This window comes from Nelumbo nucifera, chromosome 4 (genome assembly GCF_055504915.1).
Source record: "Nelumbo nucifera cultivar China Antique chromosome 4, China Antique-T2T, whole genome shotgun sequence".
In the NCBI taxonomy this organism is placed as follows: Eukaryota; Viridiplantae; Streptophyta; class Magnoliopsida; order Proteales; family Nelumbonaceae; genus Nelumbo; species Nelumbo nucifera.
In genome coordinates, this window is record NC_142652.1 from 91,449,707 (window position 1) to 91,593,885 (window position 144,179).

At 39.1% G+C, this 144,179-nt stretch overlaps 6 protein-coding genes across 12 annotated transcripts; 2 read left to right on the forward strand and 4 right to left on the reverse strand.

The window, feature by feature from the left end:
• Positions 1-3,541: 3,541 nt before the first annotated feature.
• LOC104611415 (nucleotide-sensitive chloride conductance regulator (ICln) family protein) lies at positions 3,542-12,143 on the reverse strand. 3 transcript variants are annotated; one of them, XM_010278445.3, is made up of 8 exons: positions 11,814-12,143; positions 11,603-11,726; positions 10,863-10,977; positions 10,595-10,654; positions 10,366-10,431; positions 10,176-10,273; positions 4,472-4,582; positions 3,542-3,984 (listed from the first exon to the last, which is right to left on the reverse strand). In XM_010278445.3, exons 1-7 carry the CDS (start codon positions 11,978-11,980, stop codon positions 4,514-4,516), a joined length of 699 nt encoding a protein of 232 aa, XP_010276747.1. In that variant the 5' UTR covers positions 11,981-12,143; the 3' UTR covers positions 3,542-3,984; positions 4,472-4,513. The 3 variants fall into 3 exon arrangements, with proteins under 3 accessions (XP_010276747.1, XP_010276755.1, XP_010276739.1); XM_010278453.3 differs by having other exon boundaries at positions 3,542-3,987; XM_010278437.3 differs by having other exon boundaries at positions 3,542-3,990.
• An 8,807-nt stretch (positions 12,144-20,950) lies between these two features.
• On the reverse strand, positions 20,951-23,547 carry LOC104611406 (small ribosomal subunit protein uS15). The gene is made up of 5 exons (XM_010278430.3): positions 23,392-23,547; positions 23,218-23,290; positions 22,992-23,130; positions 22,695-22,881; positions 20,951-21,226 (listed from the first exon to the last, which is right to left on the reverse strand). Exons 1-5 carry the CDS (start codon positions 23,412-23,414, stop codon positions 21,193-21,195), a joined length of 456 nt encoding a protein of 151 aa, XP_010276732.1. The 5' UTR covers positions 23,415-23,547; the 3' UTR covers positions 20,951-21,192.
• Positions 23,548-28,218: 4,671 nt separating this feature from the next.
• On the reverse strand, positions 28,219-85,201 carry LOC104611396 (alpha/beta-Hydrolases superfamily protein). 5 transcript variants are annotated; one of them, XM_010278422.3, is made up of 8 exons: positions 84,843-85,201; positions 84,033-84,158; positions 54,182-54,280; positions 51,581-51,723; positions 32,594-32,702; positions 32,095-32,202; positions 28,947-29,087; positions 28,219-28,862 (listed from the first exon to the last, which is right to left on the reverse strand). In XM_010278422.3, the coding sequence occupies exons 1-8, from the start codon at positions 84,912-84,914 to the stop codon at positions 28,476-28,478; spliced, it is 1,185 nt and encodes a 394-aa protein (XP_010276724.1). In that variant the 5' UTR covers positions 84,915-85,201; the 3' UTR covers positions 28,219-28,475. The 5 variants fall into 5 exon arrangements, 2 of the variants coding, with proteins under 2 accessions (XP_010276724.1, XP_088759115.1); XM_088902989.1 differs by lacking the exon at positions 54,182-54,280 and having other exon boundaries at positions 84,843-85,115; XR_016085438.1 differs by lacking the exons at positions 28,219-28,862; positions 28,947-29,087; positions 51,581-51,723; ... (1 more) ...; positions 84,033-84,158; positions 84,843-85,201 and adding an exon at positions 48,261-51,534 and having other exon boundaries at positions 32,180-32,202.
• A 23,820-nt stretch (positions 85,202-109,021) lies between these two features.
• LOC104611387 (putative calcium-binding protein CML13) lies at positions 109,022-109,903 on the reverse strand. Its single transcript, XM_010278410.3, has one exon. The coding sequence runs from the start codon at positions 109,756-109,758 to the stop codon at positions 109,315-109,317; it is 444 nt and encodes a 147-aa protein (XP_010276712.1). The 5' UTR covers positions 109,759-109,903; the 3' UTR covers positions 109,022-109,314.
• Positions 109,904-116,592: 6,689 nt separating this feature from the next.
• LOC104586642 (uncharacterized) lies at positions 116,593-117,174 on the forward strand. The gene has a single exon (XM_010243937.1). It carries the CDS (start codon positions 116,593-116,595, stop codon positions 117,172-117,174), a length of 582 nt encoding a protein of 193 aa, XP_010242239.1.
• A 21,820-nt stretch (positions 117,175-138,994) lies between these two features.
• On the forward strand, positions 138,995-142,525 carry LOC104611381 (LRR receptor kinase SERK2). Its single transcript, XM_010278399.3, has 4 exons — positions 138,995-139,588; positions 140,098-140,358; positions 140,473-141,345; positions 141,800-142,525. Exons 1-4 carry the CDS (start codon positions 139,156-139,158, stop codon positions 142,279-142,281), a joined length of 2,049 nt encoding a protein of 682 aa, XP_010276701.1. The 5' UTR covers positions 138,995-139,155; the 3' UTR covers positions 142,282-142,525.
• The last annotated feature ends 1,654 nt before the right edge of the window (positions 142,526-144,179 follow it).

The window sequence follows — 144,179 nt, forward strand, 5'->3', positions numbered from 1 at the left end:
TTTACCATTTTTTCTGGAGACCAAATCTACTCTTCACACCAACCTCATAGGCACATCCTACCATGTGTGGGGAACATCTTCCGTACTTATGTGTTATTATTTACAAAAAATATTCTCAATCCAATGTGTATGTGAGGTCGTTGGGAGGCACCCTTGCAGATCCCAATTAGCACATCACATGTTAAAGAGAAAAATCCTTTTGTGGTGCTATGATGATGCAAGAAGCTATCCTCACGAACTTGACCTTCGTTTCCTAGCTAGCCAATCAACAATGCAATTTCCATCTTTGGGAGTATGGTTGTGGGAGATCCTTGCCTCCAGGTTGTGAGCTATTTATTTGTTTGCAGTCTTTCAACAAGTAAAAGTCACATCCAAAGACACTTTAGCCCTTCACTGAAGAAATTTGATGACTACCAACGAGTCACCTTTTATAATATTAATAGACGAGTAGCCTGTCTATGGGCCGGCCTTAAAGGCAGCTCTCATTTCAGCCATAGTACGTAATTGGTGTATATCCTATCTTCCCATCTTAGCCATCATGACCTCCCCTTTATGGTTTCTCATGATGCAACTATAAGCGCAATTACCATCTTCATTTGCAGATGCATTGAAGTTGATATTTATTGAGCCATGGTTCCAGGGGTTCCATCGAATCCGAAATCCATTTCGTATCATGATATACTAAGAGGAGATTGGGGGGAATGGTTAGCCTTAATATAATCTATAATCTTTGGAGTAGAACCCAACTCTTGTATCAATTTCTTGAGGGAGAAAGAATTGTTCTTTAGGTTATGTTTGGTTATAATGCAAATAAATTTGAACTGATATAAAATCATGACAGTGCAAATGATTTGAGTGTAAATTCTGACCTTTTTTTTGTTTTAAATTTTAATTTATTTTGTTTAATTGAAGTATAAATAAAATAAATTAAGATAAGGAGCAGAATAAAAAAATTCCCAAATACAATTAAACATCAATTTGCATTTGTACTAGTGCAAATAAATTTGCACTGCAACCAAATACAGCCTTGGAAATTTTTTCTTTCCTGTTTTTCAATAGGAACCAGAATAGTGTAGCCACTCTTTCTAAAATTCATTGGATCTTTTTGTGTAGTTCCGGGTCAGCCCAAAGTTGACCAATATCTTGATCCAGTAGGCACTAGCATCCAAACTTGGGTTACAACTCGTGGTTTTGCTAGGATCTATATCATCCATTTGACCACAAAAAGGGCACTTTGGGCCGATGTTTAGCCCTCTTTTGACAAGGTTTTTAAAATCGAATCGAATAATGAATCGGTCAAGGGTTTGGTTCCTGGGTCAAACGTTCCAACCGTTTGAACCGAATGGATGACTTGTCTAAAAAAATATAAAACAGTCAGAACCATAGAACAGTTTGAATGATTCAACCACCTGGGTCAGCGGTTTGCTGACCAAATCAATGTTTTTTGGCAAAATAATGGTTCTAAGGTAAAATGGAACCAGTCACCCTGGTTTTTCTAGCCAACTGTTTGGTCCAATCTGATTTTGAAAACCATGTTTTTCCTCATCAAAATCTTATTTTGGATGAGAAGCCACAAGAATATTTTTATCTTCTCAGCACAAAGGATGTTTTGAGCACAACTTATTAGTTTGGCCATTGTTTGGTTCAATGTTTTATTTTTCCTCAAGAAGTTATAAACTGTTTTTACCATGAGGGCTCCACTTGGACAGGAACCCCATACCATCGAATGATCCTTATCACCTAAAGGCATGAGGATTGCTTTGATTTTGTCAATACAATCACTAGCTACTATAGCAATTAACTTCATTTGATCTCATGTTTGTATGTGATCCAGGTTTAAAAGTTTTGGCATCCAAAACACGTTCTAAATGATTATGAGCAATACAAGCAGAAATACAACATTCATCATTGATACCAGAAGCAAGGTTCAAAATATCGATATGCCCGATACACAGGTAGGGGCATATCAGGCGAACCGACACTGTTTTTTGTTGTTTTTTTTTCACAATCGGTTCAGGGGGGCCGATTTAGGGCTCCTCCACACCCTGAACCGGTCAGACCCCCAATACACCCACTGTAAGGGCATATCAGAAGGGTCCCGGAACGATACGTATTGGCCGATACGTGTCGATACTTTAAACCTTAACGAAAAGCATCAAAATTAATTTTTATACTGCCCGGGGCAGGAGAATTCCATATGAGGTTTCCAATTCTTTACTAAGAGTCCTATGGATGGGTCTTTGCAATTTTCCATGTCTATAAATTCTCACTTTAAGATTTAGATTTACTTGATCCCAATCCTTATCATTAAAAATTTCTTTTAGAGGATTGGAATCTACCCAATTGTCCTACCAAAAATTTCAAGTTGCCCCGTTTCGTATTCTCCACCCAATCCTTTTCTTAAGGATGATCTTTTTCCATTGTTAATTTTTTCCAAGCCTAAGAGCTTGATTTTGGGGCTTTGTAGTTAAGGAAATCCTCATCTTTCATATATATTTGTTTTTTCTTATTACTTTGACGCAAAGGTTGTTATTATCCATTATGATTTTCTAACCTAGTTTTATTAGCTTGGTTTACTTGGGTTAGTTTCCTGATTCCTAACCCACCAAGTTTCTTGTCTATGTAAACTGCATCCGAGTTGGTGAAGGCAAATGCCCTATTATTTTGTTTTACCCCTAGAGAAACTGTCTTTGGAGTTTGTTTATTTCCTTTGTTAACTTCTTAGGAATTCCGAACATGCTCATTTCATATTGAGCTAGATTTGCAACCACGATTTAAGAAGGGTTATTTTTCCTACTAACAAGAGGGTTTTACTCTTCTAGCTAAAGCCAAGTCTTTTTTTGCTACTCTATTTTATTAAGGGGGCACCTAAATACTTTTCCTCCTTGTTTGTCCTTGGTATCCCTACCATCCTGGCCAAAATTCTTTGGAATCTATTTGGCACATTCTGACCCAAAGGTTGAAAAATTCTTTTATTAAGTGACCCAGGCAATAATATAAAACCGGGTCGAGTTCATTCATTGGTTTTTCAATTAAACTAGCTGATTAACCAGTTTTGGTTGATTTTTATGAACTCCTATTTTTGGGTGTGATCAAACCGGTTAACGTGGGTCACGATTCAACCAGTCCAACTAGCTGATCCGGTCCAGTTTTCCAAACACTATGATATGAAAGTACAAAAAGCATGACATGTTTGGTTTGAGTGTTTTACATTTTTACTATTATACTTTTCAAAGTACAAAAAACATTAAAGACACGAAGTAGGTTTTTGATATTTCATGCTTTTGCCACATGCCTATATTCTATATATATATATATGATTACACGTGACAGTAGTGTCACCGCTATGTGATTGTTATATGATTGTGCATTCAAACCATTTATAATTACCAAGTGACTTTCAAGTAATAACTTAATATCAATGCATATCAGTTTTCCATTTGAATCCCCACCATTCCAATACGCTAAATACTAAGAATGAAGACATGTGACCATTTTGAGAATTATACCTTTACTAAAGTCTAAAGATGCCTTGGCTCAATTTTTAACGTTGAAAAAAATTTAAATCTAAGAGTATCACCCCTTTAAATAGCATAATAATCAATTTTTGTGCATCACACGTACCCATACTTTGAACCTTGATTGGGATTTAGAGATGCATTTACACGAGATCTGATAGTAATATGTAGGGAATTTGCAACTCGGAAGAACATGACTCCCCCTGAATGCAAAGAAGCTGCCACTATTGATGATGATCATCTCTTAATGGAGGTGAACTAATAACGTGCATTGAACATTGAAATTTGTGTTACGCCTATCAATCAATAAAGAATGGTCTTATAAATGGTCTGCAATCATATACTTGCGAGTTGCGACAGGTGAAGGAATGCTTTTGCTAATAAACCAGACCATTTGCCACCAACTGAGGGGTAGCTTAGTTGGTGCACCGGATGAATTGTCCCAGCGATGGTGCAGTTTCGAATCCTGCTACTATAAAAAAAAAATTAAAAAAAAAAACAGACCATTTGCCATAAGCGTAACTTTGAACATGCTGGAGAATGTACAGAAATTTACTGTGTAAACAGTGCACATGCAGTATGGAACAACATCCAATTAGTAATCACGTGGTTAAATGATGAGGTTCATGACTCTCCAGATGGTATCTCAGTTCAAATAATTCAGCAAATTCACTTGTCACATACACCATCTTAAAACACTTACATTGAGTACATGACTACTCATGCCTTTAAATTTTCATCTTACAAGTCTTTGTTAAAAGAACTGAGAGTTTTGACTTTTAACATCCTAATTTAAATTAGTATTTACTTGGAGCAGATATGGTGATTCATGTTGCCTAAAGATACATCAAAACTCTAGAAATGGAAAAAGTGAAGGGGTGAGGGGCAAAACAAGACAAGGTACTCACCAAAAAAGAAAACAGTAATGAAAAAACCTAAAAAGGAAGGCAAACCTGAGGCATTAGTGATGAGAAACTGAGAAGACAGAAAATTTACTAGTGACCACCATTTGTGTCGCGATCCATTTCCTCTGCATCCTCAAAACGTTGATCATTAATCTGAAGCTGAAATAATTAAGAAAACCCATCAAAGAATGTCCACATATATTCTCCATGCAGTCACAAGAACCATATCAAGCATTGTATTGACTAATGGATAGTGGCAAATTTCAATACCATAACATTAAATAGTACTAAGGGTTGGGTGTCACAGGTACTTGATGCATTTATATTAACAAAAGGATAAACGAGAATAAAAAGAAGACACCAAGCATCATATTGACTATTGAGTAGGGGCAAATTCAATGCTGTAACCTAAAAGAGCACAAAAGGGTTGAATATGATAGGTACTTAAAGCGTTTAACAGAAGGATAAACAAAAAGAAAAGGGAGCATCAGAAAATAAACCAAATCCACAAGATCCTTGCAAATGACTCTCCTGATGTATGGATGATGCAGCAAATCTGACCAGCATACGCAGATTATTTGGGATTGGGACATGACAACTATTATACCAAAAGGGCTATGTTTAACCAATCACAACTGCTTCACGCATAACAGACAATAACCTTCTGTCTTCACTTCTTGTGGCAAATTAGGCATCGGTACATAACAAGGAGAGGAAAAAGTAATCTATTTTTTCAAAGTGGAGGAAAGAATTGTCCAGCCAAAAATCAATGATCATGAAGAGGATAAGATTGACAAAACAGGCTGATCCCTTCAAGTCAACCACTCAAGAATCAAGACAGCTCATGTGTGCACAAAGTTGGGTTTCATTTGTGGACAGGATAGGTCAACATCTTAAAGCAAGGTCATTTCAATTCAACAAAACCTTGCCCTAACAATATTAGGTAAGCTGCAGTAATCCTAATCCATACTATCATGGTGATGTAGTATGGGATTCGGACCAACTGAGTAAACATTTACAAAGTTGGTTTTCGAAGACCTATTTTAGTACATATAGGAGGAAAGTAGTATTTGATGTGGGAGATTATGTTTGGGCCATTTTAACAGAGGAATGCCTACCGGTTGGGCAACATGAAAAGCTGGCACCAAGGAAGGTTGGACCATACGAGATAGTTGAAGTTATCAATGAGAATGCTTACAAACTAAAGCTACCTAGCCATATACGTACCCATGATGTTTTCAATGTCAAACACTTGGTACCATATGTTGGTGATCAGTTAGATGATTATTTGAATCCAAGGACAAATTCCCCCCAACCCGGGGAGGATGATGTGTACAGGAGAAGGCCAATAAGTTCTATGCAAGTTGGGACCACTCCAAGACACATAAGAAGCTTGGATGACGTCACTAATCCAACCAAGTAATCAATTACCAAGTTAGCGCCAACGCAAAACTTTTCTTCTGGTTCGAATTTACCAAGTTAGCACCAGCATGGAATTTCCATCTTAGTTCAAATTTACCAAGATAGCGCCAGCACAAAATTTCCATCTTAGTTCGAATTTACCAAGATAGCGCCAGCACAGAATTTCTATTTTACTTCGAATTTACCAAGCTAGTGTTAACACAGGACTTCTATTCTAGTTCATAATTACCAAATTAGTATTAGATCATATTTTCGAATGTTTGTTCAATTAGGATTTTCTTTTTGAAGAGTTTTAGTAGGATTCTATTATGGAGTATTTTCATAGATTAGGAAGCTTTCTTGTAGGAGCCATAAGGGTGTATGCCTATATAAAGAATAGCTAGGGGAAGGCTAAGATAGTTTTTGATATTGAATTTTCTCTTAATTATTCAGTGAAGAATTATTTTTCCTAGTAGTTCAACTTCTACTCTTTTCTTTGAAGTTTTTCTCAATGTGTTTTGTTTCCGTACTGCGCCACATGGGCCATATCCTCCCCCAGAGTTACGAGCTCTCAGATTATTTGACATTAACTCAACCTGTCTTTCACCCTTCCCTGACTCTTATTGAACCACCATCAGTTTGCAACAGAATGCTTCTTACTGGTGAAGGTGGTTTTCCATGCATTGGAACCATCAACTTGCATTAGATCATTTCTTCTTACTGGTACAGTAGGTGGTTCTCCATGCACATGAACCATCAACTTGCATCAGATCATTAGTTCTACTAGTGCAGTAGGTGGTTTCCCATGCACATGAACCATCAACTTGCATCAGATCACTTATCACTACAGCAACTACTCCTAATTTCCCACAAATGCACTCATTTCTAATCCTACCGTCTGTAGTTTACCTTTCATCCATCTCAACACCCTTATCTCTGCTATGCTTGATTCGTTGCATGTTGCCTCTTCATTGCTCAGCACTTCACTCCATTTAACATTGTAGGCTTTATATCTATCTTGTAACATTTTCCTTTCAATCCTAACTAATTCATCACTTCAATATTCACCCATAAATTCTAAACATGGTTTTCCTATTTCTAAAAGAACTTCGAACTACCAAAAAATTAGCCTATGAAAATCATAATGAAAGTGTTAAAGAAACTTCTACAAGAACAAACCTTGCAATAAAATAAAACCACATCAGTAAATTAGCAATAACAACTTTGCATGATCTCTAGTTAAATATAATATAACTAATTCAAATCATAAGAACAAGTCCTAAAAATAAAGCCACAAGAAAATCGAGTCAAGTGATAGATACAAGAGCTTCCCTAAACTAAATAATTCTTCAAAAAGACTCCTGATCTAACTAAATTTGCACACTATCAGTAAAAACAACATTCTTGTTGCTGAAAAAAACAACATTTAATCATAAGAGGAGAACACAGAATCCATGTCAGACCACAGAACTACCATAAGATCATCTTCAAAATAATAACAATGACGCCAACTATAATTAAAAAAAATTAATGAACTTCCTAGGGCTTCCCTCAGGCCCATGCATCCTGTGAAGTTCCCCATTGAAATGCCCTCTGATATATGAACCAACTCAACCTAAAACAAGGTCCAGTTGGGACATTGAAACAAGGCCCATGCCAGGGATCATGGTTCAGGAAATCTTTGTTAGGACTGAAATTATTTAAGGTGAACCTAGCCCAACTGCCCAAATTGCAACCCATAATTTCAAAAGATAACCGCATCACCAGGCTTGCATATATGCACCAGATATTAATTCTAGAACCTACGCAAAAATTGCTATTTGATTATAGGAGATATGCACCTTGCAAGTCTTCCCAAAGATGATAAGAGATCACCATAATCACAATCTAAGCCTGTCCTAACAATATGGGGTCAGCCAAATGAATCTTGTTGCACCATTCTGTTCTGTTCAGTGGCATATCCAATGTTAAATTATGAGCACTTAAATCATTTCTTATTACTTGAACCCATGTCCTTTTTTGGTCTGCCCCTAGCCCTTCTAGACCTTTCAACTTGCAACAGATTGCTTCTTCTTAGGGGTGCCATATGGTCTTCCATGCACGTTTAGTCTACTTTCAGTCATTTTATTGCCTATTGGATCTACTCCTAGGTTCCTTCAAATGACTTCATTTCTGACCCCATCCTTTCGACTTTTTCCATTAATCCATCTCAGCATACACATTTCTACCACACTCATTATTTGGACATGTTGTTTCTTGACTACCCAACACTTTGATCCATACAACATTGCTGGCCTTACGATTGTTTTTTTTTTTGTTTTTATGAATGAATCTGGCCTCACAATTGTTTTATAGAAATTTCTTTTTGCCCAAGTAGTATTTGCACATCAAATAAGACTCCGGATGATAGGAGTTTCAAGATTGGATGTTTCATCCATTTGGGCACACATATAAGGTTCAAAATGGAAGCATAATTTAATTGTCAGGTGTTTAAATATATTCCCATGGTTAACTCTCAGCAAAATGCTGGAGTTGCTGGTTTCCAAAAGGAACCCAATGCTCAAAATAATTAAAAGTTCTAGAACTCCCCTAACCTACAAATCTGACAGTCCAGCAAACATTCTTGGAAATAAGTTGCTTCAACTCAGCTCCAAACATGGCCGTCCCTAGGAACCTTTTACTAAACAAAATAGCATAGTAGTCCCGAAGGATACAGGAACTGATAGAATCAAAGTAAAAGAATATCAGAAGACTAAGAGATCATCAGCTCAGGAGTCTTCAAGCACAAGAAACAAATAAAGGGCATCAGTGCTGAAGCCAGAATAGCACCATGTAAATGATATCAAAATTAGCAACAAATTCTTTCCTCTCAAGATAACTAGATCTCAATTTTCATGTTACGGTCATCTGCAAAAGCAAAATACTGGAAACTTCATGTTAGGAGAGTTTGTATTACAGCCAGTTCGATGTAGGACCAGCCTCAGTTTTGCATGTCCAAGATTGGTATGCATATCCTAACTTCCAAAACCCTAGAATCTCTTTTCTTGCCTGCTCTGTCCCTTGTTCTTGAATCTTGACATTTGACTCCGAAAGATGGGGAAATAGCACAAGGGTGGAGTAAGATAATCGAATCTCTGTTTGGAGATAGAAATGGCAGCTGGCATCCCAAACAGGTTACAACTTTGTATCACTGCTTGGTTTGGAAGTGAATACAAAAGACATATAATTATTTCATCAAGGGGATTGCATACAAGGTAGGTAGGCAGTGAGTCCAGAATCCACTACTGGTTGGATGACTGGTTGATAATAGGTCTCTGATGAAACTTTTCTGAAACCTATATGCAATTGTAGAAAACATGATTCTGCAAAAAAAAATACATGAATAAGATATGGAACCAATTGTTGGAGTCAATGACTACTTTGTTGGGAGATAGGAGAGATCAGGTATGTTTTCAGTGAAATCTTTTTTTAAGGCAGCTGACAGCCTGACACCATTAATCAACAATATATTCCATAAAAAAACAAACTGTTTAGGAACCCTTGGTGCCATCTAAAATTGCCTTCATGACATGGACTATGGTTTTGGGGAAGTGTCTACCCTAGGACAAAATGATAACTATAGGTATGGAAATTCCTACATCCAGCTGCAGATTTTGTAATTGTGGAGTTGAATTGGTGGACCTTTTTTTGTTCATTGCCCAGTCAGTTCAAAGAACTGGGGCTATCTCTTGAATTCTTTCAATCACTCAGTAAGAATTGAGTTGTCCTAATAACAGTTCAAGAGGCTTTAAAAGGTTGGTTTGTAAGATTTTTAAAAGGGACAAGACTGCATTCAATTCCCGCAGCAGTAACATGAGCATTAATGTCCATATCTCAAGTTATCAAAAAATAGCAAGTGATGGGATGAACTAGAACCTTAGCAGCTATAGGAAAAGGAACGGCTCCTATTATGCTGATTAGAGTCCTAGTACCAGTATGACTACTGTCTTCACTGGTTTAGAAGTCTCAAGTATGCAATGGAAAAAGACAAATAAAGGCAAATTTCAACCTTCACGGGAGGAGTAAGGATTAGCTGAATGCAATAGCTGTTCAGCAGGCTGTGGAACCAATGCTATATTTCCACAAAAGTAATAAAATACATGGGACCCACAACCAATTAATTTCTCACTGTGGGCCCTATGTACTTTTTCACTGGTGTGGGGCATTACCATTGGTTCCACAGCCCACTGAACAGCTATCGCGTTCATACAGGTTCATACAGAATGCCATGACAGGTTCACACAGAATCCTGATAAAACTAGAAACAAATGATACAACAGAATATAACAACTAAGAAACACAGAAGCCATACCTCAAGCACTGTACGGGCTAGGTCATGATTGCCATTTGAGTATCCTATGGGGTTAGCAGGATTTTCAGAGAGTAGACATTCAGAATCATCCACTCCATCTGGAAAGGCCAGCATATGTAGATATTACTTGTCAATACTAACTGCTGAGAGATAAGATAAACTTTCAGGAGTGTTTCCTAACTGGACTAACCTGTGGCTGCATTATCATCTTCCATTTGATCAGCACTAAAAATCCAGTTGTGTTCTTCCTCTATCTCTGGAGAAATGATAGATAAGGGTAAAATATCTTAAGAGTGATATCGAAATGAAGAACGGAGAATGTCAGGGAGAAGAGCGGTTGAAGAATTAAGAGAGGTAGCAATGTTGCCTCCTAGCAATCAGCAAAGTATTATAGGGTATAGAAGAAGATTAGTATTCACCTTCATTAGGATCAGGATTTAGCTCCGCACACTCACAGAATATATTGAAGAGGGAATCCACTAAGACACAATAAAGCCAATAAAAGATAATTAGTAATCAGTCCCCAACATTGGCCAAGTAAAATATCTGCAGAAAGAAAAGAAACATCTGAACAAGATAAAAGCATATTAATCATTTCATTTATTTATTTTTGGATAAGTACATTAAGCATTTTATATTGTGAAGGCTAGAACAGAAGAAAACTATAGACATAAGAACGAAGAATACATTGGCTGGGATCAGATGGAACAAGCCTCATCTCAGTGATCTTGGATAAATCAAGGGTATTGCATTCTGAATCTGATCCTTCTGAGTCTTCATCATCGTCATCTTCCGTTTCAATCTTCATAGAGAATGATGGTATCAATTACTTTATACGCCAATAGAAGGAAGAATTATCTGAAGAAATAGTTCCATAAAACAGAGCTTCTGATGAACCATGCATTTCCTGCTTAGATTACTATCTTCTTCACAATCTAAATCTAACCAATAAGAAAATCAACAAATAGCAACAATAACAACAATAACAACAAAACAACAACAACAACAACAACAATAATAATAATAATAATAATCTATCCTAAATTATGGAAAGCATGGGAATAAATGAGGATGACATTTCTTTTCTTTATTGGTATTCCAAATAAAGTTTTTCCTGATTCTTGATTCTGCCATTCAACTGCAAGTAGTACGTCAGTATGTGTCCTCTCCCTGCTAATTTTTCTGTTTAATGATCATTTTGGGGGTAGAAGTTTGAGGATCAACACAATGATAAGTAACACAATTGCGTTCAGGGAATAAACATTACAAGTGTCAAGCCAAAACTCAAAGCTTTCTTACTTGAGCACAAGATAATCAATTTTAATCTTAAACCTCTAAACCAAACCAGGACCTGAAAGTTGAGCAAGCTAAACCAATTGAAAAGCATCGCCAATACAAAATGATTTAGACGTGGGGGAAGGGGTTACCTGAGTATAGATACAAGGAGAGGGATACGCTTCCGGATCCCTGGATACAGCGTGCAGTGACACCGACAAGAAATTGACGGCGTAACCTCGCTCCTTTTCTACGTCGCTCAACCACACTACTTGCCTGCAAAACCCACCAAAGAAAGCACTCTCAAAACACGCTGTGAGTGAGAATGAGAGAAACAGAGAGATGTGAGAGCTAGTAACCAACTTGGTGGTGATGTACAAGGTTCCGACAGACTCAGGAGCTCGGTTGCCGAGAACGATGGCAACTCCCGGTTGAACATGCATCAATTCTTCACCGTTGTCAGCATCCAGAATTGGTTCTCCTGCACCCTCTCCGATTCTCTCAGTGAATCTTCGTAGCCCCATGACCATCTCTAGTAACCCTAATTCCTCGTCTACTGAATTTGCTTGCTTGTGCCTTGTGCCTTACCACTGTTTAGTTTCCTTTGTTTCGTTACGGCGCCAAAACCAAATGATTTTTTGCCTTTCACTTGTGACTTGTGCATACGGCGGAGAAACTTGCGTCGGTCGTGCGCGCGTGGTGTGTGCCCTCGTGGCTCGTGCTTTTAAACATGTGCAAACCGGGCCGGCTCTGGTCGAGTTGAGACAAATCCTTATTCAACCCGAATTTACCCAAACCCGATGGCATATGGTTAGGCTCGGGTATTGGTAAAACGCCCTTCATTACTTCTCGTACTGTTGGATCAATTGATTAAAGCCATGCTTGGGAGTGCTTATTTGAATAAGCATTTATTTGGGACGGAGTATATTAATAAGTATTAATCTGCATTTGGGAAATAAGTTCAAATAAATCTTTATTTTTTGAAATTAAATCAATTATTCAAGAAAGCTTATTTTTAAGTGATTATTTCTTTTGTGGCCCATTTTGATCTGCCACATCATTTTCAAAATATCTATAATACACCTGTTTGAAATAAGTGTTTTTCGCCAAAATGAACGCTTATAAGATAAATACTTATTTATCAAATATACACTCCCAAATTTAGCTTTTTGGTTTGTTTTGGCATTAATATGCATAGAAGGACCAAATTACGGTGATTTGGGAGTGCTCCCACTACCTAAAAAAAATGTCGCATTTGAATTTAACATGAATTCAACTATGATGTGGAAAAGGTGTGATACCAAAAAACACTAATAACCAATTGGTATGTAAGCTGATTCGAGTAAAGGTGTGGATTCAATTCCTGCTATCACCTATTTTGGGAAGGGAGTTATTACTTATTAGTCTGGTGTTGGGTTATTGGTGAATATTTTTTAGGGAAAATTTCTGGTTAGTATTCTGTACTTTGGATATAGTGTCACTTTGGTCCCTAAACTTTAAAATGTGGCAATTCAGTGTCCAAGCTTTCAAAATGTGTCGATCCGGTACCTGTCATTAAGCAGTTGTTAAACAGCCATTATGTTGCATTTGAGACAAATGCCTTTTGAGTGTCATTTAATTTTCTTTATCAAACATGCAAATGTTGACAAAAAATGAACATTCCCAAATCCTTGCCTCCTCTATTCAAGAAAGTTGAGGTCATGTCTCGGTGGGCATTTTGGTGACCTCAACTTTCTTGAATAGAAGAGGCAAATATTTGGGACTGTTCATTTTTTTGTCAATGTTTTGACGGTTGATAAAGAAAATTAAATAACACTCAAATGGCATTTGTGTCTTTTTCAAATGCCACTTAATGCTTGGTTAACAACTGGTTAATGGTAGGTATTGGATTAACACATTTTGAAAGTTCCGGTACTGAATTGTCGCGTTTTAAAGTTCATGAAGTAAAATAGCATTAAGTCCAAAGTACAGGGTACTAATCAGAAAATTTCCCTATCTTTTTTATGTATGTATGTTCAAATTAGATAGGTTTTGAAACATGAGGGAAAAAATATGATTTTAGAGTCAAGGTATGATTCACACATTATCAAAATGAAATTTATTTGCCCCCTTTTTGTTTTCTAAGTGGAATGCGAGATAGTAGACTAGTAGTCACCTAAGAAACCAGGACATTGGATTTGGTACTCACAAAATTGTGCTTACACCATTCTCATAGCCATTTCCAGCCATGCATTGAAAACATCTCCATCACAACCCATTTCAGTTGTGCATTGGGAACATCTCCCCATGAATAAAAAGATACAAATATGGAGATGTTCACAATGCATAGCTGAATAAAGGCTATGAGAATAGTGTGAGCACAATTTTTGTGAGGACTGAATCTGCCCTCTGAAACCATATTTGTTTCTCATGAAACGCTCTTCACACTAATCTTATAGCCCATCACAGCTATGTATTGGGAACATCTCCCATGAATGACAATATAAAGTACAGGAGATGTTCCCAATGCAGAGACCGGATCTGCTCCTCACGGAGGGCGCCTCACACGCACATCCTACCATGTATTGGGAACATCTCCCGTATTTTTAAGTTATTATTTACGGGAGATGTTCCCAATGCATGGTGGATGTGCATGTGAGGTGCCCAAGTCTAAGGAGCAGATCCTGTCTCCCCAATGCATGGCTAATCCTCACCTATCTACAATATATTCTAAAATGAAGTTATCAACTTCAAACTCCTTATATATTGCTTTTTAATCTTTTTAGAATTTCATGACTTTTTAGAATTTTTAAAGTTAAAAATAAAATCTATTTCTATATTACCATTAAAAGTGTAGATGATAGTGTAGAATTTTTGTTTAACTAAAATACCCCAATTTTTATTTTAGTATATTCTTTCATTGAGTTTATATTAATTAATCATATAAAAAATAAGTGTAACAAAGTATAATTATTTTTATTAGAAATAAAATACAATTTTAAAACCAACCAAAAAAGGAGGAGTTCTTTTCTTATTTGGCGACGAGTCAACAATTCAACCTTTTGGGTTAAAATGTGTCAATCCTTGATGTCATAATTAAAAGATAATAAAAATTAAAAAAAATGAAAGCACACGAAAGTTTAAAAAAATACAAAAAATGTAAAAACATCTGGGCAGTTATCTAATATCCTATATTCATCATATCAAACAAAAAAAGTGTGATGTATAAAAATAATTTTAATAGACATAAAAATATAAAAATAATTATATAAAATTTTAGAAACATATTATTTACTATCATCATTATCATCACCATAAAAAATTATCACGTGCAAAAGCACGCATGCACTTCCTAGTATTAAATATGGGGTTATTTAAGTTCATCCGCACCTAAATTCATTTAATAAATTGAATGTAACATTGGCATCATTTTAACATCAGCCATGTCTGAGACAAAAATGGTGTTTTAGGGTAACCTAGTGTCATTTCCCCATGAAATAAAGACATAAGAATGGAGATATTCCAAATGCAAGGCTGTAAAGGCTGTTCAAACGGGCGTTGCACTGACCAAAGCCCAACTCTTGTAAGATTTGTCTTGATTTTTACTTTCAGTAAATTTGTTTAGAACAACCTCGCATAGGTTAGGATTTACTTTTTTTAATAGTTTCTAAGTTAACTGTATCCATTGGGATCTGTTGGCATCAATAATGCATGTTAACAAGCTGGTAGCATGCATTCAAAATATCCCCATGATTGATAATATATTTGTATATAGGAGATGTTTGATGTTTTCGAATGTACGACTGGATTTCATGCTGCTAGTGTGTCAACACACTTTTTGCTGTGATTAAAGCCCCCTTCAGTGATGCTATGAATTGCAACCAGTGATCATAAGAAATGTCAAAAGGAGTCTAGCTTTATATTGACGTTGTTGAAGTTTGATTTATAGGTAATAGATACAATTTGCTACAAAGAGAGATTATGGTTGAACTAAACAAGTTTTCATTTGTTTTTGAAATTGCCGCATAAATGGAAAAAAAATAACGAAAACATGCTCTTGGAAGTTGGAACTGTATATACTTTTTGTCAAGGTTCAAAAAATCATTACGTATCGGCCCCTTCCCGATATGCCCCTACAGGGGTTGTATTGGGTCAGGGCTTGGTTTAGAGGGTAGCCAGCACTTAAGCCAACCCCTCTAAACCGGTATTGAAAAAGAAAAATAAAACTTATAAAAAGGCCAATAAAGGGTAATACACCCTAGCGGCGTATCGCCCTGTATCGATACTTTGAACCTTGCTTAAACCAACTCCTCTGAACTGGTATTGAAAAATGAAATAAATAAAAATTAAAAAAGGGCCAATACAAGCCAATACACCCTAGCAACGTATCACCCTGTATCGATACTTTGAACCTTGCTTTTTATTATGAGAAGCAAAAACAAGTTGATTTTGTTTCATAAAACAATTTGTGCTCTTGAAACCATCAAAATAATGGTTTTTAAGTCAAAGACAAATGGAAAAGATATTGTGTCATTAATGAAATATTGTATGATTTAAAACAAAACATATTTTTCAAACTAGAAATTCAAGAGAAACTATTTTATGTTGGTTTTAGAATCAAAGAAACATATTTACAATGAATGACATGTTTTTATTTTAAGAAACTGTTTGTTTTCAAACCTGATGGTTTTAATTGTTTTTAGAACTCACAACAAGTAAAATAATTCACATTTGAAAGACACCCCATAGCAAGCTAAAATGAAAAACAACCTTTCATGGCGATTTTCTTGAAGGCTAATCGTAAAACAAATGTTTGGATGACTAAAGAAAGTAGGGTGGAACCCAGGTACCCACAACTTTTTTTTTTGAAATGTCAAACATATAAAAAATAAAAATAAGAAAATTTGCATGTATATGCAAAATGGATGAATGAGTGTAAAACCCATTAACCCGTAATCTGCTACTTTTAACAGAGCTTGCTTTTCTTTCTCAAATTGAATCCTTTTAATCATGGTTCAAAGTATTGATATGATACGCCCCGTATTGGGCGTATCGTATCATATCATTTGAAAAAGATACGGTCCAAAACGCCTATTTCCGGGTGTTTCGGACCCCCAACTTTTTTTAATAATAAAAAACATCTTATAAGCTTCCCAAAAAAACAAACTTTGAAAAAAAAAACTAAAAAAAAGTGTGTATCAGTTGTTTCTAAGTACCGATACAATATGGCCGAAATACGTATCGTATCGATACTTTGAACCTTGCTTTTAATAAAATAAATACTAAAGTTAACGATTGGAGTTGCAAACTGAATCCTTTTGAAATTCAATAAATGTTTTTATTTTTAAGATACATATCTTAGGAAATGCATGGATACAGTGGAATGATTTTAATACATTAAAACATCAGAGAAAAACTACTATGGACTATATACTATAAAAACCACTGGAGTACATGAAACACATGGAAAATATTGAAAGATTAGTCATTGGATAGGATCAAAAGAACATGATCTGTATAACATATATACTGATATTCTTTAATGAATAATAACACTGCTGCTACAAAAAGTTTCATCATTGTATCTTCTACTAATGAATTTGTGACAACAGTTAAAACAAAGGATTTTTTTTTTATGAACAAGAGGTGCTACACAAGCCAGGGGTAGTACGTCCCCAAACATTCCATAAGCAAATTAAATCAAGCTCCTTAGGAAGACTACAAGGGTTAAAGAAATCGACCTACTAGACGAAGATATAGCTTTATTTGCAATCTAATCAGCCGCTTGATTTGCCTCCCTATACATGTGCTTGTAAGCAATACCACGCTCCAACTTGCCCCCAAATCAAATTATCTTCTCTAGGGCTTAAGGGAATAAAAATCACTTTGATTTTATTCCAAATATTTGGAGGGACACAATTTCTAATTTGGGATTCCTTCCACACACCTCTATCTTTATCGATGAAATCACAAACCATCTCATTGTCACTGAAGTGATGCTCAGGGGTTAAGGTCTCAGCTAGAGAATTCTCTTCAATCCGATTATCATTTCAAAATTTAATAGATTTGTCATTACCAACTTCCCATCTAAGGCCTTTCCTTAAAAGGTCCCTAGCATAGAGGATGCCTCTTCGAGCCCACAACACTTTTTTCCTCTTTCTTGCCTCTAAAAAATTCTCCTTGTTGAGGTATTTACCCTTCACCACTTTAGCCCACAAATTATCCTCCTCCTTGAGAATCTTCCATCACAGTTTTGCTAGGTTCGCTTCATTAATCCATTTAAGATTCCTTAGCCCCATACCCCCCAACTCTTTGGGGTGCAAACTTTCTTCCAATTCATAAGGTGGACGGGCTTTTTACCTCTATCTTTGTTCCATAAGAAATTCCTTTGAGCTTTGTCAATTTCCTCCAAAGTATTGTTGAAAAATTTAAACGATCTCATAATAAATTGAGGCATCGAAGAGGTGATTGAGCTAATAAGAGTTAGCCTTCCGGCTATGGACAAGGTGTTTTTCTTCCATCTCGAATGTCTTTTTAACACTCTTTCCACAACATATTGGAAAGTTCTCTTTGTTACCCTTGAGTTAATAATTGGGTCTCCTAGATAGAAGTTCGCATTAGAATGAATTAGAATCTTAGGTTGTCTTTGTTACCCTTGTATTGGCTTCCCTACCTTTTCCTTCAAATCAAACATAGCCTAAAGGATCCGAGTCATAATTTTCTAGAATCTATTGGGAATATTCTTAGAGAAAAAATGGAAGACATTAAATTTTGGGCTCTGTCAAAATATTGTCATTAATTTGTCTATTTAGAACAAAAGCACTTTGGAACGGAAAAATGATCTCATTAAGGAAAGGTTTAATCCTATTTACAAGGATTTTTGAAATGACCTTGTAAATAACATTACACAAGCTTACAAGCCTATAATTATTCACTGTTTCTGGATTTTTATGTTTAGGGATTAAGGTAATGAGAAGATCTTGTTTAAAATTGGACATAATTTTCCTATGTAAAAGAAAGTTTTCACAATTCCACAAAAATCCTGTTTAACCACATCTCATAATTTCTTAAAGAAAAGGGCATTAAGACCATCAGGACCTGGAGCCTTATAATTTGTTTGATTTGTGCGACTAGGATGGGACAATAGGAATATTCTTCAAAGATTCCTATTTTTTCAGGTTTGTTTTGAAAGAAATGGTGAGAAGCAACGAGAATATACTTTTCAATTTTTGGGACGTGGGCCACTGAGAAATGAAACGAGTGAAAAACTTTTATCGAGGGAGGCAACTCAGTGTCGTCTTCTTCTCAGATGACCTTCTTCTTCTTCTTTTCAATTTACTTAGTCTAGGTGGATTGATATTGTTTGAAGATCTGCTCGATCTTTCGAAGTGATTCTAGACCATTTCCTTTTTTTGGGCTAATTTTGGAGGCTATTTTTTGGGTTCTAAAAGCAGTAACCTTCTTCAATATGTAACCGTTCATGTTTAGTTTCTAGACAAAAAGAGAACCACAGGTCTACTCCGATCAAGTGATGCAAAGAAGAACATAACAACATATGATAGTATCTTTTCTGGGTTAAGTTCTGGCTGGGAGCATGAATGTATGGCGGAGGAGATTGTCAGGTTGTCATCGATAGGAGGAAACGTAGCCTCTTCAGACCCACTATTCTCGTCGCTGATATGAAACTCTAATCTCATTTTCATGTCAAACCTCCCTTTCCACCCTTTCTTTGCCATCATTCCGGTAACTTTCCTTACTTGCTCAAGCAAAACCAGTCAAGTCCCTTTCCATGATTTCATTCTCGTCACTAATCTGAAACTCTAATCTCAATTTCATGTCAAACCTCCCTTTCCACCCTTTCTTTGCCATCATTCCGGTAACTTTCCTTACTTGCTCGAGCAAAACCAGTCAAGTCCCTTTCCATGATTTCATTCTATGCTAAAATACGCAGCCAAAAGGCTAATTGGGTACATTTTGCTTTGTTGCAGAAAGAAGTTAGGGTGGTTAGAGGGAAGGAGGAGATGCAGAGAAGTGGGTCTGGTAGTGGGCATGTAGAAGGCAGGTTTGGTAGTGGTCTCATCAATCAAACACAGTTTACAGAATTGAGAAAATAAACTTTTCCTTCTCATCCCATCCCATATCCCATCTCATCTCATCCTTTCTCTGACAACCAAGCGGACCATTAAGGTCTCCAATTGGTTGGAGGCTCTATAAATTTCCCTTTCTAAAACTTCTCTAATAATGCTTTCATTTTGGCTATCAGTAATACTTTTCTCAATTTCCAAATTTCTCTCCTTCTGGATTCTCCATTGCCATGATTTTATTTTAGCTTTGCTAATGGATGCTGAAATGTGAAAAAACCTATTATTCTTATCCCTAAGATTAATCTAATCAATTCTAGATTTCTAAGCCTAATAAATCTCCTCCCTCGTCAGAATTTTATTTAACTGCTTCCGTAAATAATGGTGTCCATAAAAAACTGAAAAACCAAACCAAACCAAGAAAATCGAATCGCAAAATACGGTTAATCGAATCGATCAATTCGGTTTCGATTCAGGATTTTTGAAAAACCAAAGAACAAGTTCAATTTTCGGTTAACCTACAAAAAAACCAACAGTTAACTGAACTGACCAGTACATATATTTTTAATATATGTCACATATTTTCTATGTATTATATATAAATATATATTCATTATATATATAAGTATATACTTATATTATATTTATAATGACCTATTTATAAATATATTATATATATTATATATTTTTCAAATATTTATAATGTATTATATATCATTTATTGATTATTATATAATATCGTACATATATTTGTATAATATATATTATAAATATAAAAAACTAAAAAATTGAACTGGTCAAAAACTAAAACCGGCAGACCGGTTAACCAGTGGTACCGATACCACCAGTTTGATTTACAAAAAAGTGCCATGGTGGGCACCCCTATCCGTAAGGCCCTCTCAAGATTAACCCTCATGCAATCAACTACAAATATAGATGATCAGAAGTTGGAGATCACTATAATTCTTGCAATCAATGAGTTTAATCGTAAATCTTGTAACTTTTCCGAGTTGTTAGTTCTTTTTGCCAAAAAACAAAAAGAACATCAATAGTTTTGCGTTCTTGTTTTTATATGATAATAACAAACAATTTTTTTTTGTAATAACTACCAAGTACTAACAAGGGTATATATCATATATCGCCAATATTTGTTTTTCAATACAAAGCAACTGTCACAATTTGTTTTAAAGTTTTAAGTTTTAACCCAAGACATACGAGGCTTTTTGTCTCCTTCACTACAAGAATTATTTACATCATTTTCAAATTCATGGCGGAAGGACTGAGAGTAAAAAACGGCATAAATTCACAACAATGCAACAATTGTTTTAACAGGGTTTTGCTGCGCAATTAATCTTGGTTGAACATGTTTTGACCAGTGATGACGCATAGCAAATTTCTCAAACCAAAAAAAACAGAAAAGAGAACGCATAACACAACAGATGATTCAAAAAAAAAATCAAATATACTTTATCTAGCAGACGAACATAACAAAATTCAAAGTAGCAGTTGGTCCCGGAAATCAAAATCTTCATCCTAAAGAGTTCACCACAAGCAACTCTCTAAACTTTTAACCACTGTTCTCGCTTTAAACAACAAATCTATCAAAAATTAGAAAAAAGGGCTGCAGAGTTTCACTTCCATAGAATTTGCACCATCTGCGCCTTCCAAACACAAAATCTACACTAAGCAACGAGAGTGCTTGCAGTGGTTGATTCGCTGCATAAAAAACAATTGATCAGTATGTTGTCCAAAAGAAAGAGGACCATCAATATCTACATCTAAATGAATATATCAACCAAGAACATAAAAAAAACACTATAGATACATTAATGAAAAACAAGAATGAAAACTACAAAAGTTGATGTAGAGTGAAAGAGAGACATTGGGATCATAAGATGCTTTACGGTGGGGTGCTCCCTAACCCCTGGGATGTTAAACAGTTGAACTGACAGTTGTTATACCTACGAATAAGATGATAGAGCTTATCTAGGACTTCAATGCACAAAACTACAACCTACTTTTTAATAACATGAAATTATTAATCAATTGATCTAACAAGTTCTTGAAATGTTTAATATCATCTTATCCACCATTCAAGCACCTAGTCTCCAGTTCTATCTGCTCAAACAATTAGGTGAAACCCCTAAATATATCCTACTCCATTATCACATGTCATGTGTGCAATAATGGTTGAGCCCAAGGAAAGGGAACATCCAAAAATATTGCCTGAGAGATCAAGGGGATCACACTAGTACTTATTATGATTCTGCAGCATGCAAGACTGATTCTTAGCACACAATGCTAAACTTCACAACCAATTAACTGAATAAACTCAGTGTTGGCATTTGGTATATTACTTTTCCAACTACCAAACCACTAATTGTTATAAGTTCTACTTTGCCATACTTTCTTTTGCTCGTATTCTTCTACTTGTTAGCAACTTTTGTGTTAAAAGCCAGAATGGTCATTCCAAGGGCCCACATTTGCATATGAAGGCCTAGTCCAAGTACTAAGGCTAAGAGCTTCCTTCCATGAGTATGCAAAGTTACATAATTAAGGTTTACAAGCACAGGTAATATCATGATAACATTTTTTATAATCTCTCTCTCCCCCTTTTTGTTGTTAGGAAGGGTGGGTGGATTAGAGAAAACAGTACAAAACATCTGTCAGGGAGGATGAAATACTAAGACCAGTAAATACATAATTTCCTCATTCAAGTACTTTAGGATTGCTCTCAATTAAGGCATTAAGTCAAGGTAATTAGCCATGTATCCAAAATATCCCTAATCGATTACATCTACAAACTTTACATTAGTTATCTTTAATGTTAACACCCTTCTCAATTGCACAGTATGACAAACGACCTACAAGATCCATATCTAACGTAGCTTGCCCATACAACAAACAAATACACCAACCAAGGCTATATTATTTACACTGCAGTAAAAGAAATTAATTAATAATTAATTGTCAACACATTACAAGCTTCAAAACAAAACGCTAGATCCACCAGTGATAGGAAGATCATTAAATTGGAAAACCAAAGTTAAATGGGAGAAACAATTAACACTACATACGTATATCTCAATAAATCTACGCGCTTCAGAGAAATATGAATAGAATATAGCTCGAAATTTCAAGAACAAAATGAAAATCAAATAAACAATCGACAAAGTGGACTCACTATTTCCAGACGGGAGGAAGCTTCTTTGTCCTCTTGTAGTAGCGAGCGAGTCGGTGGATCCTGCTCTCGACCAAAATCAATCTGAACTTGGAATCCTTGTCCTTCCTGTTCCTTTCAAGATGCTTTCGGATTGCAACAGCCTTCTTAATGAGGTGGTACAGATCCTCAGGAATTTCAGGAGCAAGCCCTACTCATTTTTCAAACAGCAAGGGTATTAAAAAACCCTACATTTTCTGATAATTCTTGAATCAGAGCTCCTAAGCTACATAAAAAAAGGATAGAGGAATAAGAGCCCACCATGAGCCTTAAGGATACGCAAGATCTTGTTACCCGTCACGCTCTTGACCTGAGCAATACCGTGAGAATCACGAAGAATAACACCAATCTGAGACGGCGTCAAACCCTTCTTTGCGAATTTACAGATGTTCTCCTCAACCTGCAAAGGTCAGAATAGAATCATTAGGATCAGAATGAGAGATGAATTCTAGGACTATGGAGAAGATAAGAGATTAAAGTTTCTTACATCCTGAGAAGAAATCTTCAACCAAGAAGGCGGAGTCCTCTTGTACGGCAGAGCCGACGAGGAGATACCCTTACTGTAAACAACAAGAAAGAAGCCCACAGATGAAGGAATTAGATAAGCTCAGAGACTGAAACGAATCGCCACAAAAACCTGTGAAACAAACGATAAGCTTACCCTCGACTGTGCATACGACCCATGGTGATAGCTAGCGAACTCTCTCTCTTCTCTCTCCCTCCCTCTCTCACTCAGTTCCTGTAGGACGAGCCAGAAACCCTAAAAACAAACGATGTTTCGGGTTTATATTGGAAGCCGTTTACAAACCCTACTAATCTGCGCCCATTCTAATGGGGATGAGACCAATGTGGTAGACTCCTACCGGGTCGGCCCGGTTTGGAGAAATCTCAACTCGAATCAAATCAAATCAGTAAATTGCGGTCTAGCAAATTTCAGTTCTCAGATCAAATTAAGTGAAGCATTTTAGTATAGAAATCACACTTTAGGCCATTTTAATGGGCTTAAATCAAACTTTTATTATCGTTTGGTCTTATGGTCTAGTTTCTGAATCCAGAAAACCAAACCGAGAAACCAAATTTTAGAACTTTCCCAAATTGAACCAAACTGTTTTAAAGTTCAGACCAAATCAATTTGTCAATTTTCAATCTGGTTTGATTCGGTTTGATGGTCTAAACCAAGTAATGAACACCACTAATAGAAACAATAAGACCCAAGCCTTTAAACATAACAAAAACAAAATCTATAGATCCAGAGCAAAATCAAAATCCGATACAATAGTCTTTCATTTGTTTCTAAGCTACTTATTTATACAACATATATATATATATATATATATATTGCGATGATAATCTTGCAACTTTGGATGTTTTACCTTGGTGTCTTACTTTTATTTGCTTTGTGATGTTTGGGAAGGTACCTACCCCCGGTATTGCGATGGTCATTTTGAGTCGTTGAGATCAAGCTAGGGCAGTTGTAGGTTACCAACAATAAATATATTGTAAGATGATTCTATCTAATGACTTTGATACAACTAGATGCAAATTTAGAAGAGTCCAGATCTCCTGCTCACTAGAACCCTGCCCATATTTATCACAGTCACACATGGAGAACATCTCATACTCTGCATAATGTTTCCAATTCACAGGGGGTAATGTGTTGTCGACAGAGTTCTGGTGGGCAAGAGATCTAGACTCAGTTTAGAGTCCCATAATATTCATATTTATATTGGACTTGGATGAATTGGATCATATTTAGATATTAAATATTATTAATAAATTAAATAAAAATTAATCATGATATTATTATTCATAAAATAAAGGGTAAATTACAAAGATCACCTTGTACTATGGGGTCAGTTATAAAGACTCCTATATTTTTTTGCAACAAAGACCCTTTTAGTCGTTAAGTCAAATAACAAAATGTGTTAAATTACCAATATATCCATCAAAACTTTTGGTATTTTCATTAAAAAACCTTTGGGCCTTCCCTGGCATGAGAACAAATCAATGTCGTAGGAAGGAAGATTGAATGCTCCAATTGCGATGACAAGTTCCCAGAGCAATGAGTTTATCCCTCCAGTGAATATGACTGACAAAGGCAGCTCCGATCCAACGTAAGCATTGTCTATTGTCACAAAAACTTGCCCAAAGCTTAGGGAATGACACCTCTGATTGCACTTGCATTCACCCATATTAAATTTGCCATTTTACATTTAGGCTGCATTTGTTTGGAGTGTAAATCTCATCGAAGTAAAACTCCATTGATAGACTTTCACACTGAACCATTTGAAAAAGTAGATTGTTGAAAAAAAAGGGAGCATTGAAAAATGTTTTACACTACATCCAAACACCGACAAAACTGAGTCGATGGTGACATTTTACACCGCAAACAAATGCAGCCTTAGGTTTCTGGTTGCACTCGTCCTTAAAACACCAATGGATGTGAAGTGTGAATGGTGTTTTCGAGGATTAAAGAACTTGATAATCTTCATATTTAGAAAGCTTCTGTTCTTGCAATTTCAACTCCACGTTGTTGTCTTGTGAAAATCCTGCTACAATTGAAGGTTTATGAATAAACCCTGTGAAAGACCGATCCAGCAACAAGTTCTGCCCACTGTTGGTAATTACCGTAGCAACTGCTCCTTCAATCTCCATGACTGAAATAGTAGCACGCTCATGGTTGCGGCAAGGGTGAACCACTTCACCTTTTTCCTATGTTTGTGAAGACTCGAATCGGTCTAATCTTGCCAATAAACTTTTGACCATGTGATTCATCTAGTCCATCATCCGCTGTTGGTTAATGGCTAACAATTGGATCTTTCCTTGCAGTTGTGCAAGCCGGTGCTCAAAACCGGAAATCATAACCAGCTCTGATACTATTTGTTACATTCTCGGATAGGACGTAACCTAAATTCCGTCTACTTCAAGGGAGACGAAGACCTCCAAGAGATAAAAATCTCAATTATAAAAGATAATTCTCATAATGTGTTAATTGAGAAGAAAAATACAACTTAAATACTCTGAAACTAATTCCTAAAATCTTGGCCCCAACATTAACCCATGTATCCTACTCAATTCAACCACTCTCTACGTAACTTCGCAACATGACCCAACTACTTAAACTTAACTCTTAACTGACCCAATGCAAATATTTCTCCACTAAAATCTCAACAACTGACCCTTATCAGCCCCAATGACTCCCCTAAGTTTCTCTAGTTACTTTGACCCATGAGCCTATTAGTGGGTTCGTGACAAATGCCCAAGTAGAGAAGCATGACAAAAACTTGACCAACAACTTATTAGGTTGCAGCGATGGAGAGAATAAATAAGCAAAGAAAATAAAGAAAAATAAGGAGAGAGAGAGAGATTCATTAGGGTTTTGATTGGTCAAAGATTTTCAAACATCATATCTTTCTAGCATCATAGTTTTATCAATATATATTTAAATATTATTGAAACGAACTATGTGGATCATCTTGATAAAGGGCAGCCCAGTGCATGAGGTGCTCGCCAATGCTGGGTCATATAAAGAGAGGCTGTTTCCAAGATTTGAACCCTAATCACCCAGGTTACAACGAAGCAACCCAATCATTGTGCCAATGCCGCCAATGCCGGGTGAATCATCTTGATGAAATTATAAAAAGATTAAATTTAATTTGCTTTAATTGAAACAATGTGGAACCTTGATTTAATCTATTAGAACCCATGATCCAATCGAATCACCTTTTTCTTTTGTAGTTTTACTTTTTTTATCCTATTTGAAGTAATTAATTGACTATAATATCCTTATGTAATGCTTTCTAATTAGGGGTGAGCGATAAAAACTGAAAAACCGAACCGAACCAATGAGATCAAATCGAAAATTTTGGTTAACTGAACTGCTCATTTGGTTTGATATTTTAAAAAACCGAAGGTACCGGTTGAGTTTTGGTTAACCAATAGAAAAAACCAATGATTACTTGAACCAACTAGTATACATATATTTCTATATATTATATATTTTTCATATATATATATTATATTATCCATATATTATAAATTAATAAATTTGAATTATATATAATATATTATTTATTATTTAAAATATAATATTTTATATGTATTTCTAGTTTTTTAATTATATATTTATTTATAATATATAGTATAAATATAAAAACCGGAAAACCATTAACCAAACTAATCAACCAGTTAACCGATGGATTTCAATTTGATTTCGGTTATCAGTTTTCCAAAAATTGATAGTACTAGTTCGGTTTCAAAAATAAGCCTTTAGTTAACCAAACCATGAACACCTTTTTCTTTTGTAGTTTCACTTTTTTTATCCTACTAGTAAATGTGTACGTTTGCACATGACAATATCTCTAAGACAGAACTATTTATAATTTATGGTCACTTTTTATAATTCATTTACCCAAAAATTAATCAAGGTATTAAGTGGGCAGTTTCTAAATGGTATTTCATGGTTCCAACACCCTAACAGTTTTTGAACGGTTACAAGTGGGCAGTTTCTGAAGTGAGAGTAAAAGACATATATGCCCTCTTTATACCCATTGTATGATTACATAGGGTAAACATGTCTAATAAAAATTCTAGAAAGAAGGGGCATTTGCTCTTTTATTAGTATAGATATAGATTTGAAGTAATTAATTGACTATAATATCCTTAATTCCTTATGTAATGCTTTCTAATAGAATACAAGCCCAATTCAAAAGACCCAAAATCCAAACTGCATTGACACAAACCAGGCACTGAGACTGAATTGGGTTGGGATAGCCGGATTTAACGAGCATTGGTGTCTTATTGAAGCTTCACAGCAAATTACGGTGCTGACTGCTGACTAGAGTCCAGAGGGAGGTGCTAGCTCAGCAAATTCAGTGTCTCAACAGCGAATTTAATCGGTTTACATATGCTATAAACAGTATCTAATAACACCCAATTTAGAAATAAAACATGCCAGCAATTCATATCATTACCAGACGTTTACCTCTGATTGGTTACTAATGGCACTTTATGTCCTTATCTACTAAAAGATAAAGCAACAAGCCATCCAGATGAACCGTAATAATCAAACAACCCTAAAACAAAATGTGGGAGAATTTTATTCTGCTGTGCATATTACAATTGCATAGACAACATATGATTTTCATAAGAAGTGATTGTTGCAAGTTTTAGGAACTGAAAGGCTACCAGGGAAGACAAGGACATGGGTGGAAGTTAACAAGATATGATTTAAGCACTCATGATTTAACAATGGATATGGCATTGAAGAGCAAGGAATAGCTAAACAAAATTCAGGTAGCCAACCCTTGAATGATGATGATATATGCTACAATTTTCAAAGTTTCAAACAAACCCATTTTGTTGTTATTCTCTTTCTCCATGTCATGATGTATTATTGAATAACTCCTCGCGTCTAGGAAATTCATCCTGTTTCTGCCGAGGTAAAACATCAAATATCAGTACAGCCACCACCACCAAAACACACATGTCCATTTAAGGCTAGATATGTTTATTTCTTTCACACCCAGCTTTCTTTTAAATAGTCATTCCATGGATAAATAGAAGAAATTGATAAACATTACACTTGTACAGAAATAAATCACAGAAGACCTTGAAATTATGCCAGCCAGACAAAAGCCAGTCAAGGCAGTTGCACGAATAAAATGATCAATGTCCATTAGTCTACAAACTCATAAAAACATTGGCACGCACTTGCTCCATGTTACAAGATAGTCTAGACTTAGCTTAAGTAACGTACAAGGCCCCAACATGATATGGCAACAGAAAAAAAGTTGATAATGCCTGGGTAGATAAGAGAATGGTTTCAATTTTCACGATATCCATGACTGTATGAGCTATCAGGAGAGACATTAAATGTTCTTCTGAACTCATGAAGCTAATGTTTGCAGTATTGAGGGGCTGGTCGTTCAGATGATGGGAATCTCCATTTTCTGATTTCGGGGGCAAATTATCCTCTGCGTTAGAGCTAGCACCGCCTCCTATATCATCATTTTGGGAGTCATCAGCACCTTCTTCATCGTACTTTCCACTAGGACTCCCACCACTGCCACCCTTTGGGGCACCTGGAACCAAGTCTGGGCTGGCTTCAACTCCAACATGCCTCAGATGTAACTGTAACATTGTTCCAGTTGAGAAACACATATACTGTCAAATATGAACCAAGAATGTAATTGCATTAGCAATTTTACACCATACCTGGATGTGTAGGTTAACCTCATCCGGGCGTGAGAGAAAAGGAAAATCACCTCCCGTCTTCAGATATGCTCGTCTTGCCCCATGATACCTCTCACTTAGTTGATCTTTCAATTGTTGTGGAATGGCACAATAATCATTTGTCTACAAAAGAAAGATTATGAGCCAGTAGTCATCAACCAACTGAAACATCATCTCAATATTTGCTCTTTCATATTCCAGTAAATCTCCAATAAAAGGAACAATCTGCAGCAAACTCTAAAAGATGGAAAGCATATACTACAAGCAAACATTGCTTGTTACTGTACTTTTTTTATTGGTTGGTTGTTACTATCACTAAACACTGCACCAGAATGCTTTCTGAACTAGTCATAGACTCGTAGTATACCAATAGTCTTCCCAGATTGAGTGATTAATGACCACCTGACCATCAAACCACAAGCCACTGAAAGCTAAATTTTATACCACTTAAATTTTAGAAATCGGAATCAGACTACCAACCCAATAAGGCTTGAGACTTGAGAGTGGTTTGGCTATGTTTCTTAATTTTTATTTTTTTTTTCAGATATTTATATAGATGTATTTGTGTTCATTATAAGATTGCATTTTTATTACCTCAGTCAGTTCCATGACTAAACATCTTTCAGATTTTTTTCCCTCTCTTTTGGTGCAGAACTTTGAATTTGCCATGGTATTAAAAGGCCTTGCCTGATAGGTAATTGCCACAGACAAAAGAGAGCCTGTGGAAGAGAGTTTTAATAGAGATCAGTACATGGGTGGTATGTGGAAGGATGGAACATGCTTTGTTACATTATGGGAAATCAAATGATGTTATACAACAAGAGGGACAATAAAGATGATGAAGATACAGGGGATCAGGACGATTATATTTGGGTGATAACTGGGTATTTGCCCCAACCAGCTTGACATTGGTGGGAATAACGCTGAAGAATGAGAGATCTTTCAACCAGAACAAAGATTTGATCATAGAACAGACACAAATCCAAGGTCAAAATTTCAGAGTACAAGTTGAAAGGTTGGTACGGGGGAACAATGATTTAAAGGCCAAGGTTAAGGATGTGAATAATGCCAAGGTACATTTTGAGGGGAGAGAAAAGGTGTACGGTGAAGTCAAGTTTAGCTTTGACAAGAACAAGGATGTTGTGATCTTGGAGAAAGGTGAGGCCAACAACCAATCTGATTTTTTATTTCAATGAGATTTGCAGGGGTGTGGATGGCAGGTCTGGATCTTTACCTTGTGAAGGTGAAGTGATTAGTGAAGAAGGATTCAAACTGAGAGTGATAATAGCCTGGTGAAACTACAAAAAGAGGTTAAGAGCAATCATTTGGCTGAGGTTAAAAGTGGGTTATAGGGCTGAAAGTGGTGGAAGGGAGAAATCCTTTATGCAAAACAGTTATGATGAGGGTATGGAAGATAGCAACACTGGTCAAGGTTCGAAGTATTGGCAATGTAAAGAAAGCAACTTTGAGAGATGTATTGGGATATGCATGGATATGGTGGACCAAAAAATTAACACACACATGGATACACTAGGGAAAGTCAAATAAATCCCAAAAAATACATCAATGATACTAAATTTGAGTCTTAGATGACTATAAACAGAGCAAATACACATAAGAAACACATATTTTGATAGTTTCTTTTCTTTTTTTTTTTTAATATTTGGGTATGACATCACAGGGGACTAAGGGGTGGGGACAGAGTAGGGTGCACGTGAGCTCCACTGACATTACCACAGAGAGCCTGCAGTTACGCAGGTTTGATCCCACAACTCTGCATTCAGAGGGATGCCAACTATTAAACACATACTTTGATAGTTATGTGAGGTGTAAACTACTAAGATAAAGAGAGAAAATAATAGCTTAAATATAGGAATTAATGAGGTGAGATAAACTTGCATTTAAATAAAGTTAATGATAGGAATGCTACAAATAAAATAAGAAGTATTGGCTGATATGCTCACAGTATTGACCTGTATCAGGTCTATATCAGACTGTGATCAAAACCTCCATTCATTCTACTTGTGCTGCATGCCAGTAACATGGAAAACTGATCTGTGTTGATGTATTAATACTTTAAACCTTGATATTGGTCATATGTCAGAAGATTCAACCTTGGAATTCCCTAATAAAATCTCTCATTTATCAAAAAAAAAAAAAGAAAAAAAGATTCAACCTTGGAATCAGGTTCGGTACCAAACAGCATAGAGTTGTAGAAAAGAAAGATGTCCATAAAATCAATGATACAAAGAGGGATGGTCCAATGTGGAAATATGCTATGAAGCTTCTGTTGGTAAAATAGGGATTGACTTGGGTTGTAGAAGAAATACCATTCAAAGAGATGATGCAGAGCTTGGAGTCATGTGGGAAGGACAAAAGCATCAATACTGGGAAACAGATGTAGTGCCAGAAAAATCAGAAATTGGTGCCTTTACAAAACTTTTTCTTGTCTAAAAGGTGGTCTATGTAGGGTGGGTCCATTTAAGAATTTTAAGAGGGTATTCAAAAGGAAGGCTGTGAAGGATTACTCTTGTATTAAAATAGCTGAGCAACAGAATAAAGATCAGAATGATTCTCCATCTGTGTTTTCTGTGAATGTCAGCGCTAAAAGGAAGGGTTTGGTTTTCAGAAGTTTCAGTAAATGGTGGAGATGTGAGTGATAATAAACAAGATACAACCCTGAATAACCTGTCCAACACCGCAAAATATCAGAAGGTTCTCAAGATTTGATGTCAGAAGTTGGAATATAGAATGAGGCCTGTTGTGGGCATTACCAATTCTCCTACACTCAATTTTTGGACATATTTCTCATCTGCCCAAACCTCTGCTCCATGCATCATTGTTGAGATCCTTCATGGAAGCATGGGATAGAAATAGAAAGGCATACAAAAACTGTGAAGCTGAATGTGTATTACATTAGCTGTTAAAGATTAGGTTCTTTTTATGTCACTTTATTAGAATTTTACCCTTTTTTATTTTTTTAGAGCTTATGGTTCACCTATTTGAGTCCAACCACCTAATTTCTAAATTTTCCAGTTAAAGCCTTGGGAACTGCATATTCAGAATAACTTTTCTTTTCTCTAAATAAGCATGAAATAGATACTTGCAAACCAGAAGTCAGGTTTCATACATCCATTATAGTAATAAATGAATCTGAAAGCAAGAGAGGTCCAACTGAAGCAGCATCCACAGTTAAAGTTAACCTTGAGGCCAAATCCTCTCTTGAGAGTGTTTCAACCTGTTACAGTAGAAGCCAAATACCAGAAAACATTAACCTCTCAAGTAAATTCCGAAGATTCTGCTAACAATATAAAGGTAAAATGCAATGGCTAAGGCAAAAGAATTGAAAGATAATGGCTAACTTTTCTTTCTGGTGGGGATATGTAGCGATTCAAAAATACTGATAACTTGATATTCAAATTTATATGCCCTATTGAGCATCCAGTAGGTTCAAGGTGGATCAGAAACATGTGTTACCAAGAAGAAGAAAAGTGAGTTACAAGTTGACATATACATGTATGTTTTAATGCATTAACAAGTATACTATGATTCAAGTAGGTTGCTTCAAGAAGTTAAAATAATTACTAATAAAACTTGGTGGCCTAAATTAAACATATTATCAATTTTACCTGGGAAACAACAAAATCCACAGCATCAGCAATAAAAGGCTCATGTGGCCCATTGCGGATCCCTGTTAAGACGTATCTCTTCAGCAAAAAGGAAGGGGTCCAACTAACACTGCAAAGAAGGCAAAAACCAAATTGACCAAATAAGTTTGTGGATGTATCCTGGACATTGGAAGGAAAAAAAAAAGGAATACAAAAAAGAATTTTGGTTGTGAGATGTTATCAACTATTTGTTAATAACCATGAATAAAACTCCAAGGAGGCTGTATTGCTATTATCAGAGCATTTTTGTATAATATAATGACTGTATTAGCACATAAAAGGTAAAGGGACTAAAGACCCATATTAAAAAAATAAATAAATATTATATGGTCTTCTCTCTATGATGCTTGTACATACATCACAATGAGCACGAAATGTAGTGATTTGACAGTCATTTTAGAAATTATTTGAAATTTATATTTACCAAATCCTAATATTATAGAGGACTAAATTGCAATGTTTTAAAAATCAACCCGGAGGCCAAACCGTTTTTGCCTCCGGGTTGCGGGTCACCGGTTTGACCGGCCGGGTCGAACGGTTCAGACCGTGCCATGTCATCGCATGTATATTGTAGTGAGAATGGGCCAAATGGGCCCTAGTGTTCTTTATTTCTTTTTAATAGTGTTTAAAAGTTATGTTCTTAGTTTTGGGCCTTAGTTATGGACCTTCTTGTATTTTCTTTAATTATTTCTTTAGTGCTGGCCGCCCCATTAATAAAAAGTGATGAAAGGGGGCTAGAGAGAGAGGTTCGAATTCTTCTTTTCTCTCTTTTCTTCTTTTCTTGCATTTACTGAATTACCGTAGGTGTAATTTTCAACTTGGTATAAGAGCGGGTTCTCACTTTTGACTTTTTTTTTTTCCTTTCTTTGCCCATACATAGTGTATGGAGAACTGATCGGTTGATCAATCAACTACTTATGCAACCTAGTTAGGAAGGTTTTTGGAGAGTTTGTGGAGGTTTTTCATCCTTAGTTGAAGCCTAGGGCAGGTTCTTGGAGATTTTCCCAAAAACCCTAGATAACTAGAGAAACCTTGTTACAGGTTGTAGAGACAGTTTGAACCAGGCGCTTGGGGATCAGAGGTAAGCCTTTTGATTTTTCTTAGGGGCGGTTTTGGTTGGATTGAATTCTGGAATCCCTTGGAAGGGGCGGTTGAAGTTTCTCTCTTTCTCTCCATCTCGCAAGATCCTGTGAAACCCTAATTTTTGGGGGTTGAGAGGTTGTTCTTTGCTTAAAACAGTAAATCTAGCCTAGTAAAGCCCTAATTTGATTTTCGTTTGCATCTGTTTACTCAATGGATCAAACTGGAGGAGAGACCAAATATTCCACAGATTTCGAGTTTGGACATGGGGGTCGATGGAGAATCTTTTTGGGGTTGTGACTACTGTGAAGCTAAATGGGACCAATTATTTAGCTTGGTCTCAATCTATTAAGATACATGTGTATAGTAGAGGAAAACGAGGTTATATAATGGGAGCAAGAATAAACCGGAGGAGGATGATCCTACCTATGAAAGGTGGATGCAAGAAAATTACTTAGTAGTGGGTTGGTTAGTGAATTCTATGCAACCACATATTAGTCAGCACTACCTGTGGAAGGAAACTGCAAAAGAAGTGTGGGATAGTGTCACAAAGACCTATTCCCAAAAGCTTAATGTTGCTCGGGCCTACAAATTGAAGCATGATGTGAATAATCTTGATCTGATGGAAACTGTTGTTTGGGGTTGCACAAAGGATGCAAAAACATATAGGAGATTGGTGGAGAGAAATTGGGTCTTTGAGTTCTTCATTGGACTCAACTCGGAGTACGATATTGTGAGGCAGAATGTTTTATGTGGTGACTTTGTATCAGGCATATGCTATGGTGAGCAGTGAGGAGAGCAGAAGATAGGTTCAATCTGTTGAACTGCAAGTTGATCGCTATGCTAATGCGGGGATGAAGCCAAAGGTTAGCACTGGGAAGAAAGATGTTATCTATGAATAATGCAAGAAGCCTAAACGCACTAAAAACACATGTTGGAAGCTGCACCCAGAGCTCATTCTTACCAGATTCAAGAAAGAAAATGGTGGAAAAAGGGTTGAAACTGGAAAAGGTGGAAATGCAAATGTAGCCACCTCTTCACAAGGTGAACAAGGACAGAGTGGAGAGAAGTCAATGGGAGAACAGCTTGCAGCCAGGGCTGAATATGAGAAGTATGGCCGAATCATCAATCACTTGGAGTCCACTGCTACAACTCCTTCAGAGACTATTCCTTCCTCTACATATGCTCACTCAGGTATTCATGCAATTGCACATCATGCTTCTATCTCAAGTACTATAAAATCCCTTGGGTAATTGGTTTTGGTGCTTTTGACCATATGACCAGTGTTTCATAGTTATTCACCTCTTACCAACTTCTTTCTGGTTGGGATAAGATATCCCTTGTTGATGGCTCCCTAACCCCTATCATGAGAAAGGGAAACATTAAGACCTCTAATGCCCTGACCTTATCATTTGTTTTTCATGTACCTAAACTTAATACCAATTTGCTTTCAGCTAGCAATTTGACTAAATCCCTAAATTGTAGTGCAACCTTTTTTTCCTTCATATTGTGTTTTTCAGGACATGGAATCTCAGAAGGTGATTGGGAGTGGCCATGAGGCGAATGGGATCTATCTGTTAGACATGCCTGAGCAGAGCCAAGTACAACCTAAGAGAACTGCATTTGTTTCAGAGTCCACTAGTTGTATTATGTTATGTCATAGTCGTTTGGGTCATTTGTCCTTTTCTTCATTGAGTAAGTTGTTTCCAGAGTTATTTAAAGGAATTAGTCTACCGAGTCAGTTGTTTCCAGGATAAGAGTACTTATCCTTCAAGTAATAAAAGATCAACTATTCCTTTTAATATTGTTCACTCTGATGTGTGGGGGCCTTACCATATACCGTGTATGGGTGGGTATAAATATTTTATCCTGTTTATTGATGATTTTTCACGATATACTTGGATTTACCTTATGACCTCTCAGGTTGAAGTGCCTAAACTTGTGCAATAGTTCCATGAACACATACTCACTCAGTTTAATACCCACATCAAAATATTCCAATCATACAATGCTAAAGAATATTTTGAGAAGGACCTTACCTCCTATCTTGAGAAGTTTGGGGTTATTCATTAGAGTTCTTGTACCCGCACTCCACAACAAAATGGAGTAGTGGAAAGGAAAAACAGACACATTGTGGAAGTTGCAAAGAGCATTCTTTTTGCTACCCATGTTCTTGTGAAGTTTTGGGGTGATGCAGTTTTAACAACTACCTACTTATTAACCGCATGCCTTCTCGAGTCTTAGGGTTAAAATCTCCTTTTGGAGTCCCCTTTCCTGATGTTGAGATTTTCTCTATTCCTTTGAGGGTCTTTGGTTGCACTTGTTATGTCCACATTCCCAGTTCCACAAGACACAAGTTTGACCCCAAGGCTCAGAAGTGTATCTTCCTTGGTTATGCCTCCACACAGAAAGGGTATTGCTGTTTTGATCCCATTGGTGGCACCCAATTTGCCTCCATGGATGTCACCTTTGTAGAGTTAGTTCCTTTTTATAACCATCCTTCTAAGGGAGTGTTGGTGTGAAAATTTTAATAAATTCTCATGCAACATAATTCACTCAATCAAGTGATTGAGTTTTTATTATTTTGGGTAAGGCCCATTCAGGGAATCATACGGATTGTTCCCCTTAATTACATCTTCACAAGAAAGTAGAGAACACCTTTTGATTCTGACTTTGAGAAATTAATGCATAGAACAAAAGAAAAGAACAATAGGGTACTTAAAAAGAACTTTTCATTTGTGTTTCTTTTACATCAAGTGTACAAGAATGAGAAGAAGGAAAAAGAAAATACAATTGAGAAACTATACAACTATACATTTCTCTTTTCTTTTTGATACAAAGAAAATTTCCTTCTCACTCCTTTCTTCACAATAAGCTGTAGTCAATCAGATGGAATTCTGACTATAGACAGCCTTAATCCTTGGATTTTTGCATACAAAAAGGGCACCGTAGTCAATCAAACCAAATATTTGATTGTAGACGATTTTTATCCCTCTACTCTTCATTTTGCTTGAAGGGAACCATAATCAGCCCTTGAGAATTAGGCTGTAGATGGTTTAATCCCTAACTTTGTCATGAGGAACCATAATCAACCAAGTACAGGCACTTGATTGTAGATGGTTTATTTGCCCCTATTTCCTTTCTCCAAAGTTAAAATAAAAGAGAGAGAAAGAAGGATACATAGCAGAAAACATATATTGGAAGTATTCACAGAGAGAACTTTCCTTTTTCTACCTATATTAGTGAGACTTTTCCTTCCCTACCTTCCCTTGAGCACTTCTCTTTTCTTCTCTCTTTATCTTTGCTTTTCTTAAGGATCTCTTGAGATAATTTTCCCCGATGAGTGTCTCAGTTCTAGCTTCCCCTTAAGGGGCTTAAATAGGGAGTGGGGTAATTATGTAACTACCTCCTCCTCCTAGGTGAAGAACACCTGTCCCTCCCACTTAAAGAGAGGGAACTCCCATACAGGATACTTTTCTATAGTTTTGATGATTTGTCTAGAAGACTAGCCAATCCACTCATTTGAGTTATAATTTATATAAATATTATTTGGATTAAAAAAATGCCTTCAACAATGCCCCCTTGAGCACTGTGGGCCTATAATCCTAGAATATGGGCGTACAAGGCTCAAATAAGCAGTTAAAGTAAAAATTTATGAAGGTTATATCATCAGAAAAGAATTGAGCCAAAATTGGAAGAGTCCTAGTATGATTAGGACTCTTGCGATATCTTTCGTTAGACAAAATCTGATATAATCTAATTATTTGATTGATTTGATGAGGCTTTATAGTTATTCATCTTGTTAAATTGAGAAGTCCTAGTGCAACTAGGACTCTCGATTTCATTATGCTTGATGTTACTGATTTGGTTTGAGTATTTGAGGGTTAATCACAGATTTCCATAGTTGAAAGAGTCCTGGTTGAAGTAGGACTTTTTGATTTTATCAAATTATCTTTGATCCACCCTTAAATCTTGATCCCGAGTTATTTTTGACCAAGATAATTATTTTGTAGGCTCATAAAATAAGAATCATGATTTAAGTAGGATTCGTGGAGGAATCCTGGCTTTAATATTAAATAATCATGTAATTAGTTTTTTTTTCTGGCTTGGAACAGAAGAGTCCTAATCTAAATAGGATTTTACACCGAAAACCTTAAGTTACGAAGACCCCATTGTGCCTCTAGTCTAGGTTTCTTTTTTTTTTCTTTTTATATAGCATCAAAGATGGATGTGATTTGCTCCCTTTTTATTTTTTTTATTTTTTTACTTTGTTTTATTTGATGAATAATTTTAATTAAACATCAGGTGGGCCCTTAAGGGTATTAATGGTCAATTTGAATTAGAAATATTATAAGGGGCAGAATTTGAAAGCTTATTAAGGTTTTGGGCTTATATTTTCCTTTTATATGTTTAAGAGGGTTTAGCATACATTTTCTTTTTATTTAACTCCCTTTTAGAAGTGATCCCAACCTCTTAATGTATTTAAGAGGGCTTGGGTTTATACTTTCTTTGCATTTAACCCCCTTTTAGAAGTGGTCCCAACCTCTTAATGTATTTAAGAGGGCTTGGGTTTCTACTTTCTTTGTATTTAACCCCCCTTTTAGAAGTGGTCCCAGCCTCTTAATTTATTTAAGGAAGCTTGGGCTTAAACTTAATGGACCTAAATGGGCTGCTGTATCATGAGTTGTTATGAGACCCACGTATGGCCTATTGTGAAGCCACTAAATGGGCTAAAAAAATCCCATAAATGAGTTGTTATAAAGCTGTTAAGTGGGCACGTCCCAGCCTTTGTTGTTAACCCTAATGAACAATCCTAATCACATTAGGACTGCAAGACTGCTTTTGGCTATAAAAGACATGGGCTGGCATTCCAGCCTCTATTTTTTTTTACACAAGCTCTCCATGGTTTATGAGAGAAAGGGAAACCTCTCTTTTAGTATTCAAGTCAAGGAGCTGCTGAAATCTTTCAACAAGAGAGACTTTTTGTCTTCTCTTCAAAATCTGCGATTAAACAAGGAAAGTTTTCTTTGTTTTCTGAAGTGGTGGACGAACAAAGAGAGATTTTTTCTCTTCTCTTGAGGAGAGAAAACCCTAACCAGGTTTGCTATCAAGAGAAAGCTTCACTTGCTTCCTTAATGGATAATTGCAGTATAATCACTGCATCAGCATGTCTGCTGAAACAGCGTATCTGCTGTTTATTTAAAGCCAAGTTTGCAGTACCACATCAGCATATCTGCTGAAACAGCATATCTACTGTTTTTTTTTCAAGCCATTTTCGCAGTATGTCTGCTAAAACAGCGTATTTGCTGTTTATTAAAGCCAAGATTCACAGTGTAATTACTGCATCAGCATGTCTGCTGAAACAGGGTATCTGCTATTTATTAAAGCCAAGATTCACAGTGTAATTACTGCATCAGCATGTCTGCTGAAACAGCGTATCTGCTGTTTATTAAAGCCAAGGTTTGCAGTGAACATATCAGATGAAAAACAATTCTGATTTGTGGATCTTATTTTGAACACAGCCTATGTTTTGGTTGGCAAAAATAATTAACAGCTTTGCCAACACTTTGCTATCTTCTTAGCAAATTAAGATCTCTCTCTCCTTTTTTTAGGTATGTTCACTCTGGTTTTAGTACTAAAACTTCTTTTAGTACTGATGATCTTTTGATTAAGGACTTTTCACATGTGATCCCCTCTTTTTTTGATAATGATCTCATTATAGGGATCAATTTCACCTCCGATCTCATTAAAGCAAAAGAAGAAAACTTGATCTCATACATATCTGTTTCATCCTTCTTAGATCAATTCTAGATTAAAGTTTGAATGAAATTTACCCATCATGTTAAACAGATATCATAAGAGAGATTATATCAAAATATTTGAGGACTACAGAAATCAATTTTAGGAGATTTTCTTTTATTTGAAAAACATTTTGATTTCTCAAGTAGACCTAATTGGAGACTTCCTTGGTCTTAGGCTGATATGTTCTCAATTTCAGATTTGAAATTTTGATCTCATAAAGAGTGAAGGATTTAGAGGTTGCCTTGATCTCATGGGGAGATCATATCAACATGTTTGAAGATTAGATTGATCTCATAAAGAAATCAGTTTCAAAAAATACACATTTACTTGAAAATCATTTTGATCTCATAAGGAGATTAGGTTAAGTTGACCTCATTGAAGATTATCTTGATTTCATAAAGAGATTAGATCAAGTTTACCTTATTGAAGACTACCTTGATCTCATAAAGAGATTAGGTCAAGTTTACCTTATTGAAGACTACCTTGGCCTTAGGCTGATATGTCCTCAATTTCGATTCGAAATATTGACCTCATAAAGAGGGAAGGATTTAAAGGTTGCTTTGATCTCATGAGGAGATTATATCAAAATGTTTGAAGATTAGATTGATCTCATAAAGAAATCAGTTTTAAAAAAAAACACATTTTTTTTACTTGAGAATCATTTTGATCTCATAAAGAGATAAGGTCAAGTTGACCTCATTGAAGATTATTTTGATCCCAAGATGATAAAGTATAGAAGAATGTTTTGATAAATTTCAGGCTTTTAATCTCACAAAAGAGATTGATTTCAGATTTGAATTTTTATTTTTTATTTTTTGTTTTGACAATGGGAATGAGTTGGACCTCATAAAGAGGGAATAAGAGATATCACTTTCATAAAGTTTAACCACTTGATGATGGTTCTAATTGATCATCTTCATATTTGAAGATTTAATAGTCTCATAAAGAGATTAATTTCAGATTTTAATGATCTCATAAAGGAGATCCATTTTAGGAAACTTGATAGTTATCTTTAGTTGGTCACAAAAGGGAAATCAATGATTCAAGTTTCAACCTCATAATAAACAGTGATAATATTTTGATGAAAGGAAAACATTTTTTATCTTTTAAATAAAAGAAATCAACTTCGAATTTAATTATTTGAAAATGGATTTATAATGGTTTTGATGAAAGGTCAACTTTTGGTCTCGTAAAAGAGATCAATTGTAGATTTGATAGTAGAGATCGGTTGAGAGCTTATTAATGTCTTTATGGATATCAAATGAGGATATCACAATAGAGACCAAAAAGAAGGAATCATTGTTATGTATTCATTCTTAAGGCACTATAGGGTGAAGCTTTTCACCCTTAATAATTCTTTAAGTGCCTTTGGGTGATGGTATCATAGACTAAATTAAAATTGGATTTATTTCATCCGTACACAGTTTACACTCTTGCGGGCCAAGAGTAAGTACTTTTTTTATGTTGTGGTTGGACTTATGCACTAGGCCGCCTACATACCCATTTAGTAGGGGTGTTCACGGGTCGGGTTGGGTCAGTTTATTGGGGTTTTCCCAACCGACCCGACCTGGTCGGGTTACTTGAGGTGGAAACCGAAACCGACCCACTGATAGGCCAAACCGACTTGGTCGGTTTGAGTCAGGTTGGGTCGGTTTCGGTTTTGCTCCTGTACAAAAGGACACCTAATTGAATTCTAATTGTAATTGCCTAATGGGTTGCCTATTTGGTGTAAAAGATTATAGAAAGTTAGAAACTATGATAGATTGCCTATTCTAATTGTAATTGCCTAATGGACCTTCTAGTTCTAGTAGAAGACTAGTTATAGTTAAGTAGGAAACTACTCAAGCTAGGAACTACCGAACTAGTAGAAAGACTAGTTCGGTTCGGGTCGGGTTGGTTTCGGTTTTCACACAAGAAAACCGAAACCGACCCAATATATCGGTTTATATATTTTCCCAACCCGAAACCGACCGGTACTGATGAAAACCCGGCTGACTCGGGTTGGGTTGGTCCGGGTTGGTCGGTTTGGTCGGGTTGGGCATTCTTATGAACAGCCCTACCATTTAGGGATCAAGCAGACGTAGTTCATGTGTCACTTCAACAGTTACACACTTATTTATATCTTGTCCTTTTGTATCCTTTGTTTGGAATTGGTTTTCTTCTATCTTTGGACACAGGTGGACCCCTCCTTCAGATGTAGGAAGACTCTTTGATCCAAACTTCTTTAGACCTCCAAAGAAGAAGGGGAGAGCAACAAGAGCAGCTGTTTTGTGGTCAATCTGGGAAGAAAGAAACAAATAGGATCTTCTAGGGTTCTGAAAGATCCAAGGAGCAAATCATTGATTTCATATCTACCAAGGTCATTCATTGGCTTAAAGCATCTCCCTTATTTAAAGATTATTCAGCTGATGATTTGTTTAGAGGCTGGTACACTGTGGCAAACTCTTCTTCATTGAGGTCTATGATAAAGGAGCAATGGATCCCTCCTGCACATCAATGGGTGAAGCTGAACTTCGATGGAAGCTCCTTATGCAACCTGGGTCCCTCTGGGGTGGGAGGAGCCTTCAGAGACAGGGAGGGCAGATTGGTTGCCCTGTATTCTGGTCCAATACGTGATGGAGACTCTTTGAGAGCAGAGATTATGGCCTTGCTACAAGGTCTAAGGCCGGCTAAACAATGGGGCCTACACCAGATTGAGGTAGAAGGGGACTCTAAACTATTAATTGGGTGGATGCAGTCACATAAATTGGGGGCTTGGGTACATCGACAATTCATGAGGAAATAAACTGCTTAGCAAGGGAGGTTGGGTCACTGTTCAGGTGGACAAGAAGGTCAGCAAATGACTAGCCAACACCCTTGCAAAGCAAGGAACTTTCAGGAAGAATTTGTTTTGGGCTGTTCTGTAATCAGAAAGCATTTTTCTAGAGGTAAACACCCTTAACTGGGTGGTGACAATGTATTCTCTTAACTTTTCTAATGAAAGTTATTGTTTCTGATAAAAAAAAAAAATATTTAAAAGAATATCCTGGGGAGAGAAATTTGGAGTAAGCCCATACCACCTAAAGTTCAAGCACTATGCTGGGAGGTTTTTCTTGGAAAAGTGAACACCTATGATCTGCTTCAAAAAAGGAGACCGAATAGATGTCTTTCCCCACATGTGTGTTTTCTTTGTTTTGCAAATGGTGAATCCTTACCCTACTTACTAGTCTTTTGTCCCTCTGTGTTGTATATTTCGGAGTCTTTTTGTTCTCTTTTTGGTTGCAAATGGATAGCTGCTCAGTATGTAGTGAGTCTTCAGCCTATATTTCCTAAGTCAGCCAACAGAAAGAGGAAGAACAATGTGGAAGGCAGTTAGAGTTGCTGTGGTGTTGTCCATCTAGGAGGAGAGGAGTGCAAGAATATTTAATGAGAAGCTCAGGTTAAAGGAGGAATTGGTGGGATTAATAAAAATTAAAGCAGTTCATTGGACCAAAAACCCTGGACATCTTCCAATGTTTTACAGCGAATGATATAATAAGGGCTTGGAATGTGGTGGCACACTCTTCAAAACAAAAGGAAAGAGATATGATGGAATGGAAGCCACCAGAAAGAGATAAGAAAAAGTTAATTTTTTATGGGAGTTCAATTGAAAACCCGGGGATAGCAGGTATTGGTGGTGTGTTTAGAGATTCATCAAGTAAAGTGCTGGCTATGTACTCAGGACCCATAGGAGAAGGGGACTCTTTAAAAGGCTGAACTGATTGCGCTGTTACAAAGCTTAAAATTTGCTAAGAAATCCTTTTTTTATAATTAAAAATGATCAATTTCATTAATATAAACTATTGCAGTTACAAGTTTCCTGTGGAGAGGCACGAGCTGTGTCCTCTCCTGTCAGTAGGAAAAAAACAAAGGATAGAAGACAGATTCAGTCTACAATTGAGCCCAATACAAACTTTCCCTGTTTACCCCTTGCTTTGCAAGATCATCAGCCATAGAGTTTGCTGACCTCTCCACCCATTGTATTCTTACAGTCAAGCTTCTTATTAGGCAGTTGAACTTTTTAATTCATTCTTAAAACACCACACAACAGATTCCAGATTTTGTAGCCAGCCCACTACTACCTTGGAGTCCCCTTCAATTATCATCTGTTCCACACCTATCTGCACTGCTAATTGTACTCCCTGGATAGCAGCAGCAAGTTCCGCCCTAGTAGAGTTTCCAACTCCTATGGGTCCTGAGAAAATAAGGACCACATTCCCACTCTCATTCCTCAGTACCCCTCCCACCCCTGACGGACCAGGATTACCAAGGGTGCTCCCATCAAAATTCAGCTTCAAGAATCTTTCAGGAGGGGGTTCCCAAGCTATGCTCACTTTTATTTTTTTTGGATGAGCAATTAGCCACTGCTAACCAATTCCTCCACACATCATTGAATGTGAATTGATGAAATAAATCCAGTGATTTTAGCCATGAGATCACCCTATTTAGAATGCAGTCCTTCATCTCTTCTGGGCTTCTCTCCTTCTCTTGGAAAATTCTGACATTCCTTTCTTCCCACACAGACCACATCAGCACTGCTCTTGCACACCTCCACATAATCCTTCCTCTTCTGTGCCGCCAAGGGAAGAAAGCAGGATCAAAGAACAAGCTTGCATCTGCTGGCCTAACCAACCTGCACCCAAACAATGAGAAGAGCCACTCCCATAACTCTGCAGTAAATGAACAAGATATTAGTATATGGTTACAGTCCTCACCATGTGACCTGCAAAGAATACACCAGGAGGGTGAAAGGCAGAGAAACGGTCTTCTCTTTTGTAGAATATCAAAGGTGTTTATTTTCCTATAATACACTTCCCAACAAAAAGCCATAACCTTAGGGGGAACAGGCCTGCACCAAATTTCCTTAAAAGGGAAAGGCTGGTTGGGGGTAGACCGAGTAATGGATTTAAAAAAAAAGAAGTGCATGAAAAGGATCCACTCCGCTGGGGTGTCCAAATCCTAGTGTCAAGATCAGAAGGGTCCAAACATGCTGTATCAAGTAGACTTAGCAGATTTGTGAGAGACACAATTTCCTCTTCCCTTAAGCCTCTACGAAACCCAAAATCCCAGTTTGGTGTTAATGGGTAATTCAAAATGGAAAAAAACTTTGACACAACATGCTTTTTGTTCGTTGAAATAGAGGATAAAAAAGGGAAAAGGTCCTTCAAATGGAACCTCTCCCACCCAAGTATCCTCCCAAAATAGGACTGAGTTACCATTGCAAACATCATACCTGATAAAACTGAGGAATTGAGGAAGAATGCCATGAATAGCTTTCCAAGGTGTTGCCAAGGTTGCCTGCCATGATACTCTAGCATCCCATCCGTTTTCTGAGTGACCATGAATACTACCCACCACCTCATGCCAAAGTCTCTCTCTCTCCACTGGCCACCTCCATAGCCACTTCCCTAGCAATGCTTTATTTTTTTTGAATCACATTCCCTATCCCCAAGCCCCCTTCCTCTGCATTCCGGCAAACCACCTCCCATTTTATCAAGTGATCCTTTTACTCTCCCCCATCTCCCATAGAAAATATCTCATCAGTTACTCTAGCTTATTAGCTTCTCTAGGTGGTATCCTAAACACAGACAGGCAATAGATTGGTAAGTTAGCAAGTGTGGCTCTTATCAACGTGATTCTACCCCCCAAGGATAAATAGTTTTTCCTCCACGAAGTTAACTTCTTTTGGAACCTCTCTACCACTGGACACCAAAAGCTACTCTCCCTAGGGTTTGCCCCTAACGAAAGCCCCAAGTAGGTCATAGGCCAGGATGAGATAGAACAACCTAAACTTCTTGCTATAAACTCCACCTCCCTATCCTCCAAATTAACACCAGCTACACAACTCTTTTCGAAGTTGACACTCAAATTTGACAACCTTTCAAAGCTTCTAACCAATTCCTTGAGGTTCCTCACTCTCTCAATCTCATCCCCGTCACAGAAGATCAGAATATCATCTGCAAATTGGAGATGGGTGGCCGGAATACCATCCCTCCCTATTCTCCACCCTTTAATCACATCTTCTCTATCAGCCTTTGAGATCATTCTACTAAGCACCTCTGCTATTAGAGTGAAGAGGAAGGGTGAGAGAGGGTCTCCTTGCATGATACCTCTACAAGCTGGGAAGAAATCCTTCACCATTCCATTGACCAAGACAGAGTAATGGCAGGAACATCCATAAATCCAACTACACCACTTATTCCCAAATCCACAATTTCTCAATACTTCTATCAAAAAATGCCATTCCACCAAATCATAGGCCTTTTCTAAATCCAACTTACAAACAAAGCCTTTTCTTTTAGATCTTCTCATATCCTCCACGCACTCATTAGCAATTAGGATCTGATCTACCATCTGTCTCCCTTGTACAAAGGCTCCTTGTTCTTGGCTTATTAAGGATGGGAGAATTGCTTTAAGCCTCAAAGACAACACCTTAGCCAGGATTTTGTAAATGCTTGTTACCAGACTAATTGGCCTGAATTCCTTAGGTTGAATAGCATCCGATTTCTTAGGAATTAAGGCCAAGAAAGTGGCATGGACTCCCGGACTTACTATATGATTCTCTAAAAATTCCTAGACAACAACACGAAGATCTTCTTTCAAGGTATCCCAACAATCTTGATAGAAAGACATAGTAAATCCGTCAGGACTTGGCGCCTTAGATCTATCCATCATAAACACTACCCTCCTGATCTCCTCTTCCTCAATGTTCCTCTCTAGCCACCTTGCTTTTTCTTCCTCTAATCTTGGCCATTCCAAACCATCCACAGGTACCCTTTCATTCAAAGACCTACTATAGATGGATTTAAAATGATCTACAAAGGTCCTGGCTATATCCTCTTGGTTGGTGACCACATGCCCTTCTATTTCTAATCTAGCTACTAAGTTCTTCCTCCTTCTACCATTTGCCAACTCATGAAAGAACCTAGTATTCCCATCCCCCTCCTTAATCCACTTGTGCCTCGACTTCTGCCTCCAGCAAATCTCTTCTTTGAGTAAAACCTCTTCTAAGTCCTTCTTCAATTGCCTTCTTGATTCTCTATCTTGTTCCCTCAATAACCCTTAAGCTTCATTTCCATCCAATTTTTCAATTCGTGTGACCAAGCTCAACTTTTGTTCCTCCACCCTGCCGAAATGATCTTTATTCCACTCCTTCAATTTGACTCTCAGTCTCTTCAACTTCTGATGAAACTTAATTCATTTCCACTTTATTCCCCTTAACTCCTCGTTCCAGCAATCCTTCACTAAGCTTTCAAACCCAGGATGAGTTAACCACATATTCTCAAACCTGAATGGTTTAGGTCCACTAACTAGGGGTTCCACACCAATCCTGATGAGACAATGGTCTAATGTAACCCTAGGCAGAGCTCTAGAGACCAAGTTCCCCCAGCTGTTTTCCCATTCTAAATTGAATAAAAACCTATCCAGCTTTGAACACAGCAAATTAGCTTGAAAGTTAGACCAGGTGAATCTAGCTTGCAACATTGGAATTTCTTTTAGCTCGCAATCTTCTATAAACCCATTAAATTTCCGCATACTTGTTGTGACTGACTAGACATGATTGCTAGATTCCTCTGAGTACCTTGTGACATTGAAATGCCCTCCCAGACACCAAGGTCCATCCCATAAACCTCGAATTGCATACAAGTCCTCCCACAATTCATTTCTTTCTCTGTAGAAATTAGGTTTGTACACATTGGTCAGCACCCAACAAAATCCATCCACTACATCCTTGAATTTAATGGATACCGAGTATCTACCCACTAGCTCCTCCACTGCTTCCACTACCCCATTCTTCCACACGATGACAATTCCTCTCGAGACACCCCAGGATGGAGCCAAGGACCAACTAACACCTCTAATCCTCCAAAAACCTCTTATCCATCTTCCATCCAGTTCAAAGAGCTTTGTTTCTTGCACCATCACAATGTCAGGCTTCTCCCTTGTGAGTAAATCCTTTAATACTCTCCTTTTCCTAGCACTTCCCAATCCTCTCACATTCCAACTGATAATCCTCGTGGGCACTCTTTCAATAAGGTCCCTCCTGAAGTCAACTCCTTACCTAGAGTTCTTCCTCCTCTCTCCCCTTCCGCTAAACTCAATATCAGCCTCGATGTCAGATATAGTTGTTGCACCTCAGTCCTTTTCTTCTTTCTATGCTCCCTTTTCTCCTCTTTTTTTTCCTCGGGTTTTCTATGGTATGTTTTAATTACTTCCTTTCCCACCCCAAGGTCAACCTTGTAATGATCTCTTCCTGTTTCAGAATTTGATCCTGCCATCTTATCGCCTTCTATTTCTTCCCCCTCTCCTTCCTCACTAAGCAAACCTTTCTTCTGAGAATTCCTTTCCAAGTAATCTTCCTTCAGTCTTATTTCCTCAAATTTTGTACAGATTAGCTTCCATATTCTTTCCACCTCCTCCCCCACACCTTTATGACAATTTAATTCTTCATTCTTCTTATATTCAAGATTGCCACCAACACCTTCAATCCTTCCTTTAGCCACCACATCTGCTCCTTTAGGATGGGACATTAGAGTATCTGCAACAGGCTGAACACACACATCAGTAACAAAAACCGAATGGACACCCATACCTGATCGCAGAGTAGGAGAATAGGGAGAAAAGAGGCCTGCATCTGAGAAATTACAGGTAGTGCCAAGTCTGTCCCCTTAGTTGGCGTTTGTAGTGAAGTGGTTAAAGTTAAATTTTCACCTTTATCAAATCGTACCCGCAGAGAAGCCTGTTCCTGTTCCTCCCTTTTTGGCCTATCTTCACAGTCCATCGGAGATTCCTGTGCCTTTATACTAACTCTGTTTGTGTCCTGAGAGGTTGTAATTGCTCCCTCATGGAAGGGGGTGTAATAAGCTCCGCATCTGAATACGTGCTTTCTATCCTTCTCATCTCCCCTTCTTCCTCTTGAGAGAATCCTTCTAAGTAGAGAACCTCTGTACTGAAGCTTTCTTCCTGTAAAATATCCACGTTTTCTTGCAGATCAATACTTCCCAAACTTGATGTATCCGTCGAAACTTCATTGTCGCCACCTTCTTCATCTGTGTCTTCACTATTCAAAAGGTTCTAGGCCGCGCCGCTTCAAGCTTCTGAGGTTTCGCCTGTCCGGAGAGAGGATCTTGGACCTCTTGGCCAGAACCCATTGTAGGTAGGTTGGGGCCAATACTACTACTCGCGCGCAGGCTTGATAGAAAGAATTCGAGGAAGAGGGAGATAGACGGTTCTTACCATCTATTGGAGTTGTTTCTTTCCCAAGCGTGTGTGACTTAAGTGAGTCACGCGACCTGGCATGGGCCAACTTGATCCGCGGCCCACCTATCCTTTTGTTACTAGGCCCAACAGTGTTTTGAGGCCCACTCGAGCTAATAAGCTCTGGCACGTGAGACTTTACAAGGTCACGCTCAGTGCCCCCTACCCTAAATTCCGGTTCACCCTTTTTTGGTTCAACCCGGTCTGACACCTTAACCTTCCTTTTGATTTTTGAATTTGAATCCGAAAATTCACCTTCTTTTACCACCTGAGCATAAGATTTACTGCCCTCCCTACTGAAAACTTGTTCTCCACGTAGTTGACCGCCCAACCCTGTTCCTTGACCTTTGCCATTTTGACCTTCCTGTCTGCCAAAACCTTTAGACAGTCCTAAAGGCTGTCTATCCAAATGTGTGAAAGCTTTATCTTTCTCTGAGTGCCTTGCCCCCATCCTGCCACATAGCTCTAGCCATTCTTTCCTTTCATCTTCAACCTATCGAGCCTCCCTCCAACATTAATACTTACCTTTCTGGGTATATCTTCAAGCTTAACTCCACTCACCAACAAGGCTTCCGATCGTAGGTCTCCCCAGAACTCTACGTCAAGACGAACACCACAAAGCATTGCAATGGAGGCTGCTGTCTCATGATTCCACAAGTGGAAAGGCTTGGAGTTCGACGAGGGAGACCACTTAAACAGACTAAAAGAACCTAAAGGATCCTGAAAGCTCAGAGCTTCCACTTCAATCAAATTTTCAACAGGATCAAGTAGGACCTTAAAGCTGTTAAAAGGGGTCAGGATAAAGGTGGTTCTCAGGTTCAATTTTTGTATTAACATATCAGCCACTTTCCTCCACTCCAGTATCGGTTTATTAGCCTCAAGCACCATCATGTCTTCCCAACAACCTTTTCTTACATTGACAGTCATTGTGGAAAGGCTCTGACAGTGTGCCATAACAAACATATCCTTCCTTTTCACCTCAGCATCAGTCTTCCTTGGAACCTCTCCCTCTCCTTTATCTTCCCCCTTTCTCCTGGAATTAAAAAATGTCTTTAACACTGAGGCAACCTCCTTCCATCCTTGACCATTCTTTCCTTGAGGGAAGCAGACCATTTGCTTCTTACCTTTAGCAAAAAATTCAGACAAGGAGATATATGAGCCTTTTGAGTTCCTCTTACACTCCATCAGGTAACTTCTTCCTGTCTCCACGGACCATTCCTGCCTACTTGGTTTTTTGCCTCTATTTGCTGCCTCCGACATGAACTCCATGAGCCATTCAACCATCTCCTGACCTTGAACCAACACCATAGCCTTCTTCATTTCCCGAATCTTTAGGCTAGAGTGTCCCTTAATCTTCAACTCCTCGAAGAGAAACTCCTTAGTTTCGATTCTTAAAGACTTCCTCCATCGTGCAACCTCCACAAAGCCTCTGCTCTCCATCTTTCCTAAGTCCTAATAACCTTTATGCCTTATCTAATTAAGCCTAATACCCAAGAGCTGACCAACCACATCAAGACACCCAACCATAACCCCCCAAACCAAGGGAGCTAACCAGAAATACTGCAAAAAGATTCAAATAAACGTCTCTAGGTCCCAAGCATTTATAGAAAGAAATTTCCTTCTAGTAATTTGTCCCTAGGTTCCTTTTATTTGCCTAGGGAAAAATGCTAAGAAATCCAATTTTAGAAACTTGCCTTAAGGGAGACAAACAGTCTGGAAGGGGACCTGATGCTTCCTTCAATTGGAATCGAAGGACAGGTAATGGGATGGGCGGCACTTTAGAAAAGCAAGGGGTATTGAGGCAGCAGTTATTCTGGGCTCTATTGTAAATTAGTTATATGGACATCTGTATTTCTGGGTGAATGAATACCCAAACTGTTGTAACTTTTACCTCCCCATTAATAAAATTAATCTTTTTTCTGATAAAAAAACAAAAAGATTCAAAAGAATATCACTTTGTCTAGAGTCTTCCTAGAAAGACCTCTAGAGAGCTTTTAACTGGCCAATGGTTTACAAGGAATGACTTATTTCTTTGAATAGAGCAGTTAAATGAGAATGGGTAACTGACTCTTCAAATAAATGGTATAGAGCATAGACCTTTGAGTACTTCTACATCTTCTAACAAGATAGGTGGTGGCTAAAACTCCATCCATATAAAAAAGAAGCCTTTTCAGGGATCTTTGAGCCCAATTCCACTGCTGAGGGAATGGACATTCTCCCTGCCAATGAGAGTTAAATAGCAAGATTTCCTTGAGAATATCCTTCAGAATTTATGTCTCATATCCCCCTATCAATGGAGCATTATTGAAGTTTAAAATTTAATTTTGTACAGTCTAGCTACTGATTGTTGAGTTTCTCATCCAAATACCTACTTCGCCAGAGAATTCACTTGCCATCTGGGAACCAAAAACAAAAAGCCTAATAGAGATATTGCCAGTAATAACTCAATTAAGAGGTTCTTGAAAAAGTTCTATTCTAGGACAAGTTAAAATATATGGTAAAAGAGGATTAACAAAAAACTTAATTAAGCTGAGATTTCTTGTTGCAGCTTCATGACCCTACCTACCTATCTGCAGTAATTGGCATGCAGAGAATCAATCAAATGTATTGGTGGGCAAGCAACATTAAATGCGGAATTGTCTAATAAGTGGAGGCTTGAATATGGAAGATTTGTATAGCCACGATTGCAATGAGAACCAAATGCATGAAAATATGTAAAAACATTCAAGATAATATGCACTAAGCAATCTCGTCACCTCATGAAATTACATATGACTGCAAGGAACATACATGGGAGACCATGGCATTGCAGCTGAGAAACTGTGCGTCTCCAAAAATGAATTTGAGAGTATCAACGACCGAACACGTCTTGGACGATACTGAGCAAAAAGTTGAGCTAGGAATCCTCCTAGCGATGTTCCATAAAGATGTACCTGTTAAATGAGATTGGTCAGCCTATCCAAGAAAAAACTCAAACTATCAAATCACAATCACAAATTGAACATGAACAGCTATTGTAATACCAAATCACAATCACGAATTGCATATTCTAACTCTGAATTTTGTTTTTGATAAGCAACAGTGTATTTCATTAAAACCCCAGCATGCTCAAGGAAAGAAGCAGCTGGTCAAGCAGTACAAGGCTAGCTCTGAGACAAGGAGCACAAATTACACACCAGTTAAGAACAACTGAACAAGAAAACAATACAACAATGCAACTCAGATATAATCATTACAGATTGATCCCCATCCCTGGACATCCTCATTCTAATTGATTTCTCCCCAGCCCTGCCCTTGCAAGTGAGTCTGTTAATTCATTGGCATGCCTGGACACCCAGTTGAACGAGCTATTCAAATTCAAATTGGTGGCCACAGATTGTGCCTGTCTCACCATCAGTCTGAATTCCCATGAATTTATATCTTGAGAACTCATCCAACAAATTACAGTTCAGCAAGACTAGTATCCCAGCTGAAGAAGAAGGTTGCCCATGAAATAGGCAGAACCTGGGGATTCATTTAAAAGTGAATGTTTCATGTATTGCAACACTTTTAGCTCTGCAGTTTATCGTTTTTGAACCGCTGAAGCCATGATAAAAGGGAGTTGCTTATCTCATGCATCTAAATCACCAAGAACTGCAAGATCCAAAAAGTTGGAACTGAATACCATCTTGTTAGTTACTTTTGACTTATGAAAAATCAGGTCTCCTTAAGTTTTCCAAATCTTAAAGCAAAATGTAAGCCCCACATCTCTCTCTCTCTCTCTTTGTGGTGGGGGGGGGGGGGGGGGGACTGTAACAAGAAAAGAGAAAAAGGAGGGGAAAAATACAATCTTCAGGCCCTGAGACAAGGAAGTATACAGGAAGAGGCTTACCAGTGAATGAGGCTACCCAAACAATAGAACTGATACCAGATACAATATACAAGGATACTCAAAAACTAAGACCCCTCAATATAAGCCTCCAGGATGAGACAATAAATCACTGAACTCACCAGATAATGATATCATGTAACTTATACATCAGGTAGTAGAAACTGATCGGACTGGTTTTCCTTTCTTCACCACATTCTTTGACATGGATCTATAAAATTTTTAGTATGATGGTTTAAAGGGGTGCCACGCCTAGATGTACAGCAAGGCACAATTTAAACCATGCACCTCACTTGAACCCAAGGGATGCCACTTTCAAAAGGCACATGCCTAGTGTGCCTAGGCCCACAGTTTGGGTCGCCTTGTTCCTCGGTCCAGGCATGCACCTTCTATAAGTTTACTTCTTTAGTTTTTTTTTTTTTTGATATAATTTTATGTGTTTTTGAGCTTTGAATGGTCTATTAACTTCTAAACGACCTATTATTGTTGTTTGTGCACTAATAACAGTCTATGAATGTGTAAACAAAAAAATAAATAAATAAAGACCTTTTGAATACCTGAAGCCCTAGTTGTTGTGCATACAATCTCAGATTAGAACAATTTGCACTAAAGAAGCAACAAGAGTCTAATTGGTCTCTGATCCCCAACCCTGAAACAAAATGAACTGCAACCAAAATCACAAAACCAACTTCCAGGGATCAAGAATACAAGACATCTAACCATCACACTAGCTACTTTATGTGATGCAACTAGGAAACAGACAAACACGTCCAGAATTTCACAGGTTCAAATTGTTAAATAATTGAAGCACCTTGGTTATAATTTTCTTTCATTCAAGGAACTGTTCAACCTAAAAGCTTAAGCTGTTAGGTGAGGTCACTGAATAGGATTTTATTTTCTAACATGCCCCCTCACATGAAAGCCAATCAGGCTAAAAGCATGGACAAGCACAGGCCCACCCATGCCTTGTGCTGAAATTTAATTTATTACAATGGAGGCGACAAGGCTCAAACACTAGACCACTTGGTCAAACATGCTCTAATACCATGAAAAGGAACCATTCAACCTAAAAGCTTAAGCTATTAGGTGAGGTCCCTGAATAGTTTTTTTGTTACTTTAAAAAACTGCTTTTATGTTAATTTTGGAGGTCTATGCCTTTTCTCAATGCTATCTTTTTGGATAACTAGGAATATCACTTTCATGAGCATGTATTACTGCCCAATGGCACTATCAAGATTGACACCCGCTATTTCTATCATGTAACTAAGATATTCATCATTGATAACTTGTCCATTTGAGACATTCAACAGCCATCTTTACAATGTTATAACCACTAGTCATGAAGCCCATGGGTCATGGATGTGATGTTCTCAACTCTTAAGTAAGAGATGTAACAAACCTACTGACAGTCATTTGATTTATGAATAAGCAAAAGAAATAATCCGGGTTTCTAGAATGACTCCTAAATTTTTAAAGGAACAAGTCTAAGTGAGAGAATATAAAGAATAAAATGATTATCTTACATGATGAACATCAATAGCATCCAAAAACTTCTCAAATGCTTGAATCCACTCATGTTGATTCCATACACGTGGTATATCAACAGAAATTACTCTGTAACCCTGAAAACATATTCATAATTAGATTCCTCAATTGGTACTGTCAGTAACTATGGGAAGTAAAAAATAAAATAAAAAAAAACAGAAAAGAAGGTACTCAAAGTAATTATGACACAGGCAATATCTAACCAAGAACAAAAACCTAATTCACATTTATAGTTATGTTAACACGATCTAACTTGAGTTAAAAGAATTTTGAAGCCTATAATTTTTCATTTCATCAATAGTCAAATAGTTAATATATAGTAGAGGGATCTCTGTTACACTTTTTCTATTTTGAAAAAGATAAAGTAATTTATTGATGCATGTATTATGTATAAGCACATAAAAGTCAATTGAACTTGGAGAACTTAAATTTAGTGGTTTCTTATATTATTCTTCTAACCTACATAATAATATATGCAAATAAAAGTTTAGAATGGTCATGCATACAGAGGTCTGCTCGTGATATTTGGATTTCAGACAAGCCCAAGACGGCAAGACCCTAATCTATGATACTTAATCACTCCTATGCTTCATTCCTTTGGTTTTCATTTTGTTGAGCAGGAAACCAAGAAGAAGAAGAAAAGGAGAAAAGAAGAAAGAAGGAGAAGAGGAAGAAGAATAAGAGGCAACTGAGTTAAGGCCTCAACAAAACTTGGCTTCAGTCGAGTGAAGCTATCTATTTTATATTGTTCTGGCCATACATAACAAAATGTATACAGAAGTATGAAAATACCCCTGCGGGTACTAAGCCTGTGTACAGTACATATAATACACCTGTTAACACTCCCCCCTCAAGTTGGGGCATAGATATCAATCATGCCCAACTTGTCACAGAGACCTTGATGTCTGGAATAGTTTAGCCCTTTTGTAAACAAGTCTGCAAGTTGGTCTTCAGAGCTGATGTATGGAGTGCATACTTCGCCTGTGATGATTTTCTCTCTGATAAAATGCTTGTCAACTTCAATGTGTTTTGTTCTATCATGTAGTACCAGGTTGGCAACAATACTGATAGCTGCCTTGTTGTCACAGAGTAGAGTCATGGGTTTACCAACTGGAAAACCCAACTCTCCCAATAGATTCTTTATCCACATACCTTCGGCTACTCCGTGTGCCATTGCACGGTACTCAGCTTCAGCACTGGATCTAGCTACCACAGTTTGCTTCTTACTCCTCCAAGTAACCAGGTTCCCTCCTACAAAGGTGCAGTAACCACTAGTAGACCTTCTGTCACTTTGAGATCCAGCCCAATCCGCATTTGTGTAAATTTCAACCCTCAAGTGTCCATGTTTCTGGAATAATAAACCAGCACCCGAGAACTTCTTAAGATACCGTAGTACTCTCTCTGCTGCTTCAAGGTGGGTGGACCTAAGTGCATGCATGAACTGACTGAGGACAACAACATATGCTATGTCTGGACGAGTCATAGAGAGGTACAACAATCTCCCTACAAGCCTCTGAAATTGCTTCACATCCTTAAGTGGTTCACCTTGACTGTCACTTAACTTATGGTTGGGATCAATGGGAGAGTCGGCTGGTTTAACCCCAATCTTTCCAGTGTCCTTAAGCAAATCTATGACATATTTCCTTTGAGAGATGAAGATACCCCTTTTTGATCGGGCAACCTCAATTCCAAAGAAGTATTTGGCGGGACCTAGATCTTTCACCTCGAACTGAGTGGCAAGGAAGCCCTTCAAACTTTGAATTTCATCTTTCCAGTCACCAGTAACAATTAAGTCATCCACGTATACTATTAGGGCAGCCATTTTACCTTCTACTCTTTTTACAAACAGTGTGTGATCTGACTGACATTGCTTATATCCCCTCTTCTGGACTGCAATACGAAATCTGTTGAACCAAGCCCTTGGTGATTGCTTCAGCCCATATAAAGACTTCTTCAACTTGCACACCTTTTGTTCACTTCCTTGAGCCAAAAAACCGGGGGGTTGAACCATATAAACTTCCTCTTCAAAGTCACCATTCAAGAAGGCATTCTTGATGTCGAGCTGATGTAGATCCCAATTCAGATTGGCAGCAAGAGAGAAGAGGACTCTAATAGAGTTCATTTTGGCAACAGGTGCAAAGGTTTCTGCATAATCAACCCCATATAGTTGAGTGAAACCCTTTGCCACGAGCTTTATATCTCTCCACGGTTCCATCAGCCCCATGCTTAACAGTGAACACCCATTTACATCCAACTGGATCCTTTCCCTTGGGGAGATCAACAAGTTCCCATGTGCCATTCTGCCACATTCTTGGGAATAGGGATACTGTCAATGGAGGTAAGAAAAGCACGAAATGAAGGTGCGATGTTCTCATAGGAAACAAAGTTGGAAATGGGGTGTTTGGTGGTACACGACCTAACACCTTTCCTGTGGGCAATGGGAAGGTCAAGATCATTAGCAACAGGGAGGTTGGGAGTCAAGTTACTTGAGTGAGTATGATCTTCCCCCAAGGAATCTGATGGCATTTGAGGTACGACTTCTGGATTCTCCTCAGCTCTTGAACCTGATTGGCCTTTACGACGACGAGAAAAAACACGAAAAGGTGGAGGATCAGAAGGAGAAAAGGGAGAAGGAGAAGGAGAAGGAAAAGGAAAAGGAGTAGGAAGAGGAGGAAGTTGAACCAGTTTCTCCTCATACCTACACTCCCCCTGAGGAGAAACAGGAAAGAAGGGCTCATCCTCAAAGAAGGTAACATCCATGGAGACATAGAATTTTCGTGAAACAGGATCAAAGCAACGATACCCTTTCTGAGAGAATGAGTAGCCAAGAAATATACATGGAATAGCACGAGAGTCCAATTTTCCCCGGGTGGGGGAAAGGTTTTGGACAAAACACCGACAACCAAAAACACGGGGAGGAATAGAAAGAAGAGGGGCCTTAGGAAAGAGAAGCTGATGTGGAGCTTTGTACTCTAACCAACGAGAGGGCATTCGATTAATGAGGTATGTAGAACAAAGGACGACCTCAAGCCAAAAACGTTTGGGAACATTCATGTGGAGTAGTAAACCCCGTGCCACTTCAAGAAGGTGACGGTTCTTCCGTTTAGCCACACCATTTTGTTGTGGCGTGCGGGCACAAGAGCTCCGGTGAAGAGAGCCATGTGAAGCAAGGAACTCCGTGAGGTCACTATGAAAAAACTCTTTTGCATTGTCTGATTGAAATATTTGAATTTCAGTCTGAAATTGGGTGAAGACCATCAGCTGAAAATCTTGGATAATTTTTGGTACTTCCTCACGGGTTCGCATTGGATATACCCAAGTGTATCTGGAATAATCATCAATGAAGGTAATAAAGTACTTGTAGCCACTCTCAGAAGGTAAAGTAACAGGGCCCCACACATCCGAATGCACAATGTGAAAAGGAAACTCAGATTTACTATTTCTTTGAGGAAATTGAGTTCTACAATGCTTGCTTAATTGACACGTTTGACAAGAAAAATTAGAAACAGACACGGACTTACACATTTCTAGGAAAACAACTTTCAACGACTCAAAAGACAAGTGACCCAAACGACAATGCCATAAATACATTTTACTCTTTTTGAACTGACTCATAGACTCTGTAACAAGAAGGCCAATCGTATTCTCCAGCATATAGAGTCCATCAACCATACGACCTCTACCAATCGTCCTCCCTGAGGCCAGATCCTGAATCACACAATAGGAAGGGAAAAAAGTCACAGAACAGTTTAAGGAATTTGTAACACTAATGACTGAAAACAAACATATGAAATTTTGGAACATGAAGAACATTAGAAAGAGTAAAGCCAAGGGGAAGAGAGAGAGTTCCTTGACCAGCTATGGGAGAGTATGATCCATCAGCTAGTCTCACTTTATCTCTTCCGGAAAGGGGGTGATAAGTTTGGAAGAAAGAGGACATACCAGTCATGTGTTTTGACGCTCCAGAATCAATGATCCATGGAGAGTCAAGGTCGTGAGAAGCAACATGGAAAGCTGTGGCAAGATTACCTGATGTGGATGCAAAAGAGGTGGTGGGAGGATCATCCATATGGCGAATTGTTCTACCATAAAGCTCCAAATGGTCACGGAAGGAGTTGACAATATCCTCTCTTGGGTTGGATCCAGAGTAGTTATGTTGGCCATGTGGTGGTTGAGTCACAGTGGAGGTGGAGGGCTGATTCTCCTGAGTAACCATATTGGCCATGTGGTGTTTCTTGGTACCTTGCTGCCCTTGTCTTCTAATACCATATGAACCTTGCTTCTTAGGTAAATCCTGAGCCCACTTCGGTTTCCCATGGAGATCCCAACAAGTATCTTTGGTTTGTCGGGGCTTCTGACAATTAGTGCACCACAATTTTTCCTTATCTTCTGCTTTCTTCTGGAGATCTCCTCTCTTGAAAGAAGGTCCACCACTAGTAGAGGGACCCCCCTTTGCTACCAACACAATTGCATCCCCTCCGGTGTTGTTCATCAAGTTCCTTCTGCTCTCTTCAGACTGGACAAGAGCATTGACCTCCTGAATTGAAGGAAGATCCTTTGAACTTAGAATTTGTACTCTGATGGGTTCATAGATAGGATTGAAACCATGTAAAAAGGCAAATACCCTTTGCTGTGAGACAAGTTTCTTATACAATTTTGCATCTTCCTCACACTTCCACTCAATGTTCTGGTAATGGTCCAGCTCCTTCCAAACAGTTGTCAGATCAGAGTAATAAACTGATAAACTCCTCTCCCCCTGTTTACAAGTAGATGAAGCTGCTTGCAGTTGATAAATTTTGGCATAGTGTCGGAGTTCAGAATAGGTGGACTTTGCCTGATCCCATATCTCATTTACAGTTTCAGCCCACATGAAATTCTTCCTTATTTGCGGTTGCATGGAGATCAAAAGCCATGACATAACCATACTATTCTCCTGATCCCATTTATCATGTTCTGCATTTTCAGAAGGTGGTTCTTTGATTCTTCCATTTATGTAGCCTACTTTTCCCCTTGCAGTTATGTATAGTTTGATCCCCCTTGACCACTCTAGATAGTTTAACCCGTCAAGAGGAACACCAGCCATAGGGAAGGATAGATCACTGTTCCCACTCATTCCATTCAGCATTGTGGAGATTCCGGATGTAGCTGAATCTTCACTACTCATGATTCTCAGTTCAGAAATACACAAAACCAAAGCACAGTCTTACAGAGCTGCAACAGTCCACAACAGGACACTTGCTGATTTTCGGACCCACAAAGAACCAAGCACAAACACTACAACTGCAGTACTAGGGTTTATCACCTACACTGTGTAGGAGTCCACAAAACACTATACGAACTGCACATGCAGTGTAACCAAGTCTGAAAGACCTACAGTTCACAACCTTGATACAGCTTCTCAGCCCAAAAAAAAGTCACAGTAGGAGCAGCAATACGAGTGGTGATTCACCACACCTAATTGGCTGATATCCACTTTCCAGGGCAGCCGAACAATCACTCAAGTTCTAGGGTTCATCAACAGCCCCTTAGAGTGCAGACTAGGCAACATACAATCGGAGGAAGGGGAACAGTCCCTACTCAGATTATGGAACATTAACAGTCATGCAAGAAGCCATAAACAGGAAGAGAGAAAAAAAAAATCTCAGTACCAGCAATAGGCAGCACAGTCATCAGTCATGAACTCGAACTCCCCTTCAGGTCAGAGCCTTCCTTCGAACATCTGGGATGGATTTCTACAGTCCTCTTAGCCAAAACAACCCACCTACCAGCAAAAATACATGTAGCCGAACCTTTTTTCTGTGCTAGGAAGTTGAACAGTCAGCATACTTGTAGCAAAGCCCTACTCGGCAGTGGAGACTAATCGTAGCACTAGAAAAGCTTCCTCTTCCTTGTCTTCGAGCATCAGTACTATAACTCCTTCGCAGCAGAGGAGAGAGACCTCAGCTAGTTGTTTTCTAGGCATGGACGAACCTGGCTCTGATACCATGTTGAGAAGGAGACCAAGAAGAAGAAGAAAAGAAGGAGAAAAGAAGAAGAAAGAGGAGAAGAAGAAGAAGAATAAGAGGCAACTGAGTTAAGGCCTCAACAAAACTTGGCTTCAGTCGAGTGAAGCTATCTATTTATACTGTTCTGGCCGTACATAACAAAATGTATACAGAATTACGAAAAATACCCCTACGGGTACTAAGCCTGTGTACAGTACATATAATACACCTGTTAACACATTTCATTCATTGATTTATCACAATACACAAGCACTAGATATTCTCTTCATATCTTCTCACACTTACAGAATAAGGCCTCCTCTCCTCCCCCTAGTTGTTCTTTTCTTCCAGTAGGCAAATCCGAACTGTAATCAGTCCAATTCTTGATGCAAATTAAAAAGAAGAAGAAGAAGAAGAAGAAGAAGAGAAAGATGAGAGAAAAGAGTGATTAGCCTTAGCTGCCGCCCCACTCATCTATTTATAATAACATAAAAAAAAAAAGATTGCAATTACATTAATGCCCCTACTGCTTACATAAGCAAATAACTAATAAACTAGCATTGCTAACAGCATCCTAACAGCAGATATAAAGAGAACTAACTAACAGCAGTAGTGGAAACCACAATAAATAAAATAAAAGCACTAGTTATTGCTCTACATCTCTACACTCCCCCTCAAGTTGGAAATAGATATTTATCATTCCCAACTTGTGTAAATCTGTTTCCAACTTAGCCTTTGTAACTGCCTTGGTGAAGAGATCAGCAAGCTGCATATCAGAGGCAATATATGGAAGACACACTTCTTGAGAGGCAACTCTCTCTGATAAAGTGTCGATCCACTTCAATATGTTTAGTTATGTCATGTTGTACTGGATTGTGGGCAATGTTAATAGCAGCCTGATTATCACAATATAGCATCAGAGGTTTCCCATAAGCAATTCCTAGTTCCTGAAACAAGGACCTCAACCATAATACTTCAGCCACACCAAGTGCCATAGATCTGTATTCTGCTTCAGCAATGGAACGTGCTACAACATTTTGTTTCTTACTCCTCCAAGAGACAAGGTTGCCTCTACAAAGGCACAATACCCAGAGGTATTGTGCTGGATTGTGGGCAATGTTAATAGCAGCCTGATTATCACAGTATAGCATCAGAGGTTTCTCATAAGCAATTCCTAGTTCCTAAAACAAGGACCTCAACCATAATACTTCAGCCACACCAAGTGCCATAGATCTGTATTCTGCTTCAGCAATGGAACGTGCTACAACATTTTGTTTCTTACTCCTCCAAGAGACAAGGTTGCCTCTACAAAGGCACAATACCCAGAGGTAGACCTCCTGTCATCAACACACCCCACCCAATCAGTATCTCTGTAGACTTCTATATTCATGTGACCATTATTTTTGAAGAGTATGCCTCTGCCTAGATATCTCTTCAGGTAAGCAAGGATCCTCTCAACTGCAAGAAGATGGTGGTTGTGGGAGAATGCATGTACTGGATAACTGCGTTGATTGCATAAGAAATGTCTAGTTGGGTGAGGCACAGATAAAGCAGTTTTCCAACCAACCTCTGAAACATAGCCTTGTCTTCAGAGGGCTCTCCACCTTTGGTTCTAATCTTGTGGTTTTGTTCAATGGGTGTGTCAGCTGGTTTAACACCTACCTTTCCAGTTTCCTCCAAAAGATTAATAACATACTTCCTTTAAGAGACAAAAATTCCATGTTTGGACCAGGCTACTTCAATACCCAAAAAATAGTGTAGTTCTCCCAAGTCTTTGACTTCAAATTCTTTGTGAAGCAGTTGTTTAAGAGAGTCAATCTCATGGGTATCACTCCCTGTCACCACAATATCATCCACATAAACAGCAAGTAGAGTCAAGGAGAAGTATGTTTTCTTAATGAAAAGAGTGTGATCTGATTGGGCTTGGGCATAGCCGAATTTTCCGAGAGCTAGTCTAAATCTATCAAACCATGCTCTTGGTGACTGTTTCAGTCCATATAAGGCTTTATTCAACCGGAAGACCTTCTTCCCTGCTTCTATACTGTAGAATTCAGGAGGTAACTCCATGTATACCTCCTCTTGCAAATCACCATTGAGGAAGGCATTTTTAACATCCATTTGGAACAATGGCCATGAGAAATTTTCTGCAATGGACAATAACACTCTGATAGTGTTCATCTTGGTTACCGGTGCAAAAGTCTCCAAGTAGTCTATACCATAAGTCTGTGTTAATCTGGCCTTATACCTCAAAACGGAGCCATCAGCATTATGTTTTATTGTAAACACCCATCTACACCCAACCAGTTTCTTCCCTTTCGGCTGATCAACCAATTCCCATGTATTATTTTTGAGAAAAGCATCCATTTCTACCTTCATGGCATCCTTCCACTCTGGTATAGACAAGGCTTCTTGCACTGTCCTAGGAATGGAAGTGGCAGAGATAGATGCCAAAAAGGACTTATAGGATGGAGACAAATGGTCATAAGTCAGATACTGAGAAATACAATGTTCTATAGATGAAGTGCGACGGCATTTCCCTTTTCGGATAGCAATCGGAAGATCAAGATCATCAAAAGGAAGTGAAGGCTTAGTAATGGGAGGCATCTCATTAGGCTCAGTGATGGGAGATATCTCCACTGTAGTAGGATGTGAGAGAGTTGTAGTACCCGGATCTAGAGCCACAGAGGAAACTGACTGGAGCTGGCCTGGACTGCTAAGGACCGAAACCAACCTGTCTCCACCGCCTATGAAACACCCTCAACTCCCTACACTTTTGACAACCCTCGTCATTACACTCTCATTCAGTAATTGGGGCAAGTGAAGGAATTTCTGATGTGGGTAAACCCATCTTACTACTCTTCCCCTAAGAAGAAACTCTATTATAGTAGGGAACATACTCAAAGAAAGTCACATCCATAGAAACAAACCGTTTCCCAAAAGTAGATTCATAGCAACAATATCCCTTTTGATTTTGTGCATACCCAAGAAATATGCATTTGGAAGCTTTAGGGTCAAACTTAGAACGATGAGGTCCAAGAATCTAAACAAAACAAGTACATCCAAAGGTTTTAAGGGGAATAGTGAACAAGTCTTTATCGGGATATAAGAGGCTAAATGGAATTTTCATGTCTAGGACCCAAGAAGGAACCCTGTTGATGAGGTACATGATTGTATGGATAGCATCCCCCCATAAACGTATAGGAACATTGGAGTTTAGCATAATGCTTCTAGCTACCTCTAATATATGCCTATTCTTTCTCTCAGCAACTCCATTTTGCTGAAGTGTGCGAGCACAAGTGTTCTGATGAATAACCCCATGGTCAAGGGTTTTGCAAAATACTCTTTGGCATTATCTAACTTAAAAACTTTGATTTTGACTCAAAACTAGGTTAGGACTATTTGATGGAAGTTCTAAGTCAAAGTAAGGACCTCATCTCGAGAGTTCATAAGATAAACCCATGAAAAACAAATATAGTCATCAACAAACAGTAGAAAGTATCGGTATCCCCCCATACCAATGACATGATATGGTCCCCAAACATTAGTATGCACAATTTCAAAAGGAATAGTACTTTTAATGCTCAAAGAATAAGTTGTTCTACAATGCTTTGCAAGTTCACAACTTTCACATTTTAAACTAGACATCTAGACCGACTCAAACAAACTGGGAAACAAACTCCTTAAAGACTTAAAAGACAAATGACCCAACCGATTATGCCAAAGCATCATCTGACTCACAGACTGAGAAACAAAAGACCTTCCAACTTTACCTTCCCCATGTAGGCACCCTCCAATCAGGTAGGTTCCATTCGTCTCATGGCCAATCCCAATCACCTTCCTTGTCTCCAGATCCTGAAAAACACATCGATTAGGAAAAGTCACTGAACAGTTTTGATTTTTAGTGATGCTACTAACTGACAACAGGTTAGTACTAAGTTTAGGAACATGCAAAACCGAGGACAAGGAGATGGCATTCGATAATCTAATGTTTCCCTTCCTAGAGATGGGAACAAGGGATACTCTATCTCTGCCAGAGGATAAGCAATAAGTAGTAAACAGAGAAGATAAGCCTATCATGTGGTTAAATGCACCTGAATCTATGACCCAACAAGGTCCATTATTACTTGGGCCTAAAACATGATATGCTGATGCCCGTTTACCTGAATGAGCAAATGCTGAAGTAAGAGTAGCAGGTGTAATCAGTGGCTGAGATGAGGGAGCTGAAGTACCAACTTCACTTTCTAACTGTGTCAGAGCAGCTTGGACAACAGCTAAAGTGTCTAGGGATGTACTCGTATTGGAAGAGGATGCACCATCAGTAATAATAGCCACATTGGCATTCCCCCTTTTACTTCTGATCTTTGTTGGCATTAAATGTGGATATAACTTCCAACAAGTTTCCTTGATGTGCTTTAGCTTCTTATAATGGTCACAAACTAGGTCCTTCTTATCCTCCTTTATGTCCCCTTTCCTTGTCACCCCCAAATTTTGGTTTCACGAGGCTGATTCCATAGGCTGAAACTGCAACATAACCTTCTTCCTACTTTCCTCACTATGCACTAAAGAATAGGCTTGAGATAAGGTCACACTCTCCCTTGTGAGTAATTGTTGTCTCACAATAACATACTCTGAATTCAGACCAGCTAGGAATTCAAAAACCCTATTTCAACTTGTTTTCTATAGGTTTTTGCATCCTCATAACTTTCCCACTCAATAGTTTATAGATGAACAATGTCATGCCATAAGGATTTCAAGGTGGAAAAGTAAACTAAAACCGGTTTCTCCCCTTGTTTGAGATTATTTACTTCACATTTCAATTCATAGGCCCTAGCAACATTGAGTGGCTGAGAGTAGGTTTCCTTCATCACTTCCAAAATTTCCTTAGCTGTTTTTGCCCACAAATAATAGCGGCTAATATGAGGCTGCATAGAGTTACATAGCCAAGTCATGACCAAATAGTTCTCTTGAACCCATTTGGTATATGAAGGGTCTTCCTTGGCTGGTGTCTTTACATCTCCATTCACATAACCTAACTTTCCTCTGCCCCTAATCGCCATCATGGCTGACTAAGCCCATTCCAAGTAACTAGAACCATCAAATTTAACAGTAGTGGTCTGAAAATTGTTTTCTCCCATATTTCCAGCCCCCAAAACACCTTCCCCAGTTTCCCTTGAGTCTTAAACTCAGCTCCTTCCATTTTTGTAATAGGTTTATCAAGAGAAACCAGTTCTCAGCAAAGGGATTCCCCCAAAAAAGGTTCTCACCCCCAAAAAAACAGGTTTGGAAGCTGAAACAAGTCTAGAATTCACTTAGAAAACAATCTGGAATGCTGAAACAGATTTAGGAATCACCCAAAAAATGATAATAATCAGGCCTGATCGTAGGGTTAAGAAAAAACTTGGAGAAATCTTTGTGAGAACAAAAGCAATTCTCAGCCACACCTTCCAAATAGGTTCACAGTCAAGTCTGATCGTAGGGTTAAGAACAAACCCTAGAAAAAACTTTGAGAAAATAGGGAAAGCTCAGCCGCTCCTTCTAAATAAGTCCAACCTATCTTTGACTGATACCGGTCTCAAGAAAAGATAAAAACATACCCAAAAAACTCTAATCGCCACCTCCAATCTTGGTCTGAACCCTAATCTTGATCCTTTTAACCTTCTCTAATTCTTCGTGATTACCAAAACACTCTCCAAACCTCTACAAGCCTTTGGACAGCTGCTAAACCCTTCTAGTAACCTCCAAGAATCAGCCGATGAATAATTCTTTCTAAGCTTTCAGTCCTAGGCAATTCTCATGTGGCCATCTGGATTAGACACACATGAGAAACCCTAGATTGGCTCTAATACCAAGTAGGCAATTTCGGACTGTAATCAGTGTTAAACAGTTTTGTATGCCCTTAGCTTCAATCAAAATGATGCACTTTATGAGTTTATTGTAAATGAATAAAAGTGTATATTTGATTCATGTTCCCTTGATATGTTTCTGTGTAATACCCTTAAACTGGACACTTAATGAGACTCGTGTTAGTTTAGAATGTTCACAGCCAGTGGGTCGGTCTGGGGAGACATATCCTGATAAGGTTGACACTGTGGTGCCACCAAGTCGGTTGGGGTGGCCTGTCTCAGCTGCCAGGGTGAGACCCTAGGCACATACAGTGTAGGATTAACTGAATCTATGAACTGGACCAGATTTCCAGTATTGCCCTGGACCTTGGAAATTGGTGGGCAAAACTGGAAAGTTACACCCGACCCGTAGACTCGATTATGATACTGCACTAGGTGTCGGATTGGGCTGTCTTTGATGTACCATTCAGTGAGATCCTTAGAGGGGGTCAAAACCTGGGTATGCTGGGACAGTCTGAGAATTCATCTGAGTGGGTGATCATAGTGACAGGATCAGCCCCTTTATCGGACAAAGGTAATGATCGGGGATGCACTCTCACTGATGGAAACCAAGACCGCCGGCAGCTGATTTCAACCATTGAGATTTGTTTTGCAAAGTATATTTTATATGAGATATAAAAGTATATATATTATGGTTTCCAAAATGTTTGCAAGAAGGTTTTAATTCCCGGGATTCATACAAGTAGAGAGTGCAACACTGTTCCTTGCAGCCGAGGGAGAGGTCCTCTCTTGTCGGGCAGTGTATGATCATTATGGGCTGAGAGGTTAAGTGTAAGACCATTGAGGATAATACCTAATGGGCTAATCTTGCATCTACCCACAGTCCCTGGGTGTTACAAGGTGGCTTGGCCCAGGGACCACTTAGGGTAAGTGTTGGGCCCATAGAGCCCATTTGATAGGTTTCAGGGGGTGCACTGTCCATAACAGTGTATTCGGCCAAGCCTTGTAACAAAGGCTGGGCCGAACCCATGTGGCTGATGTGTAGATCAATGCTTGGGTCCCACGCCATACAAGGAAGCCCAACTGGACAGCAGTTAGGAAGGTTAAGTGAGCATATAAGCTTAATGGGCCTAAAGCCCATTTCGAACTGGGCTATTTAATTAGTCAATTATGAGGCGAATTCTGAGATGGATTAGCAGATAGGATAGGGTCTTGACCCCATCCACTTAGAGAGTCCAGATCTGAATGTGATTCAGATCTAGAAACCTCCTAATGAGATTAGGAGAAAGCTAATCTAATCTGCAGATAAGATAAGGGTTTATCCTTATCACCTAAAGAGAGGGCTAATCCAAATATGATTTGGATAAGCATCTCCTAATTGGATTATGAGCTTATCCTTTTGGGTTAATAAAGGAAGGAGGGGGCGGCAACCATAGCATCATCTTCTAGACATCTGAAATCACAGAAGGAAGAATTAAGCATCCCTGCAGAATTCTTTCTTGACCGCCTCCTTGTTCTTGCCGCCCTATTTGCTAGTTCGATCTCCAGCTGTGGGAGAAGTCAAGATTCGATCTTGACATCAATTCTTTGAGAAAGAATTGATAGGAAGTTGTGCTCACGTGCCATCCTGCTGATTCTTGCGAATGACAGAGTTCTTGGAGAAGAACACTGTTGATTCTGCTCCATCCTGCACTGCGTCATCTTCAGTGGGAGCAGTCTTTGGATCCTTCCTTGGGCGTGAACACCTTCGTTGGGGGATACTGTTTCTCCGTATCAGGTATAACCCTCTACTACTCCTTTTGGTTCAGTTTATGGTTCAAGAATGATCATTGAAAATATGATTTTCTAAATAGGGAATGTGATTCCCAACTGAAGGGAGAGAAAAATTTTTGAAATTTGCCCCCTTATTCCGCAATCTTTGGGCGTCCATACGATGGATCTCTCATCCCTTCAATCAGTCCAATTCTTGATGCAAATTAAAAAGAAAAAATACTGGAGAAGAGAAAGATGAGAGAATCAGAGAAAAGAGTGATTAGCCTTAGCTGCTGCCCCACTCATCTATTTATAATAACATCAAAAAATAAGATTGCAATTACATTAATGTCCCTACTGCTTACATAAGCAAAGAACTAATGAACTAACATAGCTAATAGCAGCCTAACAACAGATATAAAGAAAACTAACTAACAGCAGTACTGGGGACCACAATAAATAAAATAATAGCAATATAACAGCACTAGTCATTGCTCTACACCTCTACACTTCCCACGAACTATGTAATGTTGCTGATATTCTATTTTCAATGTTTAACTTATTCATTCTATATATTTTAGTATTTGCTAGCTGCTACTTCAACTAGGATACAAGTCAAGTCAATTAAGCTTCATTCCACCTATATGTGCCAGCTATCCTGTTCTGCCATTTCACTCTATGCAATGTCAGAACAATAGGAAAAACAGATTTCTAACAGAAATAAAAGAAAAGAAGAATAAGAGTTTCTTGGAGAGGAGAAGAAGAGATGGGAGAAGCCAATGATAGATCCGGCCGCCCCACTCACTAATTAAAAGGAAATACAATGACTAATATGACCTTAATAGGGCAGCTACTGCCTTGGGCCCAATAACACTAAATTAAAAACATAAAAAATAACTACTAAAACCTAAATACTCCCCCTCAAGTTGGGAGTAGATGTCACACATTTCCAACTTGTGTAGGTCATGTTCAAGCTTGTTCTTTACAACCCCCTTGGTGAGTACATCAGCAAGCCGCAAGATATATGAAACATATGGCAGGCAAACTTCCCTAGGTGTCACCCTTTCTCTTATGAAATGTTTGTCTACTTCTATATGCTTCGTTTTATCATGTTGAACTAGGTTATGGGCAATGTTAATTGCTCCTTAATTATCACAGTACAACATCATAGGTTCTACTATATCAATTCCAAACTCTCCCAATAAGGACCTAACCCAGAGAAACTCCAAAACACCATTTGTCGTTGCTATATATTCTACTTCCGCACTTGACATAGCTACAACTGGTTGTTTCTTACTTCCATGAAACCATATTACCTCCAACAAGAGTGCAAACTCCTAAGGTAGATTTCTTGTCATCTAGGCGCTCTACCCAATTTGCATTTGTATAAGTTTCCAGCTTCATGTGCTCATGATCAGTAAACAATATCCCTCTACCTGGATGCCTTTTCAAATAAGCAAGTATCTTTTTTTTTTATCAGAAACAGTAACTTTCATTAAAGATAATTTAAAACTGAAATACAGAAGTCAACCCCTATTAGAAGAGGTTGATCCAATAAACATCAAATGTTACAGCATTGCCTAGTAAAGTCTCTCATTTACAGTCCCTTGTTTTGCTGAGGCATTAGCATAACCATTTTCTGATCTCCTTACCCACTTGAAACAAACACCCACCTTCCTTGTTATGCTAAGTATTTCCTTTATCAGCTGTCTATATTGCCAAATTCCAAGCTGCCCTGATTGCACCCACCCAATTACCAATTTGGAGTCCCCCTCTATCAAATGGGCAAGTATCTTGTCAATTGCTTCCCAGTGTTGAGCTTATAGGGCAATGCATGTACTAACTCACAACACTGAATGCATAGGAGATATCTGGACGTGTCATGCACAAGTAAAGCAATTGACCCACCAATCTCTAATAACTCCCAACATCCTTTACTAACTGACCATCTAAAGCATTAATTCTATGGTTTTGATCAATAGGCGTATTTGCTAGCTTCACTCCAAGTTTTTCAATCTCCTAAAGCAAATCCAACACATACTTTCCTTAGGAAATGAAGATTCCATGTTTGGATCTTGCCACTTCAATACCCAGAAAATACCTTAATTCCCAAGGTCCTTTATCTCAAACTCTTGGTGTAGGTTCTTCTTTAAAACATCAATCTCACTCAAGTCATTCCATGTGACCACAAGGTCATCCACATATATTATTAGGACCGACACCAATGATCCCCTTCTCTTCACAAACAAGGTATGATTTGATTAGGTTAGAGTGTATCCAAAACAAGTCAATGCTCCCCTAAGCCGATCAAACCAGCCTTTGGGTGACTGCTCAAATCCATATGAAGATTTCTTTAATTTGCATACTTTTCCCTTGCCTACATCACCATAGAAACCAACTAGAAGGTCCATGTTCGCCTCTTTCTATAAATCTCCATTGAAAAAAGCATTCTTCACATCAAGCTAAAAAATGGGCCAAGAATAGGAGGCTACCTATTGATTTATAATCAGATTCTCTTGTCTCTAGCAGTTGGTTTCTACAATTTCCCATGTTTGATTTTTTTATCAAAGCTTCCATTTCCTCCTAAATAGTTGTCCTCCACTTAGGTTTGGAGAGAGCTTCACTATCATTCCTGGTTATAAACACAAAATCAAGAGAGGAAACGAAGGCTTGGTAAGAGAGAGAGAAAGCCCACTGTAGGAAAGATGTGAAATACAATGGGTTGTACAATTTTTCTTCCCCTTCTAAAGTGCAATAGGAAGGTCTAGGTCATCTGCAAAAGTGTTAGGAATAGGTGCAATATCAACAGGAACTGAAACATCAATGGAAGAAAAGGGCATACCTGAATCTATGTTAGTCAAACCTGGAATCTCAAATGAGCCAATGGGAAGTGGTATGGGTTCCTCTGGTATAGAATAAACCCCCATGTGTAAAAAAACTGAGAAGACATAGGAGCAGCAAAGTAGGTGGAACAACTAGGTTAGATACTAGAGCAGGTAAAGGAGTTGGAATAGGAAGTGACAAGGGTTGCTCATTCTCTCCCCCAAAACACTCCCCCTAAGAAGGGCTACCTGAAAAGAATGGTTTGGACTCAAAGACAGCAACATCCATAGTGATATACCAACTTCCTGGCACTGGATCATATAGAGACTCTATCTCCACTAGAGCATAGGTGGTATGAAGAAAAAAGTGTGAAATGTTGGCCATATGTTCTGAGGCTCCTAGGTCTATAATCCAGGGAGGTCCCCCCCTTACCTGTAGTGGAGACATAATTTGCAGTAGCATATGAACTACTTGGACGAGCAAATGAAGTAGTATGACTAGTCTCGAAGCTACTTGCACCTTATTGTCCACTTAGTGAAGCACTAGAACCAGTTGTATCTCTCTAACTCAAATATTGCCTATACCTCTCCAACTTGGCCCTTATTGTGGTCACTACAACAGACTCTAAGGAAGTTGGTGTAAGAGGTCTCTGGTATGCTTAGGCTTCCCCTTCTTATTTCTAAGCCGAGTTGGTATAAGATGTGGATGAAGCTTCCAACAAATGCCTCTGGTATGCTTAGGCTTCCCCTTCTTATTTCTAAGTCGAATTGGTATAAGATGTGGATGAAGCTTCCAACAAGTGCCTCTGGTATGCTTAGGCTTCTTACAATAGCGATAGACCAAATCCTTCTTGTCTAGTTGTCCTTCTTACTTTCACTACCACCCTTATCTCCACCAGGCTTAGGCTTTACTGTGCTAACCATAGTCGTCTACTCAATGCTTAGATTCCTCAACATAACATTCCAACTACTCTCTTCTCCAAACACAAAAGCATAAGAAAGAGTTACACTATCATAGGAAAGAACATGCTATCATGCACTGTCATACTTGGGATAAAGTCTTGCTAGGAACTCAAACACCCTGTTATTCTCTATTAGCTTCTAGTAAGTAGTAGCATCTTTAGTACTCTTCCAAACCACAATCTCTAAATGGTCTATCTCCTACCACAAGGTTTTAAGAGCTGAAAAGTAGACTACAGTAGGTTTATCTCCCTGCCTTGTACAAATCACCTGATTTCTCAACTGATAAACCCAAGCAACATTCTCACTTCGTGAGTAGGTCACTACAATTTTATCCCAAATCTCCTTAGTTGTGTTAGCTTATAAAAAATTCTTACTTATATGGAGTAACATATAATTACAAAGCCAGGTCATCACCATGTAGTTCTCATGCACCTACAAGGAAGAGTTGGTCTCAAGTTTCTTCTCTTCACTAGTTACATACCCCAATGTTCCATGAGCACTAATAGCCATATTGGCTCATTGTGACAATTCCAAATAATTTGTACCATCCAATTTAACTGTAGTGATGGTACCTGCCCCAAAAGGATCACTAGCACTGCCCACATGGCTACACCTAGTCCCATGACACTAGTAGATTTGTGTTCTACTCCACTACCCTCCATAGTTCTTAGAACAACCTAAACCTCAACTATAAACAAGCAAACACCACTAGAAGCAGATCAATCCCCTTTGGAAACCTCAAAGAATCTTTTAACAGCTAAAAAACTTCACCCTAAGAGATTTTCATCTTCCCAAGAGCCAGTAGAAACAAGAGAATAGGCTGCCACTCCCTATAGAAAGCTCAAAAACCTCCAAAAACTGAACCGCTCCCTTTAGAAAACCTCAAGGAATGCAGAAAAAACTTGAGTGCCACTTCCTAGGTCAAAATCAAAGAATCCTACTGCTATTGGGATTCTTCCTTCTTCTCCAATTCTTCCTAATTTCAATGATCAACCCAAGATCAGACACATAGGGTTCTAGGTCCACCAAAAAAATCCAAGATCGGGGCCCTTTTTAAGTCTTTTCAGCTCTCTATCTCACCATGTAGTTGGCTGATCTAGAGCTGCAAAGGAGAATCACAAAAATCCTTAGAAGAAATGGAAGAAGCCAATAATAGATCTAGTCGCCCCACTCATTAACTTATATACTCATTAATTAAAAGGAAAGACAATGACTAATATGCCATTAATAGGGCAGCTGCTGTAAATAGCATATAAAAGAAAGCATTAAACTCTTGGGCCTTGGGCCCAATAACACTAATTGAAAAAGATAAAACATAACTACTAAAACCTCAACAGTAACCATTGTTAAACTATGGTCCACCAAATCATCTTTCACTACTTCAGCTCATTTCCCTTTCAACTAGGGAAAAAAAAAGCTACCTATAAAACAAGCAAGAGAAACAAACCAGATTTTTATATATATAAAAAAAAAAAAAAAGATCACCCAGGCAACAAGGCACTATTCTGTTGCTTCAGCCCAGATCTTCCGGTTACCTATTTTCTAGGTCCATTGCTGTTTTTTAAGAAAGAATAATATATATACATGGATTTATGATCCCTATTCATCCCTTGTTTAGCCAATAACATCAGCCATGCTATTTTCTAACCTTTGCATCCACTAAACTGTTACCTCTAGTTCCATTGTCACCCATTTGATCTCCTTAATGGTTTGTCTATCCTGCCATATCAACTGGCTGTATTAGCCAGGTCAAGTTCATTGGTTTTTCCAGCCTCGAACCTTGGTTAACAATTCTTCTCTTAATGAATCCCCTTTGCCAATTAGTCCTGAAAACAAAGCTAAAACCGTACCATTACTGGATTACTGAAGATGTTTCCATCAAAGTTGAACTTTTTGTGGTCACTTCTAGGTATCTAATGCATTTGTCACACCACTCTCCCAGTAGATAAGTTGACTACAACTCTCCATCCTCTTAAAATATCATTCACCAAAATATCACCCACCGACCTCAATATGTTCTCCTACTTCTTCCTTTCTCTCTCCTCCCTCTTCTTCCTCTTTGTAATGTTGTTCAGCCTAATTTCCTTCTTTAACTTCATCATCTATTCTTTGTATACATTATTTATCTCTTTATGCTTCATCCCTTGCTTGAATGATGGCCTCTTCTACAAGACCTAAAGGCTGAGGCTCCTTCCATTTTTGGCTAGAAATATGCCCTATGATTCTGCCATCATAGCCGCATATGGATTCTTCTGGGTTTTCTGATGGAGGGAAGGCCTCTTGAAGGAAGGTGGGCTGGTTCGATGTTATCAAATCATTGTCTATTGAGACACTTCAAAACAGTTCATCTTGAATAATCTCTTTTGCTTGTTCTTTTGGCCACAACATACTCATCTAAACACATGAAGTCCAAGGTACAGGCCAATGTTGCTTGAGAGAAGAACAAGAGCCAAGAGGGTGTGGTTCAGCCCCCTCCTCTCGCCATTGTTTTCACCAGTATTGTCATGCTTGAATAAAGTTCACAGAAAGCCAATAGAACAGAACAAAAGGGATATTGAAGCCCTAATGCCTTCTTATCTCTTACTCCCTCTTTGCATGTGATTTGTTTCCACAGTTCCTGAATAGGTGGCACATTGCTATTGAGGATCTGGCAATGGACCTAGCAGATAGGTAACCAGTAAAGAAATGGCTGAAAAACTTCACTAGAAACCTAACATAAGGTTTCTATGAATATCTAAGGGAAAAATAAGTGTTATTGGTTAAGTTGAAGATGGAGTTATAAGGATAAAACTAAAAGGGAAAAACATCAGGTTAAGAAGGACAAGCATGAAGTTGAAAACAGACCACAAAGTCCTCAACTTGCTGGAATCTTGGCTAAAGTATACCACTTGAACTTCTTAACATGCTAGCAAACCTTCCTATTTATTTCTTTTCAGTGTTTAAGATCTTGCTAATGGAAGCTAAAAAGATAGAAAAAATTATGTGGGACTTTCTATGGGAGCCAGGAGAGGTGGTAAGAAGGATCATTTGGTTAAATAGGAGAGTGTGTATGCTGATCAAAAAAAAAAGGAGAGTGCAGATTAAAAGAGCAAGGAGGCCTGGGGATTGGGAATGCAGGGAATTGGAATGTAGCTCTATTAGGGAATTGGTTGTGGAGATGGTCTAAAAAGGGAGAAACTGTGGCACAGAGTGATGGAAAGCATTCATGGATCTTCAAATAATGGTTGGAAATGTTGGTATCTCTGCTTGGGCAACTTTGGCATCACCTCAGAATGAACTTTGTCGGGTACAATGTGTGCTCTAGGATTATGTAGAGAAGATGGGCCGAATGGCCCATAGGCTGTTTATCTTTCTTTATCTTTTATGTTCTTTGCTGTAATGGGCCTTAATCTAGGCTCTTATTCTTTCTTTATATTATGTTTTTAATTTTCTGCCCAACCAGGGGCCTCTCTGTATATTATTAAAGTTTAACTTAATGAAATGGAATTAGGGGTGTAAGAGGAGATTATGTTCGAAAATCTCTCTCTAAACCCTAGTTGCCGCCACCTTCTTCTTCCTCTTCTCTCTTCTTGAAACCTGATTTCTGCTGCTTTCTTTTGATTTTTTGCAACTTTTTAAACAGTCCTTTCTTTTCAAAAAGTTGTTTTTCTTCTTGGTATCAGAACAGGCTTAACTTTTTTTTTTCACCTCTTTTTTCCCACACACAGTGTGTATGGAGAACTGAATCGGATGAATGGTTAAAGAAACCTATTTCAGCACAGTTGTTAGTGGTTTTTGGAGAGAAGGGGACTGATTTTGTCGTCCTCCTAACAAACTCAAGTGTGTTGCCCGAAACCCTAATTTTCTAGAGAAATATGATTGCAGGCCCCACAGGGAGTTTAACCTGGTCACTTAGTGACTGAAAGTCTTCTCATCCTTCATCTTGAAGTGGATTGGTGTTCTGTGAAGTCTACAAGGAGCGGCTGAGATTTCTCTGTTTCTCTCGGCTTTCGGGTGTGACGCAGGTAGCTGGTACGGCTGCATAGAGGTTGACTCACAACACAGTTTTTCTTCTGTCTTCATTTGTTGTTATTCGAAGTTGTTAGAAGTTATTTTTGAAGTATTTTAAGAAGATGAACCTTTCAGAAGTTGAAAACAAGCATGTTGCTGCATCCGGACAAGTTATGGGAACCTCTATAGACTCTCTACTAGCTGTGACCACAGTCAAGCTACATGGAACTAACTATCTGGCTTGGTCACAATCAGTAAAAATTCATATGTGCAGTAGAGGAAAATGGGGTTTTATCTCCGGGAGCAAAAAGGCTCCCTCAAAAGATGATCCATCATATGAAAAATGGATGCAAGAAAATTATACTGTTATTGGATGGCTTATGAAATCAATACAACCGCAGATTAGTCAACACTATTTGTGGATGAATTCAGCAAAGGAAATTTGGGATAGTGTTGCTGAAACATATTCCCAAAAATTAAATGTGGCCAGGGCTTACAAGTTGAGGAATGATGTGAAGAATTTGAGACAGAGGGAGAAACCTTTAGCTGTTTATTTCTCAATACTGAAGTCTCTATGGCAAGAAATTGATTTGATAGAAGTTGTAGCCTGGGACACCACTAATGATGTTGAGACCTACAGGAAACTTTTTGAGAGAAACAAGGTGTTTAAGTTTTTGACAGGGCTGAATCCAGAGTATGACATCACAAAGCAAAATATCTTATCCAAGGATAGTGTTTCACTGTCTCAAGCCCATGTCTTGGTAAGTAGTGCAGAAAGCAGGAGACTTTGTCCAGGTTCAAGGGGCTGGTCTAAATGATCACTTTGCTAATATGGGAGTGAAACCCAAGGGGGTTACAGGGATTCCAAGTAGCTCAGGGAAGAAAGAAATTATTTGTGAGTACTGTAAGAAACAAAAACACACTAAAGACAAGTGTTAGAAATTGCATCCTGAGCTTCTTCCTCTTCGGTTTCAAAAGAAGTCTAATAATATGAAGGCAGGGAGTGCCAATATTGCTGCTGGTCCAGATAGTGACAGATGCCAAACTGAAGAATTGACAACTAGTGAGCAGTTAGCAGGTATGAAGGCAGAGTATGAGAAGTTTGGAAGGATGATCAATCACCCAGAGGGTGTGGCCTCTTCTTCCAACCCTCTAGGAAATTCAACCTCTTCTGCATTTGCTCATTCAGGTATACGGGCTTCTGCCAATCATGCAACTATTTCATGTAATCATAGGATCCCTTGGATTATTGATTCTAGTGTTTCTGATCATAAGATCAGCCTTTCCACTTTGTTTGTTTCTTATGATTTACTTCCTGGCCGTGACAAAATCACCCTAGCCGATGGCTCTCTTGCCCCCATCTCCGGCAAGGGAACCATCAAGGCTACAAATTCCTTGGTACTTCCTTCTGCTCTTCATGTACCCAAGCTAAATACAAATTTGTTATCTGTAAGTAGCCTAACTAAGTCCTTGAACTGTTGTGTAACCTTCTTTCCTTCCTACTGTGTTTTTCAGGCTCTGAAGTCTCGGAAAGCGATTGGGGGTGGCCATAAGGCGAATGGAATATATCTGTTGGACATTCTTGGACAGAGCCATTGACAACCTGGAAAAGCTGCTTTTGGGTCTACATCTACAGAGTCCATCAGTCGAGTCATGTTATGTCATTTTCGTTTGGGTCATCTTTCTTTTTCTGCATTAAGTCATTTATTCCCAGAACTGTTTAAGGGAATTAGTCTGTCCAGTCTTCATTGTGAGTTGTGTGAGTTGTCAAACCATTGTAGAAGTAGTTATCCTTTTGAGTAATAAAAGATCTTCTTCTCCATTCCATATTGTGCACTCTAATGTGTGGGGGCCTTACCACTTACCTTCTATGGGTGGCTACAAAGATTTTATCTTGTTCATTGATGATTTTTCACTGTTCACTTGGATATTTTTGATGAAGTCCCGTGATGAAGTTCCCAGACTTGTGAGGCAATTCCATGAATTTGTTCTAACCCAATTTGATACCATAATTAAAATTTTCAGATCCGACAATGCAAAAGAATATTTTGAGAAAAACCTGACCTGCTATCTCACTGATTTGGGGGTTATTCACCAAAGCTCCTGTGTTAGGACCCCAGAACATAATGGAGTTGCTAAAAGAAAAAATCGGCATATTGTTGAAGTTGCAAAAAGTATCCTATTTGCCTCACATGTCCCTACAAAATTTTGGGGTGATGTTGTTTTCACTATAACCTACCTAATCAACCGTATGCCATCCAGGGTTTTGGGGTTTAAGTCTCCCTTCAGTCTTCTTCATCCGAGCAAGGATCTTTTTCCTATTCCACTCCGTGTCTTTGACTGCACTTGTTATGTACATATCCCAAGTGTCCTGAGACATAAATTTGAACCAAAAGCCCACAAGTGTATCTTCCTTGGTTATTCCCCCACACAAAAGGGTTATTGTTGTTTTGATCCAAAGACTGGCACTTGTTATGTCTCAATGGATGTCACCTTTGATGAGCTCTCTTCCTTTTATGATTCTTCTCAGGAGAGGCATTGTCCAAAGGGGGAGAATTTGTCACAGTTGTTTGCTCTCCCCCTTCCTGTCCCAATTGAGTCTTCTGTTAAGACTCTTCCTCCTTCAAATGAGTCAAGGGAGGATCAGTCATTTCATTGTCATTCCAGTGTTCCTATCCCTCCTTTACCTCCTCGTCCTCCTTTTAATCCTAGGTTGTACCAATGGCAGAGAACCAGAAGTGAGCAGATTGTTTCCCCTACACCACATGAGCCTCCTGCACTTCCAATCACAGAAGAGACAACAGGTACTGATACAGCCCCTTTGGAGTCATCCTTTCCAGACCTTGATATCCTTATTGCTATTAAGAAAGGAAAAAAGGAAGTGTACTGCACATTGCATTTCCAAACACCTTTCTTATAGTTTGCTCTCTCCTTCATATTTTGGTTACCTTTCTTCTGTTGCTTCTAACCCAATTCCCAGGTTTGTGTCAGAAGCTCTTACTATTCCAGAATGGAGGGATGCTATGAGAACAGAAATTGATGCCCTGCACAAGAATGACACTTGGGAAGTGGTTGATTTACCTGAAGGGAAGGATCCAGTAGGCTGTAAGTGGGTTTTTACCATCAAATATCATACTGATGGCACCATTGAAAGGTACAAGGCTAGGCTGGTTGCAAAAGGTTATACATAGACATATGGGATTGATTATCCGGAGACCTTTGCTCCTGTTGCCAAGATGACTTCTGTGAGAGTTCTGCTATCTCTGGCTGCACACTCAAACTGGCCACTTAATTAGCTGGATGTAAAGAATGCATTTCTGAATAGAGAGTTACATGAGGAGGTCTATATGTCTCTTCCTCCAGGGATGTATGAAACAGATATGAAAGGGAAGGTATGCAGGCTGAAGAAATCTCTTTATGGACTTAAACAGCCCCCTAGGGCATGCTTTGAAAGGTTTATGACTGCCCTTGTTAGCTTTGGCTATGTACAGACTCAGTATGATCATACCCTCTTTGTGAAGAGGCAAAGATCCTTAGCAATTTACCTGATTGTGTATGTTGATGATATTGTTGTGACTAGTAATGATGTATCAGGGATTAATGATCTCAAATCTTTCCTTCATACAGAGTTTGAGATCAAAGATCTAGGGGAATTGAGATACTTTCTTGGCATAGAAGTTGCTAGATCCAAAGATGGGATCCTTATCTCTCAGAGAAAGTATGTACTTGACTTGCTCTCTAAAACATAGAAGATAGGTGCTAGACCAGTTGCTACTCCTATTGATACGAGTCATAAACTCCCTGCTTCAGATGGAATATTGTTGAAAGGTAAGGGAGTCTTCCAGAGGCTACTTGGAAAACTTCTCTATCTATGCATGACTCGGCCAGACATTGCATATGCAGTCAGTTGCATTAATCAGTTCATGCATGCTCCCAGGGACACTCACATGGCAGCAACAAAGTGGATTCTATGTTAATTGAAGGGTTCCCCTGGAAAGGGAATTCTATTTGATAAGCATGGTCATATGAAACTTGAAGCCTACACAAATGCTGATTGGGCCAGAAATATTGATGACAGAAGATCTACCTTTGGATACTATAGCTTGGTGGCAGGTAATATTGTCTCTTGGAGAAGCAAGAAACAACCAGTTGTTGCCCGATCTTTAGCCGGAGCTGAATATAGAGCCATGACTCATGGAGTTTCTGAACTATTATGGCTTAGATCCTTGATGGAGGAACTGGGTATTGAGCATGATAAGCCATTGATGTTATACTGTGATAATCAGGTTGTCATCAACATTGCTCACAATCCAGTGCAACATGACAAAACCAAACATATTGAAGTTGACAGACATTTCATTCAAGAAAGAGTAACTTCTGGAGAAGTGTGTCTACCTTTCATCACTTCTGAAGGACAGTTAGATGATTTCCCCACCAAGGGCATTCCAAAGGTTAAACTTCAGCATGATACTGGCAAGCTTGGCATGATTGACATCTATGCTCAGCTTGAGGGGGAGTGTAGAGAAGATGGGCCGAATGGCCCATAGGCTGTTTATCTTTTTTTACCTTTTATGTTCTTTGCTGTAATGGACCTTAATCTGGGCTCTTATTCTTTCTTATGTTATGTTTTTAATTTTCTACCCAACCAGGGGCCTCTTTGTAAATTATTAAAGTTTAACTTAATGAAATGGAATTAGGAGTGTAAGAGGAGATTATGTTTGAAAATCTCTCTCTGAACCCTAGTTGCCGCCACCTTCTTCTTCCTCTTCTCTCTTCCTGAAACCTGATTTCTGCTACTTTCTTTTGATTTTCTGTAACTTTTTAAACAGTCCTTTCTTTTCAAAAGGTTGTTTTTCTTCTAATTAAAATAATGTTTTGAGAAGACCTTTGGGTGGAAAATTCAGCTCTTGAGTATCTTTTTTCTTCCTTGTATAAAAAGAAGCCCATCTCAAAGTTTTTGTCATTCCTACTCCTTTAAAATGGTTTTAATTGGGATCTCGGTTTTAGAAGGGGCTTGAGGGAGGGTGAATCTGAGTCAACAATTGAGCTTTTGCAAATTCTTGATAAGGTTGGATGGATCCCTCTAATGCCAACAAGTGTATCTAGAACCCCCAGTCCCAAAGGTCTTTTTTTTTCTTGTACTTCATTTTTCAAATCTCTTTGCTCTTGTCCTCCCTCACAATCTTTTTTCCCTATAAAAATATTTGGTGCAGGCACCCCCTACCCTCCAAAAAATGGAGTTTCTTGATGGGAAGTCTTTCATGGGAAGATTAACACTTTGGACATCTTGCAAAAGAGGATACCTAATGCATGTTTTTTCCCTAACTGGTGCATTCTCTGCAAAGCCAATGGTAAGACCTATTACCATCTATTAATCTCCTACCCATTTGTTGTTTGTATTTGGGAGTGGTTTTTTTTTTTTTTTGTTTATTTGGGTGCAAGTGGACCATGCTAACAGGAATGAATAGGTCATTTGATCCGTCCTTTTTTGTTTGGCCGAGGAATATGAGAAGAATATTGTAGAGATGCACAAGGGCAACATTAATTTGGACTGTTTGGGAGGAAAGGAATGCAAGAGTTTTCAGAGAAGGAAAGAAGCAATGAAGTAGTGATGGAATGTACCATGACCAGGGTGATTCATTGGGTAAGAACTTTGAACAGCTTTTCTTTCTTCCCTTATGATGACGTTTGGAGAAATTGAGGGGAGGTGGCAAGAAGCTCTTCAAAAAAGAAGCAATTACAAAGACAATGGCTACCTCCTACAAACTGCTTTATCAAACTAAACTTTGATGGGAGTAGTCAAGGTAGCCCAAGACCTTTAGGAGTAAGGGGAGTTTGCAGAAGTTAAGAGGGCAATATAATAGTTGTGTATTCCAGTCTAAAAGGTGTAGAGGACTCCTGAAGGACTAAAATATTTGCCATAACTCATGGGGTGCAGATGGCAAGAGATTCAAACATTGAAAGATTAGTTATTGAAGGGGATTCTAAGGTGGTGGTGGGCTGGCTAAGGAATCCAGAGATTGTGGTGTGGTTATACAGGGATGAAGTTAAGAAGTTCATGTGGTTAACCGGCAACATGTCCATACAAATTCAGTGGGTTCTAAGATCGGCTGATGGGATGGCTGATACCTTAGCAAACAAGGGATTGATTGGGGATAGTTATATTGGGTACAATTGTAAATTCCTGGTTTTTCCTTTGAGAGGTGGCAGCTCGCTCCTCCCTTTGGGAGTGCTTGTACTACTGTATATATCTCTTTGGGTTCAAAGTATCGATACACCTCCGTGTATCAGCTTCACTCTATTGTGTGCTTGACCAATAGGCCAAAAGCCTTAAGATTGATGAAACACGTTAAGCCAAGCACTTTAACCATTTAGGACCATAACATACCACTATGCTTCTATAGTCGATGTCTCGGTGGCTTCACTCTAGGCAGCTCTCACTCTAGTGGTAGGTAGCACTCTTCATGATGGCTCTCACTTTGGCGGTAGGTAGCCCTTTCCACGACTGCTCACACTCTAGCGGCAAGTAGCCCTTTCTCTTTGGTGGCTTTCACTCTGCTCCAGGTAGCCCTTTCCATGACAGTTTTCACTCTACTCCAAGTAGCCCTTTCGGCCTTTCCACGACAGCTTTCACTTTACTCTAGGTAGCCCTTCTCCCAAGTAGTCCTCTCCATGATTCGAACTGGATACACAGTGGTTGACTCATACCAAATGTTGTGTGCTTGACCAATACGCCAAAAGCCTTAAGACTAATGGAACACATCAAGCCAAGCACTTTAACCATTTAGGACCGTAACAATATATCTCTTCGAGTTCAAATTATCGATACACCTCTATGTATCAATAGAGGTGTATTGATACTAAAAACCATGCACTTTTATATTTTTTAGTTGTTTTTTCAAAAATTGGTTTTTGGGTAGGTTTTTATATATTTTTTTATTTCAAAAAAGAGGGTTCCTAAAACACCTATAAATAGGTAGTTCAAAACCCAAAAGATACAATACGATACACCCAATACAGGGCGTATCGTATCGAAACTTTGATCCTTGGCCTCACTTTAATAAAATTTCTTTACAATTATCTATCCAAATAAAAGGAAGACAAATAGAGAGTAAGAGAGGAAATAAGAGCTAAGACAATGATTTAGGAATCGAGAGAAAACATCAATAAGAGGAGCAACGATGAAAATGGTAGCAACAAAATTTAATAGACTAGTATTCAATGGAGTCAGCACCATTACATTTATCCAGGAAGCAACACACCAACACCTATAGATGGAGCTAATGCCCTCAAGATCGAAGTCAACGCCAAACCATAATTGTAAAAATAATTTAACTTTTATTGATTCTCAAAAGAATATTTACAATGATGTTTATAGATGAATATCAAATCTCTTTGAGATCTACAAAATAAATGCAACTAAATGGGGAAACATTTGCTCATTGTCATCATCCAAGCCTTATCCCAACTATGCGGAGTTAGCTACATGAAACATGTTTCACCATTCCATTCTGTTTAATGTCATATCCATTGTTAAATTATTGGCACCTAAATCAATTCTTACTGCTTCTACCCATGTCCTGTTTGGTCCACCCATAGGCCTTCTAGCCCCTTCAATTTGCAACAAATCACTTCTTTCTACTTAAAAAAAAAAATCACTTCTTACAGGTGTTGTTGATGGTCCTCTATGCACATGACTGGACCATCTTAGTCTACTGACTCTACTTTCTCTCATTTTATCACCTATTGGAGATACTCCTAGATTCCTTCAAATAACCTCCTTTCTAATCCTATCCTTTCTAGTTTTCCCAGTCACCCATCTCAGCATATGCAGTTTTGCCACTCATTTTTTGGATATGTTTCTTGAATAGGGAAACATTTGCTAACAAAGAAAAAAATTCAACTCTGAATAAATCTAAAAGATTTTCTCATTCTCTATCAAATCTTTGATTGAGGAAATCTCCTATGATGCCCCACTTCAGTTGGCCAAATCTGCTAGAATGGGACCAAGTTTATACGTGCCATAGGTGTCTTGAATGTGGGCCTGCAGGTATGGGCTTTGAAGCTCATGGAATTGAATCAAGTTCATATGGGTTTGTAACAGTCTAATAATTCGCCCATTGTTAAAGCCACTAGAAGACCCATATAGATCTAGCAAAGGAATGGGTTTGACTTCCCTCTCCTTAACCTTTGGCTCTGCATCACCTAGTGATCCACCAAACGCATTTTACCACAGTGACTTCATCACCATCCAAGCATTATCCCAACTAATACGAGATCGGCTACATGAATCCTGTTTCGCCAGTCCATTCTATTTAATGTCATATCCATTGTTAAATTATTAGCACTTAAATCATCTCTAACTCTACAAACTCTAAGTTGTTCCTTATTAAGTCCATTGCTCATACTCACAGGTGTGTGATATTTATTTTGACGGCAATAACCAAAATGACATCATGATCTCAAGCGTACTACCTTCATGGACAGTGACATGATCTGTTTGTAATAAACATCAGCTGTTCCTGCCGTCCCAGGGATACAGATAAGTGGAGGCACAACCTTTGGACCAAAGTCATAATATCTCCACTGCTTAGACCCAATCTACAAGAAATAAGAGATTAGTCAGAAAAAGGCATCATTAACCATCACAACAGTACTAAGTTGTGAGTTCTTTTTCAGGAGCTGTAACAAATGTAGAACGTAAGAATCACCTTCAAGGAACTGAAAAGCATGATATTATGCAACAGGAGAAAAGAAAATCAACCAGCAACAACCAGTAAGAACAAGAACAGACAACCGAATTGATTAGCCATTGTGAAAGCTAAGAGACATAATCTTTGAAAACATTAAGTTTACAGACCTCGAATGTGACTTTTCAGTCTTAACATAGTACACATTTCAAGTTGATTAAATTCATTGGTCAGAAAATAAAAATAAAAAAAAAAACAAAGTACAGAAGATTAGGAATTGAACAATATTGTTTTGATAAATATAATATATTACTATATCAGACAAATATGTACTAAGCTCAAGAAATCACAGAAGGGGGATTAACTTATAGGAAAGCTTCTGAAACCCAATTCATGAAATGATCATGTGGTTACAGAACAAAAGTGTATTCGACAAAGACAACCTACTAGTAATAGAGAGAGATGAAAAAGATGAAACGGAGAGATAGTCAATTGTAAGTTTGTAACATGAGGCCAAGGAAATAATCCGTGATAAAAAGTTGCAGGAAAAAGCAAAATCAAGTAAAACATTATTCTCAGAGAGAGAGAGGGGTACAGTAATCTTGTGGAGGGGAACTTGAGACTTGAAGTGGATGTAATCTCCAGGCGCCGAAAAGACGCCTTTCATTGCTGCTGACAGAATTCACGCATCACAGGCGCGATTTAAATGGAGTTCGATTCTGATATCTCTCTCTCCCGTCTCGGGAACTCTGATAAATTTGATTGACGAGAAGACGAGACACCCACGTGGCCCTCTCTCTACAAAATTCTACACGAAACGCTCTTTCTTCAACAGCCTGTCAAAACTCTGGTGTTATGATTCGAAGTAGCGCATGATTCTTTGATGAACCACCGAAGCGCATTTTAGATGCACGCGCTCTCAGTGGGTACTCTCAAGTCTCTCGGGTGTATCGTACTCTAGCGGGGATTCCTGCGATGCTCGGAATGGAAATAGACTCCGGATCTCCTACCCACAATACACCACCCCCTGTGAATTGGATGAGATATTCTTCATATGTGGCTGCGATAAACGTGGGCCGGTTTTCGTGGGTAGGAGATCCGGGCTCATAAAAATACATAATATTACAGGTAAATTACAAAGACCCCCTCGTACTATGAGGTCTATCACAAAGACCCCTTTGTACTATGACCATGAGACAAATACCCCATTCTATTAGCCTTTCGTCCAAAAAGGCCGTTGTAATATTTTTTAATCCCCATATTACCCTCAAATGAGAAAAACACTGTTCATTTTCCCTGACCTCACAATACACTAACAGCAACGGTAGTAATCTCCTATAGCTCAGATTCCTTCACATTTCTCTCTCTCAACCTCTCTCTCCTCTCTCTCTCTCTCTCTCTCCCTCTCCTCTGATCTCTCTTCTTCTCCTTCCCCTTGACAACGTCGGGATTAAACCCATTTTCACGATATTCTTCGCTCTCAGACTGAGCAGGTACAGAAATGGCAGCAACGCACCTAAAACCCTATTGTCGTTTTGTTGTCATCATCAAGCACCAGGCTGAAGAGGGCACACTCGCTGCGTGTTCCTACACCTCAGCAAATCCACATTTCAGTACATTGGTCAATGGTGGTACAGTCCCTACATGACCTTACGATCTTCACCTTGTTGATCTTCTCCAAGGATAGATTCACCAATGCTACCACCACGTTTATCTGAATAATAGAATATCGTGATACCAGGAGAGGTCGCAGGGCTGACAACAATCGAGGCGTACAAAGGGTAGCCCTAATTTCTTCTTGGGTTCTTGTTACCTTCCTCAGAGGGATCACAGCTTCCTTTGCTCGGATACCTGAGATCTCTTGAGCTTAAAAATGAATCCGTCCTCTTCAGACGAATTGGGGTTTAGATTTCCGTCATCTGTGGTAATCTCATATGAGAATGAAGAATAGTAACAAGAGGGTCGAGTGGAAAGAGGTAGAGGCGTTTACAAAGAGGTTGTTGTTACTTCATTGAAGCATAATCGCCATGGATTTCATGCATTCGAACTTCGATAACAATTGAATCGATGATTCATCGGATAATGGGAGTTGGTGCAAAACACTCAAAGCTTCCTCACAAGCTCGGAATGCCATGAAATCGGAGCTATCGACTAGAATCTGGATAATAATGTGGCCAAGCACATCGATCCCTCCTGATTGATGAACAAAATCACTCATCATGGTGTCGTCGTTCAATTCGATAACTGCTTTGAGTTTCTTTAGGCTCCATTTGGTTTGTGGGATGGGGATGAGAAAAAGGGAATATTATTTCTCTCTGTTAGACAGCTTTGTATGCCCTTAGCTCCAATCAGTTTTGATGTACTTTTGACATTTAGTGTAAATGAATAAAGTGCATGTTTGATTCATGTTGTGTGATATGTGATGGAGGAAGATTTGACCCGACCCCTCAGCCATGCGACACATGGAAGCAACTGAGAGTGACCTGGCAAAAACGCCAGCTCGGCACGGCAGCAGGCCCACAACCCGAGCTCCGAACTAAAGAATCGAGCTCCCTCGAAGGAACCTGCAACCCGAGCTCCGAGCTAAAGAGAGCCGAGCTCCCTCGAAGGAACTTGCAACCCGAGCTCCGAGCTAAAGAGAGTCGAGCTTCCTTGAAGGAACCTGCAAACCGAGCTCCGAACTAAAGAGTCCCGAGCTCTCCCTTCGAAGTCCTGAGCCATACAAGGAGCACCAAAGGCAAAAAACCCGAACTACCCACCTAGGGGTAGTTCGAGCCATACTCCTATCTGAACTCGAGACTTCACATTAAAAGACCACTTCAGCTCCAAATCGCCTGACTGAGCAATAGTACCTGACGCCCAGGAAACCATACACGGAGGCGGCGCACCTGACCAATCAAAGGACTAACACATGACAGCCGCCATCCAATGGCCACCTACCACCGCCATCCCAGACGGATAGAGGCAGCCCGGACAACTGGCAGTGGAGGTTATGACACCCGAACTAGCGGTTGACAGAAGGAAGTGACCCGATCTGGCAGAGGTAATGATGCCCGAACTAGTAGAGGCATGGAAGTGAGCACACAGGGTGATTATAAAAGGCCCCCACCTCACAAAGAAGAGGGTATGTGATTCTTGCATTTTTTGGTCTTAGAATTCCTCATTTCCCTTGCCTTCTGAAAAAGCACTAACTTGAGCTTCAGAGTATTCCAACCGGGTTCCTCCCCGGAAGTCTCCATTTTCTTCCTTGTTTCAGGCACCTCCGATCTCGTCAGAAGCGAGGTAACCGGCAGCTAGGACCGACCGGATTGCTCATCATCATTTGGCACCGTCTGTGGGAATACTTCAAAAAGCCTCCCCTAACCTTAAACTCTCTCTCTCTCTCTCTCAAAGAAACCTTAGCTTCCATGGGTTCTCCCAGCAACAGTAGGCACAACCTGAATACTGTAGGGGAACACCCCCAGCCCACCACTGTGTGCATAGGACAGTTCACCGTCCCCCTTTCGACGGACGGAATCCCTAGCCTCAACGCACCAAACATGGTGGCGCCTGTGAATGTTCCCCTTCCTCTCCCTGTCGAGACAACCTTTGCTGAACCAACTGTTGTCCCTCTAGCGACTAGCCAAAACCAGTTTGCTGACTTGATGCAGTGCATGCGAGCAATGCAAGCCCAAATGCAGCAGTTCCAGCAGCATCAGCTCCAGCAGCATCAGCTCCAGCAGCACCAAGTACTGCACCACATCTCTCAGTATAACTATCAACAATAGTTCCCCCAACTGTCCCTAAACCAACCACAACTTCCACCTAGGCACCCGGCTCCAAAGCCGATTAAGCCCTCCCCTCAAAGTGGACGCCTTCACCAAGGAGAAGCCTCCCAACTTCAAAACCTCTCTAAGAGCCAGGCCTCATCCCCGGCCTGGAGGGAAAGACTAATCACCCCCGCCTCACAGCTCACCGGCAGATCGGGAACCTCCTTGCCAGCCAAGTCAGCACCTCGGCACTCCAAGTCTGAGCTCCCGCCTACAGAGAACCGAATCGGCGTCCTAGCAGCGGACTACCAATAGTTCGGGCCCATCGAGCTCGACAACACCGAGGCCAGCAGCGCCAGTACCAGGCCCTCTAAGTAGCAACGAAGACGCTGGCGAAGTTGTCGAACTACCACCCACATCCTACCCGAGCTCTGAGGTAAAGAAGAGACAAGCCCGGTCGAGGTAAAGGCTGCCCCTATTCTCTCAGTCTCCTCCCCCCTCTCGTTAGAACTCCTTGCAGTCCCCATGCCCAGAGATTTCAAACTCCCCTCTCTAGACAAGTATGATGGGTCCTTCGACCCCAACGACCACGTCGACGCCTTCCAGTCCCAAATGCACCTGGCAAGGGCCAGTGAATCCTACATGTGCGTGGCCTTCACTACTACTTTCAGGGGGTGGCCCGCACCTGGTACAGGAACTTGGCCCCCAGGTCAATGAGAAGCTGGACCCAGTTCGTGCAGGTCTTCACCGTGCACTTTGTTACCAGCAAACGGTGCCCCCGAACCGAGGAGAGCATCTTCGGAGTAGTCTAGAGGGAAGGAGAGTCCATCCGGGGCTACATCAAACGGTTCAATAATGCATGCTTGCAGATACCACGCCTAGACCCCGCGGTGCAGCTCGCAGCAGCCAATAGAGGCGTGACACACAAGGAGTTCAAGTGGCACATGGTAGTTAACCAACCTGCGACCATGGCTGAATTCCTCAAGCTCGTAGACAAATTCTTGAGAACAGAGGAGGAGATCAATCAAATGACTGAAAGCAGGATCGAGAAAAGGAAGAGGGAAGGCGAGCCCTCCAACCCAGATGACAGAAGAAGGAAAGACCCGACCCAGCTCAGGAGACGAAGCCAAGCCAGCCGTCCCGAGCTCCCTTAACAGCTCGGACAGACTACACACCCTTGAACGCAAAGCGGGCCGAGATCTTAATGACGATCAAAGACACCCCGTATGTAAAGTGGCCACCTCGTCTGAAGGGAAACCCGAACGAGAGGAATAAAAACTTGTACTGTAGTTTCCATAGGGATCACGGTCATAGCACCGAACATTGTAATAATCTCCGCGACGAGATAGAGGAACTTATCCATCGCGGATATCTATGAAATTTTGTACAACACAATAATAATAATAGTAATAAGCCAGGTCGGCAGGGAGAACACAGCAAAGACGTCCCGAGTCCAGCAGCCGGCCAGTAGAACCACAGAAGCAGCCCCCGGAGGAAAGACCAGTTCGGGGAACAATCTACGTGATCGTTGGAGGATCAATCGTGGCAGGGTGCACCTCGGCAGCAGCTCGCGCGTCAACCCGGGAGGCCTTCAGAGAAGAATGAAACCCCCCTGAAGCGGCCTAGGACTGAAGACCCCATATTCTTCACTGAAGACGATGCACGCGGGTCCACTACCCCCACGACGATGCACTAGTCATAAAGATGAAGATCAACGACTTCGAAGTCCGACGGGTACTCATTGACTCCGGCAGTTCGGCAGACATCCTCTTTAAAGCGGCCTTCAACAAGCTCCAGTTCCGAGAGAGTGACTTAAAGCCCGCGAACACCCCATTGGTCGGCTTCAGCGGAGAAGAGGTCAGACCCCTAGGAAAGGTCACGATACCTGTGGAAGTCGGCACGTGGCCTAGCACAGTAAGACTCAGTCACGATTTTTTTGGTGGTCGCGACTCCCTCCCCCTACAATGCCATAGTAGGTCAGCCGATCACCCACGCTTTAAAAGGTGTGGTGTCCACTTACTATTTGGCCATGAAGTTCCCAACGGACTTCGGCATCGGGGTAGTGCAGGGCAACCAGCTCGAGTCCCGCAAGTGCTACGTTGCCACCCTCAAGGGAAAGGCCAAGATAACCAGCGACCTCGAATTGGAGCGACCTACGGAATAGAAGGAGGAGCGAGCTGCACCAACTGAGGAAGCTGTTCCCATTTGCCTCGGTAGAGGACCCCGCCAGACTACTTCAGGTCGGAGCATCCCTTGAAGAACCCCTGCGATCCGAACTGTCAGACCCATTAGACAGAAGAAACGCAACTTAGCCCCAGAACGCTGGAGGGCGGTCGATGAGGAGGTCGAGAAGCTCCTCGCAACAGACTTCATAAGGGAAGTTCATTACCCGAGTTGGGTAGCCAACCCAGTTCTGGTAAAAAAGGCAAACGGCAAGTGGCGCATGTGCGTCGACTACACCGACCTAAACCGAGCTTGCCCGAAAGATTGCTTCCCCCTCCCTAGGATTGACCGCCTAGTGGACGCGACCTCGGGACATGAGTTGCTAAGCTTCCTGGATGCCTACTTGGGCTACAACCAAATCAGGATGGACCCATCCAACGAGGAAAAAACCACCCTCATAACCGAGTTCGGCCTATACTGCTACAAGGTCATGCCCTTCGAACTGAAAAATGCTGGGGCGACCTTCCAAAGACTCGTGAATAAGCTGTTTCAGCCCTTAATTGGCACGAAGATAGAATGTTATGTAGACGACATGGTCGTCAAGACACAGTTTTCGCATGAATTAATACAAGACTTGCACTTTGTCTTCCAAATCCTACGTCAATTTAGCATGAAACTAAACCCAAACAAGTGTGTCTTCGGTGTCACCTCGGGTAAGTTCCTAGGGTACATCGTCAACCGGCGTAGTATTGAGGCCAACCCGGACAAAATAAAGGCCATCCTAGATATGACACCACCCCGAAAAGTAAAAGAGGTTCAAAGGCTAAATGGCAAAATAACCGCTCTAAGTCGCTTCATGTCCAAGTCAGTGGACCGTTGCCTGCCCTTCTTCAAGGCAATAAAAGGCAAAGGGTTCGAGTGGAACCTGAACTGCCAGCTCGCATTTGACAAACTCAAGAAATACCTCGCCAGCATCCCGGTGTTGACCCGACCTGAAGAGGGCGATGTTTTAGAATTGTACCTTTCGACAAACAACGAAGTGGTCAGTTCGATACTAATAAAGGAAGCAGATCCGGTCCAACGACCCATCTACTATGTTACTAAGATATTGCAGGGAGCAGAAACGAGATAGACAGAGATAGAAAAGCTGGCCTATGCGCTGGTCACTGCGGCCCGTAAACTCTGCCCGTATTTCCAAGCTCATACCATCACCGTCCTCACCGACAAACCCCTGAGGCAAGTATTACTCAGGCCCGAGGTCTCTGGACGATTGACAAAGTGGGCCATCGAACTCAGTGAGTACGCCCTCCAGTACAAACCCCGAACCGCCATCAAAGCCCAAGCCTTGGCGGATTTCGTTGCAGAATGCACGTTCTGCTCTGAGAACCTTGGCCCGGTTGAGCACAGGGCTCCCAGTTCGGGTGAGCTCGGTGCTCCTAGGCCGGCTGAGTTCGAGCCCCGTGAGGTTGCACCCAGTTCAGTATCGATCCTGATTAGGCCAAGCGTGAACTAGGATGAAGAGCCCTAGATCCTTCAAATAGATGGCTCCTCAAACCAGCAAGGTAGCGGAGCCGGTGTAGTTCTCCGCGGTCCGAGGGGCACGAAACTGGAGAACGCACTACGCTTTGAGTTCGTGACATCCAACAATGAGGCGGAATACGAGGCGTTGATAGCAGGGCTAGCTCTGGCGAAAGAGGTGAAGGCAAAACACATAGTTATCTGCAACAATTCCCAGCTCATGATCAACCAAGTTACAGGCGAATACGGAGCCCACGAGCCGGCTATGATCGCCTACTTGTCAAAGGTAAGAGAGGCACTGCTTAGCTTCCAGTCACACTTCATCAAGCAAATCCCGAGGTCAGAGAACACTGAGGCCAATGCCCTATCACGGCTAGCCAGCACCAGTGACAACACCATGAAAACTGCGTACATAGAGGAGTTACCTCAGCCTAGCATTCTCTGGGGGGTAGAGGAGGTCGCTCCTGTCGCCCAAGCAGAACCAAGCTGGATTGATTCACTCGCAAGCTTCCTGCTACATGGAACCCTCCCCGTGGAACGCAACGCCGCCAGGAGGGTAGAGCGTCAGGCAGCCAAGTATGTCATGATAGACGGACGACTGTACCGAAGATCCTACACGCTCCCCTACCTGCGCTGCTTGCGACCTCTCGAAGCCGAGCTCGTACTCCGCGACATTCATGGAGGCCTATGTGGCGGACACTTGGGGGGCAGGGCCATCGCTCAGAAGGCACTACGACAGGGGTACTATTGATCAACAATGAAAGCAGGCGCCGTCGGGCTAATCAGGAAGTGCCAGAAGTGCCAGAAGCACGCCAATATTCACCATCAGCCCGCCGCTGACCTCAAGTACCTCGCTAGCCCATGGCCCTTCGCACAATGGGGTATCGACCTACTCAGGCCATTCCCGCCAGCAACAGGAGGAAGGAAGTTCCTAGTAGTGGCAGTAGACTACTTCACCAAATGGGTTGAAGCTGAGACTCTCGTAACCATCACAGCTCGATGAAGGGATGAGAGATCCATCGTATGGACGCTCAGATCTTGCGAAATAAAGGGGCGGATTTCAAGAAATGTTCTCTCCCTTCAACTGGGAATCGCATTCCCTATTTAGAAAATCAAATTTTCAATGATCAATCTTGAACCATAAACTGAACCAGATCTAAACCAAAAAGAGTAGGAGAGGGTTATACCTGATACGGAGAAACAATATCTCCCAACGAAGGTGTTCACGCCCAAGGAAGGATCCAAAGACTGCTCCCACTGAAGATGGCACAGTGTAGGATGGAGCAGAATCAACAGTATTCTTCTCCAAGAATTCTGTCCTTTGCAAGAAACAACAGGATGGCACGTGAGCACAGCTTCCTATCAATTCTTTCTCAAAGAACTGATGTCAAGATCGAATCTTGACTTCTCCCACAACTGGAGATCGAACTGGATGTCTGGCGGCTGTAGGATGGAGGCGGCAAGAAAGATCTTTGTAGGGATTGCAAAAATCTTTCTTCTGTGATTTCAGCTCTGAAGAGGATGTGAGTGTGTGTCTCTCTAAAGGCTGCCGCCCCCTCCTTATTTTGTAAACCCAAAGGATCAACTCCTAATCCAATTAGGAGATGCTTATCTAAATCATATTTGGATCAAACCTCTCTTTAGGTGATAGGGATAAACCCTTATATTGTCTGTAGATTAGATCAGCCTTCTCTTAATCTCATTAGGAGGTCCCAACATACATAGGTTTTGACCCACTCAGATGAATTCTCAGACTGTCCCAACATACATAGGTTTTGACCCCCACTAAGAATCTCACTGATTGGTACATTAAAGGCAGCCCAATCTGACACCTAGTGCAGTATCATAATTGAGTCTAGGGGTCGGGTGTAACTTTCCAGTTTTGCCCATCAATCTCCAAGGTCCAGGGCAATGTTGGAAATCTGGTATAGTTTAAAGATTCAATTAATCCTACACTGTATGTGCCTAGGGTCTCACCCTGGCAGTTGAGACAGGCCACCCCAACCGACTTGGTGGCACAACAGTGTCAGCCTTATCAGGATAGGTCTTCCAGACTGATGCACTGGCTGTGAACATTCTAAACTAACACGAGTCTCATTAAGTGTCCAGTTTAAGGGTATTACACAGAAACATATCAAGGGAACATGAATCAAATATGCACTCTTATTCATTTACAATAAACTCATAAAGTACATCATTCTGATTGAAGCTAAGGGCATACAAAATTGTCAAACACTCGAAACGTCCAGAACTTCTTCTGGAAGAACATAGTGTGCCGCTTCGGGCTACCTCGGGTGCTGATCTCCGATAACGGAAAACAGTTCGAAGACATCAAATTCCAAGAGTGGTGCCAAGGCATGGGGATCCGACAAAACATCACGTCGGTTGCGCACCCACAAATAAAAGGTCAGGTAGAAGTCACGAACAGAGCTATCCTCCGCGGACTAAAAGCCATTCTAGATCGAGCTAAAGGGTTACAGGCAGACGAGCTGCCCAGCGTCCTATGGACATACCGAACTACAGAGGAGACAGCCACTGGAGAAACTCCCTTCAACCTCACCTACGACACGGAGGCAGTCATCCCAGCCGAAATCGAAATCCCCTCACTTCGATTGGAAGCATACAATGACAATACTAATAACGACGAGCTACGTATCAACCTCGACCTAGTAGCACGCGAGCCGGCCAGCTCGCGTCACTCGTCCGCAGATCTTTTCTTAGGCTGTTGAGGAGGTGAAGGCAAAAGCCGTTGAGGATTATATCACCTCGCAACGCTTTGACAACACGATGGTGGGCTCGTACAGATGGGGTTTCAAGTTGAGCCGATGGATGATAAGGAACACGTACCCCGACCTCGATATCAGCGCCATAACCACCTCGCGCATCACTGAGGAGATGGCTGCTGCAACTGATGACGATGCGGATTCCGAAGACGAAGCGGGTCCTTCGGGTGTTGTCGAAGTCCCTTCTGAAGGCGAGGAAGATTGACCTCTGGGCTTGTAAGCTCGCTTGTGTTTTTTTGTTTGTTTTTTGCTTTTTCCTTTCCAACACTGTAAAGCAAACATTTAGCAATGAAGTACTTTTTCTGTTCAAAAGTTGTGCAAATATCCTCTTCTTGCCGAAGTGAGTATATACCTGGGCTGCTAGACTTAAGCCCCGAGGCGAGTTAACATAGGCTATGTGCTCGATCTGTTCTCCGCCCGGGCTATGTACTTTGGGTTCCATACTTGTGCAGATTGCTTTCGTTGATGAGGTGCCGAGGTCATCTTTAGCTCGGTATTCCGCCCCTTTCGGTGCCGAGGTCCTTGTTAGCTCGGCATTCTGGGCCTTATGCTCTGGTAGTGGCTCAGGGCCTGCTTAGTTTGATGATTTATAGGTAAATTTGTCTTAAGTTGACGATGTTCCATGCCCGGGGTATCTGTTTACCCTCCAGGGTCTCGAGCTTGTATGCTCCCCCGAGTACCCTCTTTACTCGGTAGGGTTCTTCCCAGTTTGGCCCGAGTTTGCCAACGCCGGGCTTAGGTACCATGATTTTGCGGAGGACCAAGTCGCCAACGGATTTAATCCAGAGGGCTATCCGTGCTACTAAAACTAGACATCGAAAACAAAGGTTGAGGACTCACCAGGAAAAGCTACCCAACTATGGATGAGTGACGCGAGTAGGCCGGCTCGGATGCGAGCTCAAGGAACAAACACTGAAGGATAACAGAGGAAAGTGATTGGGGGTCCCCCGACGAAAAGACACTTTGGCGCGCACGTTCGAAAATTTGAAATTGTTTGGCGTGCACATTCAAAAATTTAAAAATTTGAAAATCGTTGGCGCGCGTGAGCCACACGCAGCTCGGGACTGACCCCTGGTCGAGCCAAGCCAACCCCGGTTGAGCCGAGAACACAAGTAGACTGGACCAAAAAAGTTCCTGATCAAGGCCAAAGTGTCCCGAGGCAAATCCACCTGTCATCCTGTGAACTCCCCACGTCGGGTCAAGACCCCGAGCATGGGGAATTGGGGGGCAATTGATGGAGGAAGATTTAACCTGACCCCTCAGCCATGCGACACGTGGAAGCAACCGAGAGTGACCTGGTAGAAACGTCAATTCGGCATGGCAGCAGGCCCACAACCTGAGCTCCGAACTAAAGAGCCGAGCTCCGTCGAAGGAACCTGCAATCTGAACTCCGAGCTAAAGAGAGCCGAGCTCCCTCGAAGGAACCTGCAAACCGAGCTCCGAACTAAAGAGTCTTGAGCTCTCCCTTCGAGGTCCTGAGCCATACAAGGAGCACCAAAGGCAGAAAACCCGAACTACCCACCTAGGGGCAATTCGAACCATACTCCTATCCAAACTCGAGACTTCACATTAAAAGACCACTTTGGCTCCAAATCAGAGGACTGACACATGACAACCGCCATCCAACGGCCACCTGCCACCGCCATCCCAGACGGACAGAGGCGGCCTTGGCAACTAGCAGTGGAGGTTATGACACCCGAACTGGCAACTGGCAGTGGAGGTTATGACACCCAAATTGACAGTTGACAGAAGGAAGTGACCCAATCTGGCAGAGGTAATGATGCCCGAACTGTCAAAGGCATGGAAGTGAGCACACTGGGTGATTATAAAAGGCCCCCGTCTCACAAAGAAGAGGGTATGTGATTCTTGCGTTTTCTGGTCTTAGAATTCCTCATTTCCCTTGCCTTCTGAAAGAGCACTAACTTGAGCTTCGGAGTGTTCCAACCGGGTTCCTCCCCGGAAGTCTCCATTTTCTTCCTTGTTTCAGGCACCTTCGATCTCGTCAGAAGCGAGGTAACCGGCAGATAGGACCGATCGGATTGTGCATCATCGATCTGTTTCTGTGTAAGACCTTTAAACTGGACACTTAGTGAGACTCGTGTTAATTTAGAATGTTCACAGCCGTTGGATAGGTCTGGGGAGATTTATCCTGCCAAGGCTGACACTGGTGTGCTGCCAAATGTTGGGGTGGCCTATCTCAGCCGCTAGGTTGAGACCCAAGGCACATGCAGTGTAGGATTACTTAAATCTTTGAACTGGACCAGATTTCCAGTATTGCCCTGGACTTTGGAGATTAATGGGCAAAACTGGAAAGTTACACCTGACCCTTAGACTCGATTATGATACTACACTAGGTGGAGGATTGGGCTGTCTTTGATATGCCAATCAGTGAGATACTTAGAGGGGGTCAAAACCTGTGTATGTTGGGATGGTTCATGAACCCATATGAGTGGGTGATCATAGTGATGGGATCAACCCCTTTGTCAGACAAAGGTAATGATCAGGGATGCACTCTCTCTGATGGAAACCATATTGCCGACAGTTGATTTCAATCATTGGAATTTTGTTTTGCAAAATTTATATAAGATATATAAATATATACGGTTTCAAAATGTTTGCAAATGGTTTTAATTCTCGGAATCCATGTGAGCAGATAGTGCAACACTGTTCCTTGCAGCCGAGGGAGAGGTCCTCTCTTGTTTGGCAGTGATTGATCATTATGGGCTGAGAGGTTGAGTGTAAGGCCATTTAGGGTTATACCTGATGGGCTAATCTTGCATCTGCCCACAGTCCCTGGGTTTTTATAAGATGGCTTGGCCCAAGGACCACTTAGTGTAAGTGTTGGGCCCATAGAGTCCATGTGATGGGCTCAAGGGGTTCATTGGGCTTTCCAGTGAATTCGGCTAGGCGTTGTAACAAAGGTTGGGCCGAACCCATGTGACTGATGTGTAGATCAATGCTTGGGTCCCATGCCATACAAAGAAGCCCAATTGGGCAGCAGTTTGGAAGCCTATTGAGCATTTAAAACATATTGGGTCTAAAGCCCATTTCAAATTGGGCTGATTTGATCAGTCACTTAAAGGGGCGGATCTGAGATTAGGTCAAGCCAAAAGGATTGGGTCTTAACCTAGTCCACTTATGGAGACCAAAAGGATTTGAATTTGGTAACCTCCTGATGAGATCAGGAGTGGGCTGATCTAATCAGCATATAGGATTAAGAAGACTCCTTATCTAAATACAGATTTGGATTAGGATAACTCCTAATGGGATTAGGAGGTTTCTTAATCACTAAAAAAAGAGTAGAAACCCTAATTCAAATTACAAGAATTCGAACCCTAAGGATTTCGCAGAACACTATGCAACTTTGAGATAGGATCTCAGAAACCCTAGAGAGAAAGAAAAAACAGTTTGCCATCTTCTTCTCTAGCCTTCTCCTCCAGCAGCTGCCGCCATCCACTGCCAGTTCGAGTTCTCTGTGGGGGACGATCAAGAAAAGTTCTTGATTGTGTGTGGTGCTCACTACTTCCATCAAGTTCTTCAGAAGAACCTGGTTCGTGGGACGAACACTACTGGTTCTGTTCCATCATCACTGTGTCATCTTCAGTGGGAGCAGTTCTTGGGATTTTCTTTGGGCGTGAACACCAACGTTAGGAGATACTGCTTCTCTGGATCAGGTATATCCCTTCCCTTCTCTTTTGGTTCAGAATTGATTCGGTTTTGATTCAAGATAAATCCTGGAAAATTCAGAGAATATGATTCCCAGTTGGAAGAATGGCAAGAAATTTTTGAAATTCGCCCACCTATTCCGCAACCTTTTTGGCATCCATATGATGGATCTTACCATTTTTTCACTCTCATTTGTTTTGAGGAAAATAGAAGGATGGGATGAGGAAAATGTGGGATGTCAGATCCCAAAATCATTGATTTGGGATTGCACCAAACCCGTATGACCTCAGTGGAAAAATTTGAGAAGCCACTATTACCATCAAAAGAATCATTGTTACTGTCCTTCTTCTTTACCTGACAAGGAACCAGTGCGAGGGGCAATGACAAATGCGAGGGGTAGCAACGATCTACCTCCAGCTTCCTCTTCTCTCTTCTCCCTCACTTTCTTCCCATCTTCACCAGATCTGTAGTGATTTGCGAGGGACACTCTTATTCTTCCCGTCTTCACTAGATCTGCAAGGGGCACTCCTATTCTTCCTATCTTCACCCAATACGTTGCAACTCATGGACCTCTGTTCTTCAACTCTCGGCAACTCTCGTTGTTGCAACTCATGGAGATCTTCTTTCTCAACTCCGGCAAAGAACCAGCCCGTTATAGTGTTTTTCCTATTATTTTCCCATATATAAAACCAAACAATGGAAAGGTAAATTTTTACACTTTCCCATCCCATCCCACTCAAATCTTCTCACAAACCAAACGGAGCCTTAGTGAACTCACCTTGAATGGCATACCCCATTGTGGTGAGTAGAGATACCAAGACTAAGACTCTCGATGAAGTCAAATGAGTTGCAGCGCCAAAAATGCAAAAAGAAAGTCTAGAAGATTGGTGTTACCTCTCTGGTAATCCTGCATAGATGGGGTTGAAGTTACTATAGATTAAAGTTTTCGCGGGAGTTAAGGAAGAAGAGAGAAATGTGAAGGAATCTGAGGTAAAGGAGATTACTACCGCTGCTGTTAGTGTATCGTGAGCTCGGGGAAGATGAACATTTTTTTTCTTGTTTGAGGGTAATATGGGGATTAAAAAATATTGCAACGGCCTTTTTGGATGAAAGGCTAATGAAAGGGGGTCTTTGTCTCACAGTTATAGTACAAGGGGGGTCTTTGTCGCAAAACAAAGTACAGGGGGTTTTTGTCACATACCCCATAGTATAGGGGGTCTTGGTAATTTACCCTAATATTAAATACATTTTTTTTATATTCCATTATAACACTATAAATTAATATCATCATAGGTAAGGATTTATAATGTTCAAATTATATAATTTATAATTTATATGAAAAAACAAATGTATTTTAAATATACTATGAACTAATTACATTTATTTGTTGAAGATTATCGATAATTAGTACATATTTTCAAAAAGTAATTTTAATGGTTACATTTTTTTAATTTTTTGTATTTATCATATTTATTAGAAATCATGTTAATACATTTTTGGTAATTTCTTTGATAATTTTGGGTAATTATGGAAGAACTATTGGTACTTTATTTTTGGTTAACTTCTTGGCTAATTTCTATTCGTTAAATATAAATTTCTGCTATTTATAGCTTAAATTATACTTAAATAAATAATTTAAATATAATTACTTTTAATTAAAGTTTAAAATCTAATTATATTACTTACGGTTTCAAATATAATTTAAACAATTTAAATTATAACTTGCATTAATTAATAGTTTTAAAAAATGTTAGTTAATGAATTAATAAAAAATATTAATATTTTTTAATAAATACAATATTTTAATAAACACTCTTAATTAATAAATCTTGTAATTAATAATACTAAATTTATTGAAAATATTGTAACATACGATTAAAAATTAATATTGTAATTATTAAAAATATTGTTTAATAAAAAATACATTATTTTTAATAAATAATGTTATTTAATTAAAATACTATAATTATTAAAAGTACTACAATAATGAAAAATACTGTTAATTAGTGAATTCAATATTTCAATAAATACTTTTAATTAATTAATAATACTATAATTATTAAAAATATTGTATTAATTAAAAGTACAGTTAATACTATTAATGAATAAAATACTATAATTATTTAATTACTTTCAATTAATAAATACTGTAATTGTTAATGCTGTTTTTAATAAATTATAATTTACATTATATTAATTATAAAATACATTATTTATTATTGTTTTTGAATAAATATGGTTAATACTGTTAACTAATAAAATGTTGTTAATTATTAAAAATATTATTAATACTGTAAATATTAAAATACAATAATTATTACTACTCTCTCTCTCTCTCTCTCTCTCTCTCAAATGTCTTTTTGAAATGTATTTATAACATACATTAAAATAAGAGGCCTTGGAAAATTCAAAGGTCTCTCTCTTTCTCTTTAAAAAGGAAAAATGCAAAAAATCGACAAAATAGATAAATAGCTTCTCTTAAAAAGTAATTTTAATTGTTATAATTTATCATATTTATTGGAAATCATGTTAATCCTTTTTTAGTTATTTTCTTCGATAATGTCTGTTCATTAAATGTAATTTTCTGCTATTTATAGCTTAAATTATATTTAAATAAATAATTTAAATATAATTATTTTCAATTATTGTTTAAAAAATTAATTATATTACTCATAGGATTGAAATATAATTAAAATTTTTAAACAAAATTTAATTAATGAATTAATAAAAAATATTAATACTGTAAAATACAGTTAATAAATAACGATAATAAATAATAATAATATTGTAAAATACAATATTTTAATAAACACTATTAATTAATAAATATTGTAATTAATAATACTGTAATTATTGAAAATATTGTAAAATATGGTTAATTATTAATATTGTAATTATTAAAAATATTGTTAATAAAAAGTACATTATTTTCCATAAATGATATTGTAATTATTAAAACTACTATATTAATTAAAAGTATAGTTAATACTGTTAATTAATAAAATACTTTAATTATTTAATAAATACATTATTTAATATTTTTTGAATAAATACTGATAATTGTTTAAAAATATTATTAATTAATAAATACATTATTTTTAATAAATACAGTTAATACTGTTAATTATTAAAATATTGTAATTATTATTATGACTGTAAATTTTAAAACATAGTAATTATTATTACTACTCCCTCCCTCCCTCTCTCTTAAATATATTTTTTAAATGTAATAATAACATGCATTAAAATAAGAGGCATTGATTTATTAATATAATCAAGATAAGCAATGATTATTTTTTTATATTTTTAAAACAAAAGAATATATATATATATATATATATATATATATATATATATATAAATCAAATGGCGCTCACCACATATGATCCTTTACAAGTTAGACTTGGCTTGAGGAACCACTAAACCAACCATCCCATCCTCTTGGATTGGGGTGAGCTTGTTTCTATAATCACAATGTTACTAAGGTTCAAAGTATCGACACGTATTGGCTCATATCGGCTGATACGTATCGTTCCGAGACCCCACCAATATGCCCCTATAGTGGGTGTATCGGGGGTCTGACCGGTTCAGGGGATGGAGGAGACCTAAACCGCCCCCTGAACCGGTTTCAAAAATAAGAATAAAAAAACTAAAAAAAATAGTATTGATTCGCCCGATACACCCATACGAGCATATCAGCCGTATCGATATTTTTAACCTTAAGTGCTACCCAATCACGGGTAAGTTTTTTTGTAGACTTTCTCAAGTAATGCACAAATGATCCCAAGGACAATTGAAATATATAGATTTCAACATTTTCAGGGGTAAATTACATATTACCAATCCGTCATTTGAGACTTTTAGAGAGTCTGTTTGGTTCATAGTTGGAATCGAACGGGCAAGGAATGGGAGTGGGTATTAGAATCAACGGAAATGGTATTTCATTCTCAAGGAAGGGGCAAGGAATGGCCGTTCCCTGAAATGGAGGAATGTCATTTCTAACAGGAATGGGAATGGAATTCCGATACCATCCAACCAAACCCGTTCTAATTCCAATTCCAAACCCCTATTCCCATGAACCAAACAGGGCCTCATTTTTGTTTTTGGCTCCAAGGGTTACACAATCAGGGGGGTAGGGGGCGGGGGATAGCCCATTCCCCAACCCAGGTGTAAGCAGGATTAGTTCCCAAGTCTCCGCTACAACCAACAGGAAACTTTACCAACCAACCGGTTGGTACCTTGTCTTTTTGAGACTTTTGGGCCCCTTCATTGCAACAAGTCCATGTGAAACACTTCTCTACTTTCATATCCGAGTTTGGCTTCAGTTAGAGTAAGCCCATGCTCACATTGTTCCAATAGCTTCTTGTAACCTTACATTGGGAATACCTATCCATGAAGTAAAGCACATAAATAGGGAGATATTCCCAATGCAAGGCTGTAAAGGTTGTTCGAACAGGCTTTACTCTGACTGAAGCCGGACTCTTCATATCCGTAGCATTCTATCAGTTAATTTAAAAAAAAAAAAGATTACCATTTGACTGTTAGTCTATTATTATCTTATTATATGCTTGTTAAACATTTATATGTTTCCAAAATACCCTTTCTTTGATTTATGGGGCCATTTTACCCATTGTCTTACATATTCCCTTTGAAATGTAGAGAAAGAAATGGGTTATTAGACATGAGCTGTAGCTCACCCCTTATGTAATAAAAACCACCCACTAGTGAGGCTGGAGAATACATGGGGTCCAAGAATGGCCCAACTCAACTGAGAAGAGTGACCCAATTAGCTAAAAGCAAATTCGTTCTGTTTTTCTAAACAAGATGGTTGGTAGTTTCGGAGTATGCTGTTGTAAGTTGTGACTGGAACATTTCCTAACAAACAAAGCTACGTAAGATCTTCAATATGCAAGTGCAAACGATCAACTAATTCATACTTTTTTTGTTTTCTACTAAAAAGAACTTTTATTGAAAAAAGAAGCAATTGGACATTTAGGTTGTGTTCCAAAACCATATCACCTTTTTTTTTTTAAATGAAATATTGGTTTTGAATCATAATAGGCGTCTGTGCACCATTAATAACTTCCCCCTCACTCTTTTTCTCTTAAGTGTTTGATTCCCTATCAACGCTGGAACAAACCAGCTTATACACCAATGAACCAGCCCTTGGTCGGTTACATATAATAAAATCACTTGGCCACTGTCTTTTTGAACCATGTGGTAGTGTTCAAAAAGCCTCATCATCTTTCAAATCTCACTAAATAACCGACTAAGAATCAGTTTCTTCAATGAAATCCCCAACTCTAATGCATTAGCATTTTTGTTATTAACCCCTTTTAACGGACAAATTTATACAATCAGATGTTTGAACTAGCATAAGTGACCTACTTCATGGTCACATGGTGATTCAGAGAAAGCAAATTCTATAGCCCAATGCCCATCCTAGTCTTCCTAATCCAAGTTGAAGAGTTGGATTTGAAATTTTGAATGGAAATTTTGCTTGTAACTTGCTTTTATTTTATAGTTGGGCATTTGAATATGTACTAAAAGCTTGATGGGCAATTATAGAAATATTGGTTTAGATGCATTACGAAGAAAAAAGTATAAAACAACTAGAGTCTATTATATGCAATTGGGTATTATATGCCAGGAACAGCCAAAAGATTTAAAAAAAAAATAAAGGGGGTGTTTCTGTTTTTTAGATTTTGAGAGGGAGGAAAGTTGGTCAATGGAATTTTGGTTCCCATTGACCAAGAATCCCATGTTTTTTTTTTTTTTAGATTTATGTAGGGACCAGGAAAAGTTTATTTTCCTGTGTACCACTTACCCGGGTAAGTGATACCCATCTCTTAAGTGGATAAATAACTTTCCCACCCAAGACGAAAGCTGTCAACACTTGAGTGAGACAAAAATACCCCTTTTAATAATAGATTTTTATGATTAAAACGGTCATTGCCTTATTTACATGAGAAATAAAAGAACATGGGTAAATGCACTTACTCGGGTAAGTGTTTCCCAGGAAAAACTTACCCAGGTAACTGCATTTACCCGGGTAAATAACAGGGCCAAAAAAATAACTCCACGTTCAAGTTTCCACATTTCTCAGTATGTTTGAACCTTTTAAGTTACTGGGTTGGGCGGCATGATATAGTGGTGCAATGTCAAATCTTTTAGGGTCTATTTGATTCGTAGTTGGAATTGGAATCAGAATTGAAATCTCTCGGAATCAGAATAGAAGTGCTCTATACCCCTCACCTGTTTGGTTCAGACTGGAATCAGAATCAGAATTGGCTAGAATGGATTCTCATTCCCACGGGAGGGGGAGGGAATGGCCATTCCCTCAAATGGAGGAATGCCATTCTACCAGGAATGAGAGTGGACTTTTCTGATTCCACCCAACCAAACAGTTAGAATTGGAATGAACCAATTCCGGACCCCTATTCCTGAAAACCAAGCAGATTCTTAGTGATTCCATCATTTCATCGTGTGTCAATATGTATCATGTATGAAGAAAGATGCAATCTATATATAATTATATATAATAGAAAGAGTGATTCCATCATTCCATCATTTCACTATGTCAATATGTTATTATATGTATAGACCAACACATGTTTACTTGCATTGATACTCTGCAATCTATGTATGTAATAGAAAGAGGAGTGTGGAGGCCAAAGGCCTCGTATGTCTTAATTTTCTCTATCAAAACCTACCATTACTGTTCTCTAATAATATCATCCTTAAATCTGCCTCTCCCTTTTCAGTAGTCAAGTTTGTAATATCCTCCCTCCCCCATTAAATCCCTATTTTCTCTTAAATATCTTTGAACCCCTTATGACCCTTTCTAATAAAACGTGAGTACAAATTAGATGGGTTGAATGGGGTTAAGTGACAACCCAAGACTAACCCTAAACGTGGATCTTGACCTGGAACCAAACCATGTCAAAACCCAAATTTGCCAACCCCAACCCCAAACCTAACCAAATTTGTATTCAAACCCCATGCATTTGCAAGGGTTTGCCTGCAATCTTTTTCTTTTCTTGGTGGAAACAATAGATTCTATTCAAATAACTTTCTTTTGGTCTAAAAATTTGTTGGAAGCTCTCTAAAGGCCATGTGACTATGAGAAGTTTAGGACCTACCATTAGCAATTTATAGATCCATTGATGAAGTTATCATGTAATACTTATATGCCTGCATGCTGATAATATATTACTTCATAATTCATATAAACATTACCTCTATTGACAATGCAAGAATTCATTCAGGTTCAATTCAGCTACTTCAGCTATTCTTGAGCAACAGGGAAACTTCAGCTAGAACTCACCGATGCATTCACCCATTTGGTTCCTTATTTAACAATGAATTCAATTCATCATTCAATTCAACAAAAGCTGAATGCATCAATCACCACACCTATACCGACTGAACAAGCAATTACAATTATTCATCTTTGCATTGTTTTAGAATGTAGATGCCAACCAACCCAGATTCAGCATTTCCTTAGTAGGAATGAAACAAACTAACATTATCCTGTATAACTATGACCATCAACCATATCGGACAACAGTTAGTTGCATCGTTTACTTCCGACTTGTGAATGTCTGGTCAATGATCTCATGGACAGTCTTGTGCATTTGTGCATATATATGACTACTAAATTTGGCTGGAATCCAGAGAATTGTCTAGAGTAGCATTAGGACCTACAGATTGCATTTTCACACACTTAAACCTTCCTTGCTTTTGGAGGAAACTGTGTAGCCGCAATTTAGACCTTAGTTTAGCCAGAACAAGCCTGACCTACAACTGTCATGATACTACAGAGCCTTGAAGCAAGCTTACCTAGACAAAAGATCCTTCAGTTACAAATTAGGTTCCTAGTTCTTTTTTTTTTTTTGATAAATGCTTTTTTTTATGATTTTTCAATTTTACAAATTAGGTTCCTAGTTCTTATAAACGTATGATCTAACAAGTTAACAATGCAGAAGGAAAACAAAGATCCAGATGGTACATCATAACTTTTTACACTTTCAAAATTCATAATGTCTCAATTTCATTTACAAGGGTAATAATTAATGTAATCATGTAAATAATGGTAAAGCAACCACCTCAATGTATCCCTAATAAAATAACATTCAAGCTCTAGGTTCTTAGCTGGAAGTAGAGCCAATCTGCTAGAACCTTCATTCCACCTATGGTTCCACAACTCATATCTTATGAATGAATACTTTTTTTTTGGATCAATGGATACATCAGGAACCATAAATAAGGTATAAAAACATAAGAAACACATTTTAATAGTTCATGGCACTGAACATAATGGAATATGGTGAAATGTTGGGAACTACTGGCACTGGGACACAGGTAATGTTGGGAAGTGGAAAAACAAGACATATAAAATATGCTACTTGACACAATCAAGAAAAATAGGACTTGTTTGTAGAAGATCCCAGCACAAAAAAGTAGGGATATCATTGTGAAGACGAATGTATTTACAAAATGGTTCCAGTCTTAATCGGTTCCAATAGGGGTGAGCAAAAAAACTGAAAAACCGAACCGACCGAAAAAACCAACTGAAACCAAACTGACTGGTATACATATATTTCTATATTTATTTATGTATATTATATATATTATATTATATATTATTAATTAACAAATATGCATTATATATAAATATATAGATTTATAATATGTGATATATTATTTATTGTTTAAAATATAATATTATATATTTATAAATTTTCATTATATATTTATGTATATTTTTATAATATATATTGTAAAAATAAAAAATTGACGAAGCAAACCAATGGCTAACCGATTGGCTTCGGTTCGGTTTCGGTTACCAGTTTTCCAAAAATCGATAATACCGGTTCGGTTACAAAAAAAGGCCCATGGTTCAGTTAACCAAACTGTGAGCACCCCTAGGTTCCAAACAGGTAAAACTAATTCCTATCTTGTTATAATTAGGAGTCAAGGGCTAGGGGCAGACCAAAAAGGGCATGCACAAAGCTTATCTTTTTGATGACTCAAATGCAAACCCAGATCCTGTGTAATAAGTTATAATCAGTTCATCTGTTGGGCCAACCTGGAGCACTGATAACCTTAGGAGGGAAATGCAGTGCAAACCTAGCTGACAAGCAACATAAAATAAAGACGATTGCAAAGGAATAACACCCCACTCCTGGGGCTTCTCTATACATTCTTGTGCAATAGTTCGTTCATTCAATATGAACAAACCATTCATTATGGAAGCCAGTGATCTACTATCTTCAGTGAAATGTCTAAGAACTCAACTATTGATGATTGCATCATCCTACTATGGATTTGCAAGCAGCTTTATACCATAACCAGATTTAGGTCCACGGCAATTCTTACAAGACAGAGCATAGTTTTGCTCAAAGAAAGCTTCTTCTTCTACTGGGTAAATAGGTAATAGAATTGATGTCTCAATTGCTTTTCAAATTACAAAGCATATTTCCACATATGGGGCAAGAGGAGAAGAATCTATCTGTGGGAGATATCAGGTTCTTTTTCTGTGAAATGTTTCTTCAACAATCCAAGCAGGCAGTTCTCAGATGACTTTCCTTACTTTGGTGAGCACATGAAGTAGCCTTCTTGTGTTGGATTGTGGCATTAGCTAAGTATCTTACAAAGGACAGGTTGGTGAGGAGAGGTATGGACTGGAGAACATTGACTGTGCCGGTTGAAAGTTTGTCCAACATCAGTGTGTCCTTTGTGGACTTGAGGAAGAGACTACAGACCACATTGTTTGCACTGCGGTTTTACTAGAGAAGTCTGGGCCCTAATGTGAGGTGCTTTTAGCTGGAGAGGTTGCTTCCCTGAATCCATTATACAAGTTTCTTAAGGACTGGTGGCTGGCTGGACTTGGTGAGAAGAGCAAGGTGGTTTGGGGAATTACACCATTAGTGATTTTCTGGTGTATATGGTCTCAAGGAAATGAGTGAATTTTTGAGGACGGGGTAAATTCTATTGAAGTCGTGCTAAACAGGTTAAAAAGCACCTTGTGTTCATGGTTATCTATACAAAGATTATTCAAGGGTATGCCCTACCACGGGTTTTAAATATAATGATACTTGATGGTTGCTGCTTTTTTTCCTTAAATTACATATCTTGTGATGGGAGGTGTGGACTGATTGGTTAATCTGGTTTGGTTTTTTATGGGTCCCTTCTCCCTTGTACAGTTCTTTGGTGTACAAAGGATCATATGTACCTGTTCTGTTCAGATGCACTACAGTACTTGTCTAAAAGGAAAGAAAAGAAAAGAAAGCTTCTACTACCAGCTGGCAATGTATAAGAGTAATCTAACCAGCTGCTCTGCTGCTCCTCTATAAACTCCGTCTACACCCAAGGGGCCAGGATTGTCAATCAAGTAGTAATCAAAGTTTACTTTGTTTCTACCTATTCCTGTGGGTATCAACATCTCAATGCCGTTCCAGGTCTATGCTTTAACTAATATTCCAGGATTAGGTTTCATCTTTAATAAACACCATCCAAAGCCAGTCATTTCAAAGCATATACTATAATACTAAAAGCCCAATACTTTTTAATGTTACAATAGCAATCCAACTATGATTCTGCAAATTTATTTTTATGGAAAACTTCAAAATTGGTGAATGAGGATCACATTCCAGATAAGAAGTCATATGTACAAAAATTAATATAGAGAACAATTTCAGTTCCGACCATTCTCCTTTAGTTGGTTATGTACTACGTTGCAATTCTATTTTCTCCCATTAGAAACTTTATACATTTTCCTCTGAGAAGGTTCCATAGAACAGACAAATAGAAGAAAAAAATCCACATGCTGCCACTTAGTTTTTTCAGTAACATTACCCCAATGCATTCATGACCTTGTGGATCCTCACAAATAAACAAACTGCAAATTATATTAAAACCGCAAAATTCAAAAAGGGTGCAGATACATGCTTATATATTATGCACATAGATAATCTGCGAATACGCCAGGAACAACTATTACCCCAGATCTCCCAATTAATCACCATTGCTTTAATTGACAACTCAAAAAAAGGGATAGCAACCACCATCTAGAAAATCAAACAAACCCCAAATCCCAGACAAGAAAAATTGAAAGAACGTACCAACTACAGACAACAATTAATTGGGTATGAAACTGATGAATATTTGTCTATATAATAAAATCTCACTTGGCGACCATCCGGACAATGAAATCTTCGTAGCGGATCCGACCATCGGATCCAACATCGACCTCACGGATCCACTCATCAAATTCAGCGGGCTCGAGCTTCTCACCAATGTTGGTTAGGATGTGGCGTAGTTCGGAGACGGTAACGTAACCGGTGGAGTCCTTGTCGATGATCATGAATGCGTCACGGAGCTGGCGATCGAAGGGCTCGGACTTCATGTGTTTGCTCATGAGTTCCAGGAAACGAGGGAAATTGAAAGGGGAGGTCAGCTTCTCCTGAGCTACGATCTCCTTGAGTTGCGCTTGTGTAGGGTTTCCTCCCAGAGATCTCATCAGGATCCCAAGTTCCGACGCTGCAATCCGGCCATCGCCATCCGTATCGAATAGCGAGAATGCTTCCTTCATTGAGGCCACTTGATCTTCGCTGAGATCCTTCCCCATCGTTGCCGCTCTTCCTGTCGCTCCCTCCCTGTTTGTCAAAATTCCTTTGAGAGGAACAATGTTAAGAATAGCGATATTGCGTGTCGCGTGTCGCGTGTCCTTTCGGATTGGCCGTGCTTGGTAGCTTTTAATGACACAAGCAAGCGGGGGAATACGTATCGGTGCTTCGCGCATTTTGTTTTCCAGTTTTTTTAGGTATCATGCGTTGCCTTTTCGGTATGACAGTTTGAAATTTGAATTGGTGGGATCGCTGTCGTTGATGACATCATCGATTCTTCTACTATTATTAGGAGATATTTTCAATACACGGCAGCATGTACTATTATTGGGACATTGTGGGGCGCAGATGTAAGCTCTGCTGAATCGGATTGGTGTGGGTGGATTTCTGGAATTCGCATCGGCGCCTATAAAACGCGCCCCACAGCGCATCATAACCGTATATTCGACCCTACAGCGCATCACAACCGTGTGTATTCGAAACATGTCTCTACGGGAGATGTGCATGTAGGGGTCACTCGGATTTCTGGTACTGAGAACTGGAGCACTGATTAGGACAGAGCAGCGACCCATTCCTGTAATGTCCAAGGTAGGAGTGGGACCTGATCAACGCTGGCTCCCATACCCTCAGACTCAGTTCTCTGAGAGTTCACATCACGATCACATGTGGGGTCCTCACTTCCCGGTCCCGTAGCCCTTGGTGAACTGGATTCTGGCTCTGGGGAATGGGGACGTAGATGGGTTTGTGCCCTTTTCCACACTGCCCACCCGACAACACTAGTGTAGGTTTGAGCTTGGGCTTGGGCCTTATTATAATACACTCCAACCCACCAAGATTACAACACTATTCGGCTCAGGGAGACGGGGAGTCAGGGAGTAATAGCATTAACACTAAAAATGCCAAGGAGCCAAGGGAGTCAATCCCAAGTCTCCGCTAGCAATTAGTTCAGCGCTCGCTTCCGGATCGGGGCTGTGGAGATGAAGGACGGACGTTAAGTTGATAGGAGGAATCTAGTTGGCTTCTTCTCTATACCTGGATGGTCTAAGTACATCTTGATTAGCCTGGGGTTGGAAACCTCGTGCATTTTCTTCTCCTGCACTACCGTTTTCGGATTCGCTGGGACAGTTGTAATCTTGCTACTTCACTGAAGACACGTTTCGTTACTAGAGTATACAAATGGACACCTATTCGGCTAGGGAGTATTAACTGTCTACCATTGATATCTTATGGTGTCTTGTATTATCTGCTATGTAACTTGGTTTGTTAACTAGTAACTGGATTGGTATTAATTTGTCTTGCTATCTAGTTTAGTTTTAACCCAATGTATCCTTTCCTAGCAATTAGTTCACTCACCCATAATTTGTCTTGTGTTTTGCTTGTCTTCTTAGCTGCTTATTTATTTTTCATTTATGGTGTGGTACTTCTCTCGTCTTTTCTTCTTTACTCTCGTTTTTTCCTCGTCTCTTTCCCTTGCCCTCTTCCTTCTTTTCTTTCTTCTGTCGTTCTGTTGTTCTCTTCTCTCTCTCCTCTGTCTCTCCCTCTCCCTCTCCCTCTCCCTCTCATGGCTTGGCTGCTCGTAGAATCTTTCCAATGGATAACTTGGATGGACTAAATGAAGCCTTTCAGCAAATGCTTCAAGGAAACTGTCCAGTTGAAGGCTTACTGATCAATTCGAAGATGTGATTCAACGTCTTTATGAAGTATCCTAACTGTGATCTGGAGCAAATCATGAATCCAGTTATTATCGAGGAAGATAAGAATATGCTCCTGCAGCCCCCCTCTCGTGAGGAAGTGAAATCTGCCCTTTTCTCGATATCCCATGGACCACATGGCTTTCCCGCCTTGGTTTTATAAGCAGTTTTGGAATGTAATGGGTCCCGATTTAGTCTCTGTTGGTCCAGGAGTTTTTCATTAATAAGAAGCTTCTTAAGAAGCTCAATCATACTTCCATTTGCCTGATTCCAAAAAAGGTTGACTCAAGATTACAGACCAATAAGTCTGTGTAATGTCATGTATAACATCATAGCAAAAAGTAATCACTAATAGACTCCGGTTTGTTTCCTTAATTAAAGAATGTATATCTATGGTTTCTCACTCCATTCTTGTAAATGGTTTTCTGAGGGTCACCTGAAGTCTTCGCCAAGGACACCCCCTCCCTTACTTGTTTATTCTAGCTATGGAAGCTTTGTAAATAACCAGAGCCCACAGAGAAGAGTTAGATAACCTCAATCAGATCTTAACCTCTTTTCAGGAAAGCCTTTGGCCAAGTTGTAAATTTAGAAAAGTCTGGAATTTTCTGCAGCAAAAATATCCATCCCAGACTCCAGACAACTCAAAATTTGGCCTTTAAACAAGAATGACAAATACCTAGGGCTTCCCCTCTTTTGGTCAAAGAATAAGCATGCTAACCTGAATTTTATCTTAGATAATTACAAGCTAAGCTAAACAGGTGGAAGGCTTCTGCCATAAGTAAGGCGGGCAAATCTGTCCTTATTCAACCTGTGCTTCAACTTGTACCTCTCCATGCCATGTCTTTAATTAAATTCCTTCAAAAAAACATTACCCAAATTGAGAGTCATTCGTAACTTTTGGTGGGGTACCTCCCTCCAGCTCTAATAAACATCCAATCCACTAGTGTGCTTGGCAGATCTCTCCTCTGAAGTTGGTTGCCTAATAAAAGAGAATTCCTTGATCTCTTTGGGTCACAGTCCTTGGATCCAATCAGATGGGCAGTTTTCCTGGCCCCCCAGCCTCTTCTTCGTCAACTCTCTAACCTCAATTTATCGTCTTTCATTCAGAATGGTTCATGGAATCATAACCTAGTGAATTCATGCTTCTTGGAACCAGTGGCCTCCCAAATTCTTCAAACTCCAATTTACCCTTCATGCAATTCTGTCCTCTGGATTTGGTTACCTCATTCTACGGGTAAATCCTTTGTTAAAAGGAACTATCAGAAGTTGCTTCAACCTTCGATCCCCACCATAGATCCTGATTTGAAATTCTGCCTTATTCATCTTTGGAAATTGCCTATTTCCCCTAGATACAAGCTCTTTCTCTGGAGAATCCTAAACAATATGGTTCCAGTCAAATTCAATCTAAACCTAGAAGATTCTCAGAAATGCTGTATTTTCTGTCAAGAGCAAGAGGAATCTCCTCACCACTTATTTATCAGCTGCCGGTTCTCTCAAAATGTGCTTTTCTCTAACCCCTGGAACTTACACTTTCAAACCCTGTTTAACAATTCTTTGCTTGCAAATTTGAAACAGCTTTACAATATTTTAAAAGACAAGATCTTGTTTAGACAGGTTTTAACTTGGTTAGCTATAGCGTGGTATTATATTTGGTATGCCAGAAATGAGAAATTATTTCAAAATCATAATATCTATCCTCCTTGCATGGTGAAGACTATTTGGAATATATACTAACTTTCAGGTACTGTGGAAAGCCACAAACCAAACAAGACTCAGTCTTCTGATAATTCAAAGTGTGTTCTGTCTTTGTCTCCCAACACGGATTACAGAATCTTTACAGATGCAGGGAGAATTTCAAACTCTGAATACACTTTTGCAGTTGTTATTACCTCCCGGAACTTATCTTGCATCAAAATTATAGGAGGTCGCACCTCATCAGTTAATTCTATTTTACAGGCTGAATTGTTTGCTATGCTGCAGGCTTTCAAGGAGTTACAACAATGGACGTTTGACAAAGTCCACATTTGCTTACATTCTCTCTAGTTGATCTGCTCCTTTAAAGAAAGGCAAGATTTTGGGCATGTCATTGGCTTTTTGAACAATTGAAGCAGATCTTAAACAATCTGAACTCTATCTCTTTTGTGTATGTAAATAGAAAATATAACTTAACAACTCATGCGGTATCCCAGGTTGCTAAAACTCATGTTCAGCCTTCTTTTGTTTATTATACCTATATGCCAAGGATACCCAGACTGGAAGACTGTATATCCCTTTCTTTTTGCTAATATATGCTCATTTACTCTTCAAAAAAAAATAAAATAAAAAAAAAACCACCAAAATTTACATCTGCGCCCCACAATGCCCCAGAGCACATCCCACCAAAATTTGGCCAAATGGGAACATCTCCCGATAACAAGTATGGGAGATCACGAGACATCACCGGGAGATATTCATGTGAACTCACAAACAATGATGTATAAAAAGGTGAGTTTTTGGGTTGCAAATGTCATCCATTTGGCCAAATTGAAATTCTATCGAATTAAGGGTGATAAAAAAATCCATCTATTTGTAATTGTAATTGGACTATATATAGATCCATTTAATGCCTCGCTCGCTTTTTGGTAAAGTTATTTATCTGGGTAAATGCACTTATTTGGGAAAGTATTTCTCGGAAAGACTTATTTGGGTAAGTGTATTTACCCATATTCTTTTATTTCCTAGGTAAATAAGGCAATAACCATTTTAGTCATAAAAATTCATTATTAAAAGGGGCATTTTTGTAATATACAGGTGATGACAATTTTTCCCTAAGTGGGTAAGTTATTTACCCACTTAAGAGATGGGTATCACTTACAACAAAATAAACTTTCTCTAGTCCCCACATAAATCCAAATAGAATCAAAATCCCATTGACCAATTATGCCCCCTCTTAAAATCCAAAAAAAAGAACACCCCCAAAATACATACTAGAGGAGGCCTGTTTTTATGGGGCATATACTTGAAAGACATGCCATGCTTGAGCAATTCCCTAATAGAAATGGAATTGAATTGGTTTGGGGCAAGTTTAAATAATCTCATGTTTGATTTTTTTGTTTCAATTATGACAATGGAAAGACATGGTAGAAAAACATATAACCAAACAACCATCATCATAAAAGTGGTAATCAATAAGGTGGTATTCATCAAAATTTACTGGGGGGTTGTGTTGGGGACATGGCTGAGCTAGCCATGAGGTCCCTGGCCATCTGTCATAGCTCAGCCACGTTGGCACAGTCTGGCCGGGCTACCGCATTGCTATGATCCCGTCGGCTACGCCAGCTACACCCCTCACGGATAAGCCTGCCTAGCAGATAGGGATGGGAAGACAACTCTACCGAGGAGTAGGACTCTACCCCCTATAACCTTGGCGGGGAACTCTGCCTTGATTTCCTTGGAAACCTACTTCGATCAGGGGACCCTCTGGCTATAAAAAGGTACTCCATGCTCGAGGTAAGGGACTCTCTTGACTTCTAACACCCATACTGCTAATTAGCCCGGACCAGCATTCCTATAGCTCGGCCCGGCCATCCACCACCTTCTACTGACTTGAGCATCGGAGTACTCACCCGGGGTTAATTCCTCGGGCCTCTGACTTCTTCCTTGATTGCAGATCTTGAAGCGTGGCCTCGTTCTTGAAGCTCGGCCCCGACCTGCCAGCAAGGACTATATGATTGCCATCCTTGGTTCGCGCACTACCTCGGATTGAGCGGCATCAGATTGGCGCCGTTTGTGGGAACTACACAAAAAGCCTTTCCCAAAAATATCATTCCTTGTCGCGCAATTAAGATGCCTAAAAACCAGTCTGAATGATTAGTTGGTCATTCCCCGTCTCGGGAGAACTGACACCGTGACTCCCCGCACCAAGAAGTTACGCAACCTTCGGCCGCAGTAGATCCAACGCAATTCCGAGCCATGTAGGATAAGGTTGATAAGATCTTCGAATTCATGCAAACACTAGGGTCTGCTGTGCCACCCAACCGGGCTGTCCCCCCCCCCCCCCCCCCACGCCCCGACGTGCATTGGTCAAATGAAAGGGGAGAGCGGTCTGAGTGTATGAGGCTGGACACGACCTGAAGGCCTACCGCCACTGTCGATTCTCATGGACGGGACTACCATAGCCAGACACACCAATCAACGTGCATCCCCGCCAAAGAAAGGCTCGGCAAAAGGACGTTGCCCATCGTAGTCTTAGTCATTGAGTCACGTTCGGTCAAGGATCACCCCACACGACCCAAAAGGGAGGCCATACACACTGCAGCCCCAGACAACAGAGATGCCAAAATTAAAGAGCTTTGGCAACATCAGGAAGAGTTAGAGCGCACTTCCACCCATAAGAGCGCAATTCCCACTGTAAACCAACCTGTGCAGGCCACCACGCATATCACTAAGGAGCCACTCTTTGTCCAGGACAAAGTGGACGAGATACCCCCTATTGGATGGCGAGCCCCCCAATTTGACAAATACGACGGGAACTCCGACCCTTTCGATCATGTCGCGGCGCTCAAAGCCCAGATGATGCTACATGGTGCGTCGGAGGGACTGATGTGGTACTCCTCCCTGTCGCCAAGGTCTATAGCATCATGGGCCCAACTGGAAACCTAGTTCCTGGCATAGTTCACAACTAGTCAGAAGCATTGGAAAACCTCAGCCAGACTTATGCAGGTTCGATAGAGAAAGGTGGAGTCCCTTAAAGATTACCTAGCGATGTTCAAAAAAGAAGCACTCCAAATAAGGGATTTAAATCAATCAGTTGCGGTGACGGCCATACAACACTGACTCCACCCTTCCCCATTCAATTTCTCCATCTCCAAGAATCCTCCTCAAATATTGGCCGCGCTAATTAGCCACGCGCAGAAGTATATCAACGCTGAAGAGGCCCAGGCGCAACTCAGAGACGAGGATGAGAAGCCCGACAGAAAAAGGAGAGAGACCGACGAGCGGAAATCCGAGAGGTCGGACAAAGACCACAAGAGAGAAGATCGCCGAACCGACCATAGACCTCGCACCCCTCCGCCAACCTATTGGAATTTCACGCCACTTAATATTCCACGGTCTAAAATTCTGATGCAAATCCGCGACCGCAACTATGTCAGGTGGCTCGAGAAGATGAAGACGCAAAGTAACAAGAGGAACCGGGACAAATATTGCGAGTTCCACAAGGACCACATCCATGATACAGAGAACTATTTTGACCTGTGCAATCATATCGAAGATCTAATTAGGTGTGATTATCTCAGCGGCTTCATAGACAGAAAGGACAAGTCGGCCCAAGAGGAACGAAGAGCGGACGAAGCTTGGCAACCCCCACCCCAAGGCCCCCCAGCTGGCGTCATCCATGTGATATCGAGAGGAACTGCCTACGAAGGGGAAAGCAGCTCGGGACGGAAAAGATATGCTCGACGGTGCGAGATCAACGACCGAGGTCACGGGAGGAGGTGCGACACATCTATCACCTTCACTGACGACGACCTCCGAGGGGTTCAAACACCGCACGACGACGCCTTGGTCATAACAGACAAAGTGGCCGACTTTGAGCTGCAGCGGATCCTAATCGACACAGGGAGTTCTGCCAATGTATTGTTTGAAGATGCATTCGAAAAGCTCAGCATTGACACAGAACGACTTACACCAGTTAGCACTCCCTTGATGGATTTTTGGGAGAGTCCCTCCAGTCCACTGGGAGGATAACTCTTCCCCTTTTGATCGGAGACGGCGACGTGACTGCGACGGCCATGGTAGACTTCATCATGGTGCATTGCCCTTCCTCTTACAACATGATCCTTGGTAGGCCGACCCTCAACGCCCTGTAGGCAGTAGTTTCAACGTACCACCTCGCCATGAAATTTCCAACCAAGTATGACATAGGGGTGGCGCACAGAGACTAGAAAACAGTGCGACATTGCTATCAATTTTCCTGTCGAGGACCACGTTGAACGACCGGGACATTGATGGCGGAAGCATATGACTTGCATGATGAAGTAAAGACACAGCATGGCTGACCCGTGGAAGACCTCGTCGAGGTCCCCCTATTTGAGGAAGATCCCGAAAAGACGGTCCAAGTTGGCTCCTTGCTAGGGGACCACCTCTGAGAGGAACTTGTTCGACTACTGAGGAATAATGCCGATGTATTTGCTTGGTCGGCAGAGGACATGCCTAGAATCGATCCCGAAGTTATCACACATCGGCTGAACGTCAACCCCCATTGCCGACTTGTGAAGCAGAAGAAGAGAAACATCGCCACAGAGCGGTGGCAAATAATCACTAATAAAGTACAGAACTTGCTCGACGCTGGCTTCATTAGGGAAGTCAAATACCGCGATTGGCTGGCCAGTGTAGTGATGGTGTAGAAGGCCAACGAAAAGTGGAGAATGTACATCTACTTCACCGACTTGAATAAGGCCTGCCCCAAAGACAGTTTTCCCCTGCTAATGATTGACCAGCTTGTCGACGCAATAGCAGGACATAAGCTCCTAAGCTTCATGGATGCCTTCTCAGGCTACAACCAGATCCGGATGGACCCGAACGACTTGGAGCGAATGGCCTTTATCATTGTCCATGGCCTATACTGCTACAAGGTAATGCTCTTTGGCCTCAAAAAAGCGGGCGCCACCTATCAGCAGCTGGCGAGTGAGGTATTCAAAGAATATCTCGATAGGAACATGGAGGCATATGCCAACGATATGCTCGTGAAGAGAAAAAAGACTGAACACCACCTGGCCGACCTCTGCGAAATCTTCGACACACTTAGAAAGTAAAAGATGAGGTTAAACCCAACCAAGTGCACTTTCGGGGTTGGCTCCGGCAAGTTTCTGGGGTTTATGGTAACACAGAGAGGAATTGAAGCAAATCCGGAGAAGATAAAAGCCATCCTTGACATTCCATCCCCCTAGACCCACAAAGAAATGCAATGGCTCACCGGGAGAATAACCGCCCTTGGCAGGTTTATGTCCAAGTCCGCGGATCAGTGCCTCCCCTTTTTCAAAGCCCTCAAACGGCCAAAGGGCTTCCACTAGACAGAAAAGCGCGAGCAGTCTTTATAGGAAATAAAGCAGTACTTGAGCTCGTCGCCCCTCTTGACTAAGCCGAGCCCAGGAGACGAGCTATTGCTCTACCTTTCGGTCAGGGATGAGATCGTCAGCTCAGTACTAGTCAAAGAAGAGGACTGGGTACAAAAGCCAATCTACTACACCAGCAAGGTCCTCAGTGGCGTAGAGACTCAGTACTCCAATCTCGAAAAGTTGGCTCTAGCTCTCGTCACCACATCCAGAAAACTCAGACCCTACTTCCAGGTTCACAGTGTTCGAGTACTCACCAACCAACCCCTTAAGCAGGTGCTACTAAGACCGGAAGTGTCAAACCGCCTAGTTAAGTGGAGCGTGGAGCTGAGTGAATTCGACATCGAGTACGCACCCTGACCGACGATCATAGCCCAGGCCTTGGCAGATTTCATTGCAGAGGTACACTTACCATTGAGGAACCGGCCCCACTGCCCCCAACATGGACCCTCCATGTAGATAGCTCGTCAAACCAGCATGGTAGCGGCACCGGCCTTATCCTCCTCGGCCCGGACGACGTAGTGTTGGAACACACCCTCAGGTTCGAGTTCAAAGCATCCAACAATGAGACTGAGTATGAGGCCCTGATTGCTGGGCTCCGCCTTGCTTTAGACCTCGGGACACGACGAATTGAGGCCTTCAGCGACTCTGAGCTTGTGGTCAACCAAATCCACGGTGAGTTTGAGGCTCAGACTCCCTCTTTGGTGAGATACCTATAGAAGGTGCAGGAGCACATTTAACAACTCGAGCATTTCGACATCCCGTAGATCCCTTGAGCCAAGAACGCTCGACTGTCTGGTTAGCCACGCTGGCCCAGCCGAGCATTGCACCATCCTCATCCTTCTAGTGCAACATGGCTCATCTTGGATGGACCCCATAATCGAGTATCTTCGAGAGGGCACTTCCCTAGAGGATCGAGCAGAAGCGAAAAGACTCCAACACAGAGCAGCCAGGTATTGCCTAATAAAGGGTCAACTCTACCGTTGTTCCCACACACTTCCATACTTGAAGTGCCTCCCCCCAGCCGAGGCAGACTACATCCTTAGGGAAATACATGAGGGCATTTACGATCACCCCGGCGCGCGCGCCCTAGCCCATAAGACGCTTTGACAGGGGTATTTCTGGCCGACGATGAAGCAAGATGCTGCTCAATTAGTCCGGAAGTGTGATAGTTGCCAACATCACTCTAATCTCCATCACCAGCCTGCGGCCCCTTTGAAGTCAATTGCCAGCCCATGGCCGTTTGCCCAATGAGGAATGGACATCCTCGACCCCTTCCCCACCGTGGTTGTGCAAAAGAAGTTCCTTCTCATAGTAGTGGACTACTTCACAAAGTGGGTAGAAGTCGAAGCTCTAGCACACATCCCCGTCCACAATGCCCAAAACTTCCTTTGGCAGGGAGTCATCTACCGCTTCGGTATCCCGTAAGTGCTCATCATAGACAACAAAACACAGTTCACCGACAAGAAGTTCGAGGCCATCTATGCCGATCTAAGGATCGATCACCGGACTACCACAGTACACCGACCTTAGAGCAACAGGCAGACCAAGGTAACCAACCGCATCCTACTACGCAGCCTAAAAACACGCCTAGATCAGGCCAAGGGAAGGTGGGTTGAGGAGCTGTCGAGCATTCTTTGGGCCTACAGGACGACCCCGCGAACTACCACTGGAGAGACCCCTTTCAGCCTGACCTATGGGGCCGAAGCCATGATCCCCGTAGAAATAGGTTCCCCAACCCTTCGGACTGAGCTCTTCGACGAGGGGCAGAATGACGAAGATCTATGCGTGGAGTTGGACCTAGTGGAAGAAGCTCGGGACCGAGCACATGTGAAGATGGTTGTACAACAACAGAAGATGGCACAACATTATGATTCTAAGGTAAGAACACGCGAATTAAAGGCATGTGACTTCATTCTATGCAAAGTCATAGTCCCCACACCAGGAAAATGAAAGCTCAGACCGAATTGGGAAGGGCAGTACAGGGTCACCAGAGTCCTCGGACCGAGTACTTATAGACTTGAAGACCTCGAAGGCTGACCAATACCGAGGAGTTGGAACTCGGGAAACTTTAGAAATGTACTACCAGTAGACCTACAAGCAATAAAAGTCTCCTTTTAAGCTACTTCTTCGACCTAGAAGCGCGCCCACGCCCACTGCACACACCACATATGCACATGCTAAGTCGCACTGCCAATTGAGCTAACTCCGCCAATCCCCAAACGGCTGAGCCCATTACACCCAGTTCGGTAGCACATTGTCAAGCAAGCTACCCGACTCAGCTGCCAACGGCTGAGCCTAAACGTGGAGGAAGAACGCCTCAGCCCACCAAGGCCCGAGGGCGGTCGAGGAACTTTGCACAACCGCCGGCTTAACGACTGAGCTAGATGGGAAACGGCTAGCTCTAGAAGGGCCCCAAAGGCTCCCGAGACCAGAAACTAAGTGTCCCATGGCTGAGAGCTCGGGAACCGAAAGATCTCGAACAACAACACCTTGGTCAGCACAGAACTGGGGGCACCAGGGCATAGCCTGGCTGGCTACACTTCGGCCAACGACACCTTGGTCAGCACAAGTTTGGGGGCGTCAAGGCATAGCCCGACCGGCTACACCTCAGCCAATAGCACCTCGGTCAGCACAAGACTGGGGACGCCGAGGCATAGCGGCACAACTGACCCCGACCCACGCAATTGCACGATTGGCCACACTTTGACCAACAGAATCGCACAACAACTCGGCCCGGCCACACTTTGACCAATAGAGGCATAACCCAGCCTGGCACACACAACAACCTAGCCAGATGGGCTTCGGCTGGAAAAAGAGGCATAAGTGTTGCAACACGTGATCAGATAAAGAAACATTGACATTTAACTAAACTGTTCATTACATCGTTTAAAGCCCGACATACCGAGCAAAAAAAACAAAAACAAAAACAAACAAACAAACACAGAGACGTACAACTATAAGAAACGTTAGAAGCCCCGGGTGATATCCCAGGGACGTGAACTCTGACAATTAAGTTAGTAACGCTAAGGAAAAATAAGGTGAGTCGGAGAGCTTAGTTTGATGAAGTGAGAGCTCATATAGAGACCTTATGTGCTAGTATGAGATCAGCTCGTCAGAACAAAGTCATCTCGTAGCTGGTTAGGACCATGTTAGTTCATCAAGATAGGTTAGCTCATAGTTCATTAAGATCAAATCAGCTCATAGCTCGTTAAGACTATGACATCTTGTAGCTCATTAGGACTAGGTCAGCTTGTAACTCATCGGGACAATGTCAGCTTGTAGTTCATCAGGACCAGGTTAGATCGTAGCTCATCAATTGACAACTTTGTCCCTCGCATGCTGCCACTTGGTGGTTTCTAACTGATGATCGGTTTTGGCCTTATCAGTTACTTAATATTGAATAAATTAAACGTCAATAAAAATGAAAAGACAAACAAAAAACTGGAATTACAAACGATGATCAGACAGTAGCTACTAAAACTAAAACCGGATCTAAAAACTAACAAGCGTGACTACACAAATGTAAATGAAGAAACGCAGAAAGTATAGATCTGAAGTAAGAATAGAATAAGAAAATAAAATTACTAGAAAGAGAGGTACGTTTTTTGCTCCTTTGAGTTGCTGAGATCGCGAGAGAGCAAGGGGAAAGAGGGTGACCGAGTGTGGTTCATAGAAAACTAGTAGCAGAGCCTCTCCCTAAACTTCATCAATCCCACCGTTATACCTAACGGATGAGTGAAAAAGACAATACTGTCCTACTAGACTAAATGTTAATCTGTTGGGTTTTTAATCGAGTTATAAAAAAAAAAGTTAAACCATCCTCAACATTAGAAACACATCAACCTCCGTCTGCTGCAACTAATTTGACCATGGAGCTTGGGAAGTAGAAACCAAGAAGCTTTATATGAAACTTCCTGATCTTCCAAGCTCTCATAAACTCTCTTTAGCTTTCTAGTACAAGCGCGTTTAGTCTACATGTGTCATGAATTGCAACAAATACAAATGCATATGTATTCAGTGCAAATACAAATATGTAGGGTTCATGAAAATGACATCATTTATATTTATTTGTATTCTCATTCTTCCCATACGAAGCCTTAATATATATTTTGAAATTTGTTTAAGATAACAAAAAAGTATTATAATTATTAAAACTATATATAATTTATTAAATAATATTCAAAATGATAAATTAGTCTAATAATTAATAATAAACATTTATTATATAAATTTCTAAAAGATTAACAAATTTAGAATGGTAAAAGAGGTTTCAACATTCAAATTGGCAAACAGGAAAACAGGATGCTTCTTTGTAGGAAGGACCATGTAGTGTTTATTATTTAAAATACCTACATGCCACACAAAACGTTTTTGTGGGTCTATATGCCATTTTGTACATGAACAGATACTACAGAAACCTACATGTGGGACCCACACGGTACGTATAAATGGGACCCACATGACATTTTGTAGAATTGTAGTGTGACCCATGATATTTTTGTTGGACTATGTGCCTATGCCATATTGCACGCACTTGTAGTGTAACTCATACATGATGTAATAATAATATTGCTTTTAGAAAACACTTAACCAGATGATCTTTTGTTATTCTTATCCCTGTTACAAATGGACTTGGTTCAATCCAGTCCAATGAATATTTTGGACCAGTCCAGAGACTGTCCAATCTATTTAAATTCTTGTTAATTTAGATTGGTTTCATGTCAAACCTAGTCTATTGACATATGTGTTAATGGATCAGATATTGGCCCAATCCAATATAAATTCATTATGAACAATATATTTTGTTAGTCCATCCAATCCGTCTAACCGAATTTTAATTTAAACGGTGTCCAACTCAAAACCGGTCCATTGACAAGGGGCCCACCTTATTAAACATGTTTTAACATTCAAAGATCAGCTCTCATAAGTTGAGTAGGTATTTTGATTATAGATCTTTCGAAATATCTTAATTCTTAACTGAAGGACTTGCAGAAGAAGGGTTTAATAGATAATGTCTTCCATTTGTTGGGGGACCCTCCACATTAGCGACATGTGTAGCTATTGCCTTGCAACACTCCATTTACATGCGCCACCATGCATTTGAGGCATCTAACAATGTGAAGCTAGCTAGTTCTGGTAGCTTATTTGAAATGACTCGTCAACGTAGCTCGATCAATGCTGAAGCTCTCCAAAAGGGCCCTTACCAACCTTGGCTGTATTTTGCGAATATTTTTACAGGAAAACCATGTTCATGTTTGAGGCATCTAACAATGTGCATGGGAAATCAAACACATGAACATTGTATAGCCATACCTTTATAGCCTCTGGTTCCTTGGTTGAAGGACAGATATTTCTGTGTTGCAATTTTCCATACAAAAGGAAGAATTTGGGGCAAGATCTACTCAAATATAAGGGTTTCTTTTTTAGACTGGCTTCACTGGTTTTATACTTGGTTGTGCTTAAAATGAGGGAAAACAAATGGTTTCATCAAAAGATTATATTTAATAAAAAACAAATCACCATCATCATCATCTAAGCCTTGTCCGATTACCGAATTATATGTGGTTGACTACATGAATCCTTTTTTGCCATTTGTTTTGTTCAATATCATATCCATTGTGAATCAATAAATAAACTCTAAACAAATCATTATGCTACAATTCAATTTTTTAATATAGTTAGTTTTGATTTTTGCCTTATTAGAATTTCAAGAAATCTTCATAATCAGTTTGGAAAGAGTACAAATACATACAAAATTAGGAATGGCAACGAGGCGGGTTCAAGGTGGAGATCAAATTCCCTATACCTAACCCTGATTTTGAAATAAATCCCTATCCCCAACCCCGGTCCATGCTGGGGAAAGTTATCCTCCATCCCTGATTGTTGATGGAGATGAGTTCCTTGCAGGGGGCCTAGAATCGCCAAAATTTTTTAATTAATAGAATATTTAAAAATAAATTTACTTAAAATAAAGGAAAGTTTTAAAATATAAAATATATTTTATATTATTTATATAACATAATATAAATTGCCATTCCCAACCCCAACCCTAGTGGGGGATCCCAATTAATCCCCATCCTTGACCCGATGGGGTCAGGGAGATCCGGTACCCGGTGGGATAGAGAAAATTGCCATCCCTATACAAAATAATACAAACTACAAGGTTTTGCACTCTACATATTTGTATTCATACTCCCAAATTGATCCTCGAAAATTCCTTTTGTCAAACCTTTTGAATCAATTTAGGAAGAATGCAAATACAAGGTTTAGACACTATACAAAATTTGTACTCTGCCCAAACTGAACCTTTGTTCCAAAGTTTGGTCTGAAATATTTCCTTGATTCAGGAATATGAAATTTGAAGGCTGCTGGAAATGGAAACCAATTGCACTCTTTGTAGGTCTATTACATTTACATTTGTAATATATATATATATATATATATATATATGAAACCCACTTGAAAAAAAAAATTAAAAAAGATGACATAGTTCACTTTTTAAAGAGTATTTATAGAGGAAAGAGTAAGGTCATGTTTTCTTCATGTGATTTCAATTTCATAAAGAAATCTGATTCTGGAATAAGGGTGGATCCCATTCCAAAAAATTGTTCAAGTTGGTGAACTCCACCTAGATTGGTACAGCAAAAGAGGCTGCACTTTTCCATCTCATTCATGTCCAAAAGGATAGGCCCTTTATTCATTACTTGGTTATTCCTAAGAAGAAAAGAAGAATAATCCATTGGCTATTGCTCACTAAAGTCACTAAGTGGTGATTTGCCTCATTATTCCATAAAGTGGAAGCTCTCTGTTTCCAATGGTGAAAAAAAAGGAAGTTGCTTTGTTCAATCAGATAACCTTTTGCCAACATACAAATATACCATCCCTTATGAAAGTTGTATGCTTTTTAGTCTTCTTTAATTCTTTTTGTTGTTCTTTTCTGGTAGTGCGGTCTTTGAAGCTTGTAGTGAGTACAGTTTGTGCATCTTTGGTAAATCTTGTGAGTGTGAGTCTTTTTTGTTCTTTTTAAGGACCAAAAGACAGGAGAGGTAAGATAAACCTACGAAGCAGAAACCAGATTATTCAAGCTCTCATAAACTTTCTTTAACGTTTTAGTACGCGCATTTGGTCTACGTGTGTCATGAATTGCAACAAATACAAATACAAATATGTATGATTTATGAAAATGACAACATTTATATTTGTATTTTCTTTCTTCCCATACGGAGCCTTAATATTATGAAATTTGTTTTAAGATAACAAAAAATGTTAAAATTATTAATAAATATATAATTTGTTAAATGATAAACATTTATTATATAAATTTCTAAAAGATTAACAAATTTAGAATAACCAAGCATATATATTGATAGAGGTAAAAGAGGTTACAACATTCAAATTGCCAAATAGGCAAAACAGGATACTTCTTTGCAGGACCATGTAGTATTTATAATACCTACATTGTTATATGTTGTGCGCCACACAAAATGTTTTTTCTGGGTCTACATGCCATTCTGCACATGAATAGATATTATGAAACCTACATGTCGTACCCACATGGTATGCATAATGGGACCCACATGACATTTGTAGTGTGACCCATAATATTTTGGGAGAATGACGTTCGGGTCAGAATTCATGAGCCCAAAGTAGGGTGTTAGTTTGGAATTGATGTTAATTTACGGTGAGTATGAGTGTATAGAGTGTGAGTTTTTGACATTTTGAATGTTTATACATTTGTAGGAGAATTTAGAAATCTGAATTAGACTTTTCCATACTTTTCCGTAATATTTTTGTGGGACTATGTGGCATATTGCACTTGTACTATTGTACTGTAACTCATACATGATGTAATAATAATATTGCTTTAGAAAACACTTAACCAGATGGTCTTTTGGTATTCCTATCCTTGGAGAAGATTCCTCAAGAACCCAGCTTACTAAACATGCATGTTTTAATATTCAAATATCAGTTCTCAAAAGCTCAGTAGGTATTTTGATTTATTGATCTTTCTAAATATCTTAAAAGGACTTGCCAAAGAGGGTTTTAATAAGTAACTAGTGTGGACCCGTGCGATGTACAGGATTTATTAAGTTAAAGATAAATAATAAAAGCATGTAAAGTATATAGTTGTTTTATATAATAATTAATAATCATTTATATTTTATATACTAGTTTTAATATTTTTTTTATAATATAAAAATAACAATAATTAATTTTAGATAGGGTTGTTTATCAATTTTAGGTATGGCAATTTTCCCCATTTCCCCAATCCTCGTGGGGATCTACCTCGAATGGGGTGGGGATGGGGATGATTTTCCCCCATAGGGACGAAGAGAGGGAAATTTTCATCCCCGTTGGCGGGGACGACATGGGGATGGGGAGAGCACTCCCTGTCCCGTGGGGATCTCAATCCCCATCCCATGAGATTCCCATTAATATATGCATATATACACATACGTTTATATATGTATATATGTATTTATGTATACATATGTCTATATGTTAATATTTTTAAAAATATGATTGAATTTGTTTGAATCTTTTCTAATAGGATTGTAAATTTTAATTATTTTATTATTATTATTTAAATAAAATAAAAAACAAAACATAATGGTTGACAATATAAAGAATCACAGGGAGTGGGGATCCCCATTGAGACGGGGATGGGGAGAGGCTCCTCGTCCCACCCCGCCCCGTTGCCACTCCTAATCAAACTAATGAAACTAACCAATTTGATTTCTAGTATTTCTAGTCAGCTTTGGTTCAACAATTTCCTAACCCAAAAAGGTTGGATTAGTTTCGCTTTGGCCATTTGTAAACTCACTAAAATCGAATGACCCAACCATAAATAAATAAATATATATATATATATATATATTATTTTAAATATATATTTTTAATACAAGAAAGTGGAAATATTCCAATATTTTCTAGGCTAAAATATTTTATATCATAAATTTAATTTTTAAAATTATTTTTTAAATAATACCATTGTAATTTTTTAAAATTTAAACTTATTTTTTTAATTTGATTTTCTAAGTTTAAATGTTTTGAACCAACTAACCAAACCGAAAATTGACGCAAACAAATATAACCTGAGTGACCAACTCCCCAATCTGACCAAGTCAATTTGATTGGCAAAACAACTTACAACTAAACCGAACCAACTTGTGAACAATAGTTTAATCTCCAATAATTATTAAAAATTTATAGCAAAAATACAAAATAAATTAAAATTAAAAATCTAAATAACAATAGTTTAAACTCCAATAATTATTGAAAATTTTCTAATAAATAACAAAACAAAAATAGATTTATACATAATTTTTGAAAATATATTTACCATAGAAAATAATAAATAATTACTGAAATACAAAAAATATTAATTTTAGTATATATAAATACAGATTAAGTTTTAAAATTTGTATTAATAAACATTATTTTTTTTTGAAATTTATTTTCTATAATTATTAATTGGTATAAATGATAATGGTTATTTACAATATTATTTATTTATTGAAATAATATCAATATTTAAAATTTAAAATTTAAAATTTAAAATATTAATTACTTGTTGAATTTAATAACCCATAAATTTATATTACTATTAATACATAATTTTTTTATTTTAACCATTTAAAATCTAGTTCTGTTAAATTTTTCATTATATAAAATTTTTAGTTATTTAATTAAATATTTAAAATCTTAATCTATGTATTATAATTTAAAGTTATTCACTAAATATTTAAAATATATTATTAATTGATTTAAAATGTTAAGTTTAATATTTTTTATTTAAGATATTTAGTTGTTGAAATATTTAAATAATATTTCATTTTTAATGTTATATTTTTATTATTTGAATAACATTTAGATTGAATAATCCAAAAAAAGCATAACTTAAATTGTTTGTACATTATTTTGTGATGAATTTTGTAAAATATATATTCATTAATAATATGAATATTATTAAATCTATTATAATTATTATTTTGTATTTTTATTAAATATTTTAAATTAAATATATAATTTTGTTAAAATATTTAACTAATTCTTAAAATTTTTAATTCAAACTTTCTTTAAATAGATGTAAAAGAGAGAGAGAGAGAGAGAGAGAGAGAGATTTTAGGAAGATTTTTTTTTGGAGAAAGTAGAGTTTCTAATTGTTAGTTTCAAAAATGACGGATTAAAAAAATAAAAAAAAAAAGAAAAAAGAAAAATTTTTTAGACTTCCTTGTTTTAATATATAACCACTATCATAAACCTATTAGCCAATCAGGTGATATTTATCAAAATTTATTGGTAGATTTTAATTGGTCAAAACTTTTCCCATACCATATATTTTCCACATCATAGATTTTTCTTATATATATATATATATGTGTGTGTGTGAGATCCTCCACATTAGCGACATGTGTAGCTGTTGCCTTGCAACACTCCATTTACATGCGCCACCATGCATTGTATTGTCGACTAGCAATAATGGCACTTGATTTGTTGATTTTTCTTTAATCTCTTCTTTTTTACGCCAGATTTTCTTTAATCCTTTAATCTTTGAAAGAAAGAGATGAGATAATGGGGTCATTAATTTTTCCATATGATATGGGGCCGTTGGGCTCAAGCTGGTCACATGGTAATAGGATCATGGGAAAATAAACATGGACCCACTTTTGGATACTCATCAAATTGCCATGACCACAATGGAGAGAGAGAGATTACCATTCGACCTATTAATTCCATCTTGGATGTTGGAGAGCCAAACAAGAATTGGGTTGGAAGATAACAAGGATACTGAATACTTTGTTAAAGCAGGGTAAACATGGGGAATGAAGTTTTATGTAAATCGCTTAAAACTGAGACAAAATAACTTTTTGTGAAAAGAGGAATAAGTTTCATAAAAATAAAAAATAAACTTGTAAAGAATATCCGTTCCCCACGGGGAGGGGAATGGGGTTAGGATTTCTAGCCCTGCCAGGGTTTAGGGCAGGGCATTTGAGTTTCACGTCGGGGATGGGGCAGGCAAAACCCAGTCTCACCTCGCCCCGTTGTCATTCCTATTCATTCGTTAACCAAACTCAGAGTACACCTTTTGGAAGAAAGAAGTTAAGAAAGCAAGCACCATAGAGGGACTTCACTCATAAGAGCCCTACAATCCGCTATGTAGTGATGGATATGCCAAAGTGTACTCCAAGGATTTTTATCACAATAAGAGCATCTCCCTCTATCATGATGGAATTGAAGTTTCATTGCCAATCTTAAGGCTCTATTCCCTTAGAGATAATACTTCATTTTTCAATTGAGTACATAAGGGAAAAGCCAGGGATTAGGCAACTGTGAGAGAACTTCTATCTCTTACCATCAATCTGTCTCCTGCGAAAGTTGAAGATAGGGCACCATCAAAATTAATTTTAATATACTGAGCTGGAGGAAGGCACTAAAGCCATTAATGTTCAGATGAATCCAGTGAGGCACTTCCACAAGAATAAGTGTATGCGGGGTTGGATATGTTTGAATCCAATTTAACTTCATATTTTCATTAGGATCACTTGATTTAGACCCTTAGGCCATGTTTGGTTTGAAGGAAAAGGTAGGGAAAGGAAGGGAAAGACAGAAAAACCTATACAAGGTTTGTAAAGATTTTTCTATCTTTTCCTTCCTTTCTCTGCATTTTCCTTTGACATAGTCTTGACCCAAAACCTATTGATTTTGCAAGTTAAATGCCTTAAAGTAACCTTATTGTTAATAGGGCCTATCAGATTTAACCTATAATTAGACCCGACTGTAACTCGCATTGCTTCTCTTATTCTTTCTTCTCAAATATTTTATATATACACAAATATGGTTATACATAATTATTTTGGATCCTAATAACTCCTAATTGATTTGGAATAAGGATCCATTCCAAACCCTATACAGTCCATTGGCAGGTCCAACTTGCTTTATTCATGCCTTTTCTCTTTCAATGACAAATAGGTTTTTCAAGAATATAGATCTCTTTTAGCTAAGATACACGAAAAAAAGTAGATAAAGAATAAGCAGCCATGTTCCATGTTGAGTTATTTTTCAAAGTTAAGTCTAACTTTCAGACTACCATTCCTTAAAGTTGACTTAACCTTAAAAAAGTTGCAAGGTGCCAATCAGCTGGTAGATAAGATCTTCTATTGAATTTCACTTGCACCTGGCTTGGTTGGGGGCCATGGGTTCAAAAGAAATAAAAAAAAAAAAAAAAAGTGATTGAACCTTTAGACTACATATTGCACATTACAAAGGATTTATAAGGAATGCGATCTAGGATGCATATGAAGTCCATTGACTATCACAGAGAGCCTGCAGTTATCTCAGTTTAATCCTGCACCTCCATATATAGAGGGATGCCAATTTTCAAGTGACTATCTCAGTTGGGTGGGATTGAAGGTTCCATGTTTTGTTTGATTAAGTTGATTAAAAGGCAAAAAGGTAAAAAGAAAAAAGAAAAAAGAGAAAAAAAAACTTTCCTTCCTTTTAAAAAGAAGGAAACCATTGCTTTAACAGTGGATATATAATAAGGTTGCACCCCTATGTTTTTAACTCTTATGATAATATGGATGAGGTCCACTGTGACCATTCTCTCCTGTTTTAAAAGGTGTTATAATAAATTCTTTCTTTTAGCCCCAAAATTTACTCCAAGTGGAGGAGTGGCTATCTTAAATTTTATTCAACAAAATAACACTAAGAGAAAAAAAAATAACAAGGTACCAACTAGCTAGTTGGTAAGATTGCCTATTGATTGTAACAGAGACTAGGGATCAAATCCCGCCTGCACCTGCGTTGAGAGATAGGCTACTCCCTTTGTGGTCCTGTGGGCTACATTACCTAAAAGATAAGGTATATTTTTTCTTTCTTTTAAATCGTTTTGGTGTGCCTGCAAATGTTTAATACAAAAGAGTGAAAGCTACTATCAAAAATCTACTTGACTTGACCATTCATACATATAATCTTACCAAATAATTTCAACTTTCGCTCCCTCACTAATTGATGTTACCCTTCCTTCAATTGTCATTGTCTCTGAGATTTGTTTATTACATTATAGGTCCATTTGATAATCAGCTCCCTCATTTTTAATAGGGTGAGAATCCATATGTATGGGGTTTAATATAAATTTGGTAAGAGTTATGCATGGGGTTTACAATTGGAATGATCAGAATTGAAATTTATAATATCGGAATCAAAATGGTCTATTCCCCCACCTAATTAGTTCACATGGACCAGAATTGAAATCAAAATAAACTGGAATGGATTCTCATTCCAAAGGGAGGGGGAGGAAATGGCCATTCCGTCAAATGGGAGAATGCAATTCTGACAAAAATGAAAATGGGACTCAGATTTTGCCCAACCAAATGGTTGGAATCCAACTCTAGACCCCTAGTTTCACGAACCAAACAGATCCTTAACTCTTAAGTGCATACCAAATAATTAAAATAGTTGGAAGACTATGGGTAATGATTTTAAGAAAAGGCCGAAAATATCATTCAACCATTTTATTATAGTTTTCAGGTAATAGTCATGAGAAGTTATGGTCTGATGGATGATTAAATATAAAATATTAAAATTTAAAAAAAAAATCCAAAGAAAAACAAAAGAAGAGAAAAATTACCATTCCTCAAAGATACTTGTTTTTTCTTTATTGTTTTTTTTTTTTTTATTTCTAGAATTATAGTGAAGACCTCCTTTTGTGACACATTACAATGAATTGCAATGCTAGTCCTAAAATGAACTTCATACAGTGCCACTAATGTGGTACCCAGTTTTTAATTGAAAGAGCATGAAAAGTAAAGAAGGGCGGAGGATACATATGGAAAATATGGCCTGATACGTGATGAAAATTTGAAGTTTGATACATATATATATATATATATGTATATATATATATTATTTTGATTTTATATTGAGCCATTGTTTAGTATAATGGTAAGATCTCAAGTTGACTAATATGATAATGCAGTCTTAAATTTGAGACCAACCACTTTCTGCAAAAAATGGCAAAGGTTTGGTCCTTATTTGGTCCACTATCACAAGACCCCAGATAGTTAGGACCAACTTGCTGGGTCTTGGCTGAACTAACCCGAGACTCTAACCTAAGTTAGTGTACGGTCTAGTTTGGATTGGAAAACTAGGGCTTTGTTTAGGTTGGGCCTAGACCAAGGCCCAAGGTCCATGTCTTTGTGTTGGACTTGATTCACTCCTAAACTCAATCCAACCCACCTAAAGAAAAAGTTAAGACTTAAAAGAAGGATTTAAGAAAGGAGGTGGTGGTGGGGTATTGTAAGCATAGATTATTGGAAAGAGAGTCAAAGAGGGATGAAAAAGGAACTTCCTAATGGAAGAAAGTCCTTTTTTATACATTAATTAAAAATAAATAAATAAGAGAGGAGAGAGGTCTATGCAAGTGCTGAGGAGAGTAGGATCCCTTACCTCTCACCACCCCTCTCTCTTTCTATTATGATATAGATATATTAATAACAAAAAACAACAGGCATGCATTTGAATCTGAACTTCTATTTAAGGAGATGAAAAGATTTGAGATTACTTAGAAACTTTCCCTCAACATTCTGTTTTCCTTTTATTTTCTGTCAAACCAAACACAACCTAAAGGTTGTGGTAGTAGATGATTTGACCATTCAACGTATCCTACAAAGTGCCACTTTGTCTTATAATGTCTTCCCAGACTTACTCATCTGCATGCCTAATCATAGATCATATGCATAAGTTCAAAGATTGTGGACTGAGCACCCTTGGATTCCAAACATGCGTGAAATTGATTCCCAAGTATGTGCTAAAGGGACTCAGAAAAAAGTGAAGATGCCTGGTCCCTTGTGTGCAAAGGGATGAGGAAAGTGAAAAAGTGTTTTTTTTTAAGAAAAAAAAAATGCTAAAAACCACTTATCCTCTTCAGACAATCCTCACACCCATTTCCCAAGTCCACTATGTCAAAGTAATAAATTATGGATGAGAAACTAATTCCATTTTTTTGAGGCAAATAGGGGAGGGGGGGGGGGGGGGGACCCATCACCCATGCCACCAGTTCACCAACAGAAGTTATAAAAAAAGGACACATTGAAATTGAAGGGAAGAAAGAGAGAAGTGCCAGATACTATTGATTTATGCCTTAAAAGTAAACAATAAGAAAAATAGGACAAGTTGTGATAACTTATTAAAAGAATTACAGAGGGAATGACCTCCCTCATTGGCTGGTGAAAAGTGCAGGTTGAAATGGGTCTTCTCTGACATTAATTGCCTACAGCTAGGAGAAACAGTTTGTCTCACTCAAGTAACAAATAGCTCTTTCATGGATGAGAATGGGTCCAGACTCCAGAGAGATAGAGAGAGAGAGAGAGGTAAAAGACAGATGAGATGAGAATGCAAGTGAAAATATAGTAACAACATGAGAAGAACTTGGCCACAAAGATCAAAGAGTAGATAGATGGGCATCATTGTAAAGCCCCATTTAAAATTGAAAGACAAAAGAAGAAAAAGAAAGCAGAATGATTTATATCCATTAAATTCACAGATTCAATCATGAGACATGATTCCTGGGCATTGATTGACAATCAGAAGCTTTTTTCCGCGGTAGGTGAGGACCTGCTAGCTGCTATTTATATTTTGTATGTGTATGACGTTGTTCAGTCTATATCCATGGACCATGAATTTGAATTCGCCAATTGTTCAATGTTGAAATATCGTTCTGCCTAATTCTGATTCACTATACCATCTGGACCACTCCTTTCAATATTCTTAGGTTGTGTTTGGTACGATTGCTAGCTGTTTTTGCATGAAACGTTGGGTTTATTAATACAAATTTGAATTGGGCAATTGTTCAAACACAAAATCCCTTATACCCCACCACCAAGGCTTAGACCTTGAATTGTTTGAAGCTTGTACCTTTAGGCCTTTGGTGATTTAATGTTGAATATGAAGGTTTATATAGGGGTGAAAATACAAATTTAATATAAAAAATGTCTTATTTTATATTGAAATGTTGTATGAATAAATAAATATAAAAATAATAAATAAATGCATACAAGTGTATATGAAAATAGCTTCTCATGTTGTTCATGTTTTGTATTATTCATTCTTTGTTCTTATCCATTGTCTGTTTATACTATAGTTGATCTATCATCTATCCATATCTATACTATTACAAAAGTACAAATGAGATATTGGGTTTTTGGAAATTTTCTTAACTAAAATAATCCTTTTTTTTTTTAATTTGGTTAATCTTTAATGAGAGGGCAAAAATATAATTAAAGTAATACTATTAGGTTTCATTTGTTTGCAATACAAATGCCAAACCGGGGTATTTATGTAATCCGGTTCGGATTTGTGAACGTTTATTTGACATGCAAAAATGTAATGATTAAGAGATTAAAATTATGTTTTCTAACAGCTTTGTGCTATGGAAAGAGCACATTAGGTTACCCATTTTTTTGATACATTTTTGTACTCTTTTGATAATTGGTGCATTTGATCAAAAGTTTAAGGCATTTAATGATGGGGCCCACACTTTGCATTGATTTCAAATAAATAGGAAAAATGTAAACGGGTTACACCGTAAACCCACTTTGCATTCTTCAACTAGAATGAGGGCATTTATGTAAAGTACATATTTGCATTTGCATTACAACCAAATGCAACCTTAAGTACATTCAATTACCTCTCATTTTCTCTCGTTGAATTCAACATTTAAGTTACTTTTGTTTCTCATCATTAAATTTCACTAATAAATCCATACACAATAATATTAATAGAATGTAATTTTGTATTTTTAAAATAGACCTAGAAATATAACCATTTTTTCTATCTAGGTGGTGGGAAATAGTTTAATCATTTGGGTCAAATGGATAATTTCATAATGTCATAAATAAATAATAAAAATATAGAAAATAAAGAAATTTTATAAACAAATTGAATACATTTCTATTATTGTATATGCATCATATTAAAAAAGACAAGTATGATAAAATAAACATTATTTTATCAATGATGGACTTGAAATATACAATTTAAAACTGATGGGAAATGAAACTATTTTCCCTTCTAGGGGGTGAGTTAGTGGTTCCATCTTTCAGGTCAAATGGGTCAACCCACGATGAATAATTAAAAAATAAAAATTTTAAAATAGAATAGTACAAAAAAATTATGGAACAGTTTTGGGCACATCTATCATATGTTAATCATATAAAACAAAAATATGTGTTAGAAGCAAGAGTTATTTTATGAATAATATAAATAAAATACAAAATTTAAATCCAACATGAAAACAAAACCATTTTTGTATCCAGATGGTAGGTCATGGGTCATTTTATGATATTGATATAAGATTTGTATAAATCATTTTGATACATTTCTAATGTCATATATTCATCATATTAAATAAAAATAAAAATTAATTTTATTAATGATGAAAATGAAATACAGGATTTAAAATCAACTGAAAAAGCAAAATAATTTTTCCAATCCAAGTGGTGGGTTAATAGTTCAACTATCTATGCCAAATGGGTCAACACATGATGGTAATAATTAAATAATAAAATACATATAAGTTCTAGAAAATGTAAAAAATTATAGAAAAGTTTGGGTATATTTTATAATAGTATATATTTATCATATAAAAAATAGGTGAGATAAATGAGAATTATTTTCATTAATGATGGAAATGGGATAAAAATTAGGAAGAAAATAAAGAGCATTAATGTCTAACACATGACCCCGCTAACCATGTCAAATGGTTCAATAGTTTAAATAGCTAGGTCACCTGGGCAAGTGGTTTGGTAGTAAATGGACTTACAATCTTGAATTGGGTGATAGATAGATCAATCTAATCAATTGATTTGACTATAAATATTAAAAACCAATATTCAAACAATATATTAAAATTGCATTTCCTTTTGATAAATAAGTAACTTTTATTATGTCCTAAATTAAATAGTTTACATAAAAATATAAAAAATTCTTCATAAATTTTATAGAAAAACTTGAACATGCCATTAATATTATGTACTCTTCATGTAAAACAAAAAAATGTTTGAAAAATGAGATTTTTTGCACCGAATTAATGTCTTAAACATGGTCCATTGAACTGGGCAGATAGGTTAGTGATTCAATCAATAAGGTAATTTGGTTGTTGACCAAGTCCATGTTTTTTGGGAAAAAAGTGGTTTAGGTTAAAATATACTCAAAAAGTGACAAACTAATAAATCCATTTGCTTGGTTTAATCATAAGTTGGAAGCATTGATAAAAATCACAAAATCATTTTAAGTTAGGTCTTTGGATTGAAAGACAACATATTGACTAATACACCATGTGCAATGCACGTACATATTTACTAGTTTCTTTTAAATCACATGCATCACACAAGTGGTCACTCTTCACTAATGCAGGAAAGTAAACATGAATACCATGTCATTAAAAGAATGTTGATTCACATACCTGAATTGAACAATGATATTTAGATGGTATTATTTTTATAGTGAAGGGAAAATTTTTGGCTTAGGCACCTCTCCCCTTCGGCACCCAATCGCCTTGCTTTTGCTTTAAACCTGGTAATCATCCTAAATGTTCATACGGTACCAAAACAACAATAGTACCAAATACAAAGGAGCAAATCATTAATTATGGTTTGTGTTTTTACATGTAAAATGCTAAAACGTATGAGAATGAATGATTTCCTTAAAAATATTATCTTCCAGTTTTTCTTTTCATTTAAAAAAAATCATCATTTCTTTTCATGTAAATAGTTCAGGGTATATAAATAATTTCTCAAATATACAGTATATATATATATATATATATATATATATATATATATTCTCCTTCATCTTACAATAATCCAAGCGCACCCCAAATAAGAACTAGAGCAAATCAGCCACTTACAACAATCTACGGCCAACCCTGCAATCTGAACCTGTTGATATATATAGGCTGAGGTCAAATATTCCAAGTCAAATTGCTACTCTACGGCTCATTAAAAAAATGAGGTCACTGTATTGACTTTGAAAAATTAGTCAAATTAAAAGGGGCAGATCCACCACTAGATTTAAAGATTAACACCCCGTTACACATAACACTATAGGTCATCCTGCACCTAATCAGAAACCAACCTACCCAACTCCCTCCGAAGTCCAAACCCCAAACAACCCGCATGTGGCTAACCACGCTTTGCGTACCAAAGTTGGATTCCCCCTTCTCCTCAGTCTTCCTTTTTTGGGGTTTCTTTCAGACTCTGATTCACTCTGAACTCTGTCTCAGAGATTCTTGACTTCTCACACTGTCTTTAATAACCCATAAAAAGTAAAAGAAAGACGAAGAATGTCAATAGCCAGTCACGCTTATATCTAATCGAAATTTACCGACACGTGGCGGTCTAGAAAAAACCCGTACTCGGACTCGGACCAAATTTGAAATTTGAAAAAACAATGAAAATCTGGCCCCTGTTGGGCGGCCCGATGCGTATAAAATAAAACCCTAGATCCTATAGGCCACATCGTACGGTTGTCGTTTCGCGATAAATAGATACTTCTCGATACTGTTGGTATCAAGAAAATTGTCGCTAAAAATAAAATATTTGTTTTGGTTTTTACCTCTCACTGTCCCCACAAGGAACCCCCACCGTCTGATCCAATGCCCAGAGTAATCTTCCCGGACTGCTTGGAGTTTGGACCTGAGTATCCGAACTCGAGGAATAGCTTTATTACTCTGCGACGGCGTGCTGTCCGAGAAACCCGAAACCCGGAAAAGTTTTATCCAAATTATCACTTTATTGACAATTTCTTATTAGTTAATAATAATTAAGGCTTTCTTTTACTTGTGAAAAGTACGGGAAAAAAAAAGCGGTTTTCTGAATTCTAATGTCAGGGACTCAGGGCACAGAGCACAGATAATCTCTTCACAAAAAGCAGAAGAAAAACAATTATAAAAGTCGAAGCATTTCGAATTTCGAATTTTTCTTTGTACTCTTACAACCCACTAACAAACAGGCCCTTATAATTCTCAGAACATCCTTCCCGGATTATCGTGTAAAAAGTAAAATCTCGTTTGTTATATCTGCATCTTAATTAATGTAATTAGGTAAAAGTCTTAAATGACTACAGTAAGTAAGACATTTACGGTTTTATCCCTCTTTATCTTCTACAGTTCTACTCTCTTGGCGTAAACTCCAATGAGAAGCCTTTTAATGCATCTAAGGTAGACAAAATGGACGGTCCACCGTCATTTGTTCACCGTTCGCAAAAGCAGTTGATGGATCGAACGGTAGATGTTAAGTAATCAGGTTTGTTTCCGAAGCTCGTTACCGTTGATATATCGTTATTTGTGTCTACAAAAATGTTCGAAAAAGTAATCTCTCTCTCTCTCTCTCTGTTTCACACTATCTCTCTTTGTACGATAAGAGAACAGAGCTTGACCGGTTACTATCGATTTCCTTCCACTGTGCGAGGCGAGCCGTATTAGCCACCCAGATTCCAACTCTTTCAATCTCTCTGCTGTATATTTTTCTAAAATAAAGATAACAGAGAGAGAGAGAGAGAGAGGAACGGACAAGAAGAGGTTTCTGGGTGTTTTTGGTGTGAACCAGAGATGGGTTTTCTCCCTTCTCTTCTCTGTGTTCTCGCTTTCTTTGCATTCTCTCGCTTTATGAGACATGTCACTGGAAATCCCGAGCTCAGAGCGCTCATGGAGATGAAGGCGTCTCTCGACCCAGGAAACAGGTTTCTTTCCTCTTGGACTAGCGACGGTCACCCGTGCAGCGGTTCTTTTGAAGGTGTTGTGTGCAACGAACATGGAAAAGTAGCCAACATTTCGTTGGTCGGCAAGGGGTTGTCCGGAAGGATTCCTCCGGCGGTTGCTGGGCTCAAATGCTTATCGGGTCTGTACCTGCATTTTAACTCTTTGTCTGGAGAGATACCACGAGAAATCTCGAATCTCACTGAGCTATCTGATCTTTATCTCAATGTTAACAATCTCTCTGGGAGTATTCCTCCTGAAATCGGAAACATGGCTAGTCTTCAAGGTTAGTTACTTAGAAACGAAACTCTGTCTCGCTTATCGAAGCATCCTTTTTTTCCTCTGTAACATGAAGTCTTCTGGGCTAGGCGTAGGAGTGAATGAAGTTGGAGAAGAAGAAAAAAATCCTTCTGTTTTTTGTTTCCCTTTTTAGCTGACCCATCTATTTTTTTCTTCTCCTCGAGTAGAACGTAATGGAAAATAGCTTCAACCTTGCTTTGGGTTTTTTCTTCCCCTCCTTGTTTCATTTTTCTTCCATTTTTTATAACTTAGTTTGAATGGTTTTTCTTCCGTTTGCGATGAGTTATATCTTTTCCCAGATTTCTGTTTCTCTCTTTTCCCCTTGTTTTTTCTTTTTAATTGTTTCGACGTTAGCATGCCTGGATTTTTTTGGGTGAAGATTTGGTCTCTGATATTAGTGGGATATCGAAAGCTTCGATCTTGCTTTAAGACTTTCTATTTATTTTTCGATTTTATTTTGTTTTCACCCTGAACTGTTTGTTTCCTTCCGGGTAGTTTTGCAGCTATGCTATAACCAGTTGACCGGAAGCGTACCAACGCAACTTGGTTCTTTGAAGAAGCTCAGCGTTCTTGCTCTTCAATTTAATCATTTATCAGGTGCCATTCCTGCGAGTTTAGGGGATCTGGAGATGCTTATGAGGTTGGATTTGAGCTTTAATAGACTCTTTGGTTCAATTCCTGTAAAACTAGCTGATATTCCCGCGCTAGAGGTTTTAGACGTTCGCAACAACTCCCTTTCAGGCAATGTTCCTCCTGGTAATTGATTCTTATTCTCATTTGCTCTCATAGATTCTCTTGTTCTTTCCATTTTACTCTGTTGGTAGTTAATTTGAGCCTCTGGTTTATTTACTTATTTATTTCTGTTTGAAGCCTTGAAGAGACTGAATGAGGGATTCCAGTATGGAAACAACTCGGACCTTTGTGGAGTTGGGTTTTCTACTTTGAGTGTTTGCAGTGCTTCAGATCGTTTGAATCCCAATAGACCTGAACCCTTTGGTCCAAGCAAGAATGGCCTTGCCACCAGGGCCATCCCAGAGTCAGCCAACTTACCTCAACATTGCAATGGGACTCACTGCTCAAGTTCTTCAAGAACCTCCCAAATTGCTGTTGTTGGTGGTGTCATTGTAGTTGTTATTTCACTGACAGCTACTGGTCTCTTCACGTTCATGTGGTATCGTCGCCGGAAACAGAAGATTGGGAGTGCATTTGATAATTCGGATTGTCGGCTTAGCATTGACCAAACTAAGGAGGTCTACAGGAAGAGCGCTTCCCCTCTCATCAGTCTTGAGTACTCAAATGGATGGGATCCACTGGCTGATGGGCGAAGTGGCAGTGGGTTCTCCAAGGAAGTTCTTCAGACCTTTAGGTTTAATTTGGAAGAAATAGAGTATGCAACACAGTACTTCTCTGAGATAAACTTGTTGGGGAAAAGCAACTTCTCGGCAATATATAAAGGGATTTTAAGAAATGGTTCTGTTGTTGCTATCAAGAGCATTAACAAGACCAGTTGTAAGTCTGAAGAAGCTGAGTTTTTGAAGGGATTGAACATATTGGCCTCTTTGAGACATGAAAATCTTGTAAGGCTGAGAGGATTTTGCTGTTCAAGAGGTAGGGGTGAGTGTTTTCTCGTATACGACTTTGTCCAGAATGGAAACTTGTCACGGTATCTTGATGTGAAGGATGCAAATGGCCAGGTTCTTGAATGGCCAACTAGAGTTTCTATCATCAACGGCATAGCCAAAGGTTTGTGTTTTCTCATATGCTTCTTGTTTAGATCATTTTCCCTTTTTTTAGTAGGTTGGCCTATTAGAAGTCCTGATTTTGTTCCTTGGAATTTAGCTTTAGCAAATGCTCCCGTGAATGGTTGGTTAAAATTTTGGTGTGTAAAATAACCTATTTAAGATTACAAACATTGTAGTTCATGCCAACCAACTGAGGGTGGCTCAGTCGTTATGTTAGCTGATTTGTTCCATCAGAGACGGGAATTTGAATCTTGCTACCACCAAATTTGGAGGGGGGCTAGGTGTGATGCTGCATTACTCAAACGGGCCTTATGGAGGGATTTGGGCATAGAGCCAAGTACAATAGGAAAAGAAAAAAGAGAAGGGTTGATTCTTTAGGTGCAATTACATACATATCTTTTTTTTTATTTTTCTTTGCTTGGAACACTGATATTTGATCTTACATATGCAACCAGGTATTGAATACTTGCACAGCAACAAAGTGAACAAACCTGCTCTTGTTCATCAAAACATATCAGCAGAGAAGGTGCTTATTGACCAGAGGTTCAACCCTCTGATCGCAAATTCTGGCTTGCACAAACTCCTGGCAGATGACATTGTCTTCTCAGCCCTCAAGGCCAGTGCTGCCATGGGATATCTAGCCCCCGAGTACACCACAACTGGCCGCTTCACGGAGAAGAGTGATATATATGCATTTGGGATGCTAATATTACAGATTCTTTCTGGAAAGCGAAGGATTAGTCATTCTATGCGTCTAGGGGCTGAATCGTGCAAGTTCGAAGATTTTATGGATGCAAATCTTGAAGGGAAGTTCTCTGAACCTGAGGCAGCAAGGCTGGCAAGAATTGCACTACTTTGCACCCATGAATCTTCTAACCAACGACCCAACATGGATACAGTGGTTCAAGAACTCGGTAAGATCCGCAGTGGTTCATGAAGCCTACTGCTCGGATGTCTTGAACTTGAATCCTTGCCTGTATAAATGTTTCCCAATTGGGGGTGCAAGTTTGACAAAGAGAGATGAAGCCATCTAACCATGCTTTGTCCTTCACCGAGGACAAATGTTGTGAATGTTAAATGTGATTTTGCTCCTTTAATTTGGAGGTAGAAATTGAAGGCCATTACCCTCCTTTTTATCTGTATGTCAGTATCAATTGATCTACCTTTCTTTCATTTCTAAATTGAATCTCTCAACCAGGAAATTAAGATACTTGGTATGGTTATCTATGGCCCCATTTAATTCGGCATTGCCTCACTCCAAATCCAATGAGTATAAGTCATCTAACTCTATATACTGGAAAAACTCTCTGGGCTGGTTAGAAGTTAGAACCTCCTGTGCAGCAAAAAAAGGTCTGGAATTTGTCTGAGAGGGTTTTGTTTTCGTTGGGGTTGGAGAAGCCAAACCTAAATCAAACTCAAGTTGGAATCAACTGATTATGATCTGGGGCTGGGTTTGTGTGTGGTGAACCGATGGGTCGGGTCTACTGTCTACACGCCAATGGGTGATGGAGTTGCTTCTGCTTCTGCGTCAAGTTGAAAGAGTGTAGAGCTGGTGGGTGACAAGAGTTGGCCTTTATTTGTGCCTGGACTTAGAAATCGTCGGAACTCGGATTTTATTATATTTTAATGTAAAATTTGAATGGAGCAGATCGGAGACAGCGTCATCCTAATTCTCAGAGTATATGCTCCGTTGGCTTATCTGGTTCCAACTTCCAACCGGGTTCCAAAAGCAGAGAAGCGAAAGCTTTGTGGCGTGGATGCGTGAACGTTTCTTGTCGTTCTCTACATCTGCTTCGTTGTCATTTCTTCCTACTTTCTTTTTTTTCTCCCCACCAAACCTTTGATTTCATGCACCGATCGACCTTCATTGCCTCCGTAACTGTGGCGTTGTGTGTGTGAGAGAGAGGCATCGGGAAGGTGCTGAAAGACAAAACACAACGTGGAGTGAGTACGTAACTGGGAAAAGCAAAGCTGTGGCGAGGTGTTAAAGATGATATATACGTACTTGATCCCATGACATGTCGATTCCAGGCTTCCAGCCTCACTCAACCAACCCGATATTTGCTACGACTTTTGAGGCATGATTTCGTTGTCAAAGATTCTGGCTTCATCACTCTTGTGTGCCCAACCGGCATTCTCACTGTGTTGCTACCATGCAACATGCAACTCTAGGGTTGCCTCTCTGTCGCAAGGGACCATTTTGCCGTGCCTCCAAGTGCCATCACTACGCCAACAGCATGCCATCCAAGTGTATAATTGTCTTGGGTGGAACATTGCATGTATTTTGTACGAAGGGATTGCCAATGATATTATTATAATATTGTAGTATGATTTTTTATCTTTTTTATGTTTTTTATTGTCACTCTCCCAAAAGCTTAATGTACTCGTTGAGGGGAGGTAGGTAGTCGAGTGAGTCATAAGCGTGTAAAGGTTAAGTACGAGATCCCCTCGACACTGTACTGTGTGTTTGTGCTTACCATTGATTAATGTAATACAAGTTGCCTTTTGTCTAATTTGTGTGCCTTTTGTTGCCTTTTGTGTATCGTTGCTTGCATTGGTAACAAAGCAGGTTGTTCCTCAACACACGTGACCCTTGCATAGCAACACTAGTAGTGGCGCAATGAAGCACAACAAAGAACTCACTGACGAGATTCAGCATGGCCTTGCCCATGCTAGAGAGACCAATGAGGCTCTAGGCAATGAAGTCGTTACAGAGAAGACCCCGAAGGGTCGCACATCCAAAACAAGGAAGTGCGACAAGTTAGTTGACAACCTTGCTGCCTTCGACACATGCATCATTCGTTGCGAAGTGACTGTTGGAGAGATGCGTGACCG

Bases quoted from the DNA above. Each gene is read 5' to 3' on its own strand.
- LOC104611415 (XM_010278445.3), bottom strand. From the start codon at position 11,980: ATGGTCATGGGGCTACGAAGATTCACTGAGAGAATCGGAGAGGGTGCA. The intron at 11,727-11,813 runs GTTGGTTACTAG...TGGGTTTTGCAG, and splicing joins ACCTTGTACATCACCACCAA to GCAAGTAGTGTGGTTGAGCG. The intron at 10,432-10,594 runs GTGAATACTAAT...TCATTTCTCCAG, and splicing joins AAATCCTGATCCTAATGAAG to AGATAGAGGAAGAACACAAC.
- LOC104611406 (XM_010278430.3), bottom strand. From the start codon at position 23,414: ATGGGTCGTATGCACAGTCGAGG. The intron at 23,291-23,391 runs GTAAGCTTATCG...TGTTGTTTACAG, and splicing joins GGTCGTATGCACAGTCGAGG to TAAGGGTATCTCCTCGTCGG. The intron at 22,882-22,991 runs GTGGGCTCTTAT...AAAAATGAGTAG, and splicing joins GCGTATCCTTAAGGCTCATG to GGCTTGCTCCTGAAATTCCT.
- LOC104611396 (XM_010278422.3), bottom strand. From the start codon at position 84,914: ATGAAAGGCGTCTTTTCGGCGCCTGGAGATTACATCCACTTCAAGTCT. The intron at 54,281-84,032 runs GTAGTACGCTTG...ATATGTTTTCAG, and splicing joins TCATGTCACTGTCCATGAAG to GGTTACAGAGTAATTTCTGT. The intron at 51,724-54,181 runs GTAAGATAATCA...CTCATTTAACAG, and splicing joins ATGCTATTGATGTTCATCAT to GTACATCTTTATGGAACATC.
- LOC104611387 (XM_010278410.3), bottom strand. From the start codon at position 109,758: ATGGGGAAGGATCTCAGCGAAGATCAAGTGGCCTCAATGAAGGAAGCA.
- LOC104586642 (XM_010243937.1), top strand. From the start codon at position 116,593: ATGAAGACGCAAAGTAACAAGAGGAACCGGGACAAATATTGCGAGTTC.
- LOC104611381 (XM_010278399.3), top strand. From the start codon at position 139,156: ATGGGTTTTCTCCCTTCTCTTCTCTGTGTTCTCGCTTTCTTTGCATTC. The intron at 140,359-140,472 runs GTAATTGATTCT...TTCTGTTTGAAG, and splicing joins TTCAGGCAATGTTCCTCCTG to CCTTGAAGAGACTGAATGAG. The intron at 141,346-141,799 runs GTTTGTGTTTTC...ATATGCAACCAG, and splicing joins CATCAACGGCATAGCCAAAG to GTATTGAATACTTGCACAGC.